The sequence below is a fragment of the Linepithema humile genome, chromosome 6, assembly GCF_040581485.1.
Source record: "Linepithema humile isolate Giens D197 chromosome 6, Lhum_UNIL_v1.0, whole genome shotgun sequence".
Classification (NCBI taxonomy): Eukaryota; Metazoa; Arthropoda; class Insecta; order Hymenoptera; family Formicidae; genus Linepithema; species Linepithema humile.
In genome coordinates, this window is record NC_090133.1 from 13,497,102 (window position 1) to 13,625,467 (window position 128,366).

Sequence of the window (128,366 nt, forward strand, 5' to 3'; positions counted from 1 at the left end):
GTCCCGTCCTCCCTCCCAAGTGGCCAGACAGGGGAAACAGAAGAGGAAGGGGGGTGGGAGGAGATAACAACATCATTCTCTTCCCATGCCTTCAAATCCCCTCCTTAAGGAGGAGTTAGAGTGCCCTGCCCGGGTGGGGGGGGGGGGGGAGCGTCAGACGGAGTTCCGTCGGTTCCCCCTGAAACCGGACCGAGAGAGTTGAGAGGAAAATCTCGCATCACTCACCAGTTTCAGGATCAACGCTTTCGTCTAGCTCACGGTCGCCAGCTGTTTTTCCTCCTAACAGCAAGGTATATTTCTCATGGATGTCTCGGACGTGGCCCTTCTTCAGAAACTTAGTCATGACGTGGATCCCTCGGGAAGTCTTCAGGATTGACGCTCAGCACCGATAATCCAGGTAAGTAACGCACTGATATCCATTTAGTGTTTTTCAGTTTCATCATCACCCGCGGGTTGCCTCGAAGTCGCACAGTCCATGGGAACAAGGTTGGTTTGAATAAATTGTAACACGACACTTTTATTTTATATGACAATAAAAAAAATAAAAGAATGTTTATTGAATATATTGTTCTTCGTGTTTACAATCATTTTCTACACTTGAAACCGATCTTAATTAAATATAAATTAAAATTCACACATTTCATTTTGATTAACGTGTACTCAAAATCAATTAATTGCGCACTACTATTGTTGCGTTATGTTTGTAGTGTAAGCGCATTCTCCTTTTCGCGTTACAATACTTTTTCGTTTGTTGGTTGTTAACGAATGTTAATTAATTTGTCAGTGGACACGCCGATTCCGGCTGACTGAAGTTTACTCATAACTCCTAGCTTCAACTAACTGATTCTTACTTACTTCCTTACTGGCTTTCCCACGCTTATATACCCTGAATGGAAGCCTTATCCCTTCTCTTGGTTCCCTGACCAATGGGAGCAGTTTTTGATATTGAAATTAAAATACATTATAATTTTGCATGAACTACTTATAAATACCCTTCCTGAGTGCAGTTCATGCATTTGATCGCAATTCTAGTTGTTACTTAATTTTTTGAGATTATGCATTAGGCTTAGTTTTGCTAGACATTAAAATTTATTAAAAGAATAATATGTTTTTGTTATACTTACAATGTTTGTTTCTAAATTAATGTATTTATTAGGTTTTTTTTCTATTTTGTCTATCAAAAGTTTCTTAACTTACATTATTGCGATACTAATATTATTTTAATTTAGGATATGAGTTTTATTTATTTTATTCTTATTTTCTACGTTACAATAGTTGTAAATGTTGTTTATAATTGTATTTATTTCATAATATTTTTACGTACTTAACTAATTCGTGCATAAAATAAATAAAACATTATATCGGGAAATTTGTTTAACAAAAATAACTAAAAGTTTACAGGTGTTTCGTATTTCTTGCCCCTGTTTGTCACCGGCTGCAACGAGTCGTTGTTTATAGTTTTTTCTGCTGATCGCCTAAGTCCTGCAATCTGCAGACAGGTTGCACCCTTCACCGGGTGAACGATTTATACGGTGGGGGTGGGGGTAAAACCCCGCCCATGTAAGTGATGCGTGGGGGGGTAGAGGGATCTGCCCTCTTCTCCCTACTTTTAGTTTTATTGGGGAAGGCATTGGGCCCCCCATTTAGGAGATGAGCGAGGGGGAGCAGAGGCTTGCCCCTGCCCCGCACCCCCGCTCCTAAGAGGGGTTCCCTTCTCTGGACGGCGGGATTCACGCGCTTAGCGCGCCCCGCCGCTGAGTCCGGAGAAAGTGTGAGCCACAATATGGTTTTGATCCCCCAAGCCCGGCCCGATCTAGGTCGGGCAACAGACGGGCTTGGGAGGGACCCTCGGGTCAGCCGAAAGACTGACCCGACGACCCCTATTTATAGGGGATGATCCCCTGCAGGCGGTTATGACGCGGCGAACGGACGCGGGCCGCTCGCAGTGAGGATCGCCGGGCCACGGCCCAGATGAGTTAGCGACGGAGGGTGGGGGGAGAACGTTGGTTCTCCCCACACATAGAGATAAGCCGGGAAACCGGCCGCCGGTGGGGGGATGGCTGGATGATATGCGTTAGTGGTGCCCAGCCTCCCCTCAACAACGGCAGCTGAAGGCCAAGCAACGGGGGTGGGGTTTAGTTGGTAGGCGCTTGGGGGTGTGTATATGATGTTGCATACCATACCCTCCAGGCGAATCCAACACTACCCTTCTAGCAGTGGGTTTCTCGTTAGAAACTCACATTGCACGCCAGAGGGTGTCTTTGGAAGATTCCCCACCCCCGGAGAGGGGCTTGCCCCTCCCGCACAAAAAAAAAAAAGGTTGGGCGAGTTGGAGAAGGTGTCCCGGTCCTGGTGACCAGATTCTGGATTCGACCACATCAGGATCGGGGAACCATAGGGCTGCCTTGCAGCCAATTAAGGAGAAGTGAGGAGAGAGCGGGGTTTCGTCCCTGCCCCCATCTTGGATAAAAAAGGGGACTCCCTCTTCTGGTGGCGGAAGAGCCTCTATGCCTCTGACCGGGGGCCTGGATGCTGCCGGGGGAGTGAGTCCCAAGAAGAAGAGACCGGCCAGGGTCTATGGCGGGATTAGCGCCAGCGACCTGGCAGATTTGTTGGGCGCGATCCGGCTGGTGAACGAGTGGGGCCGGGGGAGTGGGAGGGGGGATTAGTCCCCCCCCCCCACACAACCTCTCCAGGCCAGCCCTCACCTCCCTCTGGACATTCCCGGATGACCCGGGACCGGAGAGAGGCAAGAGCGAGTAATGATCCCCTGCGGGCGGGGTGACAAGCGGCACCCACACTGATTGATGCGGGTGCGTCCTGTTGTCGCCACGCCCATAGGCGGGATTGCGGTGCCTCGGCCCCGATAGAGAAGCGTAGGAGAGTGGGAGGAGAACTTTTGTTTTCCCCACAAATCACAGCGGCACCGGGCAACCGGCAGCCGGGGGGGTGGCTGGATGATATGCGTTGATAGTGCCCGGCCACTCCCCCAAACGGCAGAGAGCTGCAATGTAACGGGGGTGGGGTTAAGTTGGTAAGCGTTTGGGGGTGTATGTGGTGTCGCAAACCATGCCTTCAGACAAATCCAACACTATCCTTCTGGCAGTAGGTTTCTCGTTAAGAACTCACATTGCACGCCAGAGAGTGTCTTTGGAAGATTTCCCACCCCCGGGGAGGGGCTTGCCCCTCCCGCACAAAAAAAGAAAAGGTTGGGTGGATTCCTCCTCGTTGTGCGCCACCTTGTCGTGGTGAGGGGGCTCATCGTGGGGTGGCTCGTTGGAGTCGTTTCACGGTGCTAAGAGCGCACGATTCCTTCTACGGAAGAAACGGGAGTCCGGCGACTCCTCAAGGGACTTGTCCCGATTCGCCGGTAGGGGTTGGCGGCCCTGACTGCAATCGCCCGGGTGCTTGGACCCGTTAGGACTGTTTTTCACTCCACCGCGATAGGGGAGTAAACCTTGATAAAAAATCCGGGACCTAGCCAGCCTCGTTAGCACGCCGGTGCTCCGGCATAACGGCTGGCCCCCCATTGCACGAGGGGGGGGGGGGCGTGGTGTTTCTTACCGTAACCCCAAGTTTGGGGCCGGGGGCCGGTGCTTGCATTGAGCTTGTACGAGCCGCGAGGGTGATAAAACCTCTATAAAAAGATCCGGGCGGGACGGGCTCGTTAGTCTTGGTCGACAACCGTCCTAGTGGAAGGAAAACCACGATAAATACACCCGGAAAAAACAACTCCGTCAAAAAATATTACAATGCCTAAAGGGGGGGGGGGGTAAGGGCTTGTCTCTGTCCCCCCATCCCCGGTTATAAGAAAGGCTCCCTCCTCCGGGCGGCGGGGATTTTGCGCACTGTGCGCGCCTTGCCGCTGATTCCGGGGGAAGAAAAGCCACAAAATGGTTAAGGTCCCCCGAGTCCGGTCCGGCTGTGTCGGCCATCAAAAGGGCTCGGGGGAACCCTTGGGTCAGCTTGGGGGCTGACTCGACGACTTCCTAGACTTAGGGGATGATCTCCTGCGGGTGGTTTATGGCGCGGTGTTTGGCCGCGGACCGCCCGCAGAGAGGATCACCGGGCCTGGGCCCGGACAGTGTTTTGATTAGGGACCGGTTGTATGCGCATGTGCAGCTCTGCGCATGTGCGGTAATGGAGATCCAGTGCCGTTATATGTTGTGTGTTGACCGTATAGCGGGACGTTTTGACATGAGAAGGTTAGGTGACTACAAATAAAGTAATATTTATTTATTTACAAGCATGGAATCTACGGAACCAGCAGCTAAAAAATCAAGAAGTAGAAAATTTCAATCAATTTCAAAAAATTTTGAAATATTTTAAATGTAGGGGGGTAACGGTGCCTTGTGTAACTTGTATGAGACACTGTACTGATGCCGTATTGCCGCACATGTGCATACAACCGGTCCCTAATCGGAACACTGAGCCCGGAGCGGGTGAGCGTCTGAGGGTGAGGGGAGAACACCATGGTTCTTCTCACCTTTTACAACGGCGCCGGGCAACCGGCATCCGGGGGGATGGCTGGATGTCATGTGATGCAGTTCCCGGCCATCCCCCAACAACGGCAGCTGATGGCCAAGCAACGGGAGTAGAGTTTAGTGGGTAGGCGCCTGGGGGTGTATATATGGTGTCGCATACCATACCCCCAGGCGAATCCCACACTACCCTCTGGCACACAGTGGGCAAAATTAAAAAAAAATGGACAAAAATCGATAACTCGGTGAATTCTGTAGTAAATTTTTTGAAAATTGATATTCTTAGGTTGTTTTGGACGTAGATTTCGAATTTTAAGTCAAAATCGTCAAATTCGAAATGATCGATTTAATATGACAAAATATAAAAAAAAATTGAAATGTATTTTTTTTAAATTAGATAATTAATATACACATAAGTTGTTAGAGACACTGATTCAAAATTTATATTTAAAATTGTGAAATTTAAAATAATCGATCCAATATGACGAAATCCGGAAAATGTGAATAAAAATCAAGAATTTATTAAATACTGAATGAAATTAATTGAAAATTGATAATCCAATGTTTTTGTGGTCATTTTTCAAATATCAAATTAAAATTGTAAAATTAACAATGGTAGATGCAATATGGAAAACATTGCATATATATATATATATATCAATTGCTAGTAGTAAATATATTGTTAAAATTTAATAGTAACTGGATTTGGTTCAATTGCTTTGATTATATCTGAATATGCAATTATAAGCCTTTTTACCGCGACAAGGTACCAGTGTAAGAAAAGGTTTTTTTTGTTTTAATTTTTTTGTATTTTAAAAATTTTTTTATATTTTTTTAATATTTATTTATTTATTTATATTTTTTAAATTTTTAATTTGATTTTTTATGATAAATAAGAGTTTAGGTACTACATAAAAGATAAAATTAGATTATATATATTTATCCTATCTCCATCTCCATAGAAATATCATTGTTTCCAAGATTTTCAAAACAATCTTCAATATCTGTATTTTCTGAACTATTGTCATTTTCTGAATCTTCTTCTGAAATGTCATTATTTTCATTGTTATTTTTATTGTTATTTAAATCATTTAGATCGGTCCACTTAATTAAATTTTTTGCTTCAATTGATAACTCTTTTATTATTTTATCTTTTCGTAATCTGTTAACACTAATAATAGGATCCGATGAAATAAGAAAATAATTCATTATATCTTCATTATTGCTTTGACGGGAACAAGTTCTACTATAATAGCGTCTAACAGCTTTAAATATTTTATTTCCAGACTCTTGAGCCTCTTCTGAAAAATAACCAATAGGTAAAACTAACTTCCGCATAATGCTACTACCATGTAGTAATACTTTATGTACAGAGGGAGGCATTCTGTACCACCCGTACAAATTAATAAACAATTCCGCAGTTTCTCTAGCATATATTTCAAATTTTTCAAAATCTACTGCGAAACCACTTGCCATTATATGCAAAATATTTCCAAACCTTTCTACGAGTGCTTGATTAATTCCAAGTACATTGGAAATCTCAGGGTTTGAAAAAAATCTCCTAGCAGTATTGCCATCATTAGTAGTACCGTATCCTTGTTTTACAACATCAACCGTAATAGATAATTGCAATTTTAAACCCTCTTGAATTTGTTTCTTCCTGTTTTGTTGTAAAATTTTATTACATCCTCTAGCACAATTCTCCTTAAAATCAAGATTATACGAAATATGTAATAAACACTCCATAAATCGTATCCAGCAATGAAGGGTAGATAAACCAAACTTATAATATTCTTCGTTAATTTTTAGCTCTTTTATGTATTGTAAATCATTTATATTTTTTGGACTTACTCCACAAATATTGCAGGATGTCGTCGATTTCTGGTCCGTCAACACGTTACACACTTTTCCATCAATCATTGTGCAATATAAAGTGTGAGTAACTTTAAAAGATTTATCACATTTATTTTCCACTGAAGGCTGCAGGTTGTTAATTTCATCCATATAAAAATTGTAATCTTGCAAGGTATTGGATGGTATTTCTTTCATAAATTTAAATTGGAGTGGTCTGCAAAATCTTACAGATGATGGTCTATCGTTTTTCCATAAAACACGATTACTATCATGACTATCTGTCAATATCAATGGCACATAACATATTATAAACACTGTACTATCAGATTTTACTTGTGTACCATCACTGTCGTTATTTGTTGACCATTTTTGTTTAAAATTTTGTTGATCAGAAGCACCATCCATTCCCCATTTTCCATGTAAAATAAATTCTTCAGTATCTATATTGAGAAAATCTTGGTCTGATAATGATTTTATAATTTGAGATGTAGTATGATCTAGCAGCGATTGCAATTTAATTGTAGCACCATTTTCAGTTACAACTACATTTTGAGGATAACATTTTTTTTTGGCAGCCTGAATCTTTGAATAAGAGGGATAAAGTTTATTTCCGAATAAGTGTTCATTGTAAGTTCGAAGCAATTCGTATTTTCTTTTTGATAGACCTAAGTCCATATACATTGCCAAAATTTTATTTATAAATATTTCTTCAGATTGTTTATCATTTGGTAGCGAATATTTACGTGTTTTATTGTTGGGTACAAATGGGGGGGGGGGGGGGTACAATTGGGTAAAATTTATAAAAACGATAATACAAGTAAAATTCGTAAACATGCAACAGTGGCATTTAAACAGTGAGAGACAGTCCAACAATATATTTCGCTTATCAAAGCAATATTATTTTAGTATTAAATATATATCTATTTATTAATAACAATTTGTAATTAACTTCAAAATTTATGTTATAAACACATATATCAAGAAACTTGATTTACATAAACCTTTACATAAGTCTTTTCAAAAGAAGATCTTTCTCGATCCTCATCCTAGTATATGATTAATGACCTTTCAACGGGCAAAAACGGGCAAACGGGATTTTGTTTTTAATTTAAAGGACACTTTAAGGAAAAGATTAAGCCTGGTTTTGTTCGGGCATAATTGGTCAAACTTATTAAATCGCGCATTGAAAGTCGAACTTTCTTTACGCAAAATTGAATTAATAGCGCTAGTTAATTATTTACAAATTAAATAATTAACAAATATATTACAAAAAAATTTTTTATTGATATAATATATAAAGAGCTGTATAAGTAAACTTTTGGGCATTTTTTCCACGCAACTCTAACTATGTATGAAAAATTTGAACAAACATGAAAATATTACAAAACTAAAGAAACGAGCGTTAATAACAATATTTAAATATAAATATCAACTTATATTTTATAACATTTAATATATTTTATTTGTTTTTCACAAATTTGAAGGTGTTCTTAAAGCTGTAAAATAATTGATTTCATCAATTTTAACAAATGTTAAAAATCGATTTTTGTCCACGTTTGCCCACTGTGTGGCAGTGGGTTTCTAGTTAGGAACTCACATTGCACGCCAGAGGGTGTCTTTGGAAGATTCTCCACCCCCGGTGGGGGGGGGGGGGCTATCGCCCCCGCACAAAAAAAAGGGTGGGTTAGAACTATCTAAAATGATGGAAACTCTCTCCATCAAATGTGATTCGACATTACTGATGAAAGTCGGTGAATTCAGTCTCTCAGAAAAGCAGCTTGATGTCTTTACGGGACTAACTTGGGACAATTTTATTCAAATAAAAGATATGATTATTTCAATGAGAAATAGTGAGTCCCGTTTAGTAATTTAAGTTCTGGTTGTGTTTCTTTTTAAATTACGGGAAACTCTAATAAAATGATTGCTTCAATTTTACAATTAGAGAATAAACAATCAATATCCGGTTATTCTGCGAGCATTATCAATTCTTTTGAAAAAGGCATTTTACCATTACATTTTGGCGTCCATGCTTTTATTAGGGATAATCTTATTACAAATCATACAACGGAAATAACAACAAAATTGTTTAATGTTAGAGACAAGTTATTTTTGATTTGCGATGTTATGTACGCTCGACATAAAAAAAGTACAAACAATGAGTACCAGAGGAAGTCTTTTTCAGGGCAGAAGAAAGTTCCTCTTTGCAAACCCTTCACTATCTGCGCAACTGATGGATACGTGATTGATATACTTGGACTGTATCTTGCAAATCAAAATAATGCGGAAATTTTGAAGACCATCCTTCATGATTCAAATGGTTATGTAACTTGTTAACGGAAGGTGATACTTTTGTCTTTGATCGCGGTTTCCGCGATATAGCAGATGATTTAGAGAAAAAGAAGTTTACAGTTTTAATGCCCGCATTGAAAGGAAAACGAAAGCAATTGTCAACAAAAGAGTCTAATTAATCTAGATTTGTTACAAAATTTGCTGGGTGGTTGAATCTGTTCATGGAATACTTAAACAAAAGTATCATTTACTTGATCACAAAATTAACAACAAGTTGGTACCAAAAATAGGAGCATATTTTAGGTTTGCATCATATCTAAACAACACTTTCAGAAAAAGATTACAATCTGACGTAGAAACTGTGGATGAAATTGTACAGAGAATGCATGACCAGAAAGAAACGGAAAATACTTTGCTATTGAGGCCGAAGAAAAAGTATGGTTTCGTCGAAAACTTCCTTTCCAAAGTATGATGTCTGATGATCTTTTGGATTTTCCAGAAATGACCGAAAGAGACTTAAAAATTTTATTTACCGGTTCGTACCAACTTTCTCAAGCCGTGTCAAATTTAGCAGAGATGGTAGATACAAACGGTAAATTAAAAATAGAATATGTTAAAGACGAGAAAAATGTCCTTAAACTAAAAGTTCCATCCCGACATATTTCTCGTACATCATACAGATGTTTCTTACAATACGAACCAAATAGTATCGGTGTTTCCAGTCTAACACATTATGCATGTGAGTGTGCTAATGGCAGACAAACTGTTGGTTGCTGTTCGCATATTGCCGCAGTGGTATATTATTTATCATACGCAAGGTATTTGTCAAAAATTGTTAAACCGGCAGAAATACTGAGCAATATATTAAAAAAAAATAATTCCATCCCAGTGCAAGTGATAGTGAAGACGATTGAAGAAATTCACTTTAGTTAATGTGAGAGGCGAGGGGACTCACAGTAAAAAGGCACCCGGAAAATATAGTTTGAAAACGTACTTAAACTTCCTGGTAAACTCCCGGGAATTATAAGTTTTATAGACTAACTGCAGACGTCCTTAGCGGAAATATATATTATTTTACTACAATATTCACTGAACAAATACACAAGCAATAATAAAATATTTATTTCTGTCAGATTTCTTGTCAACATACCTACAACATACCCCAATAAACACTGTCTTGTAACTTTTACATAATGTTTACAAAACAGATGTTCACTGTTCTGGTAACCATTATGTCATTTTTAGGTAATGTTTAGGTGGAAACGTCAGCAATATTACGCTATATACAGGGTGTCCCATTTAACTTGAGACAACTAAATATTTCGAAAAATAAGCATTGTACAAAAAAATGTCCCAAATAAACTTTTAATATTATCAAGAGGGACGTCTGCCTGTGTATAAATTAACCCGCCCCACCGCTCCTTGGGGGTTGGCAACTTGAAATTTCAAATGGGAACCCTCATTTTTTATTGCAGATTCGGATTTCTTGGAGAAAAAGACGTAAGTTTTGTGCGAGACATTTTTTCGAATCGTGATAGATGGCGCTGTAATCAGTGAAAATTAGTTTTTGCCATTTTCTTTCACCATCGAGATGCTTTATCTCGGTGAGTCCCCTCGCCTCTCACTATTCAATTACAATAAATGCTCGAAATGATGACCTTTTATTTCGATGCATTTATTAACTCAATCTTGGAATGCATGTACACATGTAGAAAGTGTATCTGGCGTTATTTATGCGCAAGCATATCTAATACGTTCCACCATGTTTTCTCGAGTATTTGGTACTTCTGTATACACTTTTTCTTTAAGGTAACATAAAATTATTTCAACTTTAAAAATTATTTCAAAATTATTTCAACTTTCTTCTCTAAAGATAAATAATCCATTATTTATTTGCTGAAATAAAGAACGCGTCCGTAAAAAAACAAGTAGCTAGCGTACGTATTACTGAAATTTACTTGACTTGAAATTTAAAGAATCCAGTTATTGAAAAATTGTTCTGACTTAATTTCTTTCATTTATTTTGTTTCTCCTTTTCAGTATTTTCAGTATTTCAGAAATTTACTATATATGTAGATGCCTCATAGTTTTGGTACGCTAGCTACTTGTTATTTTACGGACGCGTTCTTTATTTCAGCAAATAAATAATGGATTATTTATCTTTAGAGAAGAAAGTTGAAATAATTTTGAAATAATTTTTAAAGTTGAAATAATTTTATGTTACCTTAAAGAAAAAGTGTATACAGAAGTACCAAATACTCGAGAAAACATGGTGGAACGTATTAGATATTCTTGCGCACAAATAACGCCAGATACACTTTCTACATGTGTACAAGCATTCCAAGCTCGAGTTAATAAATGCATCGAAATGGAAGGTCATCATTTCGAGCATTTATTCTAATTGAATAGTGAGAGGCGAGGGGACTCGCCGAGATAAAGGACCCCGATGGTGAGAGAAAATGGCAAAAACTAATTTTCACTGATTACAGCGCCATTTATCACGATTCGAAAAAATGTCTCGGACAAAACTTACGTCTTTTTTTTCCAAGGAATCCGAATCTGCAATAAAAAATGAGGGTTCCCATTTGAAATTTCAAGTTGCCAACCCCCAAGGAGCGGTGGGGCGGGTTAATTTATACACAGGCAGACGTCCCTCTTGATAATATTAAAAGTTTATTTGGGACATTTTTTTGTACAATGCTTATTTTTCGAAATATTTAGTTGTCTTAAGTTAAATGGGACACCCTGTATATTAATTAATATTAATTAAATTAGATTATATAGATTAATATATATATATATAGATAATATTAAATTTAATCTAATATAAAAATGTGTGTGAAAACATAACTCAAATTATATTTGAAAGAAATTATAATATACTTTTTTATGATTTTTGAATAAAATTATCGGAAAAAAATTAAATATATCCAAATATATGTTGCGACGTGAACTAGCCTCGGAATCACGCCAGATCCGAGGGAGCACGCCCAATGGAAATCGGTAGCCGCGGTACTCCACGATCTTCGGGAGTTAGATAACTTACGCAGCGTCGGCAGTAAATGCACGACTCGGTAACTCACGGTATCGGCAATAAATGCTCGATTCGGTAACTCGCGGTATCGGAAATAGATGCTCGATTCGGTAACTCGCGGTACTCTACGCTCGTCGGGAGCAAGGTAACTCGCGAAATTGGCAATAACTGCACGATTCGGTAACACGCGGTACTCCGCAAAATTTAGGAGCAAGGTAACTCACGCGATATCGGTAACCGGAAATGGGCGCCAGGTGCAAGTAATCGCACCGCGGTATCGGTAACTTCAACAGTTCTCTAAAATGCTCGGCCGCTCCCCGCTCAGTATATGGCAGAGGGGCGCAATTAGATATCTGGAGTGACAGGCGAACACAAGAACAACTCAATAATTAAGATTTAACAATAATGTATTTCAACGATTTGGTTACAAGGGTAAAGATGAGTAGATCGTTCGGCCTGAGCCGATACGGCGGAAATAGTTTAATACGGCGGTAGTAAGGCAATTCGCCCAATGAATCGGTAACAAGAACAAATTTCGATAACTACATGAAATTTCGATAACTACATGAAATTTCGGAAACGCGATCACGATAATTTGCAGCTGATCCGACGATATTCAGCAAAACAAATGACTTGTATTACGACTATCCGACACGGCCGGTGAAGACCAAATAAATATACTTTGAACGACGGTAGCCTAACGGCCAGAAATGAGATGTCGCGGAACGGCTATTTTCGCGGGCTTTCACGTTTCTCGCCGAGACGCTAACTTGGCGGTAACAGCGGTCTCGCAGAGAACGTTCCCGAGCAAAATCCGTCCGCGGACATTCACCCACGGTACTTCCGGTACGGTGATAACGCGACAAAAACGGTAACAAAACGGTATCGTAAGAAAGACGGTAGCAAATAGTCAGTATCTTCAAAGAGAAACGGTAACGGAAAGACGGTACGGTAACGAAACGAAACGGCAAACGAAATGGCAACGAGACTGTCGGTGCTTAATTCACGCAAGACGAAGAGACTTTTACGCAATATCCGGAGCCAACTGGACATGCGGTAATTGAGCGTCAATACGCGCTCACGGTATTAAAATCTCGGTTAGTCGTGTGAGAGACACTAAATACAAAACAGACTTACGCTACCAGCCATAACCGGACGGAACTCTACGGCTACCCGAGAAGCGGCTTACATCGAGTCGGCGTCTTCGGCGTCTTCGGCGTCGTTGGGCTGAGTCCTGGCGCTGGTCCTTACTCACTTGCGGCACACCGAACAGTAACTCTTCTCGGCTCTGCACGTAGGTCCTTCCAAATCCGCGTCGCCTTCTTGCGCATCCTGCCGATTTTCCAAAAAGGGGGGCCCCTGAGAACCGCCCACAGTTCATCCAGGGCGCCCCCCCTCCGCTTTCTGTGGCTTCCTCAAATCATCCGGTCGGTACTGTGTTGATGATTCGATATTCCCGGAAGAGACTGGTTAGGCTGGCCGGGCCATACTCCGGTCCTTCCGGGTGCAGCATCTTCGGAGTCCTTGAAGCCGTCTGCAGCCGGGCGAGGTCCGTTGCTGCGTTTCCTTGAGTTTCTCTGAGTTTGTGGCTAAAACCAAAGCAGAGTTAGTCGATAGGGCTTGGATGGCGGAGGCGACGGGATCGCGGTACCTGACCTTTTGCTGTGGGGTCACTAACGCGTGACACCCGTCGATGATCCCCCGGCGTCCGGTCTCCATGGCGATGCTGAATCTTCGCCCTGAGGCACAAAATACGCAACGCCGCCCGCACGGGGTCTCGCCTTACAACTTAAACGATATTAACAATAAAAAGCGGGAACGACATATAAAATAACGCGTAAAGATTGTGGAGTCTCGCAGGTTGTTCTCTCCACGCGAGGAGCAACACCAGGACTCGTTGCTTCCTCGGCCGGGCTATCGCCCTTGTGACGGCGCTCGAAAAGCGTCACGTCACAATGTTAATCTTGTTAATTAGTAATTCTACTAAAGAAAATGTTTAACTTAAATGACAAAACACATAGAGCTATAAAAACTTAAATTTAATTTTATATTAAAATAATTTAATATAAAAAACATTAATTAAAAAATATTTTTAACGTGACAAACAAAAATAAATATTCAATAAAAATAAATGTTTGAATAAAAAATCTAACATAAAGCAATATAAGAAGAAGATTACATAATAAAAATACTTAATCATAAACTTTTCTCAAGTATTTAAACGGTTTGTGGATTTATTTCTTTGTCTTTTTGTTGTCTGCTAAGCCTCTGGCCACCTTGGCAAAACCATTCTTTTGTAATATCCTCAAATTCTTTGTTTATGAATTGATGTTGTCCCGAAATTGTTGCTAAAAAATTATTACAAATATTTTTTTAATATAAATTAAATTTTATATAAATTAAATTTCATAAATCTAAAATTTTATTTTACCTTGTATTCCCATTAATATAGTGTTTAAGGTACTGATTTTAAAATGATTTCATAATCCTTTCCAAGATGATTGTTTGGCAACTTCATTGGAAAATAAAGTTCGGTATATACGAATTAAATTTTCTTTAGCGGACCTTCCGCCTATGCGAGATATATACAGCATCTTTAAAAATAAAATCATAATATAATTACTATCGTTCTATTTAGATAAAACTTTCATTTAAATAACTAATTCCCCAATTATACTCATAAATTTATTGTACTCATCTGGATTTTGTGATAAACTTTTTTCAAAAGCTACAACTTCATCAATACTTTTAAACGGGAAATATCGTTGAATATTTGATATATCTAAAGTAGGTGCTTCAGGCTAATGTTGATTATTTCGTTTTTCTATTTTTATTAAACGAGCATTCAGATTTTGTATTCCTAATGAAAGTAGTTATAGCTGTATATATTTTTTGAAAATTATCTGAAAAAAGTAATAATATGGAGTAAATAAACAGAGAAACTAAAAACAGATTTTATAAAATTATAAGACAAAAAATAAATGCCATACCTTCCATTTTATTTAACATTTCTGTTATTAACGTATGTAAGTCCTGTATACCTATAAAACATATTAAAAAAGTTTTAGAATTGTTACGAACAGTAATAACAATTATAATTTTGGATAGAAAACGCTTTATATATATATGATAGAAATAATACAAGTACATGAAAAAAATTAAAGTTAAAACTGAAATAAAAAAAACTAAAAATGAGCCATTACTTTTGTGCGATACTATTGTTTCTTCAAGGATGTTCAAGTCAACATGTTCTGCTGAATTCAAAATATTTGAGATATCGTTGATTGGGACATTTTTATTTGATGAGTTTGATATAATAGTATCAAAATCTGGTGGGTTTGGTATACCACTACCAAAATCAGATTCAGATTCAGATTCAGAATCAATATTTGACAACTGTTTTTTATTGCATAATGTACGTGACTTCTTCTTTTCTTTTTTACTTATATTGCTACCATCGCTTGAATAATAATTCGTTGCTTTCTGCCTAGCCTGATCTAATGAATCTTGATTGGGATAAAATCATTATTTATAAATTACAATCATTTAAAAAAATATATAAAAAACAATTATATAAATTTTAAAATAAAATTTAAATTACCATAATATCCATGAAATTTAATGGGATAAAGTGACCACTTAGAATCATTAAAAAGAGGTGGAGTCTGCTTTGTAATGAAAGTATTTATATTTTTGACTGATGGCCACCAGCATTCTGTTAAATTGGAGGAAAGCCATAAAGAGGGTACTTCTGATACTATCTCTTTATCGTAATTTCCATCGCTTGAAAAAGTGACTACAGCGAAATTTTTCGTCATGATTAATAATCTGTAAAAAAATAAAGTTCATTATAAATAAATTATAATAAACTTTATAAATATATTATAAATTACTTTATAAATATATTATAAATGAATAATCTAACATTGTTTTAATTTTATATTCTATCAATATTAGTACTCGCTATAAAATTTCTTGTTGGTGCAGTAAAGGCAATATCACAGCTTCTTCGTTACATAAAGGCAATTTTACACATTTTGATTTAATATTGGACAATGGAACAGTAATTAAGTTATATTGTAACTCCCTACATAGCAAAGATCTCCCCAGGACATCCCAATTTGATCGAAATGGTCCCAGTTTGATCCAGAGCAAAACGTTATCCATAGGATTACCTGAGGATATCCCGTGTAGCATGTCCTGTGGATATCTTATGTACGATCTCCGTAGGACATCCCATTTTGATGAAAATGATCCGAACGATACAGATCGATAATAAATAGTTATTCGTAGGATTTCCTGAAGATATTTCTAGTACAAAAAATATACGTACATTAAAATTGCTATTTCTTCAAATTTAGCAAAAGATTTCTTACATAAATATTTTTTAGTAAGACATTTTTTTTGCTTAATTTGAACAGAGAACAAATTTAATTTTGTGTTCATGCGTAGACACACATATAACATAGAAATATAATTTTAATCCGTCCATTTGTTAAGATCAAAGTACAAGTATATATAGAGAAAATATTTATTTCTATTATATGACGATACTAGAACTTGGTCATCGAGTTCTTGATTCGAGAAGCCAGTATATACAGTGATGCAAGAAAGTTCCGTAACGGTCAAATATTTTGGAAAATAATGATTATGGAAGAAAATGTTCAATACAAAAGTTTTAGTATATCAAGTGGTCTATTATATGGTTATATTGAAATGATCTTTATGTGACCTTGAAGGACACCGCAAAGGTCAAGTACTTTTCGAGTTATGAGGCTTGAAAGTTACAGCATTTTGACATAAAATACAAAATATCTTGTAAAACATTCAATTTTCGGGAATCTTACCTTAATACTTTTATGCATAAAATAATGAGACAAATCAATTGATATAAAGAAAACACATAGTTGCTTTTAAAAAAAAATATGCAGCTGTATGTTGCAAATTACATATTTTTTCTTAAAAGCAACAATGTGTTTTCTTTATATCAATTGATTCGTCTCATTATTTTATGCATAAAAGTCCCACATAGCAAAGATCTTCCCAGGACATCCCAATTTGATCGAAATAGTCCCAGTTTGATCCAGAACAAAACGTTATCCGTAGGATTACCTGAGGATATCCCGTGTAGCATGTCCTGTGGATATCTTATGTACGATCTCCGCAGGACATCCCATTTTGATCAAAATGATTCGAATGATACAGATCGATAATAAATAGTTATTCGTAGGATTTCCTAAAGATATTTCTAGCACAAAAAATATACGTACATTAAAATTGCTGTTTCTTCAAATTTAGCAAAAGATTTCTTACATAAATATTTTTTAGTAAGACATTTTTTTGCTTAATTTGAACAGAGAACAAATTTAATTTTGTGTGCATGCGTAAACACACATATAACATACAAATATAATTTTAATCCGTCCATTTGTTAAGAGCAAAGTACAAGTATATATATAGAGAAAATATTTATTTCTATTATATGACGATACTAGAACTTGGTCATCGAGTTCTTGGTTCGAGAAGCCAGTATATACAGTGATGGAAGAAAGTTTCGTAATGGTCAAATATCTTGGAAAATATTGATTATGGAAGAAAATGTTCAATACAAAAGTTTTAGTATATCAAATGGTCTATTATATGGTTATATTGAAATGATCTTCATGTGACCTTGAAAGACACCGCGAAGGTCAACTTTGAAATCTTAAATAGAATCTCCTATTTTCTATTACATATTCTTAAAGCTGGTGTTAAGACGTTTCCGAAACAATATAATAAAATTATTTTTTATTAAGTACTTTTCGAGTTATGAGGCTTGAAGGTTACAGCATTTTGACATAAAATACAAAATATCTTGTAAAATATTCAATTTTCAGAAATCTTTCAGAAGAAAAAATATGTAATTTGCAACATGCAGCTGCATATTTTTTTTTAAAAGCAACAATGTGTTTTCTTTATATCAATTGATTCGTCTCATTATTTTATGCATAAAAGTATTAAGGTAAGATTCCTGAAAATTGAATGTTTTACAAGATATTTTGTATTTTATGTCAAAATGCTGTAACTTTCAAGCCTCATAACTCGAAAAGTATTTAATAAAAAATAACTTCATTATAGTGTTTCGGAAACGTCTTGACACCAGCTTTAAGAATATGTAATAGAAAATAGGAGTTTCCATTTAAGATTTCAAAGTTGACCTTTGCGGTGTCCTTCAAGGTCACATGAAGGTCATTTCAATATAACCATATAATAGACCACTTAATATATTAAAACTTTTGTATTAAACATTTTCTTCCATAATCATTAATTTCCAAGATATTTGACCGTTACGGAACTTTCTCCCATCACTGTATAAGATTACCGCTTTTTGATTACCTAACCTTTCTCGAATCAAATTCTAGTGTTGTAGATCGGTGAACATTGAGATTAACGCAGACAGTGAAGTGTGAGTTTTGTGCTATGATTCTCCCTTAAAAAACGGAAAAAGGCGCATAAGCGATAATATAAGGCGTCAGGAACTATTAAATTGACAGATAATTATTAAAATCTAAAATTATTATATCATATGCAGGTCATCTTTCTATATATATTATAAATAAGGTTATGTTTGAGAGATGTTGGTTAGTAGAACACCGCTACTACAATTTTTATTTATATATTTTATATTAATTTTTGTGCTATATATATATTTATAGCACAATTATATATATATATATATATGTATATAATTTTTACAAATAAGTTAGTTTTACGTATGTAATATTATGTATATGTATAGTATAGTGAAAATAGGATTCAATATTATTGTTTTAAATTATATTGCAGGAAGAGTTTGCTTATTTACAGTAAAAAAAAGACTATAGATACTAATATTTAAGTCATCATTAATTATTGCGTAAACAAGGTAACATAATATTCTTAACTTATGGCATAAACAAGGTAACATAATACATGCATCTTTAAGAATAACTAGTTCTTTGAAAAATGACAAGAATTATGTATATGTAGGAAATATTAATATTTGTTTTGTTAATAAATTTAGTGAATGTAAGTTTAGTGAATATATACTACGTATATATATATATATATATATATATACCCACACATACAAATACATAAACAAACACTTAAACACATAGATATTTACACTAATAAATCTATACATAATGCATATACATATAATACATACATTAGATTTAGTTATTAAATTATAAAAATTAGATTAACTTTCCATCTAATTCATTAAACATCTGGTTTAAAAAAATTAAAAATATATTGAGAGGTATATGTTTATATTTATGTTATATAAATGTTTATACGTATTTGTAGGTACAGTTCTCAATTAAAATACCCGCAAGCTACTGAGCACGAAATTTCGGAACCAATTAAATCATGACTTCGTCATGCAATTAAAAAAATAAAAAAACTGAATGCTGCACAATAAAATATTTAATACTTTTTTTTTATATTTTGTTCATGTGTATAAATTATACATAATATTAGCAATTTTATGTATAAAATATTATGTATGTAATATTATTCATATTAAGTTATAATATTTAGTAATATCAAGTTTATTAATTTATATCTAACACTGTGACTAGTGCAATTTTGAAATGTACAAGACGTATCTTTAGTTTTCGTTTTTATATATACAAATTTTATTTTTATTGTGACTATTTTTACATTATATAATAAATAAAAAATTTAAAAAAAAATTACATATTTTATAATAAAATGTGCTTCAAATGTACTATTATTTATATTACTTATACGTACTTTACCTTTTTTGAAATGTGTCTATTCTTAAAATAATGTAATATATTAGAAGCTTTTATTTTTAGAAATTTTGCTAATAATCTTTCCTTTATGCTCATAAAGATACTTACATGTCAAATGTCTATATAAAATATTTGAAAAAAATATGTATTTTGAAAAAATGTTTCAAAAATTCTTTAGTTTTAAAGGAGTAATAAAAAATAGTAATAAAACAATATCTTGATAGTGGTGTCATTAAAGCGAGATTGTCGTAAATTTTTAAAATATAAATAATAATTAATATGAAACTTTTCGAGAGAGAAAGAGAGTGACGTCACTTATTAAGATTACTGTTTTATTGTTTCCTTAACTTAAAACTAAACAATTTCTGTTTAAATCTTTAAAAAAAATATATTTTTTAAAGGCATTTTAAATAAACATTTAAAATAGATATTTTTCTGGGTGGTATTTATAGTCCAATTTTATATTTAGAATTGTCTTATGATTTCATTCAACTAATGAAATAATGTTGCGCAACCATTTTGTTGATTGAATGAGGTTTTAAAATGATTTCGAATATAAGATCGGATTATTAACACCATCCTATATTCAATAATTTTATTTGGATTTTATCTGGATAAAAAAAAATATCCAGGGGACATTGTTGGGATCTAATTTAATCATATGTAGGATATCCCAGGGATATCCCAGGGATTTATTTTTGGATGTCCTACGGATATCTGAAAAGCGGACATTCGGATATCCCACGGATGCCCTACGGATATCCTATGGCTTTGTACAGACATCCCAGGGATATCTGAAAATCCTTTACATTACATCCCACGGACATCCGTAGGATGAAATTTTGCTATGTGGGAGTATTAAGGTAAGATTCCCGAAAATTGAATGTTTTACAAGATATTTTGTATTTTATGTCAAAATGCTGTAACTTTCAAGCCTCATAACTCGAAAAGTATTTAATGAAAAATAACTTCATTATAGTGTTTCGGAAACGTCTTGACACCAGCTTTAAGAATATGTAATAGAAAATAGGAGTTTTCATTTAAGATTTCAAAGTTGACCTTTGCGGTGTTCTTCAAGGTCACATAAAGGTCATTTCAATATAACCATATAATAGACCACTTAATATACTAAAACTTTTGTATTAAACATTTTCTTCCATAATCATTATTTTCCAAGATATTTGACCGTTACGAAACTTTCTCCCATCACTGTATAAGATTACCGCTTTTTGATTACCTAACCTTTCTCGGATCGACAACTCGAATCGAATTCTAGTGTCGTAGATCGGCGAACATTGAGATTAACGCAGACAGTGAAGTGTGAGTTTTGTGCTGTGATTCTCCCTTAAAAAACGGAAAAAGGCGCATAAGCGATAACATATAAGCGGGAGCGTTGCAATATAGTACGCAATATACGCTCCAGCGTAGGGCGCAAAATTTGGAGGGGCGCAAAATTTGGAGGGGCGCAACATTTGGAGGGGCGCAACATTTGGAGGAGCTCAAAATTTTATAAATGCCAATAATTTTTTAAGTGTATAAAAATTGACTACTCGGTCCTCGGTCTGCGAGGATCCGCTCCTACCCGGCTCGATGTGCTTGCTTATAAAACTGTTTAATCGCGTGGCGGCGCAGCAGCGAAAAAAATGACTCGATACGATGCCGCCCGCTTGTAGTATCTCATTTAATCACGTGGCGGCGTAGCGGTGAAAGAAGTTCTCGCTACAGAGTTTGCCTACGTTATAAACTATATAGAGCGGCGAAACGCGCAAGCGGATAATGTGGAATATATGATTATTGTCATTTGACTTGAGTTCGGCCTTTCAGATAATTTTGTTATTGGAAAATAAACACAATAAACTATACTTTTCATTTTTTTTCATTTCCTTTTTTCTGGTTTATTATTACTTATTTTTCTTTTTTTTTTGGTTCATAAAATAAATATTCATTTATTGCGTATATAGGTAAAAAATATACAAATATTTACACGATACTTATACGAAATTATACGAAACCATGAGTAATAAAAAACCTTCTGGTTTTCAATTTCGTCAAGAGAGAAAGAGAAAAGAAGAAGAAAGTAAAAAATTATCGGGTTCATTGACTAAATTTTTAAAAACTACAAATGCTTCCGTTCATTCAACGAGTTCATTGGTGACAAACATATCTTCTTGCGCTCTCCCTTTGATGTCTACTTTTTCAGACTCAATACCATCAACGTTGACCGTAGATGTTTCATCTTCTAGAACTCTTCCAAATTCGATTTCACTTTCTGCTTTAATTCATACTGATACCAATGTTGACGATACTGATATAAATGTTTCTCGATTAGTTCAAATCGATCAATTTGAAGATCCAGATCTTTGGCCTGATATAATTTCTCACGATATGATTTCTTATATTATTTTTTATATTTCTCTCTGATATGATTTCTTGACTCAGATGATTGATCATGGTATTCCCAATCAAATTATGGATTTTAACTTTCCATTAGATTCAAATAATAGATGTTTTTCAACAACTTTATATACTCGTATAATGGCTAACGGTGAAAAATTACTCAGAAATTGGTTAATTTATTCAAAATCTAAAAATGCTGTTTTTTGTTTCTCTTGTTCTTTATATAAACGAAATAAAAATAAATTTTCAAGTCCCTGTGGCTATTCTGATTGGTCGAATATACATCGTGTCGTTAAAGATCATGAGCAAACCAAGAAACATCTTGAAACTTTTAAATCTTGGCAACTCTTCGCTAATCGAATGACCTCTCAGCACACTATAGACTTTCACAATGAAAAAGTTTTAAATATTGAACAAACACATTGGAGGAATGTCTTTAAACGATTAATTCTAATTGTTACATATCTTGCTCAACAAAATTTAGCTTTTCGAGGTAAATCTAATTCTTTATATACCCCAAATAATGGTAATTTCTTGCAACTTGTGCAGACAATAGCCGAATTTGACTCAGTCATGGCTGAACACTTGCGTCGATTTTTAGAAAAAAAAGAAGGACATCATTATTTAAGTAATACTATTCAAAATGAGCTATTATCATCTATGTCTAAATTAATTTCCGATTCAATAATTTCTTCAATTAATTCAAGTAAATATTTTGCGATTATTACGGATTCAACACCAGATATTTCTCATCAGGAGCAATTAACAATAGTAGTGCGTTTTGTTTCATATAAAAATAATCAATTTAAAATTCATGAACACTTTCTTGGTTTTATTAAAGAAAATAATAAAACAGGTGCAGCCATTGCAAGTGCTATTTTAGAATTTCTATTAACGAATAATTTAGATATACAAAATCTGAGAGGTCAAGGTTATGATAACGGTTCAAATATGCAAGGAAAAAACAATGGAGTACAACAACATATTTTAAATAAGAATCCTTTAGCCTTTTTTGTTCCTTGCGCATGCTACTCTTTAAATTTAATAGTAAATGATGCAGCTGATGCATCATTAGAATCGTTTTAATTTTTTTCATTAATACAAGAAATTTATAACTTTTTTTCCCGATCTACAAATCGATGGGATATTTTAAAAAAACATTTCGGAAATTCAGACAGTTATGGTTTAACACCAAAAAATGTATCAGCTACACAATGGTCATCGCGTGTGAATGCAGTAAAAGCTTTGCGTTATAATTTACCAATTATTTATGACAGTCTTTTAGAGATTTTTGAAAATACAGATAATAAAACTATAAAGAATACAGCTCATAGTATTGCCAAAAAAATTTCAAATTATAAATTTATATTATCTGTGCTTTGCTGGTATGATATTTTACAAAGAATCAATAGGTTTGTTTTTTATTCCTGAACTGGCTGCACTAGTTCAAAAAGTGTACACTGAAGCGTTCTTTATTGCAGAACTGGTATTACTGACGCTGTTCGTTATGACAGTGTAGCGGAACTTAGTGTAATAGTTCACTGAACTGATTGCACTAGGTCTAGAGCCAGTGCAAGCAGTGCAAGAACAGCAGCCTAAGAAATAGGCGCCATAAATAGATAATTAAATTGTAAGTATGAAATTGTAAGTAAGAATTTTTGTAAATAAAAAACTTAACAACAAGACTTAACTTTTATTTTAATGTATAATGTTTAAAATATAATGTTTAAAATTTAAATATATAAATCTGTATCGTTAAATTTTGAGGTTAAAAAATTTTATACTGTAACGTATAATAATTATTAATATATAATATTATATATTTATATAAATAAAACGATTTAAATTAACATCTAAATGTAGGTATATACAATATATTACTGACAGTATTAATTTTTATAATTTTGTTTGAAACAGGTTATTTCAGGTTGTTATCTAAAACAGGGTCAGAATATATACGGATAGACACATAAGAATTACAATTATAATTATAAATCAAGAAGATCATAATGGAAGAAACAGCAACCATACAAAAAGATGCTATGGAAAATATTTTAGTTGATCATGATGGATATGTAACTTGTATTTCCGAAGGTATTATCTATTTAAAGCTATATTCACAATTGTAATAGTTTTCAAATTTATTGATTAAAAGCATAATTAATTATGAATTTGTTTACATAAATTGCAGTTGAATTATGTTGATCAATATCAGTTTTATTACTAAATTTTGTTCAATGACTACATTTAGTCAATTTAGTTAATTTTATGAATAAATATGATAAAGATTTTATTTAATGAATCAATTATAAAGTCTGTGATTATAAATCTGTAATTAATTATACTGTTAATATATTAGAAAATGTTTATTACTATCAGTCTACACACACATGTCTATATATATGTATAAAGATTAGCACACCACACATATTTTCAGGAGGATTAGAATTTCAAATTCTATACAAAGAAATCGATTTTAATAATGACAGTTTCTATTGCAAATTTGATAATAAAAATATAATAATAACATTAAATAACAATGTACTCAACACAAGGCAAAATCAATTAAACACTAATGAAATAGAAGAAACACATAGAAAAGTCTTCTCTTGGACAGATGCAAATACAAAATTATTTTTATCGTTATATAAAGAAAACATAGATCTTGTTGTGCAAAGAAAAATTAAAAAAAAAAAATTTTGTGGTACAAAATTGCAGAAAAAATGAAATTACAAGGTTACAACGTTTCTGCAATACAAGTAGAAAACAAATATAAATCGTTGGAACGATCTTTTAAAAATGTGATAACGCATAATAAAAAAACTGGGAGAAATAAATTATCCTGTCCTTATGAAACGTAAGTATATTAACTAATTTTTAAAAGATCTTTAATTTTACAAAAGATATTAAGATTATATAACAAAACAAAATTAATTTAATTATAGAGAATTAACAGAATTATTAGGTAAAAAGCACAATATTGAACCGTTATTATTATCAGGAAACAAAGGGATAATTTTAAAAAGCGATGGAAGATCCACATCTTCGCAAGTGTTAAATTTTTAATAAATAAATAAAATCTTAATTATTAGAAAATATATTTGCATATAATTGATAATATTGAGTTATGTAAAAATATGTATAGTTGTGTTAATAATACTTATAAAAACTTTTATAACGTTTTTATAACAGACGTTTTTATTATTTGTTTTATGTTGCAGGTCTGTCTGTGATATAAATGAAAATAAAGAAAATAATTACAATATTACTAATGCAAGTGTAAATATTAATGATAAGCAATGTGCAATCAATAAGCAGCAACAAACAACATCGTATCCAACAACATCTGATGAAAGTACAATCTCTAGCATAAGCGATACTTTTGGAGAAGTAAGTAGATAATCAGTAATCATATATTAAAGATAATAAATCTGTTTACATCTAAAAAATGCTTCTATTGTTTATATGTTTAATATATACTATTCACAGAAATTTGTGCTTTAAAAGTCAAGAATTTTTTAAACAAAATACTTATGTTAGAACTGTACATGTATATACTTTTCTATATTATGATACAATGAAAATATTCCGCGCGTGGGCAGATCTATTATTTTATTTTATATTTCCTTTCAATAAAAAAATTAATGATAACAATTTTGAATACAGACATTCAAAAAGAAAAATCGTACAAAAAAAATTGGCACTACGACACGAGTTTTAGAAGTATGTGAACAAAACCTTGAAAAATTAACGAACGACATACGTGAAGAGAATAAAATAAAAGGGGAAATATTAGAAGAATACAAAAAAATGTCAAAATCACAGGAACAGTTTATGGCACAAATGCAAGAGCAATTAATCGTTGCAAATTCCTTACGGCAAGAAAAAAACAAACTGTTGCAAGAATTTTTGCAATTGCAAGCAAAAAAATAATTAAAACAAGGCAATATACTAAAAAATTTTGAAGTTTATTTTTTGTTTTTATTATTAAAAAAGTAATATATAAGGATATAACCAAAGATATGTGATTCTTAATGTAATGTTTTTTAAAGTATTTTTTTTTTTTATGTCAAAGACATTAATATGTTGCACATATTTGTTTATTTTTATTTCTGTATTTTTTGTGTTTCAGAAATACATGTTTATAATACACAATACATTTTTATTATTATTATGTAGTAAAAAAATTATTTTTGTTTCATTTTTTCAATGAATTTTTTAAATATATTTTTTATATAGACATGTACATATTTCAAAAAGAAGTTATTTGATGACATATATTATCTCGTTTATGTATGCCCGTTTCGTATTCTTTTGGTGCTTCATTGTTTATTCCTATGTATTGCGCTTCTAAATCTGGTAGCTGATCGTCTATAGGTGCTTCCAAAAATTGCAAGTCTTCTATGTTGGCTATGTTATGTAAGACACAACATGCGTGTATGACCAGTACCATCCGTGAAATGTCTCTTAGTTTAAAATGATACAGCTGTCGAAATCTCTGTTTTAAACACCCAAACGCATTTTCAATAATAACTCTGCAGGAACTTAACTTTTCATTAAATATTTTTTGCCTTCTTGTTAAATGTCCATTATCTTTGTACGGAACGATTAGTTGTGATAGGCAAGGATATGCGCTATCTCCCAACAAGAAATTATCTAAAAAAAAATATTAATAGCATTTAAATATTAATTTATATCGGCTTTTATTTTATTTTTATTTTTATTTAGTATTTTCAACTTACCGCCACATAGTTCATGTAAATCATTATATATGGAAGAATTTTTAAGAACTCTGGCATCATAGACTGAACCTGGATATCCAACAAATATATCAATAAATTTTAAATTGTGATTAACTGTTCCTTGGACATGTATAGAAAAATATTGCTTTCGGTTTATATACGAATTGGCATCTTCCACTGGTTTGTCAATCCTTATATGGGAACCATCTATAGCACCTAAAACAAATAGCAATATATAAATAAAACATTTTAAGCAAAACACAAATAAAGATATAAATACTTACCAATTACACCAGGAAATCCTTTATTTCGAAAATAAATTAAAGTTTCTTCTTTCTCCATAAGTGTTGGATATCTTATGATACTAGGCGCCAAGGACATAATAAATTCCGTCACTCTTGTTATTATTTGGTACAATGTACTTATTGCAATACCAAATCGGTCTGCTATATCTCGATATGATCCTGTTTCGTGTCCAACAAACCACAAGTATGACAAAATGTGTTTTTCAGCTGTGACTTTTTCATGTTCTACACGAGCTGAAAAAATATGCAATAAGATGTCTATTTATTAAAAAATTAAAATATAACTTTTTTAAAACTGTACATTTTTTAAATTAATATTTTTATAATATTAATTGTTAACTTTTTACTTACTTTGTATAGAAGTAAATATATCTGATGCTTCAAATTTATTTATTAATTGTGTAACGATGCAGCATGCATCGTCACGGCTACGGACCGAACATCGTCCGTAGCCAAAAAGGGCGCATCGCGCGCCGATAAACTTTTCATATAAACACCGACGGTCAATCGCCGGACGGCCCCCCACACCCGACCGTTTTCGAAATTTACCAGGTGGGGGTCCGCCGGCTAAACCGCCGATGCTTGCCGATCCTTCGCCAGTCGGGCGGCAGCCGGGTATAAAAGAGGTTCGGCTGTACGCTTTTCCACCAGATCCCGTTCACTGCTCGCCAGTGAACGTCCTGTTGCGAGAGCACTCGTAATCCTTCGAGAATACTCGAAGTCTATGTCCAGCAGCCTCACGAGCACGAGCATACTCGTGCACCAACCGAGCATACTCGGCCTCAGGAACCGCTTCCACGTTACGGGCACACCCGTATCCTCGCCGAGCATACTCGGCTCTAGACCACGATACGAGAATACTCGTATTCCTGCCGAGCATACTCAGCCGCCAGGAACCGTCCTCCGTTCCGTCGTGCGAGCATACTCGCACGTTACCGAGCATACTCGGTTTCGTTACCTCGCATACGAGCGCACTCGTATTATAACCGAGCATACTCGGTCTCGCTACCTAAATACGAGCACACTCGTATATTACCGAGCGCACTCGGCTTCATTCTTACATACGGGCCTACCCGTATACCGCCGGGAATACTCGGCTCCACATTAGAACACCAGCCATTTCGAGACGCGGGCAATACGCGCGTCTTCGCTCCCGTTTTCATCCTCTTAAAATCGGGTCCTCAAATCCGGCAGGCAATCGCGAACTAATCGAACCAGCGGCGAACATCGACACCACCGCGCACGCGGCCGAACATATCGATCAGTCGATCGATCCTCGCCGTCGCTCGAACGCCTCGACCAACGCGCTCGCAGTCGCCTAGGGGCCACTGCAACACCCGCGCTTGCGCTGACGCTTTCTCGTCACAATTATTCACCACCACCGAGATAATTTATAAACCGCGTTCAAACCAACATATTAAAACGCTCTGTATCCACACGGATTTGTAAAGTATAGACTTCATCAGTTAAGAAATAAATCTTGTTTTATTACTACATTTTATTTATTTCATCCGAGCATTCTTCTGCGTGCCCCCAACCGACCGAACTCCTGACTCCGACGAGTTACTCCGCGCAAAACAACGTACCGTTTCAATTGGTATGTTATTTCTTTTGACAGTCGAAAATGCATCACAAAATCTCTATTATAATTATTAACAATATTTTCAATATAATTTTGTACTTTAATATGTTTTATTCTTTTCAGTAATCCAAACAGCGGATGTAATATTTGTAACTTGTTGTGTTCTAAAAAATAGTTAATAAAGATTGATTTTTTTTATATGTATTTGACATTTTTTTATATATATTTAATGTGCCATCAATTACATATTTATTGTAGATTTTTTGATACTTTTTGTATGTAAAAGGATAAATAAATTATTGATGAGTTGGTTGATAGGTTATGTTTTGCATTACAATATTAAAAGTCTGCATATAAAAAACAATCCTTACCATTGTCTTCAAATAAAAGCATTTCCAATGGTGAAATTGTAATTGGAATATGATCATCTTCGTCAGAAGATTCTATTAATTCCAATACTAGGGGAAGGTGGGGTAAGACGGACCGCGGGGTAAAATGATCCATTTGCTAGATCTTATTAGTAAGTACCTCTATCTGCTAGATAAACATAAAATTAATTTCCTTTTTGATGCTTTTTAACTGTTTAAAAATTACATCATTATATCATAAGACTATCGTAAGTTATTTATAAAGAAACGTCAAATTCTTGCAAATAGATCTCGTGATCTAATTTCTTAGTATTACATTTTAAGTGACTAAGATTGCAAAACTTAATATTTTTAAATTTTTCTACAAGTTCCATATTTCTGGTTATTGAGAAGTAATATTTCATCAGTTACATTTAAAAAATAATTTTGATACAGGTAAATAAAAATAAGATAATATTAATGTTGTCATGTGGGGTAAAATGGACCAATTTAAATGAGGTAAAACGGACCAATTTATATATTTGTTCTACTTATATTTTCTACTTATACTTTCTACTTATAGTTTTCTGCTTATATATTTGCTCTGATTTGAGAAATATTTTACATCTCATTTTTTTTTACTGAAAAAAGCTATGAAAAATAAAAAACGCACTGTTAAAAGTAGAAGAAACTTGAAATTTATTGAAAATAATGTCTCCAAATAAAAACAGATTTTATAATAATTATTTATTTTATTTACATGCTTTATTTTAAAATGTTATATTTAATGTTATATTTAATATAAACGTTAAAAATTATAAAGATTATAATTATTTTAAAGATTTGTGTGTATAATAAAATAATTAATGTTAAATTAATTTCTATTCTTATTCAAAAATATTTAATAAATACTATATAGTTTTGATTTTGAGTTGATCAGTTAAATTATTTCTTGATCCATATTATCTCGGCTTGGTCCATTTTACCCCATGGGATGGTCCATTTTACCCCACCTATGGGGTAAAACAGACCAAAATTAAGTTTTTAAAAATTTTAATAATAATTCAAACTTTTGCAAATTTTGAAAATTTAACATTATAATCTTATAATAAACATTCTACAGTTTCTTCATGCTAAATTTCAGTTATTTTTTGTTATTAATATAAAAAATATAGCCATTTTTGCTTAGGGGGTCCGTCTTACCCCACCTTCCCCTACTATTTTATTTATTATATTGTCACACATTATTTTTGCACTGCAGTGTTTTTTATTCTTGCACTTTTTCAGTCTGCACTCTCAATCCTTACTTAAACTCCCTAGTTTTAGTTTAGTTCTAGTTCAGTTCAGTGTAGGAATAAAAAACAAACCTAATATTGTGTCAAAATCTTTACAGTCGCATCAAATTAATATACCGCAATGCTTATCTTTAATTGAAAATGTAACTGAGTTTTTAAGAGACTACCGTGAAAATGGTTTTATAAATATTGAAACCAATGCCAAAGATCTTGCAGCTCAAATGAACGTTTCTCCAGAATTTCCATCCGTATCGCAATTTCAATTAAGAAAACGGACACAATTTAGTAATAAAAATGAAGTAATTGCAGATGCCAGACAGAAATTTAAAGTAGAATTTTTTAATTATATTATTGACGTAGCTCTAAATTCGTTAGAAGAACGATTTGAGCAGCTTAACTACCATAATCATGCTTTCAAATTTCTGTATGACATAAATACTTCCGATGTTACATTAAATCAATGCAAAACTTTAGAATTAAAACTTTACAACAAAAACACAAATTGTTCTGATATAAATGCCATTGAACTTTTTGATGAGATAAATTTATATAAAACAACATTTTCAGATGTACAACAAAACATTTTGCAATCGCCAATTGATATTTTAAATAAAATAGCTCAAAATGGCTTTCTGGAAATATTTCCGAATTTAACAATAGCATTTCGGATATTACTAACTATGCCAATATCTGTGGCAACTGGTGAGGCCAGTTTTTCAAAATTAAAATTAATAAAAAATTATCTGAGAAGTACAATGACGCAAACACGGTTATCCGATTTAGCAATCATATCAATTGAAAAGGAAGTGGCCAATAATCTCAATTATAAGGACATTATAGAAATATTCGCAAGGGCTAAGGCCAGAAAACATAATTTTTAAATTCTTTTATTATTATTATTCATATATATAAATTTAAAAATATAAAAAATATAAAAATAAAAATTATAAAAAATATAATATAATATAAAAATAATAAAAAAATATCAAAAAATATAAAAAAGCAAAAAAAAAACGGAACCGTTATCCTACTACGTCCTCGTTGTGGTTCTGGGTAGCGCTAAAAGTAGGAATTTTAGAAACCTTTTCTTTTTGCCTCGCGCTTGGGGCGCGCAAGCCTCTTTCAGCGTAGGGGCGCTTAGGACAGTCGCAACGCCTCCGCATATAAGGCGTCAGAAACTATTAAATTGACAGATAATTATTAAAATCTAAAATTATTATATTATATGCAAGTCATCTTTCTATATATATCATAAATAAGGTTATGTTTGTGAGATGTTGGCTAGTAGAACACCACTACTACAATTTTTATTTATATATTTTATATTAACTTTTGTGCTATATGTGGCGGCTCACCGCCACACCGCTGCACTGACGCGGTATAATACGCCGCGGCGCCGCTACGCGCCGCAGGCCTTCTACCAGTTACAAGCTTGCGGACCCACCGCCAGGTTGCGCAGGCGGTGAAGAGCCTTCTCGCGATCAAGCTTCGATCGACGAGATATAAAAGAGCTGCTCCGCAGATCTTTACTCACTCACTCGCTTCAAGGCGAGCTCTCACTAAGGGCCCTTGAACGGAGTCACAGCTCTGCTTCGAAGAGCGCAACCAGCAAGTCTTCTCGACTTTTCACAGTGCCTGGGAAGGCACGGAAGCGAGAGACTCAGCCTCAGCTCTGGCCGCACACCTCACGTAGGATGTACAGCTACGGTCAGCTGACGCACCAGCATCGCCGTCGCCACCACAGACTCTACAGCGGAAAATAATTCCCTTAGAGTTCTGTGCCCGGTTGACTCGGCCCCCACGTGACACTCACGTTCCGGGGACATCCGAATGCGAAGGCCTCTCCCGCCTCGGCTCGCAGACTCACTTGCGCCATTGAGAGCCGGACGGTCGCAGCGCATGGCACAACGGAGACATACTCCACCGCAACGCAAACCTCGCCGCCGGGATGCAACACGCACCCTCGCATGAATCGTCCTGTTAAGGACCCGATTCCAACCACGCAGACGCGGCCGGTAATATCTTACCGCGCCCGTCACCTTTCATTCGAAACTCGCGGCCTTACACTCTGCCGCGAATGCGCCGCTGGCGCACTCAAGTTACACACACACTTGTACATACATACTTCTCTCTGACAAAGAAATAAACACATTTCTACACCATTGACTCTCTCTCACTTCTCACCAGTCGAACACAATCCATTAGGCCATACGCCTATACTATATATATATATTTATAGCACAATTATATATATATATATATATATATATATATATATATATAATTTCTACAAATAAGTTAGTTTTACGTATGTAATACTATGTATAGTATAATGAAAATAGGATTCTACATTATTGTTTTAAATTATATTGCAGGAGGAGTTTGCTTATTTACAGTAAAAAAAAAACTATAGGTACTAATATTTAAGTCATCATTAATTATTGCGTAAACAAGGTAACATAATATTCTTAACTTATGGCATAAACAAGGTAACATAATACATGCATCTTTAAGAATAACTAGTTCTTTGAAAAATAACAAGAATTATGTATATGTAGGAAATATAAATGTTTGTTTTGTTAATAAATTTAGTGAATGTATAACTTATGAACAATTGAATATATACTACGTATATATATATATATATATATATATATATATATATATATATATATAAACATATACAGGGTGACCCATTCTAATCTATCACCCCAAATATTTCCGTTCCCTTGCATTTTACAAGAAAATGTTTCAGACAAATGTTGTATGGTTTCAAGGAGGCCATAAAATGATTTCATTGGTTTGACCTTGGATAGTCGTTTAAAGGTCACACGAAGGTCACCTTCAATTTCTTAAATTGAAACCTCCATTTTTCATTACTTATAACTTATTTTGAGAGCTTTCCAAAACACTATAATAAAGTTATTTTCCATTAAGTATTTGTCGCGTTATGAGGTTTAAAAGTTACGATACTGCCGGCATTAGCGTTATCCGAGATAGTCTGCGAGCGGATAGTCTGCCATATCACAGACCTTCTTAAAAAAATTTTCTACGTATTGAGAAAAATGCTATGGTATCAAGAGAAATCAGACGTGGTTTGACTTAAGGAATATTTTTCCAAACTACTAGTCGAGTCCTTTTGTGTGACCAAACATTTTTAGAGGTCACATTGATTTCTCTTGATACCATAGCATTTTTCTCAATACGTAGAAAGTTTTTTTAAGAAGGTCTGTGATATGGCAGACTATCCGCCACATGAAATCGTTGATATGATACGTATTATAGGTGAGACTAGAGGCAATTATAAAGCTGCGGAAAGATTATATGCTGAGAGATTTCCTGATAGACGACATCCAACGCGAGTGACAATAAAACATGTGGTTCATAGAGCTGAAAGAGGTGATTTAAAGAGAAAACGTCAAAAGACTGGAGCTGACGAAGTGAAAACGCTGGTAACTATTGCTGCTATTCAAATGGATCCGCATACTTCCACGAGAAAAATTCAACATCAACATGGTGTACCACAATCAACTGCGAATCGCATTTTGCCAAATTATAAATTACATCCGTATCATATTACTTTGACTCAAGCATTGAAAAACGAGGATTTTATCCGTCGTGTAAGATTTTGTAATTGGGCTGAAAATCAAATAATACGAGATCCGTTATTTTTTCGTTATATGCTTTTTTCTGATGAAGCCACAGTTAGTAAGAGTGGAGGCGTCAACAGATATAACTGCCATTATTATTCTGAAGGAAATCCACATTGGCAACGGAATGAAGAATTACAATGGCAATGGTCTATTAATGTGTGGGCTGGTACAGTAGGAGATTATGTTATTGGTCCATATTTCTTTCAAGCAAACCTTAATGCGCAAAGTTATTTATTTTTTTTGCAAAATCAGTTACCGATTCTTTTAGAGAATGTTGATCTTCAGACACGTAATCGAATGTGGTTTATGCAAGACGGAGCGCCCGCTCACAGAGCACGTGACGTCAGGGACTATTTAAATAATGTATTCGGAAGACAATGGATTGGTTTAGGTAGTCAAACTCAGGAGTGGCCTCCTAGATCTCCGGATCTGACGTCATTGGATTTTTTTCTCTGGGGATATGTTAAAGAAAAAGTGTACGAGACTGAGCCGACGACTATTGAAAATATGCAACAACGTATTCGTAACGTGTTCAGAAGCATAACACCAACTGTTCTTAATAGAGTGCGTAACAATTTTCATAAAAGATTGCGTATATGTATCCAACAAGATGGACGTGTCTTCGAACACCTTCAATAAAATACTTAATTATTTTTAAGTACGCGCACACACACACACACGCACGCACGCACGCACGCACGCACGCACGCACGCACGCACGCACGCACGCACGCACGCACGCCGCACGCACGCACGCGCACACACACACACACACATCTCCCTCTGTCTCCCGTGTCTCCCGTGTCTCCCGTGTCCCCTCCGTCAAATCGCGAGTCGCGATCTGCGGCACGCGACTCACGATGTTTTCTATTTGACAATGGGCCGGCGGTAGGAGGGAAGGTATGGCTAACGTCGCGAGTCGCGATCCGCGGATAGCGTCGTGACTCGCGATTTGACGGGGGGGACACGGTGGGGGACATAGACCCCCGCGAAGATTGTATAAATAAGATTAGGCGATCGATTCTTCACTCAATAATCCTTCGATCATTAGAAGAATTATCTGGACGAGATGGCATACACAAACGAAGAATATTACGACATGCTAATGGCACTTGGTGAGTGTCAGGGACAGCATAACGTTGCTGCAAGACGATATGCAGAATTATACCCAAATCGAGCAAGACATCCGTCGGCCAACATAATACTTGGAGCAACTCAACGGTTACACGAGAGCGGAAGCGTCTTGCCGAATAAAAAAGACTGCGGTAGACAACGCAACGCAAGAAACGTACGAAATGAGGAGACAATTCTTCGTGCAATCGAACAAGAGCCTGAAACTAGTATTCGGGTCATTACTCGAGAGCATGATTTGTCTTACTCTACAGTACAGAGAGTTTTAAAAGAAGAAAAATTGCACGCATTTCATTATTGCCGCGTGCAAAATTTACGAGAAGAAGATTATCTTCGGAGAAAGAGATTTTGTGAAAATTTCTTGAGAAGAGTAGACGAAGATCCAGAATTTCCTTCTCGTGTGATATTCAGCGATGAATCGCTGTTCACACGAGAAGGAATTTTTAATTCTTATAATATGCACGTATGGAGCGACGAGAATCCTCGAGTTACTCGAGACAGAAATTTTCAAACTCGATGGAAACTCAACGTCTGGGCAGGAATAATGGGCACGAAAATACTCGGTCCAGTAATTCTACCAGATATCTTAAATGGCGCATTTTATAAAGAATTTTTGGCAGAAAATATGCCAGAATTTTTGGAAGACGTGCCATTAGCAGAGCACTCAAAAAAAAAAATTCTATTTTTTAGCGGTAACCTGTTATTGCTAGAGGATTTTCCTCTGGTATATGGTCTCAAGATGATATTCAAAAATATAGAGTAATATCCTCTAAGCATATAAGATACTAGACTTAAGATTGTAATCCTCTTAATGTTGAAAAAACCTCCTATTCTTGTAAATCTAATCTTATTCTTATTTAAAACATTTATAATAATACTTTAAGACAAATGTTTTCTACTTTTAAACTTACTAAAGTATTAATTTATATCTGATTATCATATACTGACTAGAGAAGCGTACTTTCTGTGTGATCCAAGTAATATTCTTGTTTGTAGAGTATAATATTTTTTTTCATAGGAATCTTCTTGCTCTCTCTCTCTCTCTCTCTCTCTCTCTCTCTCTCTCTCTCTCTCTCTCTCTCTCTCTCTCTCTCTCTCTCTCTCTCTCTCTCTCTCCCTCCCTCCTCTTTCCCTCTTCCCCCTCTCTCTCCCTTCCTCTTTCTCTTTCTCATGTATAAATTTGTATATTTTCAAAAATCACTCTTTGAATTACTTTTTGGAAACCATATAATCTTGAGTAAAAATTATTTCAAGCGGTTACGTAGTTTTTAGAGCAATTTTAAAAATACGTTTTTAAATAGCTTTCTGAAGATTATAGTGGTTTTCAAGAAGTAATTCAAAAAGTAGTTTTTAAAAATATACGAATTTATACGTGAGAAAGAAAAAAAAGCTTTTTGAAAAGACACAAAATTATACATGATTTTTAAAAGCAGATGTCGAATTAAATAAATATTTGTTTTTTGAAAGATTTTTAATGAAAAAAAATGAGATTTATATACTATATATTATAAAATATAATAATATATTATAAAGTATAAATATATCATAAAGTATAAAGTATAATATTATAAATACATATTATTTTACACAAACGCATGACGGAATGTTATATAATTAGAAAAACTTCTTGCTCCAACTCTACAGTGAGAAGGTGTAAATACTATTAGATCATCAAATTTAATAAATTTTCATTTAGAGGAATCTTCAATAACTTCATAGCTACAAAGATGTTTCACAAAATCCACCGTTTCAAACATACACAAGAGAAAATACACAGCATCAGATTTTTCACAATATGTGATAAGATTAATTCGACCAAACACAGGATAACCAGTGTCTTTGTGGAACATTACAGCTACACACATTCCTATTTTATAAATAGTACCAGAAATTGTAATCCATGAAAATGTGTTTATAATTTCATTTAAATTCTTAGGCAGAACATCATGAAATAATCGGTAATTTTTAATATCTTTAATACTAACTTCTTCTTGAACTCCAAAAGAATATTTTTCACCCAAAGGTTTTCTAGATAAAAATCTGGCACACAAATTTAATTGATGTTTTATCGCCAAAGTCAAAGGCAAGTTTTTACGAGAATTTGTAGCATAGGCTGCCTGCTTAAGAGGTCTGTGTTTGGCTTCCCATCGAAGGCAACAGACAGACCATAAAGGACCAACTCTACGCATAACTTTAGGATAATGAAGCATGTAATGATGCTTAGGTTTAAGTGTAACTTTGGGAAAGACAGTAAGATATATTTCATGATGTTCAGAAATAAGAATGCTCAGATAACTAAGTGATCGAAGGTTTACATAAGACGTTGTAACTATGTCTATATAATTGATTTTAATTTTAGATAAAGATGCCAACTTTCAGCATCTTCAGGAACTAAATCACCTAGCATTAATCCAAAATATCTGACAAAACACAACATTTCTGAGGCAGAGAACTTAAGTTTACCAGTTATAAGATGCTCTTTTTTAATTGGTGATACTGCATTCTTTGACTCTACTGGACCATAATCAAAATAAATTATACGATTATTCAGAGTCTCCAGGGAAAAGTATTTTTATCATGTATTAAATCAAAAAGTATAAGTGCTAAGTCATAACCACATACTCCCTCCAAAAGATCGTGCATAATATCAAAGCTAATGCTTTGTACAAAAGAAAAGCTGGGAATAGCATCCCAAACGCATTTTTCCTTAATACCAGTCGCAGTAAGATTTTGTAACAAAACATCAGCAGCATAATTTTGCATTGTTCTTAATTTATTTGTATCAAGAGCAGTTAGAGATGCAATTTCATTCTTGTGATGCTTGCACATTCTGCATGGATAGTTTGCATTGAATCCCTCAGATAAACCACAAATAGAGTGAATTCCCAAGTTGTCACCTAACAAGAGGCACAAACTAAAATAAATTTGTTTTTCCCCTTGTTTTTATTGCCCCTTGTGAGCTTGTTTTTATAATTAATCCATTTCTTTCTAGATATGTTAAATCTTTAATAACTGGTCTAAATAAATTCATATTTCCATGTACTTTACAATCTGAAAGAAACAAAGAAGCCAAGAATATATTATTAAGTTTTGAGGCATAATCTTGAGGTATACAAGCAATATTGTAATAAAGTGCTCCTAATTTGTGGTGACCAGCATGAGATCCTGTGATATTATCTGGATCCATATCGTCAAAAAAAAAATTAAGTGGAAGTACTGTTTTGTTATGAAAATATTTAGCCACTTTTTCTTTCCACATCTCTCCTTGCACAACATTTGAAAAAGGCTCATCTCTTTGAGATAAATACTCTAAATTCGAAATAATCGTATCAAGGCAACCTGGTAATTCCAAAAAATGCTTCAAAACTTCTTTTATAGAAATGTAGTAACCAGTATCAAGTTCATGACTCATTACTGTCTTGTTCTCCTGTGTTCTAGGCCTATAATGACTACCAATCACGTAGCTTGTAGGAGCTATATAGAATTCACTTTCTTTTAATGCTTCTAATCTTTCATAATCACTGTGAAGGCCAGCAAAAATATTATCACACGCATTAAACATAAAAGAAAGTTCATGTTCTTCGTTAGTATAATCAAACTTACTTAACATGTTAAAAACTTTATTTTTTTAAATATTTAAGTATCCACTTGATAATAATTCTGAAGCAGCATCGATTATCTCTTGAACATGAGCCCGATTCAAAGTATTAGAGGCATACAATTTTGATACAAAAACAAGCGTAGAATCCACTAAAGCTTTTTTAACATTATAAACTGAAATTGAATTATTTTCTGACGTATTTGATTCAAAAACATGCTGATGCATATCAGCATCTGAAATCTGGACAACATCAGAAACATGACAAGCATCAAAAGATTAAATTTCTTTTTGTGAACAATTTTTATGTAAGAAAGAACATTTAAGTAAATGTTTTTTGAATGCACGTAAGGAAGGACAAGTTTTAAAACAATTAGGTGCAGAACATCTAAGAGCAGTATGAACAGCTGTAACATGGTATACTTTGATGTGTGCCATCAGAGCTTCGATTGAGTTAAATTGTTTTTTACATATAAAACATAATATCTCCATTATAAAAAACAAAATTGAACACACAAGTTAAAACTTATACAACTAAACGAGAGTTACGTAATCTATTAGAAAATTAAAATAATTTTTAAATCACAGGTTGATTTCTTCTTATATTAACTTAAAATTAATATATCAATATATGTCATATATATAATAAATGAAAAATATAATTATGCAAAAAAATTTTTAAATGGAATCTACTTAAAAGATATGCTCTGTAAAGACTTACAATTAGACTTATAAATTTAAAGTAAAACGGAAGACCTCAATGAGGTGTTTGCTCATTGTCAGTTTCATTTGCAATTTTTGTTCGAAAAGCTTCAAAGGTTTTGACAAGCGCACTGACATTAGAATTCTTTTTATCATACCTCGTGGAGATGCGATACAAAGCTTGCTGAATAAAAAGCCACACACCTCTTGCTTCATATGAATATTCAGTCATCACAACTTGTATTGCTTTGAAACATTGATCGAAGGCTTTCAACACATTATTAAATTGATATTTGACTTCATCAATTATCACATAACAAATCTCGTATTGTTCTACCGTAGGCTCAACAAGAAGAACAAAAGGTTGAACTCTAGTTTTAAGCTTTAAAGCCACAGCACGCCTCCGTTGGATAGCTGGATTTATATCTCCTGGCACCTACAAAGATAAGATAAAAAAATTATTACTATATCTCTATTTTACAAAAAAGTCATACAACTTCGCGCGCGCGCGTGTGTGTGTAATAATTTGCCACAAATTAAAAAAAAATAAATTTATTTTTTGTCACATAATTTTCAAATCATTTCCAGCACGTTCAAATATTCCATGCATCTTGAAGAATATAATGAAGTATATCAATAAAACTTAACTTACTGTCACATGGAACACAAAAGCATCTCTTGCCTCAGCTATATTTGCCTTTATCTTTTCTCCAGAATCAAGTTTCTGTAGTTGTCGAGGTGGAACTAAATGTGGAAGTAAGTGAAGAATAACAGCAGTGACAGAATTTGCTACGATAGATAAAAGAAAACTTTTGCTGTAAATACATATGACACAAGGATTTTTTTCCAATAAATAATTTTTATTTATTTATTCATTCTTGAAAAATACTTACCATCATCCAGCTCGTCCAATTTCTTCAGTTGTGCTTTTCCATAAGAATCCTTCACTTCTGCTTTTAAAAGTTGTTTGAGAAGGGGAATAAATATTTCCCACTCCAAAAGAAGCGCTAAATCCTTATCAGGATATTTCTTCTTAAAGTCACGATCAAGCTGGAAAATTAAGATATTTATTTTTATAAGAAATAATAAGAAAACAATAGAGAATGTTAACACTAAACAAATAATATTAAAATACTTAATATATTTACAAGAGTATATCCTTGAGGCAAAGACAAAACCTCCCATTCAGAAAAATAATCCGTCACCGAAAGTGGTTTGTCTCCTCCGCCTTTCGGATCTAGTAGTGTTTTTTTGTCTAATATCATAAGTTAGATCCCAATTATTTAAAACATCAGTCCAAGGTTTTCGACTTATTTTCAGCCATCGAATCGCTGCTTGCACTTTATCTTCATTTACTAAGCACAATTTTGAGGCAATTAGTTTATCATATTCTATGAAAAATATTTCTTAGCAGTTAATAATCTTAATTGAATTTAAATACTTTTAGATGTATTCGTATCGGGCTCATTTTCATCATTTTCATTCTGCGTAGAATTTGAATATTTATGATAATTGGCTGGATTAAGTGCACCAAGTCTCCTCAACATAGACTTAATATTTCTCACTTTATCAGCTAATTTTCCCCCGATATTTTTTTGCTTTGGACCATTTGCAAAAAGTTTATATACGTATGTAGCCTACAATATATTTACAAAAAATATTATGTTTACTCGTGATAATATTAATTATCAGATTCAGAATATATAGATAAAAAAGTTTTACCTCAGTCTCAGTTGGAAATAATTTGCATAATTTTTTGGACACGATTTGAAATTCTTCAAAAGTAGGGTTACAAAAAAGAAAGATATTAGCAACATTAAATATGCATAAAGTTATGATATTGTAGTAAAAAAATTTACTTTATATTAATTTTTATCATACAACTTGCTAATATCTCTATTAATATTCCTCTTGCTTCTCCATTTAAAATGCCATTATTTTTATAATAAATTAGAACAGCATCACCTTTTAAATGTTCCTTTATTACTTTCTCAATATTCTGAAATAAAAAATATATTATGGAAATGTATATCAGATATAAGTATAATTAAATAAAAAATTTTAATGGCACTTTTAATACTAAATATAATTATTTAATTCTGAGCAACAATTTAATATATTGTTTACCAACTCTTGAAATTGCGTTCTTGTGAACCACAATGCAAGTCTTTTAGGATAGCGTTTAGATTTTTCTAACTTTGACGATAGTTGTCGTTTCTTTCCGTTTTGATTAGCTAACAAAATTTCTGTTTCACCATCACTCACACTATTTACTCCTGAATCAGATGCTGATTCGAGCTGAGAGTAATCATTTCTCTGTTTACATGTTTCCTACAATGTTAACATAAAATGTCAAAAACACAAGAATTTAGCTACTAATTTTATATCTTAAAAGTGTAGATGAAAGGAAAGGGGGAGAAGAGATCAGGATCAGCAATGGTAGAATGAAGATGATAGGGTAATACGCTCAGAAGTTCAATCCCATGTATTGTTTATTCAATATCAGGAAACATATTATCACGACGGAGAGCACATGCAGTAATATTACGCACTTCTACCTCGTTACGCGGTTTAGTATTGTGAGAGACGTAGGGATGACGAACTTAAATATCTCATAATCGCGACGTGTATCCTCGGACGATCGGACACCGACTCTGCCCCCTCACGCCGTCTTGCCTCGCAAAAGTGGCTCGTTGCCCTGCCTGCATCATCGTCCGCCAATAGCGAACGTGCGCGCTTCATCATAACCAATCAGGCATTTAGCTGACGCAACGCAGTGCGTGAAAGCAAGAGAAAAGAACTAGTCAGCTGCGCGATATCTCTTACAAAAGGTTAAAATGTTTATACATATTCTATATACATATTTTATATATAAAATATAATGTATATAATATACATATATATATATATATATATATCCTTACTATATTATCTAATTGGCGTAAAGGAGTGTTCACAATATCAAGACAATTATCTGTGTTAACATCTACAAATGGCATGCTACAGTTTCCAAATTCATCAACCTATAACAAAATACCCAAATAAATACAAACAATTTTATTACATGCATAATCGTTTGGAATGTCTACAAATCTTCCTTGCTTGTACCTCTACATCAAAAACTAAATTCTTAGAAGTACTGGCTTGTAAAGCATTTCTTCTGTTAAAAAATTCAGCTTGATCACCTCACTTAGGCAATAATTCCTCTGCCTTTTTAGCTGATATTAAACATAACCTATCTATGGTAGTTATTGCATCTCCTAAACATAAAAGACCAATATGATATTAATTATAAGAAAAGTTCAAAGCCGAAAACCAAAAGCTGAAAACCAAAAGTGTATGCGTGCGTGCGTGTGCGTGTGTGCGTGCGTATGTGTATATCTAAACTCTAAACTCAAAAGAAATAATAATATGGACAATGCAGTTAAAAGAAATTGATGAACATGTAATACAAATATAAACCTAACCATGCAATTTATTATTTCATTGTAGATAAAATTTTTAAGTAAAAGTTACTCAAAATATAAAAAAATACTTACTCTCAAATGCGGGCCAGTACTCGCCTAAATGTGCTTTTTCTAAAAATTCTTGTACTTCGTTCATATTTCTTTTGTAGCACTAAACACTCACTGGCACAAAGCTCGTTGCATCACACTGCGTCGCACTTTGATGGCGTACACTTCGCGTAGCAAATAAATAGGTCTGTTTTTTATAGCTGAACTGGCTGCACTAGTTCAGAGTTTATCTTTCTCCTTCCAATGTGGAGGGAAAAAGATAAACTCTGAACTAGTACAGCCAGTTCAGCTATAAAGAACAGACCTAATGACAATCTATTTCAAACAAATGCGCGGTCCGCGAATATCTTACATATCCTCTTATTTCAAGAAGCTATTCAAATTACTATAGTAGGATTTTCTTTAGAGGAATTTACTCTTAATCATATCTCACGCATCCACTTTTTTATAGATAAATACGTGTTACATGAAGAGAAATATGTTTTATATAAGATAATATTGCGTAGAGGAAATGCTTAGAGGAATTCTCCATTTATTAGTAGAATATTTTTTTTTGGGTGAGAGGAATAAAATCATATTCCAACAGGACGGTGCTAGACCACACAACGCCAGTTACGAATCACTTGAACGAGCAATTTCCTGGACGTTGGATGGACCGGTATGGCCCAATATTTTGGCCCGCAAGATCCCCGGATCTTAATCCCTTGGATTTTTTCCTGTGGGGACATTGCAAAGAGAAAATTTACAGAAGGCTTCCCGAAGATATCGATGATTTAAACAACAAACTCCATTATGCTATTTGGTCCATCAATAATAATATTTTGGAGAAGACGCAACAAAATTTATTGAGACGCATGAGAACTTGCGTTACAATGGACGGTGGTCACTTCGAACATCTGTTGTAAAGAAGAAAAGCTCTTCCAAGAAAATAATCTGCCCTTTTCAGGGCAACCAAATATTTCGTTTCGAAGAACATTTTCTCCGAGTTCGCAAATTATTAAAAACCAAAAATGTGTTACAAAGGAAGTTCTTTCAAGAGAAAAAAATAATCTGCCCTTTTTAGAGCAACCAAATATTTCATTTTGAAGAACATTTTCTCGAAGGTCGCAATTTATTACAAATCAAAGATAAATAAAATACTAAAAAAATGATTTCTTTCGATTTTTAATAAATAATGAATAATAAATAATAGCTGCAATATTTTTTAATAAATTATTTTAATATCAAATTATATTAATTAATATTTTTATTTTTTATTTGTGCGCGTTCTGAGATTTTAAGTCATCATACACATACGTTCACATTTGACAGTTTCAATTGATTACTCTCCGTTTGCTCTCAAGATTTTTCCCGCGAAAAGTTACGTGGTTGTTGTGGTAACAATAAATAACCTAAACAGATCAGTCGACCGCTTGCCACCGTCGAGTAAACACGTGTCGTGTGTTCGTCGAAAACGTGTTTCTTTTTCGAGTAATTTTCGCGCTGAGTGATTAGTAGTTGAATATTTAGTTTTATCGATAAAGTGAGTGACAGAGATGTGAATGTGTTGTGTGCTTCAAAACGTGAAATGTGAACAATAAGAAAAAGGAAACAGTTACTCGATATGGATTTGTCTCATCGCGGAAGCAACCAATTGTTTATACAGAATGATACGTAAGTAAACACGTTGAAACTTCTTCGATACATTTCTCTCTCTCTCTCTCTCTCTCTCTCTCTCTCTCTCTCTCTCTCTCTCTCTCTCTCTCTCTCTCTCTCTCTCTCTCTCTCTCTCTCTCTCTCTCTCTCTCTCTCTCTCTCTCTCTCTCTCTCTCTCTCTCTCTCTCTCTCTCTCTCTCTCTCTCTCTCTCTCTCTCTCTCTCTCTCTCTCTCTCTCTCTTTCTCTCTCTCCCCCTCACGCATTTTTAAGTGCATGAATAAATGTACATGTATACGTGCGTGTGCTGTCTGTCTATTGCATGCGTGGTGTGTGCGTGTGTGTGATGTGTGTGTGGTGCGTCTGCGGTGCGTGTGTGTGTGTACGTATGCGTAAGAGGGAGAGAGAGATGTGTGTGTGCGTGCGCGCGCGCGCGCGTGTGTGTGTGTGTGTGTGTGTGTGTGTGTGCATAATTTGTGTATCGTCAGCTGTCAGCTGATTGTAGCAGGCGCCTCACGTAAACACCCGCGTTTTGGTGAATGCGCCGGCCCTGCTTGTCTCTTGTACTCGGCTCATGATACGCTTCCTATTTTCTTTTGTATCTTAAAAACTAAGCTCCGGAAAAATTTTTACCAAAGGAAAAATTGTCTCAGAATGCGCTGAGGAATATGTCTCTTTAAGGACATACAGTTATTTTGAATCACCCTGTATACATATACATTGTTAGAAAAATAAATTATTAATATTATAAACTTTTAATATTTTTATTCTTATTGTCCCCTCATTTCTTTCCTTCTTCTATCTCGAGCGGTAAATGGACACGCGCTTTTGTCACGCAGTAAGATAGGTCGAGGCATAGGAACGATATACATTACCACTCAAAAGTTTGGAACACCTTACAATTTTTAAAATAAAATTATATTTTTCTCACAGATACAATTATTTTATTTAAAATATCGATACTTATTTGTGAATGTACGTATTTGGATAAAGTTTAAAGAAAATAATAAAAAAAATTACATATATTTACAATGTTAGTGCGTAAAGTTAATTAAAATTATCTAAAAATTGTAGGATGCTCTAAACTTTTTCGTAGTGTATGGGGAGTCAGGATAATAAAAAAATAATTTAAAATATAATCACTCGTTTATTCCTTCCTTTCTTTCTCAGTGGTAACCTAACACGCTCGCTTATCTCATGTAAGGTAGGTCAGTGTAACATAACTTCTATATTGTTCAACATTGTAATCTCAAATTTAATAATTTATTAATTATAATAGCCTCAGTTTTATTAATTTATTATTGTTATTTTATTTAATATAAATAAGTTTATTTTAATAAAACTTTTCAAATTGTATATTTATTTAAACGGTTCCCTCATTACTACGGTGTAACTTGACTCACGCGCTGTAGGATAGGTCAGTATAGTGGATAGGATGGGAAAGACACATAGTCGGGATAATACAAAATAATTTTAAATTATAATTGGAATAATATTTATTAAACAGATACATTTAAAATATATTATGACAATGAAACAATAAAGCATACGCTAAAAATTATCGCAATCTAAAGATTTGTGCTAACAGTTCGCAATCGATTATATCGTTCTTATCAAATGATTTGCCGTCACGTATCGCTGCGATGGGGTCCTTCACACCGCTCGCGATTTCTGAAAAGTGCGCGAACTTGACATCAACCATACCGGTAACGTTGTTCAACGAATGATTGATGCAGTCTACGCAATATTCGAGTGCAAACATATTACACACGGTTTGGCTTGACATGATTAAACATAATGCTGATGTTGCTAGGCGCATTACTTTTAGGTTGTTAATTTTTCCAAAACTTAACGTGCAGTGTCCAACCGTCTGAGGCGGTGCTTCGTCCACATCATTCTTAAAGAAGCTGGTGATGATGCTCCGTTGATTCACGAGTTCTTTCCATACGCCGTATGATAGACGTAACTCCTTGCCATGGTTGTCACCGAGAGCAATTTCCACACGGCTCGGCGTTGAGACGTTGATTCCGATGTCGAGATATTTGTAACTGGTTTTTGTCAACGGGTATCTTCTAGCCAAAATTCTGGGAGGCGTGATCATGCTTCTATCGACGCTTGGCGAATTACTTCCATTTCTGGTGAAAAAAGCTTGCGTGAGTTCAAAGTGTAACAATGACGGTGAGTTTAAAAGTGCAAATAGTAAGAGAGCCAACTTACTCGTTGGGCGAATATTTCCGCTTCTTCGCGAAGGTCTCCACACCTTGCTGTTTGTTGGTCAGATTACTCACAGTTGTCTGCTGTACAGTAGAAAACATCGTTGTTATAATTCAGGTGAGGCGTTGCAGCAAAGTAGTGATTGTCCAAATGATTTCAGATAACTGTGACAATTTGTATTTTTCGCGAGCTTTTTATACCCGCTTTTTGCACACGACACTAATTAAAAATGCTGACAATGCTGATTAAAACATTGAAATCTGGCAACAATGACGCCCAAAATGCTGACGTGGCTGCCTGTTGCTATGGGCTTTTGTACATGGCACTATTAAAAGTGCTGATTAAAACATTGAAATCTGGCAACAATGGTGTCAAAAAAAAATGCTGACGTGACTGCTGCTAAAAATAGTGATAATATCATTCTTGTAACAACGCAAAATGGTGCTGAAAGTGCTGACGACGCAAAATGGCGCCTGCAAATTCTAAAAAGTGATGACGTAATCTGTAAAATATGTGGTCCCCTCTAATTTCTTGTAACCTGATATACACATCGCAAAAGTGCTGATGTTGCGCTTTTACAACTGTAAACGTGTATACCTTTCCACAGTGTTGTAATCTGATACCTCCTCCCCTCAAAGAGCTGTAATCTGATAACCCCTCCAAAGTGCTGACGCAGCGTAATCCAATACCCCTCCAAAAGTGTTGACGCAGCGTAATCCAATACCCCTCCAACGTGCTGATGCAGCGTAATCGGATACCCCTCCAAAGTGTTGACGCAGCATAATCCAATACCCCTCCAAAGTGTTGATACAGCATAATTCGATACCCCTCCAAAGGGCTGACGCAGCGTAATCTGATACCCCCCTCCCCTCCAAAAGTGCTGACGCAGCGTAATCCGATACCCCCTCTTTCCCTCTTCCCCCGCACCCCCCTCATTGTTCCTGGGTTAGAACCCGCCTAGCTATACTACTAATAGTATATTCTGCAGGTAAAATAGAGTAAAAAATTTTAATACAAGAATATATGGGCTACAATAGTTTTGAAGTTATAAACGATCAAAGATTGCCATTGATCTCGCGTAGAACTGGCGCGTTCTGATCCGTGACTGCACGCACACGCGTACCGATCTGTCAACTGTTATTGTTATTGATTTTTACAAGTCAGGTGATATTGATTTTTACTGCACAGCTAATTTTATTATGTCGTTTCTTGTGTGCGTGAATACACACGTATACTATCACGGTCAGTTAATATTGAAAAATTAATTATTATAATAGGAAATTATAATTCTTTTAAATAAAATATTTAAAATTTTATTTTTGAATTATTATTTTAAAAATAAAAAAATTTTATTTTTTGAAATATTATTCTTTCTAATTATTCAAAGAAGTTGCTAAACATGTCCTCCTTCCAAAAATTTTTAATATATTTCACGTATGATAAACAGTAAAAATTTTTGTAATTTTTTCATGACCCGCGCCTACTGCTGCATATAGTAATTTTTAATATAAAATTTTCTTCGTGTAATCGTGCACGTTGTAGTAAATTTGTGGTCCATTTAACTGATCAGCACGATCACTAGACTTGATTCCAATTGATTTTTTCTTCTCTGGGGAAATCTTTAACAATATATTTATCAAAGAGAACAAAGCCAAAATAAAGAGGTATTGTACGATTAAAGTCATGAAGGTTTGGCAACAATTACAAATTAAATGATTAGAGAATCCGGTCGCAATTTACTACGACGTGCACGATTATGCATCGAGGTTGAAAGAGGACACTTAGAGCAACTTCTTTGAATAATTAAAAAAAATATATTTTATAATAATATTTAAAATAATATTTAAAAAATACAAAATTAAATATTTAACTTAAAAGAATTATGATTTCCTATTACAATAATTAATTTTTCCATTTAAACTGATCGCGATAGTTACATGTGTATTCACGCACATAAGAAACGACATAATAAAATTAGCTGTGCAGTAAAAATCAATATCACCTGATTTAAAATCACCTGATAAAAATCAATAATAGTTGACAGATTGGTACGCGTGTACGTGTAGTTACGGATCAGAACGCGCCAGTTCTATCCGAAATCATTGGCAATCTTTGATCGTTTATAACTTCTAAACTATTGTAGCCTATATATTCTTGTATTAAGATTTATTACTCTATTTTACCTGCAGAATATACTATTAACATATTGGCTTAGTTGTGAGTTACCCTGTATAAAGAATATACAGGGTGTCCCAGACCTACCGTCAAACCTCTTCAGGGTAGATTCCTGATGTGATTCTGAGCCGAAAGTTCCTCTTGCAAAATGTCGAGGGTGTCCTAGTTTTTAAGTTATAACCGGTTACAGATCACCAATAAATGCGGTGAATTTTCGCGCGTTCAGGGATGTCACACATCGAAGAACCCCGCGCGCGTGTCTTGTATAACAATTTATTTAACGCGTTTCTCGTAATTATTCACTGTTCACTGTTCACTGTTCACTGTTGCACTGTTGCACTGTTGCACTGTTGCACTGTTGCACTTAGTCCTCCACAGAAAGGGTAGGGTCAGGAAATTTCGCCGGTCAGTTCACACGGTCACACACAGCGTATCTTGCTTTTAACACGCGACGCGTTTTCGCGCACGTGTGTAGCAAGGTTACCATCGCGTCACTTTTTGACACTTTTCACTTAACAAACTGATCACTGATGACTTACCGAATTGTACGAAATTACGATACGCACGCGGAAGCCGTCAAGCACGACACAAGTGCAGAACTGTCAAGCACTAGCGTGAAGCGCAACGCGCTAGTGTGACAGAAAATCAATACGAGCGATACAAAGTATGTCTTATCGCGTCGATACGGAGCAATCGATACGATGTTTCTTAATAATAAAAATTAAATAAAACAAAGGGCTTGTTCGTTTTAGCTGCACTGGGGCAGCTCTGGGTCTGCTCTAAACAAGATAATACAGGACAAACTATTTATCTGTCCTGTATTATCCTGTGTAGAGCAGACCCAGAGCAGCCCCAGTGTAGCTAAAACGAACAAGCCCAAAGTAAAACTTTTATTTTTATTATAAAATTAAATTATTTTCATTACTTTTAATTTATTTATTTCTATAAATTAGTAGATATTAATTAATTATTATTAATATTAATTATTTATTTTTAAAAAATTTACAATATTTATTTTACATTAATTATTATAAGTATTAGAACAGTATAACATGCATTAATATTTACAATTAATATTTACAATATTTATAATTAGTTTAATTTTTAATTAAAATGTCATAATATTCTGCTGCAGTGTACTCCATATTTCATAAACGTTTTATGACATTAGAGTGAAGTACGGCGTGAGTATGCGAATAAATGATGTACTAAATAACATTATTCTTTTTTTATTTAGTATATCATTTGTTCGCATTCCCACTTTTTAACGATAATGCAATAAAACGTTTGTAAAATATGAAGTACACTGCAGTAGAGTACTGTGATATTTTAATTATTTACGGAGAGTGTGGTCAGAACTGTCTCCTTACCGCGCGAAAATATAACGCTCGTTTTCCGGGGCGGAGACAAATCAATCTACATGTCATTTTGCGACTGTTGCATCGCGCGCGAGGAACGGGCCGTTTAAATCCTGATAGACATCTCAATGTCATTGCTGAACGCTCGTATTGATTTTCTGTCACACTAGCGCGTTGCGCTTCACGCTAGTGCTTGACAGTTCTGCACTTGTGTCGTGCTTGACGGCTTCCGCGTGTGTATCGTAATTTCGTACAATTCGGTAAGTCATCAGTGATCAGTTTGTTAAGTGAAAAGTGTCAAAAAGTGACGCAACGGTAACCTTGCTACACACGTGCGCGAAACGCGTCGCGTGTTAAAAGCAAGATACGCTGTGTGTGACCGTGTGAACTGACCGGCGAAATTTCCTGACCCTACCCTTTCTGTGGAGGACTAAGTGCAACAGTGAACAGTGAACAGTAAATAATTACGAAAAACGCGTTAAATAAATTGTTATACAAGACACGCGCGCGGGTTTCTTCGATGTGTGACGTCTCTGAGCGCGCGAAAATTCACCGCATTTATTGGTGATCTGTAACCGATTATAACTCAAAAACTAGGACACCCTTGACATTTTGCAAGAGGAACTTTCGGCTCAGAATCACATCAGGAATCTACCCTGAAGAGGTTTGACGGTAGGTCTGGGACACCCTGTATGTATATATATATGTATATATACAGGGTGATTCGAAATAACCTGATGTCCTTGAAATGTCATATTCTTGAACGAATTCTAAGACGATTTTTCCTTTTGCAAAATTTTGTCCGAAGCTTAGTTTTCGAGTTATAACGGAAAATAGTTCGCTACTTACGAGTCCGATACAACGGGCAGGCAGGGACGCGTCATAAGACAAGCGCCCCCCTACACGGTCAATGTTATTGTATAATATTTTATATTGCATAATATTATTGATAATTTTGATTTTACATTGAAGTTTAGATTATTCGTGTATTTCCTATACAATATTGTACAATTATGATTGATCGTTTAGGGGGGCTATAACGTAATGCTTCAAAGTGAAATATTTGATGACGCGAGTTTTACATAAGTGACAAATTAACTAAAAATATAAAGCGAAGACGAAGTAGTAACCGCAGTTTGATTAAATATTCTTACCTTGGAGAGAATTGACGAGTTTGTATTTTTTGTGACGATTGTCCGTCTTGAAAATAACAGCTTCTCAATTTTACTTGACACTTTACAATTTATTTCAAAACATCACTGTATTATACAAGTAAAGTACTGTGATTAAACACTCGTTACGAGTTACACTCGTAAATATCAATTCCCGCACAGATTAAGGGCCACCGCTTTTCCGTAACGTGTTACGTTGAGTTAAGTACTTCATCGCACAGAGAAAGTCATAACGTAGCATAAGCGTGTATACACGCTACGTTACGATTTTTTCTGTGCGTTGAAATACTTAACGCAACTTAACGCGTTACGGAAAAGTTTGTACGATGGCTTTAAGGGGGGAGCCTCGTGTAACCGGTTAAAAAAATTGAAAAATTTTTTTTTGCTTTAATCAATAGCAATCCATGTAGAAAATATATTCCCAAAGTTACAAAACAAAATTCGAAGTTTTAAGGAGTCCACAGCCTATTTCTTGCGCGCAGATATACAAGCGCGCGGCGGGGCGCTTGGTCAACGGTACCATAAGATATAAGATTATAGAATTTGTAACTGTTTTTGGCGCGTTTTCGGAAGTACTTATTTGAGAGTGCAATTTGGAGAGTGCAAGCAAAGTGTGAAATTCGAAGAAGCAGGAAATCGGAGCCTCAGTTTTAAACTTGTTGTTACACTTTTCTTTTTTACTTTTCAATACCAAAAACTTTAAACGCGTTTTTCTCGAAACCAGTTTTTGGCAATTGGCGGGAAAGATTACTCAAAAACTATTCGATCAATCGAGTTGTCCCTGTGTATACATGTAGTTTAATAATATAAATTGTCGATGAACCTATAAAATTAGTAAAATAATTAATTTAAACAATTTTTATTGCATAAATAAGGTGACATTTTGTGGGTCAAAATCGCAATTTTTTTTTGAAGTGTTGCCATTTTTTCAATTTTCAACTTTTTACTTATTTTTTAGGTTCATCGACTAGATAATTTCATAGAAAAGAAAAACTTTTTTTTTTTTTGGTTTTAAACGAGTGCAAAAGACGCTACAACTCCCGCCAATTCACAACTCCAGTGACGAGGCTGCGTCAACATTTGTTTATAGTGGCTCTATAATCAATTATTTTTAAACAAAAAAAATTTTTTTTTACTTTTTAATATATGTTATAAAACACTAAAAAGTTTTAAAAAGATCCGTTGCATTGTTTCTTAAAAAAAAATTCTTAAAAATCACCTTTGTTTTAGCGATTCATACGAGGCTCCCCCCTTAAGGCACAAAATCCCACCGATTTACGACCGGTAAAATACGACCGATTTACTATTATTATTTATAAAGGTTATTGTTTGTTCACTTTTTAACCGTCGCATACGTAGTTCTACTGCACACTCACGAGATAGCACTGATGTAAGTATCGGTAGAGTAATTGCATGAAAAGAGCCTCGATGCGGATTCTCAGCGTTGATTGATCATAACGTGATCATAACATTATCGATCTCGCTATGGCGTACGTTGCTTTGCGAACGCGCTTGGCGCGAGATATGAGAGTGTCTTATTTTCATTTTTAGGCAATTTAATACCGTAACGAAAAAATGTAGACGGGTATTCTAAACATTCATCTTTCTTAGAATAAACAAATTTCTTTCCACGTTGACTATCTATCACGTTGGCTATCTTTAATAAAATTTAAATAATATGATAGATAGATATTTATTTCTGCATAGTAAAAGAAATCGTACACACAGAAAAGTACATACTGTATTTAAGTAAATAATATTTATTTCAAGTATTTCATAAGTTCATATATCCGCAAATATATTGTAAGTTCGTTATAAGCATAACATTTATTCAAAACGTATTTTAGATCCTATTAAGTTAAATACTTCAATCAAGAATATTAGATTAAAAAAAGAATTCTATTTACTTATTATATAGAGTCGATGGAAGAGAACAATATGTTTTAATAAAGATATCTTTTTTTCTTGAGATAAACTCTTCTTTTGTTTGAATCAAGTATTATATTTACTTATATAGAATAATTACTTACTTTCAAATAAGAGAATATGTATTCAGTGCCAGAGTATAAATTTTTTCAGAAAAAGTTATTCGTTAATTTGAAACAAGAATATTATTTAATTAACATAATAAATTCTTTATTTAAGATAAATGAAGGTTGTGGCGGCTCACCGCCACACAGCTGTACTGAAGCGGCATAATACGCCGCGGCGCCGCTACGCGCCGCAGGCCTTCTACCAGTTATAAGCTTGCGGACCCACCGCCAGGTTGCGCAGGCGGTGAAGAGCTTTCTCGCGATCAAGCTTCGATCGACGAGATATAAAAGAGCTGCTCCGCAGATCTTTACTCACTCACTCGCTTCAAGGCGAGCTCTCACTAAGGGCCCTTGAACGGAGTCACAGCTCTGCTTCGAAGAGCGCAACCAGCAAGTCTTCTCGACTTTTCACAGTGCCTGGGAAGGCACGGAAGCGAGAGACTCAGTCTCAGCTCCGACCGCACACCTCACGTAGGATGTACAGCTACGGTCAGCTGACGCACCAGCATCGCCGTCGCCACCACAGACTCTACAGCGGAAAATAATTCCCTTAGAGTTCTGTGCCCGGTTGACTCGGCCCCCACGTGACCCTCACGTTCCAGGGGACATCCGAATGCGAAGGCCTCTCCCGCCTCGGCTCGCAGACTCACTTGCGCCTTCGAGAGCCGGACGGTCGCAGCGCATGGCACAACGGAGACATACTCCACCGCAACGCAAACCTCGCCGCCGGGATGCAACACGCACCCTCGCATGAATCGTCCTGTTAAGGACCCGATTCCAACCACGCAGACGCGGCCGGTAATATCTTACCGCGCCCGTCACCTTTCATTCGAAACTCGCGGCCTTACACTCTGCCGCGAATGCGCTGCTGGCGCACTCAAGTTACACATACACTTGTACATACATACTTCTCTCTGACAAAGAAATAAACACATTTCTACGCCATTGACTCTCTCTCACTTCTCACCAGTCGAACACAATCCATTAGGCCAAACGCCTATAAAGGTAAATACTAATGTTGAAATATGTATGTAATTTTTTACTTCATACAAAAATTTGATATATTCAGTTAGAATAAAATTTCCATAAATACAAATAAAATTAATATTTATTCCTAATATTCGATTTTCTCAAGGAATAGCTAAATAGTTTGAAACAAAGTAATAAATAAGTTCTCTCAAATATATATTTTTTAGAGAAAATATGATTTAAAAAATTCATTGTCTTGCAAAAAAATCGCTTGATTGCTTAAGCCTTGATATCAAGATATAAGTTAGTAAATTTAACTTATTTCTCTCTATTTGATAGATTAAAATTCTTAACTGATATTTATTTCAATGCTCAAGCCATATGAAATATAGAAAGTCATATTTTCACACCGCTTCAGCATTGTGAGAAAAGTATCAATTAAGAATCTTAATTTATCAAATAGAGAGAAATAAGTTAAATTTACTAACTTATATCTTGATATCAAGGCTTAAGCAATCAAGCGATTTTTTTGCAAGACAATGAATTTTTTAAATCATATTTTCTCTAAAAACAATATATTTGAGAAAACTTATTTATTACTTTGTTTCAAACTATTTAGCTATTCCTTGAGAAAATCGAATATTAGGAATAAATATTAATTTTATTTGTATTTATGGAAATTTTATTCTAACTGAATATATAAATTCTTGTATAAAGTAAAAAATTACATACATATTTCAACATTAGTATTTATCTTCATTTATCTTAAATAAAGAATTTATTATATCTTTATATCAAGGCTTAAGCAACCAAGCGATTTTTTTGCTAGATCTACTATGAATGAATTTTCTTGAATCATATATTTTCCAAATGCAATATATTTAAAAGAATTTACTTATTTATTTATTTTAAATCGTTCAATATTATGAGTAAGTTTTTTTAAATAACATGGTACTTTTCTAAAAATAATATATTTAAAATTTAAGTAATAATTATTTTAAGAAAAGTATAAGTAAAAAGCAGTTGGGTTTTATTAATAAAACAAAATATTTGAAAAAAATATTTATTTGTTTTTATTTTTGTTACAGAAGTATAATTATGTGAACATAATATAAATATTCTAAATACAAGATATATCTTCATTATTGAAATAAACAAACATTAATATTAATATTCATAGAAAAAACATTATGCTAATAAATAATGTTTCTAAACATTTCAAGTTGTTCTCTATTCAGATTAATAACAAATAAAAATATCCTTAATTCACAGATAGTAATATCTCTATCTAAAAGAGATACAAAAATAAATGTATAATCTCTAATCTGTAATAGAGATACAAAAATAAAAAAATACCTTTTAAAATGAAACTAAACAAACTCTATTCCGCAACAATGAGATCATTAAATAATGAAAAGATACCTCATTCTTATCACTAATTATCTTTAGTTTATTTAATTAATAAAAATATTAAAATTATTCCTGTATATATTTATGTAGACAGCCAAGAAATTGTTTGTAGTTAATATTTTGAGAGAGAAAGCATCATCTGACCTGTATTAATTACATGTAAATTAAGTGGAACAAGATAACTCAATTCATTAATGTAATAAAATGTAAAATTCTTTTTTTTATCATTAATTACTTCGTAAGCATGAAAATGTTCATTATAATTGAATGTAATTAATTTCTCGCAATAGAGGTAACAGCTGTTATCAGATATTTTTTTCAGAACATATTTTATTCTACTGAATTGTGGTAAAATATCATCTGCTGTTCTAATCACAGAAGAAGGTTTATAGCAAATACCATTTTCTTCATAATATGTAATAAACAGAAAATCTTCAAATAATTTGGTATTCGTTTTATTTCTAAACTTTGCTGTGTTAATATGACCCCACTTAATATTATCAGAAAATCCTTTCTTATTTAAATATCGATACGTACATCTAAGCTGGATTCGGTTACAAAGTGTAAAAGGCAGATTCACGCGACTCCTGCAATTCTGAGCATTCAATTTCAAATCTTTATGCTTAGCTTCAAATCTCATAGATGATAAGTAATGAGGAGGTCCCATTTTTTCAATAATGCGAGGATAGTGTGTCAAAAAGTGGTGTTTAGGTTTAAGATGGTCAAAAAGAGATATATATAATTTGTTGTGTTCAGAAATATAAAGACTTAGTTGTTGAATTGCTGTTTTAGGTATACATGGACTGGAACAAATTTCTGTTATTTTCAAAGCTAATAAATAAAATTCCCAAATTTTATTGCCTTGTGGAACAATATCACCGACTATAAAACGAAAATGATTTACCAATGCATTCATCTCAGCAGCTGAACAGATTATACTTCCATTTTTTAAGTGATTTTCCTTAATGGCTGGAGGTATGTTTTTTTCATGTGGATCATATAAATTGTATTTGATTTTGAAATTAAGAGATTCCAATGTAAAATATTTTGAATATATTAATTTTGATATAATATTTGCCATATCATATCTTAAAACACCTTCATATAAATCGTGCATAACATCTACACATTGATTTTCATAAATATGGTAATATTCCAAATCATTAAAAATACATCTCTCCTTTATTCCAAAATATTAGTTTTCCAAATGATCCACATATTGATTTTTTAATCTTAATAGATTTGATTGTTCTGTAATCAGTTCTTTTGTAACATTTTTGTCTGCCAAGCAAAACCTACAATAATAATTAGAAGAAAAACTTTCAGTCAACCCGAGTATTGAATGAACTCCTAAATTATCGCCTATTACAAAAGAACATGCAAAATATATATGTTTTTTATCATTTTCTATGTATAAACCATCCTTCTCCAGAAATTTCAATTCATTTATCACATGCTTTAAAACAGCACTATTTCCAAAATGACATCTATCTAAACTGTGAAATAATGTAGAGATAAATATATTTTCTAGGCGACTACTGTATTTTGGTGGAATGGTCGGAATACTATAATACAAACATCCAATTTTATAATAACCAGCGTGACTTCCCAGTGGATTACCAACTTCAAAATTATCAAAGTATAGAATTAATGGCAAAATTATCTTATTAGAAGTTGTAACTGTTTTTATGGACTTCCACAGAGAACCTTGTACTATATTTTTATAAGATTTTGTATTGTTAATCTCTAAATATTTTTGATAATCCACAATTTGTTGTAAAACATTGGGAAGTTTAAAAAATTGTTGTAATTGTTCTTGGATAGGAACATAACAACAAGTTCTATTCTTTATTGTAAGTGATACTCTATTCTGCCGTCTGGATTTATCAGGTGAAGTGCTTATGATAATCTGTGATGGTTTTATAAAATACTTTAAATTTTTTTAAAAAAAGATTCTCTTTTATATTCTGTGTTAAAATTATTTAAATATTTGGAAATTACTTTAAAAGAATCCACTACCTCATTCAAATCGCAATTTAAAATAATTTGTTCAAGTCCATTTAATAATTCCAAACAACAAAAATTGTGAATAATTTCAATAATTTTTTGAATGTCAGATTTAGTTAGAGATAAATTATCATATAATTGAGCAACTAAATGTTGGATTGCTATGTCGAGTTTTTTTAGAAACAATGGAACATCCTTCAATATATCTTTTTTATGGTTTGAAAAAGATTCTGTCTCAGGACAAAATTTCGTATCTGAATTGGAATCGAAAGTGTGCACCTGTATTGTGTCTGATGTAGTTGGAACATCTACAGGTTTTTTTGAAGATGCATCGAATCCATGAGTTAAAATATGTTTTTTAAAACTATCTTTTCTATGAAATGATCTAAGACAATTATCGATATGACAAGTAAAGATATCTTTCGTATGAATATATTTTAAATGAAAGATATATTTATCAATATCATTAAAATTAACATCACAATAAGCACAATTCATTTTGAATATTGTAATTTCTTGGCTGTTTATATATTAATCAAATCTACTGATCAAATGTTATATTTTGAATAATATCTTGAATATAAGGATATCTTTTTAAACATTTTCTTTGGCTGTTAAAGATCGCTATTTCAATGGCTTCATAAATATGTTCGCTTTGTGGAGGATAGCGAATACGCATAACATGAAAAATTTTGAAAAATATATCTAATGCCTTTAGACAGTTCTCATATTCATATTTCACTTCATTAATGACAATATATATTTTATTAATCTCAGTGTAAGTTGGACCTTCGACTAAAAGGAAAGGTTGTAAATGTAGATCCCGTATTTTTGCTCATTCTTTTTGCAAATTAATTTTACTTTCAATATCGGCTGCACTCTAATGGAATAGAAAACATTCAGATATCCCCTTAAAGATAATTCGAGAGAACAAAGAAGCTAAAAGAAGTGCCAATTTTGCTCCAGGAGTGGCAAGTAAAAGCGGCATGTTTTTTTATAATTTTTGAGCTGCAGACTTTGATTCTAATGTTACAAAAATTTTTATTTATTGGAAAAGTAATAAAATCAGCATATAAAGCTTTTAAACATCTAGTATCGTAAATTATTATTATTGTAGAGCTTCATGAACGAATGTTTTACCAACAGGAAAACACAAATTAATACGTTTGTCAAATTCAACAATAATACTTTACGGTACTAGATGTTTAATAGCTTCAGATATCTGATTTTAATCTTTTCCCGACAAATAAAAATTGATTATAATTAAATTCTGTAGCTCGCAAGCTATAGAAAAAAATATATCGCTTTTACCACTTGCTTTTACCTACTTGCCACTCCGGAAACAAGCATTAGTATTTTTTCGACATCCTCTTTTTCAATTTTTGGTAGTTTTTAATAATACTAACAGTTGCATGAATTATAATAGAATCTATACATTCTTGGGTCGAAAATTTCCAGTGCCTTTTTTTTACTATGAGTCTTCCCTTTGGTGGTAAAATATGACAGTAGTATGATTTGTTTTGCTACTTTGGAATCTAGAGAATAGAAAAACATCTCACTGTACACAATTAAATCTGACAATCTTAATCTTGACATATGTTGTCAAGATTATAAACCTAGATAACTCTCAAAACCTTTTAATTATCATCCATAATTAATTAAAAAATTATTAACAAATAAAGATGCTTCCATAATAATTATTTTTCTTGCTGACAATCAGACAAATTACTGATAAATTAATCTCTCTGGTAATTATAATCTCTAGGTTAAGTTGAGTTTGAATTTTCGTGGAGTGGGAGTGTGGGGCGGAGAAGCTATATAATTAAAACTATGAAAAAATGAAAATTTATTTTATCGTAACCTTTGTATGAAACTTTTTCACCACAATGTTTAGTTGAAATAAAACAGCAAGCCATCTTATATGGAACGTTCTCTGTATCTTTTTTTATATTATATTGTTATACTTTTTTTATATTACACTAAAATCATCTTTACAGATTTGTTAGATTTAATTCATTCTATACTAAATATATACTCACTTTCAGAAAGTGATTCCAAATCCTCAATGTCAATTTTCAGAATATTTTTGTCGAGGCCCTGTTTATAATGAATTACTTTATCAAAGAATAAGTTCCAATATTTAAATAGGTTAAGACTACAATTTGGAAATAATAATTCGTCAAAATCATTGTTTATCTGTAAGAGAATAAAACATGCATTTTAGAGAGAGAGAGAGAGAGAGAGAGAGAAAGAGAAAGAGAAAGAGAAAGAGAGGGGGGGAGAGAGAGAGGGGGGGGAGAGAGAGAGAGAGAGAGAAAGAGAGAGAGAGAGAGAGAGAGAGAGAGAGAGAGAGAGAGAGAGAGAGAGAGAGAGAGAGAGAGAGAGAGAGAGAGAGAGAGAGAGAGAGAGAGAGAGAGAGAGAGAGAGAGAGAGAGAGAGAGAGAGAGAGAGAGAGAGAGAGAGAGAGAGAGAGAGAGAGAGAGAGAGAGAGAGAGAGAGAGAGAGAGAGAGAGAGAGAGAGAGAGAGAGAGAGAGAGAGAGAGAGAGAGAGAGAGAGAGAGAGAGAGAGAGAATGAGAATTATATTAATTAATAACTTACAAGAGTGTCTACATTTGATTGTTTCAAAATAGGCCATTGCTCAATAAAGTCAAATGCAGTAGTCGCTTTTGATTCTTGTCTCAATTGAAACGTATTTTTCCAATGGATGAGAACTTGTTCCCAAGGTTCGTTTCTAGAACTTAACCACAAATAGGAGTCGTTCGTAGACAAATCTGAAAATTTTAAATTTATATTATATATACAGCATATTTCTTTCTTAAATTCTTATTTTACCTATTTTTGGTTTTCTTGTAGATTCATTAATAATCTCTAAATTATCTGTTGCTTTTCTTTTTTTTTGTTAGTCTTGCATAACCACCTTGATGAATCAAATTTTTAGCTTTATCAATTAATTTTCCTCTACATATAATAGTTTTTCCAGTTGGAGAATCTTGTTTTCGTATTGCAGGTATATAATAAATTGTTGAAGGCTCGTTAGGAAATAGACTTTTTATTTTTGCTACTATTGACTGATAATTTTTGTGACTTAATCGCCTGAAAACAACACAAAACTGTATAAAAAGAATAAAAATATATGTAGTTGCAGATATATTTTATTTATTAAAAGATAATTATATATATTTGATATATTTCATATATAATATTTAATTTTGTAAAATCTATAACCTATTATGTAATGATATAAATGGCCTTACTGTCTGCAATGAAATGGGAATAAATGTCTCATTATTATATCCACAAGCTTATTTCTAAGGCAATCATTTAGGCAATTTTTATTATTATAGAAAGAAATAATAGCTTTTCCCATTGGAGCTAATTCAAGTAATTGAATTAAATTGAAGTCAGGCATTTCGATATTTTTACAAAATTCTTCATAGGAATGGCATGTTTGCCTATGTTTGTTTTCGTCTTCGGGTACTACAACAGTACCATCACTATCTGAAGTACTAACAATGGAATCCATACTAACAGTCGAAGATGTGAGATCTTTCTCTTTTAAATAATGCTTATTTAATTGAATTATTGAAGTTAACGGGATTATTGACCCATCATTTTCCACTTGAAAGATACATAAATCCTAACGACGATAAAATATTCAATAAATGAAAAAATAAAATATGTAAGTATTAATAAGTGGTAAATAGTTTCACAAATGTCTGAATAAATTAACCTAAAAACTTACATTATCTTTTTTTTGTAAACTAAATTCTTCATATTTTTCGATAAAGTTAAGTCTATCTCCAATATTTGGAATAAGTTCATTTATCATATCTTTATTTGTTAACAATTTTGATATGTGATGTGTTTTAATGTTATGTTCTACAATAAAAATATCAAAGTAAGAATTATATATTTATTATATAGAATTTTTTTGTATCATACTGATACTGTGTCATACTGATCACACACTCTTACTGATCATACTCATCTCACTCTTATTTATTACTTAAAAATTTGAGTAAAATATGAAAAATTTCATTTTTTTAATTTTGGAATAATCGAAATACACTTACCTTCAAAACGTGGTATCAAATTATTGCAACCGATCTTTTCTAACAGATCTGCAATATTGGGCAATACAGCATCTTCATTATTTTCCATGGCATCACACAATGTCGATGTGGACATGATCACAATTCCGAAAATGACGATCGAAATATGATCTCGCCGTATTTTCCACACAGTCGGTAAAGATATGTAAGATGATTAGAATCTATTAATGATACGACGACACAACGTGCACGTACCCGACATGAAACACAAGACGGTGTCGTTATGGATCCTGCACATTAGGACGCGAAAGAATGAAGACGCGGCTGACGCAACAGATAGTCGATAGTTATTTGTCTGCGTTCAGCAAAGAAAGCAACTCGGCGAGTATACAATGATTCTTTAATATGATTGGTTCTCATCTATTTTTCGCTTGATCTACGTGTGAAAATCAATCATAATGGCTGCGTTCCGTAAAGCACATATGCGCGCATGTATCTATAGTATACGTAACGTATACTGTAGATACATGCGCGCATATGCTCTTTACGGAACGCAGTCAATAAAGAATCATTGAGCATTGAGCACTTACCGAGCTGCTTTGTCTGCTAAACGTAGCCGTTGCAACTGAACATATGCGATTGGTAGAGGAAGCAAAATGTGCAGGTTCAAAAAAGAAATGTTGATTTTAAGTATCTGATGTTCTTCACTAAAGAATTATAGTAGGCTAATTTATTGAAATAAGAGTAATTACTTGTTTTGAGATAACATTGTTGTGCGGAATATAAAAATCTTATTTCAAATAATAAATTTTGTTCCTAGAATAAACATGTTTATTTAAATTGAAAATATGGATTTACTTTAAACAAAAACAAATTTCTTGTTTCAAAATTATATTCTACTATTTCTGAATCTATTGCATGGAATTGGAAGAAATACACTAAATTTTTCTGATCTAATAAATTTTCTTATATTAATATATTATCAAATATTCAAATTAACCAAATTTGACTTTTCTTCGACAAAATTTTATAATATTCTTCAACGGAAAATAATTACTTTTTTTGAGTATATGATGATGAGTTTATCAAAAATTTGTGACGAGTATATTTTAAGACTATTATCAAGAAAATATTCTTTATTAAAGATAATTGTTACTTAAAAGAAGAAAAGTAAACCGAATAATTACTTTTCTTGGCAATAGAATGATATTTTTCTCTGTGTAGTATCGAAAAAAAGCAGATTGCTATAATTGTATTTATTTAATAATTTTTTAAAATTTTTAAATTCTTTCTCTCTTTCTCTCTCTCTCTTAATTGTTTTGCGGTTTTTAATAAATGTCCAACGAAAGAGATTTGGTCGCCCTGAAAAGGGCGGATTTGTCTTATTTTTATAATAAATGTTCGAAATGGCCTCCGTCCATCTCAATGCAAGCTCTCAAGCGTCGTATTATATTATGTTGCACATTCTCCAACATATCTTCATCAATACTCCAAATTGCTTCGTGCAATTTTGCGTCTAATTCTTCCATATTTTCGGGAAGTTTCCTATACACAATCTCCTTACAATAACCCCATAGGAAAAAATCCAAAGGGTTGAGGTCCGGAGATCTTGCGGGCCAATTTATTGGACCATACCGGCCCATCCAACGCCCAGGAAACTGTCTATTTAAGAAATTGGTCACAATTCTTGCGTTGTGTGGCCCGGCACCATCTTGTTGGAAAACAATATTGTTCCTCTCGAGTAAAGGAACTTCTTCCAAAAAATCGGGCATTGTGTTTTCCAGGAAGTGAAGATAATTTGCGCCATTTAAATTGTCCGGAAGGTAAACGGAACCGAATATTTGTGTTCCCATTATTCCAGCCCAAACATTCCTCTTCCAACTAGTTTTTGAAGCTCCTGGGATGGGTGCATCGTGAATTTTTATCGCTCCAACAATGATTGTTGTGCGAATTCAAGATTCTTTCTCGTGTGAATAACGATTCATCGCTAAATATGATACGAGAAAGAAATCTTGGATTTCTATCCATCTTTCTCAGGAAATCTTCGCAAAAATTTCGTTTTCAAGTTTAATTTTCCAATCATAATTTTTGCACACGAGTGTAGTGAAATGCGTGCAACTTTTCTTCCTTAAGTATTCTTTGCAACGTGGAATACGAGAAATCATGATAGCGAGCAATAACTCTAATACTAGTATCAAATTCTTGCTCGATAACATTTTGCAAATTTCTTGTGGTCCAGTTCCTGCCAACATCATGTTTATTTGACAATACGCTGCCAGTTTCATACAATTTAAATTGTAATAAATAATGTTAATGATAAATAATTACGTTATCATTCTTATTTATTAAGATGCAGTCAGTTTTATACAACCTATGAGTTGCAGCGAGTATCACAATCGGCGGAGGATGTCGGTTTGAATATAACTCGGCGTATTTTTTTGCAGCCACATGATATTGCCTTTGACACTCACCGAGTGCCATCAGTATATCGTAATATTCTTGAGTTGAATATGCCATTTCTTTATTGTCTTAATTGATGGAGGATGATTAACACAGATATCGATTTTGTCATATTATTTGTATGATCATTTCTTTGCAACCGCAACATAATGCAAAAAACTTCAGCGAGCAATTTGGATAATTGAATAAAACATAAAAATGTAAATATTTTCATATAATTATAGTTTTTTACTCGCTGGTTGCATGCAGCCCGAATGATAAATAATAATGTTACTATTCTTATTTTTTATGATTTTTTACTCGCCGCAGTTCAGAGGTTGAATGAAACTGGCAGCGTCTGAACAAATAAGAATAGTAACATTATTATTTAACATTCAGGTTGCATGCAACCGGCGAGTAAAGAACCATAATTGTATATTGTATATTGTAAATATTGTAAATTGTATATTGTAAATATTTAAATTTTTATGTTTTATTCAATTATTTAAATTGCTCGCTGAAGTTTGTTGCATTATGTTGCGGTTGCAAAGCAACGATCATATAAATAATGTGACAAAATCGATATTTGTGTCAATCATCCTCCATCGATTAAGACACAAGAAAAAAATGGCATATTCAACGCAAGAATATTATGATATGCTGATGGCACTCGGTGAGTGTCAAGGGCAGTATCATGTGGCTGCTAGAAGATACGCCGAATTAAATCCAAACCGAGCACGACATCCTCCGCCGAATGTGATACTCGCCGCAGCTCAGAGGTTGTATAAAACTGACAGCATTTTAACAAATAAGAATGATAATGTAATTATTTATCATTAACGTTAGTATTTATTACAATTCAGATTGTATGAAACTGGCAGCGTATTGTCAAACAAGCATGATGTTGGAAGGAATCGGACGGCAAGAACAATGCAAAATGTGGAAACGGTAATTCATGCTATCGAGCAAGAACCTGATACTAGTATCAGAGTTATTGCTCGCGATCATGATTTATCGTATTCCACAGTGCAAAAAATACTTAAGGAAGAAAAGTTGCACGCATTTCACTACACTCGTGTGCAACATTTGCGACCGAAAGATTATCCTCGAAGACGAAATTTTTGCGAAGATTTCCTGAGGAAGGTGGATCGAGATCCAAGATTTCTTTCTCGTGTGATATTTAGCGATGAATCGTTATTCACACGAGAAGGAATCTTGAATTCGCACAATAATCATTGTTGGAGCGATGAAAATCCACGATGCACCCGTCTCAGGAGCTTCCAAACTCGTTGGAAGAGAAATGTTTGGGCTGGAATAATGGGAACACAAATATTCGGTCCCGTTTACCTTCCGGACAATTTAAATGGCGCAAATTATTTTCACTTCCTGGAAAACACAATGCCCGATTTTTTGGAAGAAGTTCCTTTACTCGAGAGGAACAATATTGTTTTCCAACAAGATGGTGCCGGGCCACACAACGCAAGAATTGTGACCAATTTCTTAAATAGACAATTTCCTGGGCGTTGGATGGGCCGGTATGGTCCAATAAATTGGCCCGCAAGATCTCCGGACCTCAACCCTCTGGATTTTTTCCTATGGGGTTATTGTAAGGAGATTGTGTATAGGAAACTTTCCGAAAATATGGAAGAATTGGACGCAAAATTGCACGAAGCAATTTGGAGTATTGATGAAGATATGTTGGAGAATGTGCAACATAATATAATACGGCGCCTGAGAGCTTGCATTGAGATGGACGGAGGCCATTTCGAACATTTATTATAAAAATAAGACAAATCCGCCCTTTTCAGGGCGACCAAATCTCTTTTCGTTGGACATTTATTAAAAACCGCAAAACAATTAAGAGAGAGAGAGAGAGAGAGAAAGAATTTAAAAATTTTAAAAGATTATTAAATAAATACAATTATAGCAATCTGCTTTTTTTTCGATACTACGATTTCTTTTACTATGCAGAAATAAATATCATATTATTTAAATTTTATTAAAGATAGCCAACGTGATAGATAGTCAACGTGAAAAGAAATTTGTTTATTTTAAGAAAGATGAATGTTTAGAATACCCGTCTACATTTTTTCGTTACGGTATTAAATTGCCTAAAAATGAAAATAAGACACTCTCATATCTCGCGCCAAGCGCGTTCGCAAAGCAACGTACGCCATAGCGAGATCGATAATGTTATGATCACGTTATGATCAATCAACGCTGAGAATCCGCATCGAGGCTCTTTTCATGCAATTACTCTACCGATACTTACATCAGTGCTATCTCGTGAGTGTGCAGTAGAACTACGTATGCGACGGTCAAAAAGTAAACAAACAATAACCTTTATAAATAATAATAGTAAATCGGTCGTATTTTATCGGTCGTAAATCGGTGGGATTTTGTGCCTTAAAGCCATCGTACAAACTTTTCCGTAACGCGTTAAGTTGCGTTAAGTATTTCAACGCACAGAAAAAATTGTAACGTAGCGTGTATACACGCTTATGCTACGTTATGACTTTCTCTGTGCATTGAAGTACTTAACTCAACGTAACACGTTACGGAAAAGTGGTGGCTTTTAATCTGTGCGGGAATTGATATTTACGAGTGATACAAGTAAAGTACTGTGATTAAACACAGTAAATACAGTGATGTTTTGAAATAAATTGTGAAGTGTCAAGTGAAATTGAGAAGCTGTTATTTTCAAGACGGACAATCGTCACAAAAAAATACAAACTCGTCGATTCTCTCCAAGGTAAGAATATTTAATCAAACCGCGATTACTACTTCGTCTTCGCTTTGTATTTTTAGTTAATTTGTCACTTATGTAAAACTCGCGTCATCAAATATTTCACTTTGAAGCATTACGTTATAGCCCCCCTAAACGATCAATAATAATTGTACAATATTGTATAGGAAATACACGAATAATCTAAACTTCAATATAAAATCAAAATTATCAATAATATTATGCAATATAAAATATTATACAATAACATTGACCGTGTAGGGGGGCGCTTGTCTTATGACGCGTCCGTGCCTGTCCGTTGTATCGGACTCGTAAGTAGCGAACTATTTTCCGTTATAACTCGAAAACTAAGCTTTGGACAAAATTTTGCAAAAGGAAAAATCGTCTTAGAATTCGTTCAAGAATATGACATTTCAAGGACATCAGGTTATTTCGAATCACCCTGTATATATGTGAGATATTTAAAATTGTTATATGTAAGTGATATAAAGAAAATGACATCTTTATTTTAAAGTACATATAAGTATTTACAAAACCTTCTCAATTGTGGAATTTAATCAATGTTATAATGAAATTTATTATATTTATTCAGAAAATATTAACAAAATGAGTAACTGTGATGATGCAAATATAAATGAAGAGATTAATAACTCAAAGAAATAAAGTAATTCTAAGAAACATATTGATGTAGCTGTATCTTATAGTAAGTACAAATTCATTTTCCAAGTATTTCTGTAACTAAATTATTATCATTATATTATTGTTATTATAATCCAAACATGAATAGCAATCTCTTGTTATATTTTTAGGTAATACTAATGCAATGATTATCTGTGTTGACCTGCGTGCAATTAATAACATGATTATGAAAAAAACATCAATAAATTTTCATTTCTATTGTCAGATGGAAGAAGTGCTAAAATTGACATTAATTTGGAGTCCTTGGAGACTGATTGTCAAAAGGAAAAGCTTGTATTTATCTTTTTTTTATGATATATATGTGTTTCTAAATATTTTTTATTTTGAAATGAGAGATCATACATATCTGTTATGAAAAGTTTAATTTATCCGGAATATAATTTGAATTAGAAAAAATGTAACATGTTTTTATATATAGATAGAATATAATTATGGATACGATTTTTTATATATGTGAGGTATATTTATGATAGAAATGCTTGTAGTAATTTCAACTTTCTTTGATAAGATAAATAATAGAACACATTAATAAAAGTAAAAACTACTTTGTTATTCTTCCTTAAAATCTAACATAAATACTACAAGCATTTCTATCATAAAACCAAAGTTTTTAATAAATGTTACAATTTTTTCTTTATGTATTAACGTTTTGAATCCGGATGATGTATATGGGTAAGAAAAACTAAGATTTTAGGAATTAGGTTGATTAAATGACTTCATGTAAATAAAAGCAAGTTTATTTATATTACAGTTTATATAATAAAGTGAGAAAAACTAAACCTTAAAAGGCCTATTTTGAAACAAACAAAACTAAATTTCTTTATTTTGATGAGAAATTGTTTATAATACTATTGTCCATATAAATATTTTATATGTTTATTACAATAAATAATAAAACAGCCAATTTGCGTCGATTTTGCATATTTATTAATAATAAGTTATTTTAGAACATTTGAAATTTTCACAACTAGCCTATTTTATGACAAACCATATATTATAAGAGTAGTAGAAACAATGTGGATTACTTGTTGTAATAGCTGATAGTTCCAAAGACATTTTATGATTCTGTCTGTATTATATTCATAAACTATTACTAAAAATTATTTTACGTACTTAATCTGTTAATCGAGAAACGAAAAAAATTTATTATATTTGTTCTGGAAACATTAACAAAATGAGTAACTATGATGCAAGTATGAATTTCTCAGGCCGATTTTTTGCATTATGAATACAAGCCTTTATATTTGCATCGTATATCTCACAACTTTTAATATCTGATAATGTAGACTTATCAATATTTTTCCCACAGTCATAACTTTTGGAAGAAATAGTAGTCTCATTGTTAATTTCACTCATATTATCACAGCTTACCATTGCACTAGTATTACCTAGAAATATTACAAGTTATTATATACTATTTATATTTATTATTTATGTTTATAATAATTGAAACTTATATGAAAATATTTGTATGTATATTTACCATAAGACAAGGCTGTATCAATATGATTTTAGAATTACATTGTCTTTTAGAATTGTCAGTCTTTTCATTCGCATTGCACCCTCACAAGTATCGGTTTCGTTAATATTTCCTGAATAAATGAATTAAATTTCATCAAAATATTTACTGAATTTCGCAATTGAGAAGTTTTTGTAAATAATAATGTTCTTAGTGGAGGTAAAAACTGTCATTTTTTTCTGACAATCAGTTTCTGAGGACATAACACTAGTTTCAGTGTTTTTAGAACTTTTTTCATGTAACATTGAAGATGTGGATTCAATAATTTTTCTATAATCATGATTTTTAGTAGAGATAACAGTCTCAGTATTAATTTCACTCATATTATCATAGCTTACTATTGTGCTAGTATTATCTAAAAATATAATAAGAAATTAACTATTTATGTTAACATTACAATAATTGTATTTTATAAAAATATTTAAAATTAATGTGCATTTACTGTAAGATATAATTACGTCAATTTGATTTTTAGAATTACATTTTTTAGAGTTATAAGTCTTTTTATTTCTATTTGTATCATCACAGTTACCTGTTTCATTAGCATCTCCTGAAAAAATATATTACATTTTATTACAACATTTATTAAATTTCGCAATTCAGAAGTTGTAAATAAGTATGTGTGTGTTCGTACTAGTAGAGGTAGTAAAAATAATTATTTCCTTTTGACAATCAGTCTCTGAGAATTCCATATTAGTTTCAACGTTCTTATCACTTCTTTTATCTGATAATGTAGACTTATCAATATTTTTCCCATAATCATGACTTTTAGTAGAAATAGCAGTCTGATTGTTAATTTCACTTATATTACCACAGTTTACCATTGCACTAGTATTACCTAGAAATATTACAAGTTATTATATACTACTTATGTTTATAATAGTTGAAACTTATATGAAAATATTTATATTATATGCACATTTACCATAATAAACAGCTACATTGATATGATTCTTAGAATTACATTCTCTCTTAGAATTATTAGTTTTTTCAAAGTTAATGCTTTCAGTTTTCATATCAGTATTATATTTCTTTGCAGAATTTATTTTTACATAAGGTTTATTTGTATTAATATTTGTAAGTATTGTTTCTAACAGATTTTTATCATCTGAAAAATAAAACAAATTTAAAATAAAAATAAGTTACAATTGCGATCATTGTTTTATATGATATCTGTATGTTTTTAGATGTTTAACCTTGAAATATGTATAGGTTATAAAGAGTTATTTAAAAAAATATAATTTGAATTAAAGAGAATCATTACATTTATTATCCACATTATATGTAAAAATATAACAAAACCATTTATATATGGCATAATATAAAAGAAAAATATTTTAGTATATAAAATTAATTTTTTTACCTTGATACTTGCGGAATATCTAAATCCATCGCTATACTTTACTTTTCTACCGCGAATTTTGGTTTTATACACATAGATCGAGGAACACACATAATGCACCCTGTCGGAAAATTTTACAAGAACATACATATTATATATCAGTGATGCGATCTTTCCCACAGCGGTCCCGGCTCGGCTGTGCTCGGCTGCCTCACACAACCTTACAGAAGTGTGCACACGGATACGTGACGTAGCGCTTCTGTAAGGTTGTGTGAGGCAGCCGAGCACAGCCGAGCCGGGACCGCTGTGGGAAAGATCGCATCACTGTTATATATTAAAATTCTTTATTATCAGAACATTTAAGTAATAACGAGACCTCTACCGAAGACTACACACGTGCAGGCACATGCAGGCACATACAGATACGTACATGTGCAAGTACATAGGCACGCGCAGGCATATACAGGCACGTACATTTAAGTACAGGCACATCCATAAACATACATATTGCACTTATATATGAAATATTGAGACCGTTGAATGCCGTTTTTGTATTAATCGACAGAATTATTACTATATTAATAATATATATTGCAGAAAGTCCAGATTTACATTAGATGTAGGAAGCTTAAGTCGTAAAAAAGAGACCAAACTTTATTATTTTTTAGATTTGTTTAATTGTTCAATTTCTTGTGACTTTTAACTGTATCGACAATGAGTAAGCTTTAAGCCACAAGAAATTGAGCAATTAAACAAACCTGTAAAAAATCATAATAATTGGTCCATTTTTTACGACTTAAGCTTAATCCTACATCTATTGCAAATCTGGACTTTCTGCAATATATATTATTAATATAGTAATAATTCTGTCGATGAATACAAAAACAACATTCAGCGGTCTCAATATTTCATACATAAGTGCAATATGTATGTTTATGAATGTGTCTGTTCGTAAAAGTACGTGCCTGTATATGCATACCTATATGCACTTGCGCATGATGTACGTATCTGTATGTGCCTGCATGTGCCTGCACGTGTGTAGTCTTTGATAGAGATCGTTATAATTCAATGTTCTAATAATAAAGAATTTTAATATACAATATGTACGTTCTTGTTACAAAATGTAAAATTTTCCGACGGGGTGCATTATGTGTGTTCTTCGAACTATGTGTATAAAACCAAAATTTGCAGTAGAAAAGTAAACTATAGCGATGAATTTAGATATTCTGTAAGTATCATGGTAAAAAAACAAATTTTATATACTAAAATATTTTTCTTTTATATTATGCCATATATAAATGTTTTTGTTACATTCATAAATATAATGTACACAATAAATATAATAATTCTCTCTAATTCAAATTATATTTTAAAATAACTCCTTATAACATATACATATTTTAAAATTAAACATCTAAAAACATACAGATATTATTTAAAACAATGATCGCAATTATAACTTATTTTCATTTTAAATTTGTTTTATTTTTTAGATGATAAAAATCTGTTAGAAACAATACTTAAAAATATTAATACAAATAAACCTTATGTAAAAATAAATTCTGCAAAGAAATATAATACTGATATGAAAACTGAAAGCTTTAACTTTAAAAAAAACTAATAATTCTAAGAAAGAATGTAATTCTAAAAATCATATCAACCCAGTCAACAAAATGTTAGCAGCCTGCTGGCAGTTTGCGAGCAGATTCGCTCAGAATTTGGCAGCAAATACGGTGCCATCTGTGTCCGCATTAAGCTCGTGTTCTGTCGGCAGAATCTGTCGACATAGATTGACAGCAGATTGGCGGCAGAAAACGAGCAAGATCTGCGCAGTGTAATTTGGTGTCAGATTGTCGGCAGAAATCGAACAGAATCTGCCGTCACAATTTAAATGGATTAACGGCATTTAAATGCTTTATTACAATTTTACATTTCTTGTTTCATTTATTAAAAGTAGTAAATGAGGTATGCAAAGTATATATGTAATATATATTTGCTTTATTCGGACAAAAAAAATACTTATGTTTTAATAAATTTATTAGGCAAAATCTCGAAATCACTGCAATATCGGGTCAACTCGCAGCGCATTTTCAATTTCAAAAATCAGTTTAATATTCTGAATCTCTTATGGGGATTGTATCAGCCCAGGGAGAAACGTAAAGTCGAATAGATGTCTAGTTGACGTCTATTCGATAGATCTAAAATAAGTTGATTTTTGCATCTCGGTAGACGTCGAAATGGTTTCTATTAGACACATCTATTAGACGTCTTGTAGATGTCTTATAAATGTTGATTAAACGCCTTATATAAAGCTTATATAAAGCTCGTATCAAACCATGCATTAACAATTAAAATTGAAATTTGACTAAACAGAACAAAGAAATTTTAGTCTTCTGTCCTGATTAATTAAATTCCAATCTTCAATCTTTAATACGTAGTCTGATATGGGCTTAACCCAACGGATTGTTAATATATATTAATGAACTGTCAAAATTATAGCCTCGTGTAATGTAATGTCAGATTTATTTATATGTAGTACATAAGTACATTGTTTTATTATAATATGCAATATTGTTTTAAGGATCACTGAAACATATACTGAAAAAAAATACAGCATTGTAGGATGCTTGCGCATTTATATCTTTAATATCATTTGACGCATACACTACAATGCTGTATTTTTTCTTAGTATATGTTTCACTGAGCCTTAAAACAATACTGCATAATATACATTTAACACAGTACATAATTGTAATATAAATAATATAATAATATTTATAAGATTTCTAAAGTAGGTACTTATATTACTACAGTAGAATATATTATACGATACATTTCTACATTATTCAAATTTCTTTGCGAATACATACACAATATTTAATTATATTTATTATAAAATTTGTTAAGTTCAATTTTATTAATACTCTAAGATAAAAAATAATCTAATATTTTCTAGATCTAAAATTTTAATAAGACAAAGTTGACAAAATCTTTAAAGAAGTATAATCTAAAAATTGAGTTTATACATTATTAGAAGTAAAACAAACAAAAGGTTTGTTATTGTTGCGTTGCTATTTTGTACACTTGTATACAATTCGCACTTAAAATGAGAAGAACGTTATATTCAGGCGTTGGAGAGAAAAAAGAACTAAAGAGTGTACAATGCGATGCAACGCGAACTTTTGCAAATGCGAACTAACCTAAAAGCGTAATATTTGACTTTAAAGTACACAAAGATATTAAATCACAAGATAAAGCACAATCAATTTTTCCTTGGGAAAAAAATCGTGCACTTACCGGTTTCTTTTCATTATTCATTTTTCACTGTTTTATAGCAGCACACACGAGACACAAGACAGCACAGCACGTGAACACGTGAATAGGTTACGGCATTCGCGCGGCAATACTTGTTGAGCTTGAGCGGTATGAAAGGCAACGTAACCAATCATATAAATGATCGATATTGATTGGTCAATATAGCACCCGCAAAAATCAAAATTACTAAAACAATTTTTCCGTAAAAATATTATATATATATATAATATTAATATAATATAATATTTTAAAGAACAATTTATAATCGATTATAATTATACAGGGTGAGTCATTTTAATCTATGGATCCGAATATCTTCCAAATTACAATATCTACAAAAAAATGGTTTAGATAAAAGTTGACCAGGACAGAGGGGGTTATTTAATTGTATATGCTGCTGACAGCCTCGGGTAAAAGAGGATAGACATAATGCTATCTCTTTCTTTTTGCAGGTATAGCTATCGACCATATATGTAGACATCATTATTAATTTTATAATCTCCAAAATCATGACAGACAGAAATTGATTCGCGCAAATACAAAGTAAATATTAATATTAGAAAATACATTATATGAGATTATTTTTTTAACCACAAAATTTTTGTGTTTTTATCCTGATGAGGCTATATTGCATTAATATATTTACTTATTGTTAGAAGTCTATTAGACATCTATTAGATGCCGAAAGATAATTTGTAATCTAAACAGTGTTTGATAAACAATACATCGCTATTGTGTAAATATTAAGTTTTAATTTTGTATAAGGAAATAAATGACACAAAATTACATGGCATCTAATTTAGATATTTCTAGACATTATTTAAGACTAGATGGCTCCGACATCTAATAAACGTATATCCGATCTTGTGTTTCTCCCTGGGTACTCTCGTCTTCCAGTTCACGTGGAGATTGCGCGATCACTAGCAATTCTTTTTCGTCAAGTAATGTTTCCATTCGAAATTTCCAATTATCGTAGTTTGTTCCATCAAAAAGTGGGACTTTATATCGCTCATCTTCTGAGGCCATGCTTCCTCCCTTTTTAGTAACTCAAATTCTAACCTATATTGCACAAATAGTTCACGATTCCTTTTCCTCCTTCCTTTTGTTTTAGTTTCTTGATTCCTTCTTGCCAGCACGGCGATTGGGCCCATAACCTGATGTGATTTTGATATATAGCAGAGAGGTTTTTATAAAACAGCTTTTAGTTTTGAGACTTTATTCCTTCTTGATAAAGGTACAGCACGCAAGAGAGCAGAGAGAGAGAGAGAGTATATCGATAGTAGCGAAGCATATATATGTATGGAAAAATCATGCACTCGCGCAGGCACATAGCAAATAAAAAGGAAACAAAGAAAGTGCGGGAAAATACAAATAAAATGAGCAATTATCATGCGCTATAATGAATTGTTGTCTCTCTTAACAATAAATTTCATTATAACATTGATTAAATTTCACAATTGAGAAGTATTTGTAAATAATTATATGTACTTTAAAATAAAGATGTCATTTTCTTTATATCACTTACATATAACAATTTTAAATATCTCACATATATATAAAAAATCGTCCTTATAATAATATTTTATCTATATACACAACACATGTTGCATATTTTTTTCTAATTCAAGTTATATTCTGAATAAAACAATCTTTCATAATATATATATATATATATATATATATACCTTTCATTCAAAGCTAAAAAAAGTACTAAAAAAACACATATCACGTAGAAACAACGATCACAAGAATCGATTGAAGTGCTTAGAAGTTAGTGTATATTTAACGTATGGTAAAGATTTAAAGATTTTTTTTAGATTTAATGTTTCTAATAATTTTAATTTCAAGAAAAAATTTAATAAAAAAAATTAATTAATGCAGACAAAAAAAAGATGCAACTTTCGGGAAATCTTTTCTTATCGTAAGGCAAAAATGAGGAAACGTACAAATGTTCTTAAACACGTTTGTCTACCAATTTGAACAGGAGAGATGTGATAGATCGTGGTTTATGATTTCCAAATCTAAAGAAGCGGACTTGCGTTTGGATTATGCAACTTGATTTCTTCGTATAATGTGTTTTCGACCTGAGTCAGCAGGAATATCAGGACACTCTTGTTCTTTATACTTTCTAATAAGACCAACAGGCCAGTCATTGTGTACAACCATTGACTTCCTGCTGAAAAATAAAATATCCTTATAAAACAGCTGGTAATTGTTTACTATCACTGCCTCACCTCCGATTTTGATGCAATTAGGCTCTTTCGACGCGTTTTTTTTTTTTTTAAACTTTTTCCTCTCGCAAAATTGTCGCTCTCCTCCGCGAGACGAGATATTTAGCGTCAAAGTTGACGACTTTCCAGGTTAAGAAACCTGTCACTTCGACGAATTGCAGCGACATGAGTATGTGCTGCGGTCACGCGCGCATGCTCTATGATCACATACGCATGCGTTGTACTAACTTAGAGCTACTGCGTACGAAATTTAAACAAATAAAGTATACGAATGTACTACGTATATATATACTGTGTAGAGAACATAAAAAATGTTCGGTTTATTGGAATTTGCTCACCTAACATATTCGAAGGAAAAATTAGTAGATTTTTTAATTCAACACGGTATTTTAGCATCTACAATTACGTGTAGTAAGTGTGGTAATATTCTAGACATTGATAAGGAAACATTGTCGTATAGATGTAAAAAACGGTATTATATAAAGAATGAACACAAGAAACGTGTCTCTAAACAGTGTGACTTTTTTAAAAGTGCCAAAAAAGACACATGGTTCGACAAAAGTAATCTTGACGTGGGTACCGTTTGCAAAATCGTAGCATGTTTTTTTATGTTACGATACCCACGTCAAGATGATACGCGGGATGAGACTGGTGTGTCGTCGAAGACGATTGTAGACTGGTTCAATTTTTGCCGAAAGGTAAATATCTTTTTCTTTAAATATTTCTTAATTAAACATCTGTATGCTTTAGATATTACATACTAATACCTATATACAAAATATTAATAATATTTCTAATTTCAGGTCTGTGTGTTCTGGGCTGATAAACATAGTGAAAAGCTTGGTGGCCCAGGACGCACAGTGGAAATCGATGAAGCGAAAATTGGCCGACGGAAGTACAATCGTGGACGGCTCATTAAAGGTCAATGGATCTTTGGAGGATATGAGCGAGATTCTAAGAAGATTTTCATCGTTCCAGTTGAGGATCGAACAGAAGAGACACTCCTGGCATGTATTAAGGAATGGATCATGCCAGGAACTACAATTGTGTCCGATTGTTGGAAGTCCTACAATTGTTTAAACAATGAGGGCTTCCAACATCTAACGGTCAACCATTCTTATAACTTTGTTGATCCTCAAAGTGGTAAGTGTTTAAAATTAATACATATTTAATTTTTTAAATAAAATTTCACTATGTTTTATATTTGTTAAATTTACAGGCGCGCACACACAACACATCGAACGTGTTTGGAGAGAAGTTCGGGGAAATATTCCAAGATATGGAAGAAAATCCAATCATTTTATTGGATATTTAACCGAATTTCTCTTCAAACGTGCGTACAGCCGTCTGGAACGAATTGAAATCTTCTTCGATATCATCGCTAAAATATATCCTCCAACACCGACTCCTGACCAACCAGAATCATCCTGCAACGAACCTGGCACGAGCGCTGTGTAAAGACGCTTTTTGTGTGCATTCGTTATATAATACTGTTTTTTTATATCTATACGACAATGTTTCCTTATCAATGTTTAGAATACTACCACACTCACTACACGTAATTATAGATACTAAAACACCGTGTTGAATTGAAAAATTTACTAATTTTTTCTTCGAATATGTTAATCTTGTACAATATACATATATATATATATATATATATTATTTTTTACATAAAATATATTTTAATATATCTTTAAAAAAAATTGTTTTTTAATTTCAAGTCGCAAACCCATGTTAAGTAGTATAATTATGAACCTTGCTTTGCGTAGACACAGGGTATTCCCCCCCCCCCCCCCCCGGAGGGGGGGCGGACTCCCTGTGTAAAATAAAAATAATAAAACTTTCGTGCGTATTCCAAAGCGACATAGATTGCTTGATCTATCAAACTAGCTTTAACATTATATATTTTTGTGCAATCTAAACTAGCTTTAGCATTAAAGTAGCTTTAGATTGTACAAAAATATATAATGCTAAAGCTAGTTTGATAGATCAAGCAATCTATGTCGCTCTGGAATACGCACGAAAGTTTTATTATTTTTATTTTACACAGGGGGTCCGCCCCCCCTCCGGGGGGGCGGAATACCCTGTGTCTACGCAAAGCAAGGTTCATAATTATACTACTTAACGTGGGTTTGCGACTTACAATTAATGATTATCGAAAATATTTGTATTTCGTGCACAATTCTATTAGTACGCATGCGCGCGTGACCGCAGCACATACTCATGTCGCTGCAATTCGTCGAAGTGACAGGTTTCTTAACCTGGAAAGTCGTCAACTTTGACGCTAAATATCTCGTCTCGCGGAGGAGAGCGACAATTTTGCGAGAGGAAAAAATTATAAAAAAAAAAAAAACGCGTCGAAAGAGCCTAATTGCATCAAAATCGGAGGTGAGGCAGTGATAGTAAACAATTACCAAACAGCTAACTAACAAAATAACTACACATTGAAAACAATATAATAATCATTAAAAAATTTGGGTGCAGTTCCGAATAGGTAAAACGCCCGATTGTTTTGAAACTCCACTATTTTATGTAGTTTGGCGCGCTGATTACGAATATGATAATGAAAATCGCCGACTAGGTCATTTTCAAGGTCAAAACAAGGTCAGAAAAAGTGAAAAAATATCACTTTTTTTAGATTATTTCAAGAAATATTGATGTAACAAAAAAAAGTTTCAAATAAAAGTTGTAGTTCTTGTAAAAATACATCATTTATGTCCTATGCATTTTTTGTGTAAAACTGATAGTTTTTGAGAAAATTGACGTTAAAGATTAAAAACTTTGGTAAGTAGGATGAAACATGGGGGGTTCGGGGGGCGGAGCCCCCCGAGGGGGAAATGGGTGCAGGCAAGGAGGGGGTGCAGGGGGGAGGGGCAGAGCCTCTCCCCCCGCCTATTACATAGCTAGTATCTATTATAGAAGTTGAAAATAACTTTCAAACACAATATGCTCTCTACCTTGCGTAGGGGTCGTGCTAATCTTTTCAGTATCAAATATTTTTAATATATTGTAGACTCATCATACCTTTAGTAAGGCGAAGATTTAATTCATATAAACTTTCTGCGCGCACACACCTTGCGTTGGGGTCTTGCTAATCTTTCCTGTATTTAAAATTTTTAGTATATAGTAGACTCATCATACTTTTAGTAAGGCAAAGATTTAATTCATATAAACTTTCTGCGCGCACACACCTTGCGTTGGGGTCTTGCTAATCTTTTCAGTATCTAGTATTTTTAGTATATTGTAGACTCATTAGATTTTTAGCAAGGCAAAGATTTAATAAATATACATAAATTGTATACGCACACACGCCGCTACATTGTTGAACGGCATGCGCATGCAAGCTAAGGCCTACCTGTTTACCAAAGTTTTTAATCTTTAACGTCAATTTTCTCGAAAATTATCAGTTTTACACAAAAAATGCATAGAACATAAATAATGTATTTTTACAAGAACTACAACTTTTATTTGAAATATTTGTTTGTTACGTCAATATTTATTGAAATAATGTTAAAAAGTGATATTTTTTCAGTTTTTTTAGAGTTTTGACCTTGAAAATGACCTTGTCGGCGATTTTTATTATCATATTCGTAATCAGCGCGCCAAAATACATAAAATAGTGCAGTTTCAAAAAAATCGGGCGTTTTACCTATTCGGAACTTTATCCAAAAATTTAAAGATAAAAATGTGATGGTGTGTATTGAAGTTCAAAATTGCAAAACACTAATGCAATACTTACTATTGGTATCTGTCAATAAACTTAGGTAACAATGCTATCACTGAAGGAAAGACTTGTATCAAGCAGATATTATTCTCGTCTTTTAATATGACCGGGATCGCAGCTTTCTCCAATGTACAGTAGCCTCCAATGATTCGTTCCTTGACCCCCTCTACGGGGCAAGGAAATAGGAGTATAGTCATTACGCCATTGGCTATCTTCTATTTCCCCTTGCCCCGCAGAGAGGATCAAGGAACGAATCATTGGAGGCTAGTGTACTTTATGCTATCATTCTTGTTGACAGGCGTGATATGGTCTCACTTTCATCAATCTTGAGAATATGGAGTACATTTTCACTTGTTGCACACAAATCGATCCCTATATACAGCATGAGATTATGTAAAATTATGCATCATGATTGAAGGAGTATTAGCTCTGGAAATTTAAAACGTAACATATAGGGAAGCAAATAAAAATAAGCTTCTTCAAAGACATTTTGTCGTGTGTAACTCGCACAAAACAACAATAAATTCCTCGTGTTTTGTTATTTTCTCCACATTATCGCCGTATCTAACCGAAGAAGTTGAGTTATGTTTGCAAAAAGCTCATTGCAATCATATAATTTTATTGTAAAATCTATAGGCATCCTAAAACCTGTCTCCTTATAGGATTTATGATGGCCATTAGATTTTATAATAGAATGAATTTTAATTGCGATATATTTTTTCGCTGACATAACCGAATTTCTTTGGTTAGATACGGTAGCAATGAGAAAAAAAATAACAAAACGCGAAAAATATATGCAAAAATATTTAATATTTAATAATCTAATTAAATATTTTAATATTTATATTAAGAAGTAAGAAAAAAAGGTTACCTTTTATGAAAAATATCTCCAAAGCACGACGAAGAAACGACTGACCACGGCGGAAGAGATAGGCGGCGCCTATTAAGCCCGTGTCACACTACGCATTGCGGACGCGATCGGATTATCATTGCGGATCGGAATTCAGCCAATCAAGGCGAAGCAGCATGTTGTTTGATGTGAAACAGGTGCTTAATAGGCGCCGCCTATAGGCCATCACACACAAAATGACATAACTGCATATGCATAGCATAAGACCGTCTCGACCAATGAACATCTAGCATAAAGGCACCATATTGATTTACATAGCATGCTCATTGGTCGAGACGGTCTTATGCTATGCATATCCAGTTATGTCATTTTGTGTGTGATGGCCTTGGGTGTTTACGATAATTCAAGTTCGAGTTAGTTTCACTAGGATCGAAAAATGAGATAGACATAACCATCTAGTACCTTCATGATTCATGACAACTCAACGCTGTCTTGTGTCTTGTATTGTTATTAATTGAGTTGAATTAACTGATAGCAGCAGATAGCAATAATATCGAAGATTTAATAAAAAGTAATTTCGTTAAATCGGAGGTGAGGCAGCGATACTGGATAATTACCGAATTTTATGTATTAATATATATATATATATAAAATAATATTTATAGATTATTCTAATATCTTAATATTCAATTGTGATTAAACATTTTCAGATAAGAAATGGATTTACAAGGTATATGGGAAGCATTTTTTGATAATCTATCAGATGATGAACATGAATATTTTCCACCTGAAAGGGAACGTCATAATAGAATTCCACATTATTTCGAAAATATTGTTTTGACATATAGTTTAACAGGTAAGACTTTGAAGAAAGGAGGAGAAAAAGAGAGAATTTTGTTGTATTACTCTTGCACAGTTTTTTATTGTATTAATTGCGGCAAAATAACATTAATATTGTTTCAACAGATTTTAAATCACATTTTCGGGTAGAAAAGCATACATACGAAAGATTGGTACAAGATCTTGGACAACGTCTGTATCGCGAACAAGGTGTTGAGAAAATGTCTCCTGGAAAGCAAATAGCTATTACTTTATGGTTCTTTGGTAATCAGGAAGTTTACAGGTTAGTATGTTTTATTTTTGCATATAAAAAAATTTTTATTGAAGTATATTCAGTTATATAAAATAGTTTCCTGTCTTATTTAATTTTTCTTTTATTTAGTTTTGAAATTTTCTTCAGTATTTTCAAAACTGTTTTCCAAAAATGATATGATAGCTTTTGGAAAGAAATAATTTAGTGACTTTGAATTTCTTTAACATATAATTATCCAGATTACATTGCTTGCGTTTAGCGTGTTTACATCCCCACATACACACAAATTATATTATATAATGTGTGTACATTTTTCAGATCAGTTGCAGATCGATTTGGAGTATCCAAAGATACTGTTTGGAAATGTGTATTTGAGATTGCAATGTTACTAACTGAAGATGTCCACAGATATATAAAATGGCCTGAACTTCGTGAAATGGCTACCTTTGAAAAAGAATTTCGTCAATTACATGGTTTTCCTGGAGTAATTGGTGCAATTGATGGTTCCCATATAGCAATAAGTGCACCTATAGAAAATCCTGAAAATTATATTAATCGCAAAGGCTATTATTCAATAATATTACAAGGAATTTGTGATTATAAATTAAAATTTATAGATGTTTTTACGGGAATGTGTGGTAGCGTTCATGACGCAAGAGTATGGCGTTTAAGCGACATTGGGACATTAATAGCACAAGATGAAAATAGATACTTTCAAAATCAGTACCATCTTCTGGCGGATTCAGCATATCCTTTATCAAATTATATATTAACTCCATATCGAGATAATGGTCATTTAACCAATGTACAAAGAAGGTTTAACACAAAACTCTCAAAAACACGTGTAGTCATTGAGCGTGCTTTTGGAACGTTAAAAGGAAGATTTAGAAAATTAAGATATATTTATATGTATAATACAGAAATGATACCCTTAGTTATTCTTACTTGTTGCATCTTACATAATATATGCATAGAAAATGAAGATGCACTTATAGATGATGATGCATTAGATGCAATAGAAATGCAAGATAATGACATTGCATTTATGAATGGAGCAGAAAAAAGAGACATTATCTCTAATTTGTTGTAAAATTGTCTTTATAAAATATAATAAACATCATTATTATAAATATACGTATTAATATATAAAACAGGCATTATATTGAACCTTGAACTTGTCACTAAATACAACAGCTGTCATATATTTATAAATTAGATCATTTTGAATAAAAACGTCCTATACTCATTTTGTTTATTATTTATATTATTTTAATATTTTGGAATGCACACATATATTTTAATAGAAACAAAAGTGATGAATAACAATACTCTATTTTGCTAACTATCATATAAATATTTCCAATCTTTACATGAAGTCTGAAGATTAGATTTATCAAAACATAAAAATTTCTCAAAAAAAAATATAATAAAAAATAAATAAATTTACTTTTAAATGCAATGATACAGCTTAATATTATAACACAATATTATTTTTAGTATCACATATTTTGCACTTTTAAATACAAAGCTTTACTTTTTTACTAATGTAACTAAAATAATATAACTAATGTAATGTAAGTAATGTAACTAAAAAATTTTTTGTTTTCATCAATATCTAAAATATAATGTGTTTATACTTCTTAGGACCGATTGCACCAATGTTATTTTGATTTTAAGCGAAACTTTAATATGTGTCTGTCTTTATTCATTTAGAAAAAAAGATAAAGATAGACATGTTTCACAGTCTCGCTTAAATTTAAAATAATGTCGGTGCAACCTGGCCTTACACTTTTAAAGAATATTGTTTAAAAATTCACTTTATATATCTGTTTTTTATATTTTCTTATTCTTTCCTAATGTTTATCTTAGAGTGCTTTTCTAATAAAGCTAAAAGACGCTCTCTTTGGGTGTAATTTTCTTTATGATGTCTTTCTCTTTGCTCTATTACTTCTTCCATCCAAGCAGATGCTTTTGATTTTTTTTTTCTTATTTGTCTGTTCTTTAAAGCATTGGTTGATGTTACATTTAATTCATTTTGTTTATTTTCACAATCTTCATCAGATGAAGACAAAACATTTTGATTTATTGTAAAACCACGTGTACTTGATGCAATGGACAACGGTGCAATTGTTGGATTTTTTCCTAACATGTCATTAATAATATCAAAGTATTCCCAAGTTTGTTTTGCTGCACCAGTTTGTTTCTTTGCATCTTTAATTGTTTTATACTTTTTTTTCATACCAGTCCATTTAATGTAACAGTTGTCAGCAGTCAAGTTATATCCATGGGTGTTAATAGATACAGCAATATTTTTCCATATATTTTTGTTCAATTTTCCATACATGGTTGTTGGATTAATAAAAAATTCTGTATTTTTTTGCATTTCTGCTAAGAACAACTTTGTCATATCATCAATCCATTGGACTCTGTAATTAACTAAATTTAGAAATATTACTATTTAAAAAGATAACAATAATTTATATATAATTATGTTTATAATATATATATATAATTATATTTATTAAAGAGGTATACCAACATACATACCAACATTATTTGTTTCTTTCATAGACTAATTTGCAGTTGACATTTTTCTATTACAATAAAAGCTCAATAAACTCAACAAATTCAATGAATTTAACTCGAGCAATACAAGACAGCGTTGAGTTGTCATGAATCATAAAGGTTCTAGATGGTTATGTCTATCTCATTTTTCGGTCCTAGTGAAACTAACTCGAACTTGAATTATCGTAAACACCCCTTATCTCTTCCACCGTGGTCAGCCGTTTCTTCGTCGTGCTTTGGAGATATTTTTCATAAAAGGTAACCTTTTTTTCTTACTTCTTAATATAAGTATTAAAATATTTAATTAGATTATTAAATATTAAATATTTTTGCATATATTTTTCGCGTTTTGTTATTTTTTTCCTCGTTGCTACCGTATCTAACCAAAGAAATTCGGTTATGTCAGCGAAAAAATATATCGCAATAAAAATTTATTCCATTATAAAGTCTAATGGCCATCATAAATCCTATGAGGAGACAGGTTTTAAGATGCCTATAGGTTTTACAATAAAATTATATGATTGCAATGTGCTTTTTACAGACATAACTCAACCTCTTCGGTTAAATGCGACAACAATGGAAAAAATAACAAAACGCGAGGAATTTATTGTTGTTTTGTGGGAATTTCACACAGCAAAATTTTTTTGAAAAAGCTTTTTTTTACTGATTGCTTTCCTATGAGTTACGGTTTAATTTTCCAAAGCTAGTTCTCCTTCAATGATACATAACTTTACATAATCTACTGTTGTATATAGGAATCAATTTGTGTGCAATAAGTGAAAGTGTACTCCATATTTTCAAGATTGATGAAAGTAAGGCAATGCCGCCTATTTACAAGGATGATAGAATAAAGTACATTCAAGGAAGCTGCAATTCTGATCATATCGAAAGGCAGGAAATAATATCTGCTTGATACAAGTCTTTCTTTCGGTGACCGCATTTTTATCTAGGTTTATTGATAGATACCTACAGTAAGTGTTGCATTAGTAATTTGTAAACTTCAATTTACATCATCATATTCTTATCTTTAAACTTTTTAATGATTATTATGTTGTGTTCAATATATAATAGTTATTTTGTAGTTAACTGTTTAGTAAGGATATTTTACTTTTCAGCTGGAAATCAATTGTTGAACAAGATGACTGTCCGAGTCTGTTGGTTGCATCAGATAACATAAAGAGTGTCCTGATATTTCTGCCAACTCAAATTAGAAACACATTGTACAAAGCAATCAAGTTGCACAATCCAAGCATCGATAGTTAAAAGCTATAATATTAAGAATAAGCGCGCGCACACTTGTATTGTTTCTAGATATCGAGAAATTTTAAGTATATCTCTGCTTGCTTGTGGTTGCCTATAGTGCTTCTTATGTATTTTATCCGCATGACTCATAAACGTTGCAAGATCCGAAACTTCAGTATCATTCAGATTGAACTGAATACAATGTGTCGCTATGTTTTCTTAATGTTGTACCACGCAAAGTAGTTGATTCACTTGCGTTACATGAAAATTACGTGCATATTTCCGCATTAAAACACATGCTCTCAGATATCGATATCTTTTTTTATCGAAACCAGGTAATCCAAAAATAAAAGGATTTTTTTTTTTTGGTACATTTGCTTCTGTACAAAATTTCAAAATTAATGAAATACGGTCAATTCACATTTCGTTTGACAATAAAACGGGTACTGTTCGTCCCAACTTTCCTCTAATACAAAATTGCACGTATTTTTTGGCAATTTTTCTATCTTCGACTGATAAGGATTTATAAATATCATCGAACATATTTTTATTAACTTTAACATAATGTTTAAAATCTTCTATTTCTGCTCGTTCCATTTCTCCTGCTCGACGTCTATTAAAGACATGTATTGAAGTTAATGTGATCTCAGTTAAGGCAAGCCATTTTTCATATGTAAAAGATTCTTTTAATGCTACATATGCTGCAGTTCTTTGCTTCGTCAAATGTATGTGTAACTTTTTAATATCATTCAATAGATAAATTTATCTTTTTATGCCTTTTATGAGCAAAGATAGAAGATGTGTCTCTTTTAACGTTTTATTGACACTTGTTTTAATATTCCAATATTAATATAAGGAAACACATAGCAACACATTGTATTCACAACGAGCAGTTTTATAAAATTTTTGACTAATTTTTTCTTATTTTCATCTTTCTTTTTGATGTATTGCAAAATTAGAATATTTCCTACGTATTTAAGAAAAGTTGACATAGTAGCTGCTGGAGTTTTATATAGTTGCGTACCGTTATCATATCCTGCAATTATATTTATTGCAAAGATACAATCATCATATAATCGAGGATGGTATAATAACTAATGTATATGTAATGTATAATTTAGAATTTTCAATCGTTATATCAACTATATGGCGACTGTATTTCTGCAATAAATATAATTGCAGCATATGCTGCATTAAAATAGTTCTTTTCAGTAAATTTGTATTTCTGTACTTCTGATTCGTTATGGTAAACTATTATTACCAAATGACGTGCGAATTAGGATTTTTTTACAAATTAGAGTTTAATTTTTATTAGCTTCAATGTACATGATCTTATCGTTACATATTGTTGTGTCAACAATATTTGTATTTGAAATGTCCAAACTTGAAATCGAATATGCAATTCTGTTCATAGTTTGTAGACCTTGTGTGTACATGTAATATCTTGTATAGATTCATTATGTGTGAAGAAGAACTTTGCTTTGAAGATACATAGAAGATATTGCGAGTCCTATATTTGCATATCTCAATATATACATGTATTTGTATAAAATAAAATATAACAATAAAACATGAGAAATATATATCGTGGAAATAAAATTTATTTCTTTAATTTCAATAAATGTATTGCACCAACAGAAAAAAACAAAGTATAGACATAGTATACATAATAGATATTAGATTTACTAAACATTGTTTCTTTAATACCATGGGATCAGGTTAACGTTATAATAATTATGATGCATATGTCATAGAGAATATATTATTTTTTTTTTAAATAAAAATACATTTCATTATACATCCGATCGCGGTAAACTGCATAGGTTAATTAGTCATCTAACCAAAGAAAAATAACGTAATAGATTAAAATTAAAATAGAACTTATTTCCCTTGTCACACACAATATGTTAGTCAGTATACTTATTGTAAATTAGTTATTTATGTGTTATTTTTTTTAGAAAGTGGTTATTTATAACAGTCTAACCGTGTTTAGAATTCATTACTTAAGGCCTCGTTAAAAAGCTCACAGTAAAATTGTCTGCTTAGAATTATTAAAAGTGCACTTGTAAATTAAATATTGCAATATGTATATATATTATTTCACTTTCCCCCTTTATTTTTTTTTTCAAATGTATTTCTTTTTAAGGTTCCTGAGTACTGGCCGCGGTTATGCTGGAATCGTGACGTCAGAAGCAAGAAATGACATGTAAAGTTTATTGCATGCCACTTATAAATAAAGACAATTTGAATAAAAAAAATAATAAGATCGCTTTAAAACAATTGTAAAAATGGGCGAAAACTATTTTTTCCCCCCAGACTTTACTTTACGTGCTTTTTACGACTATTTACTGATGATAAGCGGAAGAAGAAAAGTTTTCGTCTATTTTTACAAGTGTTTTAAAGCTATCTCATTATTTTTTTTTTATCCAAATTATCTTTATTTACAAATGGCATGCAACAAACTTTACGAGCCATTTCTTGCGTCTGACGTCACGATTCCAGCATAACCGCGGCCAGTACTCAGGAACCTTAAAAAGAAATACATTTGAAAAAAAAATAAAGGGGGAAAGTGAAATAATATATATACATATTGCAATATTTAATTTACAAGTGTTCAAGCCGCGATGATGTGAATAAACATTATGGCTGCATTTGCATAGCATGTTTTCGTGTTACAAGTATTATTTCTTGTACTTTTAATAAATATTAATAAATATTAAACACAGAATGACATCTTTTGTATAAAAGCAAGCTACTTTAATAATAGCTTTAAGACATTTTATTAAATATTAAAAAGTGTACTATATGGAATGCTTTCAACATCTCCAAATAATTTACTCAGCCGATTAATTCATTAGAATTGACTGAAATTTACCAAATTAGTCTTTAGAAGTTCAAAATAATTGTTCAATCAATTCGATTAGTTAACATTTAAATGATTAACTTAATTGGAAATCGATTCTATATTGATGTATAATGGCATAAATATCTACATAGAAATGATATTTAAATAAAAATAATTTTTTTCTATATTTATTAGTATATATGTATATTAATATCATAAATAATATAATAGTATAATAATATAATAGTACTATTATAAATAATATAATAATATATATTAATATCACAAAAATAACTAGCAGAGAATTTGGAAAAAAATAAGCAAATTGCGAAATAAAATACTTATATGTAAGAAGTTTCTTATTTTGCTGTAAATAAATAAAAGAGTAAATAACCTTTTTTTCTATATTTTATAAATTTTTAAAAATACAATTATTTGTGAAAATTGCTTTTATTTAACAAAAAATGGTTATTCTAATCTAAGGAATAAATTCTTTGCTTAACTTTGAAATGTCGTTAAAATAACCGTTTCATAGAGAACAGTGATGTCGTCACAATAGTCAAATAATATAATATATATACAGGGTGTCCCAAAAATTTTGACACAGCGGCCGTATGCCGGTAGAGCAGACCAAACTGAACCGAAAAGTCCTCTACCATTTTACAATTTTTACAAGGGTTAAAGAGATATTAATTATTAAAGATTACCGAATGCGAACGCACGGCTGAGATACGACCGCCTACAGACTACGGTCGCTAGGCGCGCGGCGTGCGGTAAGCGAAAATAATTATTTAGAAAAAAATATATATTAAAAAATATATATTATATTGAACGCGAAAAATAAAGCGGGATAACTTTTAATTTTTGCGCTGATAGTGAAATGCATCGATACGACGATCTCTGTGCAATGACTTTTTAATTTAAAATATAATAATGCAAAAATACATATCTATTGTTGTTTTATGAAGCTTTATTTACATTATTTATTACAGACTCTTCGTACCACATAAAATTTGCTTACAATTAACATTATAATATTTGCGTCGACGTACAATACGTTAATTGCTTTTTAAATATTATGCAACATTATAATTAACATCACATTATTCGATTCTTTAAGACAAAATACATTACTTTCAATAATTGATTAATGGATTAGAATATGAATAATATGAATTTATTAATATACATATAGCGACAAAACTTGAAATCATATGCATTTTATTATTTTATTTAATGTAAATTTGAAATATAGTCTAAAAGTAATTTAGAGAAATTATTTCTATTGACTTTATAATTGTGTATTTATTTGATTAATTTTTTATTACAATATTATTGTCATGAAAAGTAATATTAGAATAACAATATTTTTATTAAACAATATATGTTAATTATTATATAAATATTATTGTTGTTTTAGTTTCGGTAAAATATAATTTTTTTTATAAAAATTATAGAATAAATAAATAAATATCAATATATTTATATTAAAAATAATAATTATCTGTTGATTTTCTCTTGCTTCACAGGAGGACGATAAAACTTGCGTGCACAATAATAATATTGCAAAGAATTGCATCTAATTTGGGAAACAAATTATAATAATTTTAAATTTTTGTAAAATTTTGCATTTATGAAATTATATTAAAACTTATATAATTAACATTATAATTGACAGAAAAATTTTTAACATTATAAAATATAAATTTGTGAAATAAAATACATGATGGATATTTATAGAAACGTGAAACATATATAAATTTATGAATCTTTTTATAAAAAGTTATGTTGACTTAAACATAAACATAAACATACACAAGCAAGAAACATAAACATTTGTAAAATATTTTATGATTATTCAGATTAGTCAGTAGTAATCGGTGTATATTATTGAATATTAAAACTGTGTTATGCGAGACAAGGCTGTGTATGCTCTATCAAAGCTTCAACAAATAATAAACGTTTTATCAAAAATTTTTAACCGATTTTTTTTAATTATTAAAAAGATGTTGATAACTTAAGTCTTATTCAAGTTCATAAATTTTGTATTAATTTGATCGCGCAATCCGCAAAGATGATAGCAGAGTAATGTATAAAAAATACAAAGATTGTTCGATGGCTCGTTTTTTTTAATCAAACGTTTAATCCACAATACGTTATTTGCAATTGAATGTGTTCAATAATATTGTACTACTTATATTTTATAGACATTTATTAATTGCAATTTATTTTGTTTAAATTGTAATTTTGTTTTATTTGAAAGCTTTCAACTTATTACTTTGATATGAAATACATTATAATCTAGAATAATTGGCAATATGATTGTTAAAATAAAGATTTAATATAAGAAATAATAATTTAACTTACCAATTGTATCCTTGTTACATATGGTTTAATAGGCAGGAGACTTTTTTGAAGATTTGAACTCCACGCAGCCAGAAAATAATAAATATACATAATTACATGCACGGAACAATTAATCAAGGTAACAAATGTTGCTCTTTCGTCTAACATATATTTTAAAAAATACCAGGCGAAAGCTACGTTTGACACGTGATGGTATACGTGCAAACTGGAAACCTGATTCTGTTTTTTCCTTAACACAAATATACAGGTTTCAAAATAATCAAAAAATTTCAATAGTAGAAACCACCACATCATATTGAAGAGCTAAAACAAATATTATCGCATATTTATAAAATGTTAAAATAACTAAAGAAATAAGTATTATTTCTTAAATTTTGATTATTTTAAACAATACAAGCAGCAATTATACAATTTAAAATTATAAATTATAGAATGAGACTTATTATCTATTTAGCAATAATAATAATATTATAAATACATACTCTAATCGCACTAGGCGAAGTTGGATGTGGTATAAAACATAAAAAAGTATATTTCGAAAACCAACCACTAGATATGTGTTCCTTTACTACCCAAATGTTTGCCAATATTTGAATTATATTGTAGACCAATATAAAGGTTTTCAGCTTATATGGTGGCTTATTTTTCATGTAACGAGGACCAAAACGAAGAACGAAATACAAGTAAGCAAGAGTTATAAATATAACTTCGAAAGGTGAACTTATAAACAGCCAATTGCGAGTTAGTGGCTCTGAAAAAAAAAAATAATAATAATAATGCAATATTTAAAAACAAATGCAAAATTGCAACACAAATTTCGTATATATATATAGAGCATTGTTTTTTTTCTGTTCCCTAAATTAACTATAACTGTTGCTTAAAATAACTATAAATAATTTTTTTTTAAATAATTAAGATATTACAATTTTTTGGCTCGAATTATTCAAAATAAATCGTTACAAACAAGCTGCAGAGCCAGAGCTAGTTAGGCATGTTCAGTTTAGTACTTTATATCACATTAACAATACAATAGACGTTTCGACCATTCGGGTATAGTCATCTTCAGTACAATTATTAAAAAAAAAAAAAACTATTTTCTACATCATATTACAATAAATTAGTCCTATAAAACGTTTTTTTTTAAAACATTTAAACGTTAGTTGAAACCATATCTTCAAAGTCATACTCAATACCAACACAGTAAACCTCCAGGTCATTGAGCAAAAGAGTTCTCCTTATTTTACAATTATTGAAAAATTTAATGCGGTTCTCAAGGATTGCGCCATTATTAATTGATTACCATTAATCTAAAATATAGCAGGACTAAACGACCGTCAACCTTGACAAAAATACCCATCTTATTGTAATTAATTTATTAAAAATTATTCTTACCTCAATGCAAAACGGTAAAACTATCATATTGTGTCACCTCAATTTAAAAAAATTAAGAAAAATTAAGAAAAAATTATGTATAGTCCACTTTTTAAAAAACATGTTATAAGTCAGTCTGCCTTAACAGCTATTTAAAAGTCCATTCCATCTGAGAGGACGTGGTAAACTAGTTAAAGGTATTACTAAATTGAGATGTGAAGGAGAAACGTAGTGGGAGAATAATATTTAGGCAGGAAACAGATTGAGAACTGGCAAATACATGTTTGGCAATAACTCAGTGTCACTCTGCTTATTAAGACCACTTTTTTGTCGTTTTATGTGTAACATTTCGGAAATTAGTCTTTTACTATATGACATTTCCTTATCTAATATCTCAATATTCTCCCAATCCACTTCATGGTCGTGTTCTAGCCTGTGGCAGGATATAACTGACGGGGACTCTGTTCTTTTTCTTATATCAGATTTATGTTCTTTTATTTTAGTTTTTAATTTTCGTTTAGTTTGTCCCATATAACTAGCATCACAATCATGACAAGTTACTTTATAAACCACATCACATTGGTTCATAGAGTCTATGATATCTTTTCCTGTTTTTATGATTCTATTGAGTTTATTACTGCATGAAAAAGCTAAATTAAGATTGTATTTTTTTATCTTGCTTGTAAGTTTATCAGAAGTTCCTTTAATATAAGGTATCATGAAATAACCAGTTTTTTTTGTTTTATAATTATCATCCTTGCTTTGTAAAAACTTGTTGTTATACTTTTTTATTCTTTCAATAATAATATTAAAAATCAAATCCATCGGATAGCCATTCGTCAATAGTAGGAAAATCGTTTCATCGATGTTCCTACTCCAAAATTGTGGATGTGTTAAATTTAGAATTCTGTCAAATAAATCGATTATAACACTTTTTGTGTGTGATTGGATGTAAATAAAAACTTAGATATCTTCCCGAAAATGTAGGTTTGTGGAACAAATCAAATTTAATAAAGTTATTTTCTAAAATTAACTTCACGTTTAAAAAATTAATAAAATTGTCAATTCCTATTTCTAATGTAAACTGTAACCTATTATGCATTGAGTTGAATATCACCAAAACATTTTCTAAGCGATTTTTGGGAGCTGCAAATAATATGTCGTCAACATATCTAAAATAAATAGGTAAATTAAAAGACGTTCGATTGCCAAATTTTCCAGATCTTGTAAGACTATATCAGCTATTATGGGGGAGAGAGGAGAACCCATAGGAGTGCCAAAAATCTGCTTGTAAATAACATTGTTAAAACAAAAATAAGTCGAATTTAAAACCATATTAATTCCAATTAAAAATTCTTCAAATGGTATGGAATTGTTCTTTCTAATCCATTCCCATCTGTTTTTTATGCTCTCTATTGCCCTTTCAATAGGAATAATCGTGAAAAGAGAAACCACATCTAAAGAAGCTAGACAGTAATCCGGTTCCAGTTTGAAACCATTCAATTTCGTAACAAGATCATAACTATTTTTAATGTTTCTATTAGAATTAGGAATATTGTTTGTAATTATTTTGTGTAAAAAATTGGCAATCTTATATAAAGGGCTGTTAATAGACGAGACTATGACTCTAAGAGGATATCCATCTTTATGTATTTTTGGCAAACCATAGGCTCTAGGTATGATTCCATCTGTCTTCATTAAACATTTGTATTTCTTATCATCTATGTAACCTTTCTCCTTCCATCTGGAAAGCAGAGACCTCAAATTATCAGTTAAAATTCTAGTTGGGTCTTTTTTAACAATTTGATATGTGTTAATGTCGGAAAGTATGTCCACCATTTTTTTCGTGTATTCTATTTTACTAAGAGCAACAGTACTGTTGCCTTTATCAGCTCTCGTAAATAACACATCAGGATTTCCTTTGATAAATTTTTTTGTTTGTTTAAACCAATTGAGTAACTTTCTGTCATTCACACTGTTGTAGGAATTTCCCTTGCAAAAACCATTGATAACTGAGATGGTATCATTTCTTACAGAACATTTATAATCCACACTCTTTTTTTCTATATTTCTTTCTATGTTTTTTATAAATTCAATTGATGTTAGCCTTTTATCAGTTATAGGCATACTGAACCGTTCTCCCAATTGCATTAGTAATTCGACCTCTTTGGGAATGAAAACATCTGACAAATTTATAAACCATTTTTCCTGCTTTTCCTCTAAGTTCGACTGATAATTAAACTTGTCTGGATATGTGTATAGTTATGTGGGACAAACTAAACGAAAATTAAAAACTAGAATAAAAGAACATAAATCTGATATAAGAAAAAGAACAGGGTCCCCGTCAGTTATATCCTGCCACAGGCTAGAACACGACCATGAAATGGATTGGGAGAATATGGAGATATTAGATAAGGAAATGTCATATAGTAAAAGACTAATTTCCGAAATGTTACACATAAAACGACAAAAAAGTGGTCTTAATAAGCAGAGTGACACTGAGTTATTGCCAAACATGTATTTGCCAGTTCTCAATCTGTTTCCTGCCTAAATATTATTCTTTCACTACGTTTCTCCTTCACATCTCAATTTAGTAATACCTTCAACTAGTTTGCCACGTTTTCTCAGATGGAATGGACTTTTCAATAGCTCTTAAGGCAGACTGAGTTATAACATGTTTTTTAAAAAGTGGACTATACATAATTTTTTCTTAATTTTTTTAAATTGAGGTGACACAATATGATAGTTTTACCGTTTTGCATTGAGGTAAGAATAATTTTTAATAAATTAATTACAATAAAATGGGTATTTTTGTCAAGGTTGACGGTCGTTTAGTCCTGCTATTTTAGATTAATGGTAATCTAATTTTAGATTAATGGTAATCAATTAATAATGGCGCCATCCTCGAAAACCGCATCAAATTTTTTAATAATTGTAAAATAAGAACTCTTTTGCTCAATAACCTGGAGGTTTACTGTGTTGGTATTGAGTATGACTTTGAAGATATGGTTTCAACTAACGTTTAAATGTTTTTAAAAGAAACGTTTTATAGAACTAATTTATTGTAATATGATGTAAAAGATAGTTCTTTTTTTTTTTTTTTTTTTTTTTTAATAATTGTTTTAATAATAATGACCACACTCGAATGGTCAAAACGTCTATTGTATTGTTAATGTGGTATAAAGTAATAAACTGAGCATGCCTAACTAGCTCTGCAGCTTGTTTGTAACGATTAATTTTTTAAATGTAAAATTTAATACTTATAAACTATTTATATTTTTAATACTTATAAAAATTTAAATAAAAATTGTATTAAAGATTAATTAGATGTTATTTAGATAGGGAGAATTTTAGTTTTAGATTAGAGTTTCAGATGGATTAATTATTATTTTACAATAAAAATAAATCTGTTCTGTCTATAATCTGTTTAATTAATTATTGTAAAATAATTAATTGTTCATACTTACTTGATGATTCTAGTATGTAATAATTATAAATATCTTGCCATCCCATTGTGTAGAAGTATATTTAGTTTTGCGATGAATATTTTTTAACTATTTTTTTAACTGAGTGCTAAGACTATAATTACTTGTCACATGAAAAACTCGAACGATACTGTCACTTATTTCGCCTCTTCCTACTATTTATGCAAGTAATCTGCATTAAGATTCGAATTAAGTTTGCGGTAGTCAAGTCATTCTGATAGCATTGTCGAATTGTTTATAACCACGAATATTTATTAGTCATTGATTCCGTTTCACAAAAGCATTTCAATAATATATGCCAGCGCTCGGAATTAGTTGCACATTTCGGGCCGATTCAAGAGACAACGTCTCCTGTTCCCCCACCGCTCAGCCGCTGGCGGCCGAGCCGCCGATAGCTCTGGCGCAGGAGCGTTTTATATAAGAAATAGGCTGGGTTGTTGATGCACCTCTCAGAAAATAGTAATATTTTCTTTGCTACATAAATAATGTTTATTTTCATTAATAATTAAATATATATATATTATGTATTAATGAAAATAAACATTATTTATGTAATGAAGAAAATATTACGATTTCTTGAGAGATGTCTAAACAATCCAGCCTATTTCTAATATAAAACGCTCCTGAGCCAGAGCTATCGGCAGCCCTGTCGCCAGCGGCCGGGCGGTAGTGGGGGAACAGTAGACGTCGTCTCGGGAATCGGCCCGAAATGTACAACTAATTCCGAGCTCTGTCATAATGTGATAGCCGGCGTGAAAACGAGTGAATCAATGACTTAAATCATAACTTTGGAATGACTTTGCACCACAAAAATATATTTGAATAAAAACACAAAATAAAAGTTACAAAAGAACTTAGAAAGTTGCTTTATTAATTAATATGTTCAAAGTGCTCGCCACGAACTGCAATACACTGTTGTGCGTTTCCACTAAAAGATGCAATAGAATCTTTTAGTAGACGCACATAACAGTGCATCGCAGTTTGTCTTCTCTTAAAACTGTGTGGACGGAAAAGTACAAAAATTTTCAGGTATGCAGCGACAGAAAGCGAAGACAGAAGAGAAAAAAACGGAAGATGGAAATGCCATTATTGACCCCGTGCACTTTTGTTATTTAGTATTCACTCATTTACGTAAATTATGGGCATCATTCTAGGTAACAAAGTCTAGACCAGTGTTCGGAATTTCTTCAGCTTTTCAGCCGATTCTCACGGCACACGCAACCTTTCCTTTCTTTATTGCGCGCGCCGCAGCCGTTTGGGCCAGCGCCGCCGAGCGTTAGGAGCGGCGCTATCCGATTAATGTTGGATTCTTCTCCCTTAATCATTAAAAGTTAAAAATATTTATTAAAAATATTTTTTTTCTTAATAGCAATAGTACCTTATGGATAACGTGGAAAGCTATTGAAATATTTCGACATAATAAATTTAAAACTAAAAAAAATGTTTTTAATAAATTTTTTTAATTTTTAATGATCAAGGGAGAAGAAGCCAACATTAATGGGATAGCGCCGTTCCTAACGCTCGGCGACGCTGACCAAGAGGTTGAGGTGCGCGCGGTAAGGAGAGGAAAGAAGGCGTGTACCGTTAGAATCGGCTAAAAAGCTAAAGTAATTCCGAGCACTGTTTTAGGTTATCAAACAATGGTATATTATAATAATGAAAAATGCAGAATAGTTTCCTAAAACAAAATAAACCTTTTTTAGATTTTTATTGAATGTTTTTATTTTTTCAGGTGTAATTTGTCAGGTATGATTTTTCCGACTTTTATTTAATGTTTCTTCATCTTTTATATTTATATATTTTATATGTATATGTATATCTGGTTAATGCTTTTAAGAAAGTTTCTTAACATACTGTTTGATGTTACATCCTTGATGTAACTTTATAAAAATTTTAATTTTCTATCTATTTATTTTCAGTATGTAACTTGATATTCTTATTTTTTAGATTTTAATTAAATTAATTTATTTTTTTAATTTTTATGTAGTGTTTCTACAGGGTGTCTGGCAATAATCGCCCCACCGGTCATATACAGGTAGAGGAGGTCAAATCGAGTAGAAAAGTCCTTTACCATTTTTTGATTTTTGTAATAAGTACTAAGTAATTAACGAAAAAAGATTGGTGAATCCGTGCAAGTAAAGTGCGCGCAGCGAGAAGGACATCCCACTGCTATGCGATCACTAGGCGCGCGATGAAGCGTTGGGAGGAGCGCTCTACAAATGACAATGGCAACATACGAGCGGCGCGTAACGCTAGATCCTTGTGTCCTAGTGATCGCGTAGCAGTGGGACGTCCTTCTCACCGCGCGCGCTTTACTCGCGCGGATTCGCCGATCTTTTTTCGTTAATTACTCAGTACTTATTATAAAAATTAAAAAATGGTAAAGGATTTTTCTACTCGATTTGACCTCCTCTACCTGTACATGACCGGTGGGGCGATTATTGCCAGACACCCTGTATATCTTTATATTTGTATATTTTATATATTTAAATCTTTTTAATGTTTCTAAAGAATTTTATTCATTTTTATTCTCTCTCTCTCTCTCTCTCTCTCTCTCTCTCTCTCTCTCTCTCTATCTGCTATTTTTTCTACATTTATAATTTATTTGTTTTTTTGTAACATATATAATTATTGATAGGCTGCGGAAATTGATTCAAATTTGCAAGGAAGAAAACTTAAATCAGAAAGTAGCATAATAAATAGGTTAAATTTAAATAAATATTAGGAATAGATATTATTATAAAGGAATATTATAATATAACATGGTGGATGTTAAAATAATAAACAGTTGTAATTTTTGTGAAAATTCGTATTTAAGAATTAATTTTTTTTCTGGTATTCAACAATCTCGACAATTCTTTAATATTGTTTTAGTAGGGCTCATAAAAGAAAGTTTACAAAGCTAAAAAAAATACATCAAATATTTTTATTTTTTAAACTACTACAAGTATGTCAGATATTTGTGTTAGATAATACATGATCAATTTATTAAGTAAAATAGATCTCTCTTAATGACATGATACTTTACTATTTATTATCATAAAGATATATATTAAATACATTAATTTTACTAATAAATTTCCCCCAGATACCTTTTTAATTAGAAATAAATAGTACGTATAAATAAAAATCTTCTCTCAAACATTTTTTGATATTTGAGACATAATAGATTTTTAATTGCACTATAAAAGTGTCTCTATCTGAAAAAATAAATAGAGAATTAGAGGAAATTAAATGTGATATAGAAAGCTTTTCAAAATATACATCGATATATTTCATGCTCGCACAGGTACTCTTACGTTTTAGTTGTTATTTTAATTCACAAGGTTATTTTAGTTTAGTTGTTATTTTAATTCACTGGCTTGCGCGGTTCGATCTTGATTTTGAATCTATCCTCTCTTTTCAGAATAATATCGCCTCGCAATTGAAAATCTTCAAGCGACAAATCGGAAATGACACGGTAATTCCTCAGTATTTTTGATAACAGAACCTTCAGCTTTAACATAGCGTATTTCCACCCTACGCATAATCTTTGAAAAATGTTTGATCGTAAGCAAATGTGATATTTGTGACATAAAATATTTTTAAAAAATACTTGGAATACGCCAAAGATAAATTCAAGCACTGATTATTTGTTTAGGAATCTTATAATTTTAAAAAAGTCCTGCATGTTGCAAAAGATATTTGTTAAATACCTTGATCCGGCACTGAAAGGGATATAAGCGTAACTATGTCTCTGCTGCATATTTTCCGGTAGAAAATTGTCTGGATTAAACGCCGTCGGATTCGGATAATATTTTTCCATACGATGTATTACGAGTGGTGCAATTATCACCGTGGCATTCTTTGGAAGAATATAATTGCCTGAAACTATTATAGAAAAAAAAATTATATTATATTCTTTTTAGTTTACAAAATGAATACATAAAGTATATTATTGTTACATCCTGATAGAAGTTAATTTTTGTTGGACTCGGCGATCAATGTAAACGGGCCTGACCGCACGAGCCGAGCGGCACGTTTAGGACTTGCGACGATTTGTTAATATGCACAGAATTATTCAAAATTATTTTGATGTCCTGTGGATTTCTTAAAAAAGCGAGTACTCTTGGATCGAAATATGCACTTGCTATCAGCCCATATTCATCCCACATTTTTAATAATTTAATAGCCAAAGTATTAGGAGACATTCCTAAAGGCATTAATGCATGACCAAAGATAACGGATGGTGGGTCTAGAAAAAAAGACAAAATTTAATTAAATATAATTGTATAAATTTATTTTAATAAAAATTGTATTATGATAAAGTATAGTATACAATGTACCACATCAATAAAGTCTTCTAATTTAAAATTTTGACTTTAAACTCAGTTTTGGATTGACGAATTTTATAGCCAATTAACAAACTATTGAAAGTTGCGAGCTATTCATTAATAGTCATCAAAATATATAGACATAGAATATATAGATGCGTTCGACATAAAAATGCCTAATCAAAAGTATAATGACACCGCACGTAAAAAATAATGTTCAAGTTAAAATCTTAAAACTTAAAAAGTAGTCAAAATACTCATCTAGTACATACGTGATAATTTCTTTATAAGACGAGCTGCTCGTGAAGTCTCAATGTAATAGTAGGCTACGATTAATATTACGACGCGGCTACGATTAATATTACGACGCAGCATAATTTACAGCTAGCAGAGAAACAGCTATGATTCGCAAACACAAAATTGTTTCTGCAATCGTATTTATTGCTGCAATCGTACTAACGATACTTTTGAATTTACTCGTAACCTGCAATTAATAAGCTCGTAGACAGGAAAGAAACAAAATAAATTTTGCTTAATCCATACAGCACACAAAGATTCCATACACATTGCATCAATCTTTTATCGCAATGTTGCAATATTGCAAATTCACTGCAAAATGTTGTTGCATCATTGCTGTGGGATTGCAGCAACGTTAAAATGTCCGCTTTTAGGAAGATTGTAACGAAATATTACAGTAATATTGCAATGTAATGAATTTGCAATAATGCATTGTTATTGCAATCTTAGAATAATGTTGCATATATTTTTATTTATTCGGACATTTATTTGTCCGATTTTTGAACAATTAATTCAATATCTGAATTCCCTGTGTTGAGGTCGTATCAGAAAAATTAAACTGATAAAAATAATTACTATGTCTTTAATCTTACTAGCCACTCTTTGCAAGTTTCATATAATCATCATGACTAAAACTTAAATACGAGATAGATTTTGCAACGTGCGTCGCATAGCGGTAAACGAACGAACTGTGATTACCGAATATTGCTATTGCAATGTTGTTGGAATGTTACTGTCACATTCTCATGAAATATTACAATTACATGTTGCAATAATGTCTCAACAATATTACATTGCAACTTGCAAGATTGTAACATTGCTGCAATGTAATTGCAATGTTCTGTATTGTATGGGAAACCTTTAATTAAGTATACAGTAACCTTACCAAAATATAAACGACTTGTGTCGCAGTTTGAATAATAATGTGGGAGAATAACATTTCGTACATCGGCGTACGTCGATCTGACAATGAGTTGTGTTAGGGACGAGTCAACGGTTGGTGTTAGTCCGACTATGTGTATATTGTTAATGAGGTCAGTGATGTTTTTGAGGGGCGATGTTTTTAACCGGCAATGACGACGTCGTTTTTCGAGAGAGAAAACGTCCACGACCGTCGACGAGAGAACAGCTGTAATCATCCGTATCCTTTAACTCAACTTACTATATTGAATAAATCTACTTGTTTTAAATAAAATAAATTAGTCAATAACGAAAAACAATTCCCACAATAAATAAATTCATCACAAGTAAAATATCGCTTATTTGCAATACATAATGACATTTTTGTAATAATTGCCGTTTTTGAGTTATTGATATAGAAAAAACGATTCTTCCCGAGTCGAAATTTTTCTCCTATTTTTAACCTTAATGTTCAATCTAACTAATTATAATCTAATTAATTAAAATGTTCAATCTACTTAATTTGATACTTTATGCAGTTACGTAATCTTATTTTAAAATTATTTAACCTCTGGCTCCGCACAGAATTGATTTAAAACCGTATAATTCTGTTTAAATCAGATAATTATATTTCTACTTTACTGTTCCTAGCATTTCAATCTGTTTTATTTATTCAATCTAGAAACTTAGTTTATTCGATCTGTTTTATTTATATTACGGGAAAAAAATGAAATTGTTGAGTCAGCAAAGCTATAGTTTGCTATATAAAATTTGTATTTATAACTAAACAGATTTATTGGTTCAACAAGGAAGTTATATCTGAAAGCAGTTGTCAGCATGCTCATAAAACAAACTCAGTTTTATTATTTCAGTCATACAATTAGTATAGAAAATTAATATGAGTTTGAAAAATACAATTCAATAATTTTAATAAAAAATAATGCTACAGTTATATAATATATATTAAACAATTGAAGATTTATGTATTCAATCTTCTTATCAAAATTATTTTCTATGATAACTAGGTTGTTCAATTTTTAATAATTTCTTTAATCATCATTAATCTTGAGACAAACGGACGTGAGCTGATGCGAATCAATACGACAAATCATTTTTTAGCTTGGCGAAAATTTTTTAGGCAATCTGGGGTGGTTTTTTGAGTGTAAGGGTGTCTTCCGACACATGTATCAGATCGGTCTCTTTTGTACTTTGTTTGTGGATCTCGAAACTTTCTCCCTGCAAATGGAGAAGAGCGACAAATCATTTTTAAAAAATCGCTTCAGGAACGTTCCAATCTTCAACCAGCTTAAAAATGGAACTATACAATTGGAATATATTAATGGTAAAGATCAACAAGCAGATATATTAACTAAAAGCTTAACAAGTGTTTTATTTTGTAAGAATCGTAAATGTTTAAGTTTAGATAGTTAGAGAGGCCATATTATAAAGCATTATAAATTATCAGTACCCAGATAGCACACAATATTGTATGAATATTCTATGTTGCATCAAATATATTTTTATGAGAATATTCTCGAAGAAATCATTTATATATGTCTGTAGAATATCCTTGTTCATAAAGAATATTTTATAAACCTGCCTAGAATATGTTAAAAGCAATAGAAACATATTGTTTACATATTCCATAAAAATTCACTGAATATTCAAATGCACTGAAAATGTACATATAGATGACGTTCAGAATGTATAGCAGAAAATAGATCAAAATTCAACTTCTGTCAATTTCATTTCCGTTCCACTTCCGATCAGCACGTGCATTAATAGTTACGCAGTTAGTCTTGATTAATCTGTACAATTCAAGCCGCAATTATAATTAATACAAAGATTCAATTAATCCAAAGATAAGTTTAGATTTTAAGAGTTTTTTTTTAGTTAAAATGGTTGCTTAAAATAATAGATTCTTTAACCCTAACATAACCTTAAAAGTACTTTCTTCATAACAAATAGTTTCTCGTTTTAGAAAGCCGAGCAAGACTTCTGGCTTTTCGAGTTTATCTTCGAAAATTTTTTCGAAAATAATATGAAACGTAGTAAAGCGATTTTTTATAGAAACATTAAAAGAGGAACCACAGCATGCTTAGAATTATATATTTTATTGTAAGAATGTGTGCAATTTTACAGATGTAATTATTTTGTTAAAAATATCAATTTTAATTTTTAAAATGTATTGGAATAAAAAATTAAAACAATAAAAACTTTTGTTTAACTTTTAATATTGGTAAAGTTGATTAAACCTTTTTTTCATATCAATGTAATTGCATAAATGTTTAGAATACTAAAAATAATTTAGTAGAATATTTAGTGAATGTTCTTTACATGATATTAAACATCTTCTCTCTGAATATTCCTAAACTATAATAAAGAATATTTTTTTAACCTATCTGAAATATTAAAATTAGTCTCATTTGAACGTTCTATAAAGATTTGAAGAACATCTTTTAGTACATTAAAAGAATATTCTAATATTTTCAACAAATATTTATAGAATGTTTATAGAATGTGTTTGTGTTATTTGGATTAGAAATAATTATTTTAAGTTGAACAATGCTATTTTAAGTAAGTTGTGTTATTTTGTGAAATGTTATTTTAAATCTTAAGTTGATTTTAGAGAATAACATTAAGAGAGGGTGTTAAGAATAATGTCATTCCATTGCTATATTTTACGTTTTCCATGACTCTAGATCCGTTCTTGTTTTTCTCCCTAGTTATGCTGTTAGATATAGAGAAAGAAAACTGCGTGCAAGTATGTAAAAATATTTTATAAGTTTGATTCAAATATACTTATTTTGCTCAAGCACTACACGTACAGTTTGTTCAACTGCATCATAAAGGAATAATCCTCATATACAGGGTGTCCCGCGAGACTTGTCCCACCGGGAACAGGGAGGTAGATGGGATCGAAATAAATATAAAAGTTCTTTACCGTTTTACGATATTCGCAATAATAAACGAGATATTAATTTTTACATTTGGACTAATGAAAGCGCGTTGAGAGAAGCGCTTCAGCTGCTCGAGATCTAGCCCGGCTCGGCGCGGTGCGGCGAGACGTGAGCCGGGCGCCGAGCCACGGCGCGTTTCCCCTCTTGCCTCTCCAATGCGCCGCCCGCAACCAATGTATGATAGACTAGGCCGGGCTAGATCTCGAGCGGCTAGAGCGCTTCTCTCGACGCGCTAAAAATTAAATAAGGCATCTTTTTTTCATGCATATGTATTTTAAGTATAACAATTATTATCACATGTATTTGCATCCGCACTCAGTCTCCAATTACATTAATAATTATATTATTAATTATATTAAATTATTATATGCAACTCTATAAATGTGTTACTTCCATATCCAAAATTATATATCGCAAATTGAACATCATGCAAGCATTGATAGTAATAAGTGAGTAATACAAAAATTTTTACATAAGCGTATAATTAAAATAATAAAATGGCGCAATTTCATAGATATTTGTAATACTTTAGAGCAGTGCTCGGAATTAGTCTGAACATTTCAGCCGATTTCCGTGGTATACGCCTCCTCTCCTCTCCTTACCGCGCGCGCCGCAACCGCTAGGGCCAGCGCCGCCGAGCGTTAAGAGCGGCACTATCTGATTATGAGTAGGTTTTTCTCCCTATTTATTAAAATTTAAAAAAATTTATTAAAATTTATTTATTAAAAATAAATTTAAAAATAAAAAATTTATTTTTAATAAATTTCAATAAATTTTTTTAAATTTTAATAAATAGGGAGAAGAACCCACTCATAATCGGATAGTGCCGCTCCTAACGCTCGGCGGCGCTGGCCCTAGCGGCTGCGGCGCGCGCGGTAAGGAGAGGAAAGGAGGCGTATATCACGGAAATCGGCTGAAATGTTCAGACTAATTCCGAGCACTGCTTTAGAGAATTAATACATTATTTATACATTAGCTTACATGATACTCTGAATGTGTTCAAGTTTTAGTTTTATATAGTGTCATTACTGCAATTTATACTTTTAATCAGAAATAATTATAAATTTAGAATACAATAAATTTTTAATTCGTTTAAACGTTTTAACTTTACAATTATATTTCGACTCTACAATTATATTTCGACTTATTGATTAAAAGATATGTCGTTATAATATTTAGTTTTTACAGATTTTCGACAGCTGCAAACATTGAAGAAATCTTGTATGATTATTGAATTCAACTCACAGGCGTTAGTTTCTGATTATGTTATTAAAAAAAGGAATAAAAAATTATTAAAATAGAATAGTCAAGTGATATAATTAGCATTTGTCTTAAATATTTTTTAATTGTATAAAACTATTGTTGAAGAACGCGTCAATAATAGTACCTCACAGGTGATGTGGAAATCTATTGTCCCATATTTATTATCTTGTTACATTTGTGATATGGACATTCCTGAGGCTGAGTATCGCGCCCCTTTTGTTAGTTAGAACGCGCGTTGTTAGCGCGTTTGGCGACTCGCTGCTAGCATGCGAACGGCAAGGAGGGAACAGTAGGCGTCAATCAGAAATTCGAGCCGAAAGTTGCAATTAATTACCATCTCTGCTATAAATAATACTGCTATTAATAAAAAATTAATTAAAAATTCACAACTTTTACAGCGTATTGTATATTTTTTACTTTTCATGTTAGAATTCAATACGATTGCAACTCAATAATATGATTCTTAACTTTTCGACCTCCTTTTAAGCAATTTTCTGGAATAAAATATTATAATGACTATTTTTTTTATTTCACATTAAAAAACCATTGAATATCTTTTTCTTACAAAGCAAAAATGTCTTCGCTTATTTTTATTTTTCGTCTCAAAAGAATGTTTGATAGCAATATTACGCACGATTGTGAGGAATGCACTACAATTAAGAAACCAATTTTTGATAAAACCTTAACATAAAATATTTTTGGACAAAATAATTTTCTCTCCTTGATATAGCATTATCAAATATTATTTTGTACTAACTTAGATACAATAAAAAATACATAAGAAATACAATAATGAAACACGGATCGCGCTACTAAACTCGTTAAATTGTGTTTCGCGACAGAGTTGTGTAGAGCGATATAGCTCTGCGTCCTATTTAGCCTTAGCCCAAGGTTAATGCAATATTTTTGACTGCATTTAAATATTTAATTTTATTTGGCATATATATATATATATATATATATATATATATATATATATATATATATATGTATATATATATCCATCGGCCACATTGATTGTTTGCGCCAAAAATTATTATGACGGCTAAATCAATTGTTTTCACGGAATATATACGAACTTACTACATTGAAAAAATTAAACGCGTTGAATTGCGTTTATATTATTTAAATGTTTATTTAATAAGATGTATTGTTTCTTACGGAAAAAAATTTACTTATCATACAACCAGTGTAGCTCTTTATTTAGAATTATGTAATTTAAATTATTATTAATAATTAAATAATTATTATTATAATTTTTAGTTATATGAACTAGTTATATAATAATTATTATATAACTAGTTTATTTAACTAAAAATTATAATAATTTTCTACTAAATATACACAACTGGTCCCAAAATTCTTATTTTCATATCATATTTTCGCGTCTCTCAATGCAACAGATAGTAAAATAAATAAAAGTCTTTACTTTTAAAAGCAAATAATTGCAAGTAATTGTATTTAAAATACGTGGCATTGTTGTTTCACGATGACGAACCATTAATTATTATTCAGATCAATCAATTGTTTGCTAAATAATAAATTTAGCTGCTGCATAAGTAGTGAGGAAATAATTAACATATGTCCTTTATATAAAAACAGGTAAAGTTTAAAAATGAGTTATTAAGTAACTAGTGTCCCGCCAGTCGCACAGGCAATCGCGTAAGTTGGGTTTCGGAATCTCACTTAAATATTATCATTAAAAATTAAGACAAAAAGAGTAAATATAAAAACTTAAAATAAAGATCATTTAAAATATCTGCAAATTTTCTGATATTGAGACTTTGTTAACTAGTAAAAGAAAATTTACTGTCGTTGGGGTTGACATGGACTCTAATAAAAAAGCCACGGTCATTGATATGGAATCTGAAGATGACATCGTTATTTCTGGCATCGCCGGTAGATTTCCTAAATCGGACAATATTAAGCAGCTCCAAGAGAATCTATTTAACAAAGTGGATCTTGGATCAGATGAGGAACGACGATGGAATCATGTTACAATCTTCTTCGTTCTATGAATAAAAAATTATATTAAAAATATTCTATAGAAACGTATTGTAGGAGAACTAATCTCGGTTAGTCATTGCGATGTTTTATTTATTTATTTATTTTTTGTATTACGGGCCTTAAATCACGCTGGGAACCGTCTTTGTCTCCCCACTCCAGTACTTCCGGGACCCCGCGAGGTGGCGAATGAGTTAGTAGTAGTAATAGTTAGTAGTAGTGATAGAGTCAGTGAGTTGATAGTCCTACGCTGTGATAGACACAGTCGACACGCGTAAGAACGCGCATAAACGAGTGAATCTATTGTAATCACACTATATACAATATATACTGTTGCACCCGTACTATTTCGCCGCTGATGCTGTGTGTGTGTTACAGCTGACGGACCGATCGATAATATCGATAATATCGAATACAATACTAAGATCGGAGACACAATATATATTTTAATGTATTGTTACGTTTCCGAAACGCGTCGCACAGTTCGCACAAATAAACCAACACTTTTTATGAAAGAGAACACTTTAATAAATAACACAGAACTCAATAATTAATAACCGGGAATACAATACTAAGATCGGAGCTGTCATAAACGTCCGCCCGAGCAGACAGCTACCAAAGATCTGACATATGACAGTTTGTTTATAACTGTCATAGAGATCCTTTAAACTGCTAATCAATATTCGTTGTCTTGACAACGAATATAAGAAAGATTATTAATAAATGCCATTTGGCTTCAACTCTCTAATGACCGATCGATAATATCGATAATATCGATAATATCGATCGGTCATTAGAGAGTTGAAGCCAAATGGCATTTATTAATAATCTTTCTTATATTCGTTGTCAAGACAACGAATATTGATTAGCAGTTTAAAGGATCTCTATGACAGTTATAAACAAACTGTCATATGTCAGATCTTTGGTAGCTGTCTGCTCGGGCGGACGTTTATGACAGCTCCGATCTTAGTATTGTATTCCCGGTTATTAATTATTGAGTTCTGTGTTATTTATTAAAGTGTTCTCTTTCATAAAAAGTGTTGGTTTATTTGTGCGAACTGTGCGACGCGTTTCGGAAACGTAACAATACATTAAAATATATATTGTGTCTGCTTGTTATTAATTCCTACATAAATTGGGGGCTCGTCCGCGATGTAGCCAGATCTCCTGCAGAAAGCCACAAGAGCCTGAAGACGGTTACGACGACTTACGACAATTACGACGACTTACTACGAATACGACGATTAACGACGCTGTGGATCAAAAAACGAAAAAAAGCTGGTTGTGCCTAAGATAATGAGATACGCCAGGAACGACGAGGTACGCCAAAAACGACGAAAACGCCAGTTGATCTACGTCACAAGAGTGACGTCAAGATTCCGAAAGACCTACAACTGCCATTTTTGCGAAAAGACGTGTGCGCGACTGCAAACACCAGCCATTGTTTAGTGATAACAAGATAGGACGACGATCGCTTACATACGATATAAACTATAATTAGGAAATACTGGAAACGCTTGGACAAATCAAGCCGGTGACTGAGAAAATACGAATATTGTCACGCCTAGCTATATACACGCTTTATCGGCTCGTGTTCAAAAAGGATGGTGACCGCACCAGTCGTAAACAATTGCTTAATTTCCACGGTTTTGACTTTGACGACGCATCGGATAGAATCCCAACAAAACTTGAGTATTCCGCTGCTTTTTCGATAGGTGACATGTGCAATATTCTGGGCTTAGACTACACCGGCATCAAGAAGGAGTTGCGACAGAAAATTATACGGGCGCTAATGGACATCCAATCGCTAGCGTTACGCGAAGACGACGATGATGCTGAAGTCAAGGATGAATTTGACGAATCAGAAGTGCCAGAAGAGCCGCAACAACGACAACAAGAAAGAGTCGAGCGAATTGGTGATGTAGGCAGTCGATGAACGAACGACAATATTTCTTCGCTTAGCGGCAATGATTCCGAGGACAGCGATCAAAACATATTGAGACATAGAAGGCGAAATAGCCCAAAAATTACCTTTAACTTTAAAGATGCAGAGGACACTATTCGCGCATTCGATGGGAGCGACCACTATCCTATCGAAAAGTGGATTTTAGATTTCGAGGAGTTGGCAGCTTTGTTTGAGTGAAATAATATGCAAAAGTTAGTGTTCGCCCGCAAGTCTCTCAAGGGTGTTGCCAAAGTATTTGTGCGTGGAGTGAGTGTCACGCAGTCCTGGGAAAAATTGAAAGATGCCCTCGAAAGAGAATTCCAGTCGCATTTCGAGCAGAATCGTAACCAACTGAGACTTGAAGCTAAGAATCAGATTCTAAAAGTAGAAAACAAAAATCGTAAGATTTACAATTTAAAAAGGCGCGAAGCGACTGAGTACAAAATTAACGATTTAGTTGCGATTAAGACAGTACAGATGGGACCTGGCAAAAAGCTTTGTGCCAAATATCTTGGTCCTTATAAGGTTGTAAAGGTTAAATCAAACAACTCTTATGATGTTAAAATTATATTAAAAATATTTTATAAAAACATAGGTATAAAATTACTAATTCACTTATTATATACGGTTTAATATACAGGTCACCCAGATCTACCTCAACGTATGGGAGTGATTGACAATTGCGAAAAATTCGATGCAGATTATTTCGAAATACCCTTCAAAGAAGTTCATGTCATGGATCCTATGAGTAGGTTGCTCATGGAGCATACGTATGAAGCTATTGTTGATGCAGGAATAAATCCGAAAGATTTATCTGGAACAAATACTGGAATTTTTATCGCAATGTGTTTTTCGGAGTCGGAGAAGACTTGGTTTTATGAAAAAACAAAGGTACGAAAAATTACTCGATCAAGCAAGAATATTGCACAAACTTATACCATAAAAATTTTGATAAATAACATTTTTATATTATATTGTAGAAAATGTACTTGTTGGTAAATCAGCTCGTACAATGCTTATGCAATGAACATTTAAATTCTCTAAACAATATATGTACACACATTAGATAGCTGGCGATGCAGCTTTTGGATGTTTCAAGCCTCTGTACGCAAATCGGATATCTCACTGGTTAAATATAACAGGACCATCTTATATAATTGATTCCGCCTGCAGCTCAAGTCTCTTTGCTTTAGAGTCCGCTTATAGAAGTATCCGGTCAGGGCAGTGTGACGCCGCTATTGTCGGCGGTCTAAATCTCTGCCTGCATCCTTATGTAGCTTTGCAGTTTGCGAGACTCGGTATTATACTTATTGAAATATTAATTTAGAATATAGGAGATAATCGAAAAATATAAAAATTATTATAATCTAAATATGTAATTTGGGACATATGTAAATATATTTCTAAATTAGATTTTATAACATAATTTTACAATTTCAGGAATTTTAGCACCTGACGGATTTTGCAAACCTTTTACCGACGATGCAAACGGATACATGCGTAGCGAGACAATCGCAGTCGCATTTTTACAAACAGCAAAGGTGGCTAAGAGAATTTATGCAACTGTCGTCTACGGAAAAACTAATTGCGACGGATACAAGGAACAAGGCATTTCCTTCCCGTCGAGCAAAATGCAACAAACTTTATTTGAAGAGTTTTACAATGAATGCGGTATTTCACCGACTTGCTTAGGCTACATGAAGGCTCACGGCACCGGCACTTATGTTGGCGATCCAGAAGAAATCAATGCACTCGAGCAGGTTTTCTGCAAAAACAGGCAAACTCCTTTATTAATCGGCTCTATCAAATCAAACTTGGGCCATTCTGAAGGTGCTAGTAGCATGTGTCAAATTGTTAAGGTAATAATAATTATTATATGCATTATAATAATAGCCGTCGACATTTATGATCGTAGATTTGTGAAATTTTTATACTTTACAAACAAAAATTTTGTTTAACATTTCTTTCGCTGCTAAATCATTAATAGTATCAATATAAAAAGATAAAAAACATTTATCAATTAATAAATAATTTAATAAAAAAATAAGAAGCGACAAGTTAGCATATAATTAACTTTTCGTAAGGTGATAATTGCAATGGAAACTGGCTTAATCCCGCCAAATATAAACTTCACACAAACACGGAAAGGTGTTGCTATCAAACATTCTTAAGGCTTTTGAAGATGGAAGTATACGCGTGGTGACCAAGACAACACCGTGGACTTCTGGATTTATGGGTATCAATTCGTTCGGTTTTGGTGGAGCCAACTGCCACATCTTGATGCGAAGTAACACAAAGAAAAAGATCAATAAAGGAGCGCCGAATGATAATCTGCCCAGACTCGTTGTCCTGTCTGGACGTACCGAACAAGCAGTTGAATCATTTCTAAACGAGGTATACAAAAATTTTGCGGTTACACAGTCAATAAAAGCACACTTACACCGCGAAAATTTGTATGTTAGATCGAGAACCGGCCGATAGACGTCGAATATGTACGACTATTGCATGATCTTTACGCTGACGAGATGAAAAATCATCCTTACAGAGGATACGTGATTGTCGAATCTAAAACACCGATCAAAGCGGCAAAAGAAATACAATATTATTCAGGTGAGAGAAGACCGATTTGTTTTGTGTTCTCCGGAATTGTTTCGCAATGGGTTGGCATGGGTACGCATTCTTTTTTGCATATGTTAGAAAAGTGATTGCTTGCAATTAAACTTGAATTTATATGTTAACAGGTCAAGCGCTACTGCAATTCCCAGTATTTTTGAAAACCGTAGAAAAATGCGATACAATTTTAAAAATGCATGGAATGTATATCATTGACATATTAACGAGTAAACGTAAAAATATTTTTAACGATGTATTGAATTCACTTGTGGGCATCATCGTAATGCAGGTGATAAATTGCTTTTACAAATTATAGGCGCGCAATTTCGCGCGTAAATGTTTCTTGATAATTATAGAAAGAAATATTTTATTTTTTTTTAGGTGGGATTAATCGATCTCTTAAGATCCGTAAGTATCGTGCCAGATTATGTCGTCGGTCATTCAATTGGTGAACTCTGCTGCGCATATGCGGCCGGTAATTTCACCCTTGAACAAGTGATTTTATCTTCGTATTACATAGGATTGGGATTGAAGGAAACGAAAAAAATTAACTGCGCGATGGTGAATATCGGTCTCAGTTATGAGAATGTGAAGAACATATGCCCACCGGATATCGAAGTAATCTACAGCAACAGTCAAAATACTTGCTCCATAAGCGGTCTAAAAAAATCAGTAAAGGCGTTTACAAAACAATTAAAGATACTTTAATTTTTCATTTAATAATTTTGTTGAATATACGTGTAAGAAACGTAAACAAATTATACATTTTATATAATTTTACAGAAAAGTAATGTATTTACTGAGGAAGTCAACTGCTGCGATATTCCTCTGCATACTCGTTATCTCCTCTCCGCAAGAGCCACGATTCTGGCTTACCTGAATCAAATAATACCGCAAACAATGACTCCCAATGAGATATGGCAAGGTTTATTTTGCAGCACGAAATTGTCCTGCGCTGAATATTTCACGAATAATCTATCGAGTCCTGTATTTTTCGATAAAACCGCGCAATTAATTCCCAGAAACGCAGTGACTCTTGAAATTGCGCCGGATGCTATTCTTCAGAGTGTTACGAAAGAACTGTTCGACACAACCAGCATTACGTTACTTCAGCGTAATCACGAGAATAACGTCAATGTATTTTTGCAAGGTCTGGGAAAAATGTACAACAATGGTTTGCAACCGCAATTAGCAAATCTATATCCGACCGTGAAATTTCCTGTTAGTCGTTCCACGCCGATGATCTCGCCGTCAATCAAGTATGTCGAACACATTATTCATTTGTTAAATATAATAGAATAAAAAATTATTTTCACGGTAAAAAATTTTTATTTTTTATTTCCAGATGGGACCATTCCGAAGACTGGTACGTAACATGTCATAAATTGCAAACGAGACTCTTTAACGAAGAAAGGATGGTTAAAGTTGTTCTAAATAACGAAGATTACGAATATATGAGCGGTCATGTGATTGACGGAAGACAGTTATTGCCGGCTACTGGATATCTCATGCTCGTTTGGGAAACGATGGGTATGCTGAAAAGTCTATCGTATACCGATATGCCGATCGTATTTGAGAATGTCAAGTTCATTCGGGCAACGCACTTTCCGAAACAAGGACCCGTGTATCTAACAATAATGGTGCAGAGAGGTAGATCTTATTTTAAAAATTTATTTTTTAATAAGCTATTTTACTTGCTGTATTGAGAATGACAATACTCAATTTATGCAATAAAAAAAACATTCAAGATTATTTATTGCAGCAACTGGAAAGTTTGAAGTCATCGAAGGAGATAATGCCGTCGTCACTGGCACTGTGCGTGAACCGACAGATATTGCCGAAGAAAAGTTACCGAGACAATTTTTAAATCAAGAGAACGACAACGAGGAGGAAGTAATGAACACAAAAAATATCTACAAGGAACTCAGATTACGCGGATATCAATACGCCGGCATGTTTCGCGGTTTGAAGAGTTCGTCGACTACGGGAAAACAAGGGCACATAGCTTGGATGTACAATTGGGTAACATTTATGGATAATATGCTGCAAATGAAAATCCTCGGGATAGACACGAGGAGTCTTCACGTTCCCACGGAAATACAAAAGTTGGTGATCGATACGAAACTTTACATACAGCAAATACGGAACGCAGCAGCTAACGATTATCGTAAGTTTGTCGACTTATTTTCTTTCTAACAGCTTTTAATATAAATTTTTTAATGTAACTTTAAATGTTGTGACTAATTCTCAAATAAAGAAATTTGTTTAACGTAAAAGAAGTTTGAGTATAAAAAAATATAATATTTTTAAATATCTTTCTAGAGCTTCCTGTGCGTGTGTACAAAATTTTCGACGCGGTAGTATCCGGCGGTGTGGAAATTCGCGGAATCAAGGCTACTTCCATGTTTTGTCGAAAACCAGCGGGAGGGAGCGGGAGGAGCGGGAGGAGCCCGTTCTCGAAGAGTACAGATTCATAGCTCATCGCGACGGAGCCGAGGTTTCTTTGCAGGAAGCCGTGATTCTGTCGACGCATCTCGCTCTGGAATATTATCAAGTGATAAAAGTAAATATTATCGAATTGATCGAAGATAATGACAATGTAGAAACAGATGAAATAGCATCACCACTGTTTATCGATATCTTGGGTGATCTACCGTTGCTTCAACCAAATGTTACTCTGGTGACCAGAACCGATCGCTTCAATTGTGTTACTCTTCATTCGAAAATCACAGTCTTGCAATCGAAGAAGTTGTCGAATGACGATAATGCGATATTAATCACAGGATACAATTTGTTCACGAAGAACAAGAGCAAGACCTTAAAGGAAATTTTGTCGGCGTTACAAAACAATGGATTCTTATTGACACGAGAGCAGACCTTCACGAAAGACGACATTGCGACTGCCGAAAAGTACAATTTAGCAGTAGTACTTGAGAAACGCACGCAGAAAGAGCACATTATACTGTTAAAGAAAAGAGAACAGTCGACGAGGAAAACTCAAGTTATTCACGTTAACAATTATGAGTTCTCTTGGTTAGAACAGTTTAAATCAATCTTGAACGCGGAGAACGAATCAAGAAACGCCGCAAAAATAATTTTAGTCAGCGAAAAAGATTCGGAATGCGGCTTGTTGGGCCTCGTCAATTGCTTGAGGAGAGAACCAGGTGGCGAATCAATCAGAGGAGTGTTTATTCAAGACGAAACTGCGGAGTTTTCTTTGCACGAATTATTTTACGCGGAGCAACTCCGGATCGATCTTATCATAAATGTCTTGCGTCCGGGTAAAACATGGGGTTCATACCGACATCTTCCGTTAGCGCCGCTGACACCGAAGCTCGTGTACCACGCATTAGCCAATCAATTGGTATAAATGTTTTATAAATTAATAAAAAAAAGTTATTCTTACAATTCTGTCATAACAAAAGGTATTTCGCAATTAGGTGGGCGGTGATTTGAGTTCATTTCGCTGGATCGAGAGCCCGATTACACCGGATTATAAGGAGAATAATCTCGTTCACATAGCTTACTCGACTATCAATTTCAGAGATGTAATGATAGCGTCCGGCAAACTTGTAATAGATGGTTCCATCCTATCGGATGGACAAATGGAACATTGCAATATGGGTATAGAATATGTCGGCGTGGACAATACTGAACAGAAAGTGATGGGACTTTGCGATAGAAGGTACGTTACTGTCACGCAATCATTTAAAAGTATACTGTTTCTAAAAAAACGCACTTTAAAGCAAGTCTTTCTATTGAATAAATTGATATATTGTGTGTATATATTGTGCATGTGTGATAAGAAGATAAAAAATAATTAAAAAATCATTTGTTTAAAAAAATTTGCATCTCAAATGTTGCAGACTATGCAATTATCTAATTCATCAATTGATATTGTTCTTCATGATACTTATTATGTAGTAGCACACTTTCATTATGTTTTATCTATAAGAGCAGTTTTTGCCATTATTGCTAGACTTATTCATTGATTTCTTCTAATTTCAGAATTTTCTATAAATAATTATTATCTTAACATTCAATTTTGATCAATATTTATTGGAGTTAACTTAACTTTTTTTCCTCAAAATTTTTTAGGTTTAAGAGGAATACCTCGCCGATACTCAGACTATCCTGATAATTTTCTTGCTTGAAATATTATCTCATCTATTGGATCCTTAATCTCTATTATTAAACTAATTTTATTAATTTTTATTATCTGAGAAGCATTATTATCTAAACGTAAAATTATTTCTATATTTTTTTTTAATTCATCACTAGAATGATTAAATTATTACCCTCCAAAAAATCATAGATATGATGAAATCTCTTCAATTTTTTAATATGGCAGATAAGTGCAATGAATTTAAACTTCATATATAAAAAATATTTTTTTTTGTTAAAAATCAATACATGAACTCTATCTCTTCAAAATTCAAATTCTCCAATTTATGATATAATAATTTTTTTCCATGACTTTACTATAATAAGACTTTGCAATGCAACTTGCAATATTTTGTAAAGCCAAAGTACAAACGCAAAATTATTTTACTGGAATACATAAATTTTTTATAAACAGTATTACTGTATTTACTATATTTACTGTAAAATCTACAAGTTATCCTTATCCTAGATAATCCTGTTTTTCTCTTTAGATATAAAAAAATTTTAATTCTTTAATTCACAGATCCATATCAAATATGTGCACATCCTCCAAATTATGCTGGAACATTCCCGACGAGTGGAGCATGGAGGACGCTGCCACGGTTCCGTGCGCTTACAGCACGTGCTGTTACGCATTATACATCAAGGCGAATATGAAAAAGAGCGACACGGTACTTATCCACTCCGGTACCGGTGCCGTGGGCCAAGCTGCGATTCATCTTGCGCATCACAAAGGTTGCGAAATATTCACCACCGTTGGCACTCCGGAAAAGCGAAAGTTTATCAGAGACATGTTCCCGTTCATCCCAGAGAATCACATTGGAAATTCGCGACAACAGTTTTGAGCAAATGATATTTACTCAGACCAACGACCGTGGCGTGGACATTGTACTGAACTCGCTCGCCGAAGAGAAACTCCGGACGTCCATCCGATGCCTCGCGAAAGGCGGGCGTTTTTTGGAAATTGGCAAATTTGATTTTATGGCTGACAGTTCTTTAAATTTATCCTTCCTTTCCAAAAACATTCAGTTTTTTAGCGTCATGCTCGAAGCATTAGCAAGAGCTCCACAAAAACTAAAAGAACGTTTGAATATGGTAGTGGCCATAAGTCTTGCGAATAAAGCTATTCAACCGATTGCCAGGAAGATTTTCGAAAAGGATGAAGTGGAAGCTGCATTCAGATACATGGCAGCTGGAAAGCATATAGGAAAGGTAGGTCAATTTAGCTGGAATTAATTGTGGCTTAATACGTGAGATCAATTAAGAATAAAACATAATACATAAAATAAAAACTGAGTTAACTGAGTTAACGTACTTTTAGATAATCATAAAAATACACGAAGAAAATGAATCTATGAGCGCATCCATTCTTGCAATTCCACGTTATTACTGTCTATCGAACAAATCGTACATCATCTTAGGCGGCTTGGGTGGCTTCGGCTTAGAATTAGCCGACTGGCTGGTTGCTCGTGGCGCTCAGAATCTGGTGTTCATCTCGCGCGCCGGAGTAAAAAACGGATATCAGTAAATGAAGATCAATCTGTGGAAATCTTACAGAGTGAAAAGTGTTAATTATATCGAACGTCGATGTGTCGGACGTCGAAGATTGCGAATAGATGCTGAAGTCGGCGGAAAAACTGGCATCGGTGGACGCTATATTCAACCTGGCTGTGGTATTGAATCATAAAATTTGCCGGAATCAAACTGTAGAGACGTTCCAAGAGCCCTTCAAAGCGAAAGCTTGGGCTACGAAAAACTTGGATTATTTGACCAGAAAAATATGTTCTCAGCTTCGTCACTTTGTTGTGTTCTCTTCGGTATCTTGCGGCAGAAGAAATGCTGGACAGACCAATTACGGCATGGCAAATTCCATCATGGAGAGAATTTGCGAGAGAAAAGTGCAAGAGGGTCTGCACGGATTAGCGGTTCAATGGGGTGCGGTCGGCGATGTGGCTGATATGCAAGAAAACGACAAAGAAATGGTTATCTTGCAAGCTTATCACCTTGCAGCAAAAGATAACTTCCTGCATCGCAAAACTCGAGGACTTTTTGTTACAAAAACAGCTTATAGTGGCGAGCATTGTAGCCGAGAAGCGGTTGAACACTTTTGGCGCGCCCTTTATTGCTAATATTAACCTTACGGATATTGAAGAAAGGGCTCTTGAAAACTTAGTTTCGAAACCGCTTTTCTTCTATAGATATGTGGATGACATAGTTTTGGCGGCTCATAATAGTGTTATCAATAAAATAATAGAAGTTTTTAATTCGTTTCATGATAGAATTAAATTCACGTGTGAACGAACCAAGAATGGACATTTGAGTTTTTTGGATGTCGAATTAATTGTTGAAGGGGACAATATTATTATTAAATGGTTTCACAAACAATTTTAGTTATTTATTTTGTTAGGTATATAAATAAAAAAAATTTTATTAACTTGACCTCAATTACGGAAAAAATTTCTAACATATATAATTATTATATTTAGATTTGTAAAGGTAGCACTGAAGATGGCTGAATGATTAGCCGAAACGTTTGCTACTTACGAAATACATTGGTTACAATAAAAGATTTCAAGAACTACAATCTTCTTTGGCTTGAGATCCTCCTGCTATTCCATCGATTAAAATAATATACACTGCCAGTCAAAAATTTTTGGACAAAAGATATAATTGAATTTTTAGCTTGATACTTTGTAATTTTCTTCAACCCACGTAACCACATTTAAAATAAAAAATAAATATTTTCAAGAATGTATTGACATATTGACAAGAATGTATTGACATATTGACATATTGAGGACGTATATCCTCATTGAAAGATTTACGGAAATAAAATTTTAAAAAATAGTTACGAAAAAAATACTTATTGTCCAAAAACTCTTAATTAGCAGTGTACATTTTTATTTATTAAATTGTTGTCTCACTTATATTCTATGGATTTGTTAATATGCACAGAACTATTCAAAATTATTTTGATGTACTGTGGATCTCCTAAAAAAGCAAATACTCTTGGACCTAAATATGCACTTGCTATCGGTCCATATTCATCTCATATTTTAATCCTTCAGTAACAACAGTGTTAGGAGACATTCCTAAGGGCATTAATGCATGACCAACAAAGGCACGGATGGTGAGTCTAGAAAAAAAGAGATAAAATTTAATTAAATATGTGTGGTAGGGTTTACCACAGGCGGGCCAGTACGGGATGTGTGAGGATTGAAAGATTCTCAATGTTCTCTTTTGTGTGAATTAATGTTTATTGCAAGAGAGATGAGACCTGAGAAGTCCCGATCCTGAGCTCGGTCGTCTGCGTGTTCTTCGCCTCTTCGTAGAGTGTACTTTCAAGCAATAGCTTATCGCTCTCTAATTCTCAGCATTTTTATACATGATCGTTATTGCATCTCTACCTCCGAAACAAGAGCCTATCAGATCTCGATATTCTTTCGAATTCGACTTGTTATGGCCCGACGGCAGGGATCACCGTTTTACATTATGATACAGGCCGTTTGATTACATTATATCTCCGCGTGACAACCTTTTTCAAGACAAACATAACAAATACAATATTGCTGCGGATCGTCGAGACTGTAGCGATTTTAATGAATATATTATATAACTGCCTACATATGATTGTATAAATTTATTTTAATAAAGATTGTATCATGATAAAGTATAGTATACATTATACATCAATAAAGCCTTCTGATTTAAAATTTTGACTTTAAACTCAGTTTTGGATTGACAAATTTTGTAGCCAATTAACGAACTATTGAAGGTTACGAGCTATTCATTAATAATAGTCATCAAAATATGTAGATACAGAATATATAGGTGTGTTCGACATGAAAATGCCTAATCGAAAGTATAATGACATCGCATGTAAAAAATAATGTTCAAGTTAAAATCTTTAACGGGATGAGACTTAAATGAGACTTACTCGATCTCATTAACATTGCATTGTGTTGTTTGGCCCCGATTTTTGTGGACATTTTGAAGAATGGTATATTTTAAATAATGTAGTATTTTTATTTACATATAATTTACATATAATCATATGAATAGATGAAAGATATGTGGAGACAGAAAAGAAATGAAGATGTGCGTCACCCAGGTAGCACATGTTCGTTTCATATACGTCTCCTAAATGTATCTAATGTTTTCTAACCATCAAGCATCAATAAGAGACAACTTTTTGAAACCACTCGACTAAAACGTTTTTGAAACCATAATTTAAGAAACGTTTTTTCACGTTTTTAAAAAACAGAAAAATTTTATTTGTGTTTTAATTTTTTTTATTTATTTTTCTTTAGTATAATGTTGTTTAAATGTTCTTTAAGAATTTAATGTAATAAAAGTTTGTTCTCAACTACGAATAACCTTAATATCCGAATTGCGTTTTCGCGTATTCAAATAATAACAACCCTTTCGTAGTAATAATAATGTTCATTACAGATCAACACAAATTAATCGTTTGTTCACCAACAGTTTTGAACTCACGCAAACTTTATAATTATTGATCTCGATTTACGAGATGCGACAACGCCTAGGGACCTAAATGGTCCTGAGTCGCTGGGCAACGCCTTGGGACTATACTAAATGTCCTGAAACTTCACAGAAATTGAGTCGCTTGTAAAGAGATCCGAACGCTTTGGAGATTTAGAGAATACTGAACTACAATCACTGCGCGACACCGAACTTATATCCTACTCGATCAATGGTATCAAAGCGCGTGCCGAAAGACTTTGTAACAAACCGACTAAGGGTACCGAAAAGAAAACTCTCTAACAAGCCTTACGCATATGTTTTTTATAAATTATCGTCGTGCATGACATATATTAACGCATACCATACTCCCCCCGTTGAGAGAGAATAGCGATCAATAATATTCATTGTATTTTATTAACGTATCGTGTTGTTGTTTTACGTATACATAAATCGCATGTTATCCTTACAGTGGAATTTTTACGCATATAATCGCATGTTAGATGATTACTCTTGCATCGGCAATGGACAGAGCAGTTTTATTGCTCTCTTTATTTCGCCTTTTGTAGTTTTGATAGTAGCGACCTGAGCAATTTTATCTTCATCGTGATGTAAGACTGTAATCCTGCCTAGCGCCCATTGCGTACACGGCAAATCCTTGTTTTTTATAAGCACGATTGTTCCGAGCTCTGACTTGGTTCCATTGCTAACCCATTTATTTCGTTTTTGGATCTCGTTCAAATACTCCAAATGCCAACGAGACCAAAAGTCTTGGCGCACCTTTGTAATATGCTGCCAGGTGGAGTCGGTTGGCTGCAACAGATATTAAATTGTCCTCCGGTAGAGTCGTCAAAGGTTTGCCGATTAAATAGTAAGCCGGAGTCAATGCTAATACGTTGTTCGGATCTGACGATATGGCTGTAATTGGTCTAGAATTGAGAATACCCTCGACTTCGACAATAAATGTATTGTCGAAGAATTGAATATATATATATATATATATATATATATATATATATATATATATATATATTGAATTCTTCGAATGTAAAAAGAGAGTCTCCAACTATACGTTTAAAATGATGCTTGAAAAGCTTCACAGAAGACTCCCATAATCCTTCAAAGTGAGGAGCCATTGGCGGTATAAAATGCCATATACGATGATTGCTCGAGAATCTATTTATTATATCTTTGTGCTGATCAGAATTGAGTAGTGCATATATTTCTTTCAACTGGTTGCGTCTACAAAATTAGTCCCGTTGTCCGAATAAACGTGTTCTGGCATGCCGCGTCTCGATATGAATCTCCGGAATGCAGCTAGAAAATCTTCAGTGGATAAGTCGCTCACAATTCAAGATGAATCGCTTTAATAGACATACATACAAATACGCATACATATGTTTTAATTTTTGTTTGATTACGGTACTTTCTCTCTTTTATGAAAAATGGGCCGCAGAAATCAATGCCTGTATTCGCGAAAGGCGTGGCTTCGCACACTCTAGCCGGCGGAAAATCTCCCATTCTATATTTTTGCCTTGGCGTCAAATCGAAAGCAGCACACACACGCACGTACGACCTTTTTTACTTGATTCCGACCAGCAGGCAGCCAAAATTTTTGCCTTAAGAGATGCAGAGTTGTCTGGATGCCGGTGTGATAATGAGTCTCATGGGTTTCACGAATGATGCGATCTGTCAATGAATGTCGATTTGGTAATAAGATTGAGTGTTTTTGTGAGAATGCCAAACGCGATTTTCGGAGCCTTTCTCCCACACGAAGCAAACCATCTCTATCTATAAAGGGGTTTAGACCGGCGAGCCTACTCTTTTTTGATAAAATTTGATCACCCTTGAGTTGTTTAATTTCTTCCAAAAATGTTATGCCTTGAAGAGCTTTCAATATTCGTACTTCGGCATAGTTGCTTTTCTCTGCGCATAAGGCGCCTGTATATTTATTATTAGACCGCCAACAAAGACAATAGGTTATAATCCGAAGCAATTTCGAGTATGATGGATATTTTTCCAAAAATTCGAGACTATGTGAGGTCGCAATCAAACAAATGTTCCTTTTTAATTCAGTTTCAATACTTTTATTGCTTGTGTAATTTGTATGGGCCACCTAATTTCATCGTCTTTTAACCACGACGGCCCTTCGTTCCAAGTACGATTCTGCAAAAAAGCACGAGGTGTTTGCCCCCTTGATATCGCGTCTGCTGGATTATTTTCCGAACTTACATGCGGCCAAGAACACGAACCTGTGATTTCTTGAATCTCTGTGACTCCATTAGCTACGTACGTATTGAGTAAATGCGGTGACGTCTTCAACCAATGTAACACGATGGTTGAGTCACACCAAAAAACTGTTTTGTTAGGATTCAAACCTAATGATTTGTACGTTTCGCGATATAGTCGTGTCAAGAGTAACGCTCCGCAAAGTTCTAGCCTTGGTATCGTAACAGTCTTTATCGGTGCTACTCGCGAATTGGCGCATACTAGTCTGACTATATTTCCTTGTTTACTTTTAGAACGCACGTATAAACAGGCGCCATAACCGATGTTACTAGCATCACAAAATCTGTGAAATTGTATATCACCGTAATCTTCTGAAAATAATTTACGTTCAAAGTGAATTTGACTAATCGATTGTAATTGCTGAACGAATTGTAACCAATCGATATATATATACATATATATATCTTGTGGAACGGATTCGTCCCATTGTAGTTTATACCGCCATACATTTTGCATTATCCTTTTAGCATAGAGCACTACCGGTCCCATTAATCCAAGCGGATTAAAAATTCTCGCGATTTCAGACAATATATGTTGTTTGATTACCCTTTTCGTTATATTAATAGGATGCGCGGTATAACATATTCTATCGTTGCGCACATTCCATGTAATTCCTAATGTTTTGAGCGAACGATCTGCATTTAGTGAAAAATCCGCGTGTAACACTCCTGTAGATAAATCACACACGACTTGATTATCGTTAGAGGTCCACTGTCTTATATTAAAGCCGCCTCTAGCTAATAGCGCGATAATTTCGTCTCTGATAATTCGAGCCTCCGCAATAGTTTTTGCACCGGTCAACAAATTATCGACATTGCGACGTGAACTAGCCTCGGAATCACGCCAGATCCGAGGGAGCACGCCCAATGGAAATCGGTAACCGCGGTACTCCACGATCTTCGGGAGTTGGGTAACTTACGCGGCGTCGGCAGTAAATGCACGACTCGGTAACTCGCAGTATCGGCAATAAATGCTCGATTCGGTAACTCGCGGTATCGGCAATAGATGCTCGACTCGGTAACTCGCGAAATCGGTATCCGGAAATGGGCGCCAGGTGCGTATAATCGCACCACGGTAACGATAACTTCAATAATTCTTTTAATATGTCCGGCCACTCCCCGCTCAGTATATGGCAGAAGGGCGTAGTTCTTTGATTTCTATTGGAGATTCTGGAGAGGAGATGTCGTCAGAAAAACACCACTTTTAACAATAAAAGTTATTAACACTTATTATTAAAAAATCGTGAATTAACATAGCTCAACAAGCTTTAGAACCTCTTTAAGAAAGACGGTTTCGCACGCAAATCAAAACATATTCGCCAAACAGGCGTCACAAAAACAATACTCAAAGCGATAACAATACTTTCAAGAACAATACTTTCAAAAACGATATTCCAAACGGTATCCAAGAACGACACTCGAGAAACGGTACTCGAAGACAACAGTCGAAACGGTACTCAAAACGATATTTGAAACGATACGCAAAAAACGACAATCGGCAACGATACGCCAAACGATACTTAGAATCGACAATCAAAGCGGTACTCGAAAAGATACTCAGGGAACGATACGCAAAACGGTAGGTAAAAACGTTACTTACGACGATATTCAAACACAAAAATCGGAACGCAAAACGACAATCAGAAGCGGCAATCGGAATGATAAGCCAAAACAATACTCAGAGAAACGTTACAGTAACCGATACGGCAATAGATTTGCCAGATACGTTCCAGTCTCCTCCCAAAACTGCGACCCCCGAGATTCCGCCAAGAAACAACGCTCCAGGACAGGCCCCAAAACGGTAACACCGTAAGACACGGAGACAGAGGGAGTCTTGCCAGACGTCCAGTTTCTTTAAAGGCCGAATCCGGAATCTCGCCCAGAGACGACGTTCCAAGGCCAAATCCGTACTAACGGTAATATATGGATTTCGGTAGCCGACAAAAAGGTAATCTCGACAGTAATTTCGATAGAGGCACTCAAGTTTCCGCGACGAGTTGATCGTTACGCCCCAAGGCCGAATTCAAACTCTCGCTGCAAAACGGCACTGCGCTCCACGCAAATTCCGCGACTCGAATTCTCTATTAACTTTATCAAACGGTATTTTCTCAAGACCATGGTAACATACGGTAACAGGTAACTGATAACTCCGGTAAGACGAAGACAGTAACAATATAATCCGGCAAACGATAACTGATAACTCCGGTAAGACGGAGACGGTAACAATATAAGTCTTTCTCGGATTACGAGCGTTTGGACTGTCGACGGCTCAGCGCCTCGAAGAGGGCTACGGTAACACGGTAACCGGGGCCAGCTAACCTCCGACTCAGAAATTCACGGGAAGCGATATCGGCACTTCTTATTTCGATACTCAAGAATAATTGGTATTTTAGCGGTAACTGTCGGTAACGAATGTGTCGGAGGCGTCCGCTTTGGCCGGTATTACAAAATTATATCTACCCTGGGTGATGGCCTTACAAAGACGGTACGGCTACGCTCGTCGGGACCCTCCTCTGGAGCTGCTCCTTCCCGGTTGCTGGCTCGTCAAACAGTGGTTTCTCTGAGGTTCCCCTGGCCCATGTCGAGTCTCCACGCATCGGTCAGCGCACTCTGTTTATAATTTTTCCTCGAGTCGCCTGTCGATCGTAAACAGCTCCGACCTCGTCAATTGTTTATTCTTTATTTGTTTATCCTTGCCTTCTTGCTCGCCAACGGCCGATACTTCAAAATAAGGGCCTCTGAATTTGCCGTCCTCCGGTTCGATCTGCCCGGCTGGCCAGGCCATGGCTACATCGACCGTCTGTTTGGACTCTCGGTGATGGCGGCAACGTCTTTCGGCATCCGGTTGCACTGCCATGCTCCCTCTATCTGGGCCTTTGTCGGGGCTTCCCCGTAACCTCGGTTCTGCAAAATTGGAGGATCGGTAACTGCTACTATGACAATGTTTAACGCGAGACCCGATACATGACCTTGGTTTCGTATGTTTTCCAGGCTTCCTCTTTACTGTCGAGGTCATCTTTCGAAATCCCATGGCGTTCGCTTCTTCTGGACGTTAGTTACACAAAACGATAAATTGGCCATACACCCTAACGCCAAAATCTTAAGTTTGTCGGTAGATTATAATAATTAAATAAAAGCGCAAGACCCGTCGAAGCGGAAGAAATCGCTCCCCTCTCGACCGGAGGGGACGCAGTTCCAAATTCCACCCCCTTTGGCCGGGCTAGTGCCCTTGTGACGGGCGCGACGGAAAGCGTCACGTCACAACATATAAATGGGTCTCAAGAACTTCTGACGCCTTTGGATACGCATAACATTCATCGTCCGCGAGTTGTTGTATTGTCCGAATTGCGAGAAACGGTGATGACGAAACACCGAACGTGAGAGTGTTAAACTGAAAGGTTTCTATTTTCCCATTTACGCGTCAAAAAATTCTTTAAAACCGCCGATCATCTTGTGTAGCAATACTTGACAATACATTTTCTCTATGTCTGCTGTAAGAACATAATTATATGTGCGAAATCGTACTAAGTGTGTAAACAATTTATGTTGAATTGTCGGCCCTACCATTAACACGTCATTCAATGACAGACCGTTACTCGTCTTTGCAGACACGTCAAATACTATTCTAGTCTTGGTGGTATTGCTTGATTCTTTAATTACGGCATGATGAGGCATGTAATAACCATCATTACCAGAATCGTTTATCATCGACATATATTTTAAATTGACATATTTGTTAATGACTCGGGTGTACTCATTTTTTAATGCCTCATTTACATTTAGTTTATGTTCTAATGCATATAAACGTTTTAACGCAATACCATGCGATTCGCCTAAACGCTTGTTTGATTCACGAAACGGTAATCGAACGACGTAGCGTCTCTTTTCGTTGCGATAAATATTTTCCGAAAAATGCACCTCGCAGCGTATTTGTTCTTTGCTCTTTGGCTTATGTGTCGCGATTTCTTCTATTTTCCAAAATTTTACTAATTGTTTTTCTAAATTTGTCACGCAAGATGTTAGTTGATTCGAACAAATCTGTGACGACGCGTTACCTGCAACTACCCAACCCAATCTGGTTTTTTGCAGATATAAGTTAATCATGTTCCTTATGTGATAAGTTAATCTGTCCAATCAAAAACAACGATAATGATGTACCGGAACCTAACAATAAGTCGATAGAACGTGGTACATGAAATTCCGGATCTGCTAGCTTAATATTCGAGGGTATATTGACTGTATCTCGCGGAAAAACTTCACTTGGAATTAGATCCATAATAGTTGATACCGTTAAGCATGTTAATGTTTTAGAAAAATTGTCATGTAACAATTGAATAGTGAGTTGATACCCCGTGCATATGTATTCGTATCATTAATTGCACCAATCGGTATTGATTGCTTAATAATTTGTAAATTCAAACGTTTTGCAACGGCTTCTGTAACAAAATTCGCGGTTGCACATGTGTCTAGCAACGCCCGGCATTTAATGACATTACGTTTATTATCGCAAATTTGGACTAATGCACTCGTCAATAATTGCGGGGCAAAGTAAGATATAGTTGCGAGATTCGTTGTTCTGTGGTCAGACAGCTCGGTAAGTCATTTGGGTGTAGACGTGTCGGACTTCGCATTATCGGGCTTCGCTACGCCTTTCTCAAAATGCAAGAGTATATTATGACGTTTCTGGCATATTGTGCAGTTTGAAAATTTACACGACGTGCCTATATGAGATCGCAAACAATTATAGCACAATTTTGTATTTTTAATCCTTTCAAAACGTTCCAAAACTGGTAATTGTTTAAACTCCTTACATAAGTAAAGTGGATGTTGTTTAGTCTTGCATACTATGCAATTGCGTGATATCTTTAACAGGAGAGTTTTGTTTGAAAGGCCGTAGCGCATTCTTTTGGTTGGAGGATCGCTCTTGGCCCTTTCGGTATCTGATATTTTCGTTTTCTCGCGACGCGACGCACTAACAGCGGTTTTGTACAAAAATTCATATAATTGATTGGGTTTAAGGAATTTGTCCTTTTCAAGATTTGCTTCCCATTTATCTAATGCGAATCTTGGCATTTTATTTTCTATAAGATGTACAATTATTTCAGAACCAACGGAGACTCCTAACATATTTAGCTATGTGTTGCTGAGAATCATCAGCGAGCTTCATTAACCCGCCCACACTTTCTTTCTCTTGACTGGGAAGATTTACTAACATCGCGAGGTGCCGCGAAATCAACATTCTTTTGACTTCATACGACCATTCGAGCAATTCTCATGCGCTAGAATAACTCGTCTCGTCGACCGAAAAAATCTTTATTTTATTAGCGGCGTCGCCCGACAATGCCGATTTCAAGTAATATAATTTATCCACTTTCGATAAATCCGACCGAGACCCAATCATGCTGGTAAACGCATTTTTAAATGAAAGCCAGCTTTTGAACTTTCCATCGAACATGGGTAATGGAGCTTCCAGTAATTTTATTCGACGTAATTTCACTGATCCAACCGAAGAGAATTATCATCGACGCGAATATCAATGCTTGTTGAAGCATTGTTAATGTTCGCCTGGG

At 33.2% G+C, this 128,366-nt stretch overlaps 7 protein-coding genes, 3 long non-coding RNA genes and 1 pseudogene across 28 annotated transcripts; 6 read left to right on the forward strand and 5 right to left on the reverse strand.

Moving 5' to 3' along the window:
* The first annotated feature begins 23,009 nt into the window (after positions 1 to 23,009).
* Positions 23,010 to 26,823, forward strand: LOC137000396 (uncharacterized). 3 transcript variants are annotated; one of them, XR_010890647.1, is made up of 5 exons: positions 23,010 to 23,466; positions 23,754 to 23,930; positions 24,274 to 24,693; positions 24,782 to 25,226; positions 25,503 to 26,823. It is a non-coding gene; the product is annotated as an uncharacterized lncRNA (long non-coding RNA). The 3 variants fall into 3 exon arrangements; XR_010890645.1 differs by having other exon boundaries at positions 23,010 to 23,930; XR_010890646.1 differs by having other exon boundaries at positions 23,010 to 23,930; positions 25,058 to 25,226.
* LOC137000395 (uncharacterized) lies at positions 25,243 to 27,533 on the reverse strand. Of its 2 annotated transcripts, XM_067356742.1 has the most exons (4): positions 27,235 to 27,533; positions 26,863 to 27,117; positions 26,579 to 26,794; positions 25,243 to 26,492 (listed from the first exon to the last, which is right to left on the reverse strand). In XM_067356742.1, exons 2-4 carry the CDS (start codon positions 26,957 to 26,959, stop codon positions 26,089 to 26,091), a joined length of 717 nt encoding a protein of 238 aa, XP_067212843.1. In that variant the 5' UTR covers positions 26,960 to 27,117; positions 27,235 to 27,533; the 3' UTR covers positions 25,243 to 26,088. The 2 variants fall into 2 exon arrangements, with proteins under 2 accessions (XP_067212843.1, XP_067212841.1); XM_067356740.1 differs by lacking the exon at positions 27,235 to 27,533 and having other exon boundaries at positions 26,863 to 27,216.
* A 5,723-nt stretch (positions 27,534 to 33,256) lies between these two features.
* Positions 33,257 to 34,560, forward strand: LOC137000521 (uncharacterized). Its single transcript, XM_067357341.1, has one exon. The coding sequence runs from the start codon at positions 33,344 to 33,346 to the stop codon at positions 34,397 to 34,399; it is 1,056 nt and encodes a 351-aa protein (XP_067213442.1). The 5' UTR covers positions 33,257 to 33,343; the 3' UTR covers positions 34,400 to 34,560.
* A 1,783-nt stretch (positions 34,561 to 36,343) lies between these two features.
* On the reverse strand, positions 36,344 to 47,446 carry LOC137000869 (uncharacterized). 8 transcript variants are annotated; one of them, XR_010891038.1, is made up of 10 exons: positions 46,557 to 47,446; positions 42,300 to 46,474; positions 41,750 to 42,214; positions 41,319 to 41,522; positions 40,914 to 41,190; positions 40,633 to 40,828; positions 40,340 to 40,546; positions 40,085 to 40,241; positions 39,844 to 39,980; positions 36,344 to 39,627 (listed from the first exon to the last, which is right to left on the reverse strand). XR_010891038.1 is itself a non-coding variant. In XM_067358450.1 (10 exons), exons 7-10 carry the CDS (start codon positions 40,454 to 40,456, stop codon positions 39,247 to 39,249), a joined length of 792 nt encoding a protein of 263 aa, XP_067214551.1. In that variant the 5' UTR covers positions 40,457 to 40,546; positions 40,633 to 40,828; positions 40,914 to 41,190; positions 41,319 to 41,522; positions 41,750 to 42,214; positions 42,300 to 42,451; positions 42,731 to 42,921; the 3' UTR covers positions 36,344 to 39,246. The 8 variants fall into 8 exon arrangements, 7 of the variants coding, with proteins under 7 accessions (XP_067214551.1, XP_067214554.1, XP_067214557.1 ...); XM_067358450.1 differs by lacking the exon at positions 46,557 to 47,446 and having other exon boundaries at positions 42,300 to 42,451; positions 42,731 to 42,921; XM_067358453.1 differs by lacking the exon at positions 46,557 to 47,446 and having other exon boundaries at positions 40,914 to 40,966; positions 41,051 to 41,190; positions 42,300 to 42,921.
* Positions 47,447 to 50,279: 2,833 nt separating this feature from the next.
* Positions 50,280 to 82,938, forward strand: LOC105673286 (putative nuclease HARBI1). 3 transcript variants are annotated; one of them, XM_067358448.1, is made up of 4 exons: positions 50,280 to 50,758; positions 81,310 to 81,455; positions 81,566 to 81,722; positions 82,011 to 82,938. In XM_067358448.1, the coding sequence occupies exons 2-4, from the start codon at positions 81,317 to 81,319 to the stop codon at positions 82,780 to 82,782; spliced, it is 1,068 nt and encodes a 355-aa protein (XP_067214549.1). In that variant the 5' UTR covers positions 50,280 to 50,758; positions 81,310 to 81,316; the 3' UTR covers positions 82,783 to 82,938. The 3 variants fall into 3 exon arrangements, with proteins under 3 accessions (XP_067214549.1, XP_012224230.2, XP_067214550.1); XM_012368807.2 differs by lacking the exon at positions 50,280 to 50,758 and adding an exon at positions 81,044 to 81,190; XM_067358449.1 differs by lacking the exon at positions 50,280 to 50,758 and adding an exon at positions 81,074 to 81,226.
* LOC137000425 (uncharacterized) lies at positions 55,214 to 64,399 on the reverse strand. 5 transcript variants are annotated; one of them, XR_010890669.1, is made up of 7 exons: positions 61,753 to 64,399; positions 61,422 to 61,558; positions 60,934 to 61,316; positions 60,512 to 60,772; positions 60,278 to 60,450; positions 59,717 to 59,873; positions 55,216 to 59,212 (listed from the first exon to the last, which is right to left on the reverse strand). XR_010890669.1 is itself a non-coding variant. In XM_067356886.1 (4 exons), the coding sequence occupies exons 1-4, from the start codon at positions 61,865 to 61,867 to the stop codon at positions 59,079 to 59,081; spliced, it is 480 nt and encodes a 159-aa protein (XP_067212987.1). In that variant the 5' UTR covers positions 61,868 to 64,399; the 3' UTR covers positions 55,214 to 59,078. The 5 variants fall into 5 exon arrangements, 3 of the variants coding, with proteins under 3 accessions (XP_067212987.1, XP_067212986.1, XP_067212988.1); XR_010890668.1 differs by lacking the exons at positions 60,934 to 61,316; positions 61,422 to 61,558 and having other exon boundaries at positions 55,221 to 59,212; positions 61,753 to 64,386; XM_067356886.1 differs by lacking the exons at positions 60,512 to 60,772; positions 60,934 to 61,316; positions 61,422 to 61,558 and having other exon boundaries at positions 55,214 to 59,212; positions 59,717 to 59,774.
* LOC137000870 (uncharacterized) lies at positions 68,520 to 80,848 on the reverse strand. Its single transcript, XR_010891039.1, has 7 exons — positions 80,621 to 80,848; positions 79,765 to 80,178; positions 75,738 to 75,967; positions 69,769 to 69,972; positions 69,577 to 69,684; positions 69,099 to 69,489; positions 68,520 to 69,003 (listed from the first exon to the last, which is right to left on the reverse strand). It is a non-coding gene; the product is annotated as an uncharacterized lncRNA (long non-coding RNA).
* LOC105676515 (uncharacterized) lies at positions 76,162 to 77,480 on the forward strand. Its single transcript, XM_012374480.2, has 3 exons — positions 76,162 to 76,720; positions 76,826 to 77,165; positions 77,242 to 77,480. Exons 1-3 carry the CDS (start codon positions 76,334 to 76,336, stop codon positions 77,478 to 77,480), a joined length of 966 nt encoding a protein of 321 aa, XP_012229903.2. The 5' UTR covers positions 76,162 to 76,333.
* A 1,466-nt stretch (positions 82,939 to 84,404) lies between the features above and the next one.
* On the forward strand, positions 84,405 to 87,082 carry LOC105673285 (uncharacterized). The gene is made up of 3 exons (XR_001100941.2): positions 84,405 to 84,515; positions 85,013 to 85,228; positions 85,373 to 87,082. It is a non-coding gene; the product is annotated as an uncharacterized lncRNA (long non-coding RNA).
* A 64-nt stretch (positions 87,083 to 87,146) lies between these two features.
* LOC105673289 (very long chain fatty acid elongase AAEL008004-like) lies at positions 87,147 to 96,586 on the reverse strand. 3 transcript variants are annotated; one of them, XM_067358457.1, is made up of 4 exons: positions 95,550 to 96,586; positions 91,194 to 91,462; positions 90,712 to 91,014; positions 87,147 to 89,923 (listed from the first exon to the last, which is right to left on the reverse strand). In XM_067358457.1, exons 1-4 carry the CDS (start codon positions 95,593 to 95,595, stop codon positions 89,750 to 89,752), a joined length of 792 nt encoding a protein of 263 aa, XP_067214558.1. In that variant the 5' UTR covers positions 95,596 to 96,586; the 3' UTR covers positions 87,147 to 89,749. The 3 variants fall into 3 exon arrangements, with proteins under 3 accessions (XP_067214558.1, XP_067214559.1, XP_067214561.1); XM_067358458.1 differs by lacking the exon at positions 95,550 to 96,586 and adding an exon at positions 92,104 to 92,263; XM_067358460.1 differs by lacking the exon at positions 95,550 to 96,586 and adding an exon at positions 91,909 to 91,997.
* Positions 96,587 to 107,073: 10,487 nt separating this feature from the next.
* LOC105667841 (fatty acid synthase-like) lies at positions 107,074 to 119,057 on the forward strand (annotated as a pseudogene).
* The last annotated feature ends 9,309 nt before the right edge of the window (positions 119,058 to 128,366 follow it).

Coding starts and splice junctions, on each gene's coding strand:
- LOC105673289 (XM_067358457.1), bottom strand. CDS start 95,595: ATGGGATGGCAAGATATTTATAATTATTACATACTAGAATCATCAA. Junction 91,463..95,549: donor TTACATACTAGAATCATCAA/GTAAGTATGAAC, acceptor TTTTTTTTTCAG/AGCCACTAACTCGCAATTGG. Junction 91,015..91,193: donor CTTCGCCTAGTGCGATTAGA/GTATGTATTTAT, acceptor TATTTGTTTTAG/CTCTTCAATATGATGTGGTG.
- LOC137000425 (XM_067356885.1), bottom strand. CDS start 61,867: ATGTCCACATCGACATTGTGTGATGCCATGGAAAATAATGAAGATGCT. Junction 59,874..60,277: donor AATCAAATGTAGACACTCTT/GTAAGTTATTAA, acceptor ATTCTCTTACAG/ATAAACAATGATTTTGACGA. Junction 59,213..59,716: donor TTTGGAATCACTTTCTGAAA/GTGAGTATATAT, acceptor TCTATTCTCTAG/ATTCCAAAGTAGCAAAACAA.
- LOC137000395 (XM_067356742.1), bottom strand. CDS start 26,959: ATGTCCTTGGCGCCTAGTATCATAAGATATCCAACACTTATGGAGAAA. Junction 26,795..26,862: donor AGGATTTCCTGGTGTAATTG/GTAAGTATTTAT, acceptor TATTTGTTTTAG/GTGCTATAGATGGTTCCCAT. Junction 26,493..26,578: donor TTTACATGAACTATGTGGCG/GTAAGTTGAAAA, acceptor ATTTTTTTTTAG/ATAATTTCTTGTTGGGAGAT.
- LOC137000521 (XM_067357341.1), top strand. CDS start 33,344: ATGGCAGACTATCCGCCACATGAAATCGTTGATATGATACGTATTATA.
- LOC105673286 (XM_067358448.1), top strand. CDS start 81,317: ATGGATTTACAAGGTATATGGGAAGCATTTTTTGATAATCTATCAGAT. Junction 81,456..81,565: donor TTTGACATATAGTTTAACAG/GTAAGACTTTGA, acceptor TTGTTTCAACAG/ATTTTAAATCACATTTTCGG. Junction 81,723..82,010: donor GGTAATCAGGAAGTTTACAG/GTTAGTATGTTT, acceptor TACATTTTTCAG/ATCAGTTGCAGATCGATTTG.
- LOC105676515 (XM_012374480.2), top strand. CDS start 76,334: ATGTTCGGTTTATTGGAATTTGCTCACCTAACATATTCGAAGGAAAAA. Junction 76,721..76,825: donor GGTTCAATTTTTGCCGAAAG/GTAAATATCTTT, acceptor TTCTAATTTCAG/GTCTGTGTGTTCTGGGCTGA. Junction 77,166..77,241: donor CTTTGTTGATCCTCAAAGTG/GTAAGTGTTTAA, acceptor TTAAATTTACAG/GCGCGCACACACAACACATC.
- LOC137000869 (XM_067358450.1), bottom strand. CDS start 40,456: ATGATATTAGACAAAAAAACACTACTAGATCCGAAAGGCGGAGGAGAC. Junction 40,242..40,339: donor TGCCTCAAGGATATACTCTT/GTAAATATATTA, acceptor TTAATTTTCCAG/CTTGATCGTGACTTTAAGAA. Junction 39,981..40,084: donor ATTGGACGAGCTGGATGATG/GTAAGTATTTTT, acceptor TATCTATCGTAG/CAAATTCTGTCACTGCTGTT.